Source organism: Bombina bombina, chromosome 3 (assembly GCF_027579735.1).
Source record: "Bombina bombina isolate aBomBom1 chromosome 3, aBomBom1.pri, whole genome shotgun sequence".
Lineage (NCBI taxonomy): Eukaryota > Metazoa > Chordata > Amphibia > Anura > Bombinatoridae > Bombina > Bombina bombina.
The window spans coordinates 1,148,420,967-1,148,565,145 of NC_069501.1; the positions used below are offsets into that span (position 1 = coordinate 1,148,420,967).

At 37.7% G+C, this 144,179-nt stretch overlaps 1 protein-coding gene across 1 annotated transcript; it reads right to left on the minus strand.

The window, feature by feature from the left end:
* Nucleotides 1-34,834: 34,834 nt before the first annotated feature.
* On the minus strand, nucleotides 34,835-115,275 carry ZC3H12C (zinc finger CCCH-type containing 12C). Its single transcript, XM_053705581.1, has 8 exons — nucleotides 115,230-115,275; nucleotides 114,576-114,598; nucleotides 84,292-84,312; nucleotides 81,194-81,954; nucleotides 49,542-49,681; nucleotides 40,183-40,417; nucleotides 39,069-39,175; nucleotides 34,835-36,210 (listed from the first exon to the last, which is right to left on the minus strand). Exons 1-8 carry the CDS (start codon nucleotides 115,273-115,275, stop codon nucleotides 34,835-34,837), a joined length of 2,709 nt encoding a protein of 902 aa, XP_053561556.1.
* Nucleotides 115,276-144,179: the final 28,904 nt, after the last annotated feature.

The window sequence follows — 144,179 nt, forward strand, 5'->3', positions numbered from 1 at the left end:
AAGACAGGGGACAGCCATGGGAGCAAAATTTGCACCCACTTATGCCAACCTATTTTTAGGTTGGTGGGAGCTGTCCCGTGTCTTTGGCGATGGTAATCCCTTCAAAGAACACATTATTCATTATGGTCGCTATATTGACGACCTGGTGTTCATTTTCAATGGGAATGATTCAATGGTTAATGACTTCTTTACGTATCTCTCTGACAACCAACATAATCTTCGTTTTACCATGAATATGAGTAGAACAGAGATGCCTTTCCTTGATGTTCTTATTAAACCAAACACAAATGAATGTTGTGTAGAAGTAGAACTATATAGGAAAGAGAGTGCAGGTAATACTCTGCTAATGGCTAAATCCAGTCACCCAAGACATGTAATAAAGGCAATCCCCAAGGGCCAATATATGAGGACGAAGAGAAATTGTAGCACGGAAAGTGCGTACGAGGTGCATTCTGAGAGAACCACTGAGCGGTTCTTGGAAAGGGGATATAAAATCGATGACTTGAAGGAAGCAAAGACCAAAGTGGATGATATGACAAGGCAAGATCTGATTATATATAAGACTCAGAAAAAGGCTAATTACCAGCAGAAACCAGTATTCATTACGGCCTATAGCAAAGAATATGACAATATTTGCCAAATAATTAAGAAATCCCTCCCCATACTCAGGGTAGATGATACCATGAATAAGATAGTGGAAGGGGGATGTAAATTTGTAACAAGGAAATCTAGGACTCTGGCGAATATTCTTTCTCCGTCTATGCTCCCCACAGTTGCCAGTGAAAACTGGTTAAGTCTGAAGAAAGGTTTCTTCCACTGTGGCAGTAGAAGGTGCATTTCATGCACCCATTCCACGCTGGGGGATACGTTCACATCTACTGATAATGAAAAATCCTTTCATATAAAGGAATACATTAATTGTAATACATCTTACGTGATTTATCTACTCACGTGCAAACAGTGCAACATTAAATATGTTGGCCAGACGACCAGACCCCTCAAAACAAGGTTCCTGGAGCATCTGAGATCCATCAGTGATGAGGACTCGGATACTCCAGTTGCCTTACATTTTAAGTCTGAACATAATGGCAACAGTAAATTACTATGCTTTCAGGGTATTGAGCACGTGAAAAGACCACCTAGAGGAGGCAATAGATTAAAACTCCTAAGTCAAAGGGAGGTCTATTGGATTTTCCAACTGAATACGAGGGTCCCTAAAGGGTTAAACTCAGATTGGGACATTAAACTCTATGTGGACTGAATTCATGTAACATTTGGAGAAGAGGGTATCATTTAATAATAATTACTTTTGGTGAAATATAATTGTGGAGCATTTATTATTGAAACCTAAGTTTCACCTTGATTATCATAAATCTCAATTGAAAAACTATGACCCTTTATTATTGTTAAATATAATGATTTCGTCTTATAATGGGCCACATCTATTTAGATAATAACAATTACTTTTGGTGAAATATAATTGTGGAGTATTCTTTACTGAAACCTAAGTTTCACCTTGATTACCATAAATTTCAAATGAAAAACTATGACCCTTTATTATTGCTAAATATAATAACCTTATCTTATAATGGGCCACATCTATTTAGATACTAGGTAACTTTTTGGAGGTTTATTAAATATGTTATACACATGTTGATCATTTATGGCTTTTTGGGTGATTCAAAGAGAATGATGATTTCTAAATATTAATTGAAGTAAGCCAATTGATCCATAGAATGTAATACATATGAGTGTCTCTCTGCATATTCTGTTTTCACATAGGCTTACCCTTTATTCATTGTTTGTAATGAACTCAAATGAATGTATATGAATTACCCTCCATTTTCTTACTTTAATCTGACTTACCTTTAAACACCTGTGTTAGGGGAGTGGTTACTGCCTTTATCAAGGGAGTGTTTTCAGGTTTAGTCAGAGGTCACTGAAGAAGTGAGAACTACGAAACGCGTTTGACCTGTATTTTGTGCTGGCGTGTATGCCTTTTTATGTGCTATCTATCCAATAAAAGAAGCTTTTTATCATAGCTCATTGGTGCCGGTTCGTTTTTTGGCATTTCACCCTGACCGATCCATTTGAGTGCAAGGATTCTGGCTACTCTTTACCTTGTTGATTTCTCAGGGAATCCGGTGAAATTTCCCTGTACTATCCGTTTGCACCTGTTGAACCGGAACCTTCCTTCCCGGCCTTAGCTCCCGTGGGGAGCGCTGAAGAGGAGACACAGAGCAGAGCGGTGCTGCTGAGATAGCAGTGAGGACAGCGTGGCACGCTGGGTGAGTGCACACACATCTCTGACAGAAGCGTTTACCAAAGGAATTCATCTAGTTTAATAATGTTGTCTATAAATAGTTGTGCAGTTTCAGCTGAAGTTGGCAATTTGTGGTGCGGTATAAAATGAGCCATCTTGGTAAACAAGTCGATAACTACCATTAAGGTGTTCATTCCAGCTGAAGTAGGTAATTCAACTATAAAATCTATACCTAGATGAGTCCAGGGTCTTTGTGGAACTTGTATGGGCATCAGAAATCCATAAGGAGGACGTCTCTCCGATTTTGAAGTGATACATCTAGTGCAACTTTGTACATAGTTACGAACATCTACGGCCATATGTGGCCACCAATAAGTCCTTGAAATGAGGTTTAGAGTTCTTTGAATACCAGGGTGTCCAGAAAGAGGGGAATTGTGATGTTCCTTCATCAAATTTTGTCTTAATTGCTCGGGTATATATAATTTATCTGAATTGTAATATAGACCATCATTTCCTAGTGTTATTTCTTTAGGTAAATCTTGTTCAGCTTGTATGGCCTTTTGATAAACGGATTCAGAAGATGATGTGATGCCTAAGAACTTCTCGTGGGGAATCATCACTGTAGGGTTATCTTCCTAAGGTGGTTTAGGGTCTCTTCGGGAGAGAGCGTCCGCCTTTCCATTACGGTTAGCTGGTCTGTAAATAATTTGAAAATGAAATCTGCTAAAGTAAAGACTCCACCTCACCTGTCTAGCTGAGAGGGTCTTATTTCTCTGGAGGTATTCCAAATTTTTGTGGTCGGTATAAACTATAACAGGTAAGAGTGTACCCTCTAGAAGATGCCTCCAGTATTCAAAAGCTCTTTTAATGGAGAGTAACTCCTTTTCCCCAATAGGGTAATTCCTTTCAGGAGGAGACATAATTTTCGAATAGAAGGCTATAGGGTGGAGAGGTTGGGTTAAAGATTCTCTTTGGGATAAGACAGCTCCTAAGGCGTAGTCCGAGGAGTCCACTTCAAGGAAATACTGTAAAGCAGGATCAGGGTGACGCAATATTGGAGCTGTTGTAAAGGAGTGTTTTAAGAATTCAAATGCTTCATTGGCCTTTGAGTTCCACCGATAGGTAGTTGTACTGCCCGTAAGGATGGTAAGAGGTTTAACGATAGAGGAATAATTTTTTATAAATTTTCGATAGTAGTTGCTGAAACCTAAAAAGCGTTGGAGATCCTTTCAGGTTTGTGGAATAGGCCAATCTTTTACTGCTTGAACCTTGTCTTGTTGCATCTTGATGCCTTCAGAGGAGATGTTGTAACCAAGGAAAGATATCTTTTGAGTGTGAAATAAGCATTTCTCAGCCTTTGCATAAAGTCGATGTACTTGTAATCTTGAAAGCACCCAGCTGACGTGCTTAATATGATCTTGAAGGTTTTGAGAGTAGATCAGGATGTCATCCAGATAAACTACGACACAGATGTCTAACAGGTCTCTGAAGACATCATTGATGTAGTGTTGGAAAGTAGCTGGTGCATTGGTAAGGCCAAATGGCATAACTAGGTACTCATACAGACCGTATCGAGTCCTAAAAGCAGTCAACCACTCATCTCCCTCTCTTATGCGTATGAGGTTGTAGGCCCCCCTGAGATCTAATTTAGTGAAAATCTTAGCTTTGTGAAGGCGTTCTATGAGCTCAGGTATTAATGGGAGAGGGTACCTATTCTTAACAGTGATTTTGTTTAAATCTCTGTAGTCTATGATCGGACGTAATGATTGATCTTTGTTTTTGACAAAAAACATGCCTGCTCCAGCAGGAGATACCGAGGGTCTGATGAATCCCTTCTTAAGGTTCTCGTCTAAATAAGCTTTTAAATGTTCAAGCTCAGGCTGACTCAACGGGTATAAGTGACCATAAGGTATAGTTGCACCAGGTTTCAGGTCTATGGGGCAGTCATAACTGCGGTGCGGTGGTAAGTTTTCTGCCTCACGTTTGCTAAATACTTCTATATATTGGGTATACTCCTTGGGAATGATAGGCAACTCCTCATCTACCTGTGCTACCTGTATTACATGTGTGGGGGATGTACAGGTACGCTTACAATATGGGGAGTCTAAAGTAAGTTTTAATGTCTTCCAAACTAAAGTGGGTTCATGCAAGCGAATCCACTGTATACCTAAAACCACAGGAAAAAGAGGAGAGGGCAAAACATCAAAACGAATATATTCATGATGATTGTCTTGTGTGGTAACCAATAAAGGAACAGTATGATGTGTTATTGGACCGCTAGATATGTATGTGCCATCAACCACACGAATAGAGACAGGAGTGGTTTTTCTTTCAAGTGCTATTTTATTTATTTTCACAATGGTAGAATCTATATAATTCCCGTGGGCCCCGGTGTCAACAATAGCCTTAGTGGTTAGGCGTCTACGTTCCCACTGCAAAGAGAGAGAGATGATACAGTAAATAGGGTTATTCTGCTTTGAGGTAGAAATGTTAGTCATAATGCACTTACTTTTCTTATTCTTTTGTAGCAGTGGACATTCCTTTACGGAATGAGAAGGATTAGCACAGTATAGGCAGAGTGCTAGAGATTTGCGTCTCTGCTTTTCTTCTAGTGACAGAGGACCTCTTAGAACTCCAATCTCCATCGGCTCTTGAGTGGAACTACTGGTAGCCCCATGGGGTATGGGAGGTGTAGGTTTCCGGTAGATAACTTCAGAACTGTGTCTTTCACTTCTCCTTTCCCTGAGACGCCTGTCTATTTGTATGGACAGCCTCATCAGTCCTTCCAATGTATCTGGTAGAACCACTCTAGCCAACTCATCCTTAATAGACTCAGAGAGACCCAGCCTGAATTAGTTTCTAAGAGCTATTTGATTCCATTGGGAGTCTGTGGAGAACTGCTTAAATTCGGTGATATACACCTCAACTGGTTTAGAACCTTGTCGTAAAGCTCTCATCTTAGTTTCAGCTGTAATTTGTGAATTAGTATCCAAATACAATTCATCCATGGCAGTGAGGAAATCTGGTAGGGAAGTGAGAATAGGATTATGTGTTTCATAAAACGAGTCTGCCCAGATCCTGGGTTCACCACGTAAAAAAGATATCATTGTCAAAACTTTCAGGTGATCACTAGGGTAAGTTTTAGGTTTGAGTGTGAAAAGCAACATGCATGCATTCTTAAATTGACGGTATAGGCGTCTGTCGCCTGAAAAGAAATCAGGGGATGCTATCTGAGGTTCAGGTTGGCTCACCGGAGGTGGTGTTGTAACCTTCACAGTGTCTCTGATAACCTTTCTCAAAGTTTCATTCTTCACTTGTAAGGCACTCATGGCCTGTCCTAGTTGATCTACCTTTTGTGTAAGATTGTAAACAATTTGCGGCAGATCCGCTGGATCCATTATTCAGGCTTAGTAATTCTGTCAAGGCTATGTAGGTTAAAGATTTTTCAACTATTGCTGTGGATCTACAGCTGCGGATCAGATATAATGTTTCACTCAGCACTTAATTAACATATGACGATGTTAACCATAATGGGGCTCAGAGTGAGTTAATAAACTTTAAGTCTATGTGGAGACTTAGGGAAAAATAAAGGAGTAACTTAATATGTTAAGTGTCCATTTAGAAACAAATTTACAAAGTAATTCTTTCTGATGATTTGTGGAAAAGTATCAGTTCATATGTATCACAATACAATTAATGTAGCAGTTCCTCTGTGCCCAAATTAGTGAGGTGTGCGCCAGAGATTTAAAGTCACAATTAGATGTTACACAACTCTGTTAGCTGTAGTGAGTTAGTCGCAGGTTACCTGTTGAATCGGCTGAGAACAGAGAACTCGAGCGGCACTCGAGACAACAGTTGATAGGCGGTGAGTGACAGCTTACTGAAAACCGGTTGCGGTTGGCGTCTGACGTCACAGGGCTGAAGTCCGCGGGAGAAATAAACTTCCGATAATGTTGCAAAAGCACTCAGATGTTTGAAGTATAATCCTGGCTTGATAATATAAGTGGAGATGTAACTGAAATGAATACCGTAACCAAAGTAGAGAAAACAGAACACCGTAGCAGGGTGTCAGTTTCCCTTGAAATAAGTTTTAAAACTATTTTCCAATAAGGTAGCTTGAAATAAGCAGGAGCTCAGTTTGTAGCAGAGTTACCTAGGGATAAAACTCAATTACTAAGCACCTGGCTGGCGTCAGGAGAAAGCTTAAATAGGCTAGGAGGAACTAAAAGGTAAAGGTGGTATTGGTAATTGTATGACACTTAACATAAGGTGGTATAGTGAGTTCTGACAATTTTATAGGTATTTAGTTTTAAATAGGATTAATTTATTTAATTGTAGTAATTTTATTTCGTTTTATTAAAATTATATTTAAGTTGGGGGGCTAATAAATTTAATATAGTAGCGGCGACGTTGGGGGCGGCAGATTAGGGGTTAATAAATGTAGATAGGTGTCGGCGATGTTAGGGATGGCAGATTAGGGGTTAATAAAATTTAACTAGTGTTTGCGAGGCGGGAGTGCAGCGGTTTAGGGGTTAATATATTTAAGTGGCGGCGATGTCCGGTCGCAGATTAGGGGTTAAAAACTTTATTAAAGTGTTTCCGATGTGGGGGGGGGGGGGCTCGGTTTTGGGGTTAATAGGTAGTTTATGGGTGTTAGTGTACTTTGTAGCACTTTAGATAAGAGTTTTATGTTACGACGTTAGCCCATAAAACTCTTAACTACTGACTTTTATATGCGGTAGGAATCTTGACAGGAGAGGGTCTACCGCTCACTTCTTCCAAGACTCGTAATACCGGCATTAGGCAAGTCCCATTAAAAAGATAGGATATGCAATTGACGTAAGTGACGTAAGGGGATTTGCGGTAAGCTCGAGTCGCGGAAGAAAAGTGAGCGGTATACCTGTACCTGCCAGACTCGTAATACCAGCGGGCGTTAAAAAGCAGCGTTGGGAACTCTCAACGCTGCTTTTTAAGGCTAACGCAAGATTCGTAATCTAGCTGTATGTGTCTAGGTTTAACATTTATAAAGTGAGTCAAAACTAACTATATTAATACAGCATTGCAATATATAGTTACCAGTGAAAATTGTGCTTGTTTTTCTACCCTCAGAATGTATAATGTGCATATTTGGTATTGCTGTAGTAAGTTTGTCTGTCCCTGCCTGGCTTATAGTGCATAGTAATTGCATACATCAGTGCAGGAGCTCATTTACCTATTGCACCCGACCCAATAGAGTTAAGATAAATGCTTAAGAGGATCTTATTGGTTAGTTTATACAGGGAGTGCAGAATTATTAGGCAAATGAGTATTTTGACCACATCATCCTCTTTATGCATGTTGTCTTACTCCAAGCTGTATAGGCTCGAAAGCCTACTACCAATTAAGCATATTAGGTGATGTGCATCTCTGTAATGAGAAGGGGTGTGGTCTAATGACATCAACACCCTATATCAGGTGTGCATAATTATTAGGCAACTTCCTTTCCTTTGGCAAAATGGGTGAAAAGAAGTACTTGACAGGCTCAGAAAAGTCAAAAATAGTGAGATATCTTGCAGAGGGATGCAGCACTCTTAAAATTGCAAAGCTTCTGAAGCGTGATCATCGAACAATCAAGCGTTTCATTCAAAATAGTCAACAGGGTCGCAAGAAGCGTGTGGAAAAACCAAGGCGCAAAATAACTGCCCATGAACTGAGAAAAGTCAAGCGTGCAGCTGCCAAGATGCCACTTGCCACCAGTTTGGCCATATTTCAGAGCTGCAACATCACTGGAGTGCCCAAAAGCACAAGGTGTGCAATACTCAGAGACATGGCCAAGGTAAGAAAGGCTGAAAGACGACCACCACTGAACAAGACACACAAGCTGAAACGTCAAGACTGGGCCAAGAAATATCTCAAGACTGATTTTTCTAAGGTTTTATGGACTGATGAAATGAGAGTGAGTCTTGATGGGCCAGATGGATGGGCCCGTGGCTGGATTGGTAAAGGGCAGAGAGCTCCAGTCCGACTCAGACGCCAGCAAGGTGGAGGTGGAGTACTGGTTTGGGCTGGTATCATCAAAGATGAGCTTGTGGGGCCTTTTCGGGTTGAGGATGGAGTCAAGCTCAACTCCCAGTCCTACTGCCAGTTTCTGGAAGACACCTTCTTCAAGCAGTGGTACAGGAAGAAGTCTGCATCCTTCAAGAAAAACATGATTTTCATGCAGGACAATGCTCCATCACACGCGTCCAAGTACTCCACAGCGTGGCTGGCAAGAAAGGGTATAAAAGAATAAAATCTAATGACATGGCCTCCTTGTTCACCTGATCTGAACCCCATTGAGAACCTGTGGTCCATCATCAAATGTGAGATTTACAAGGAGGGAAAACAGTACACCTCTCGGAACAGTGTCTGGGAGGCTGTGGTTGCTGCTGCATGCAATGTTGATGGTAAACAGATCAAAACACTGACAGAATCCATGGATGGCAGGCTTTTGAGTGTCCTTGCAAAGAAAGGTGACTATATTGGTCACTGATTTGTTTTTGTTTTGTTTTTGAATGTCAGAAATGTATATTTGTGAATGTTGAGATGTTATATTCGTGTCACTGGTAAAAATAAATGATTGAAATGGGTATATATTTGTTTTTTGTTAAGTTGCCCAATAATTATGCACAGTAATAGTCACCTGCACAAACAGATATCCCCCTAAAATAGCTATAACTAAAAACAAACTAAAAACTACTTCCAAAACTATTCAGCATTGATATTAATGAGTTTTTTGGGTTCATTGAGAACATGGTTGTTGTTCAATAATAAAATTAATCCTCAAAAATACAACTTGCCTAATAATTCTGCACTCCCTGTATACCTAAATACTATAGAGCAGCACAAGAAACCAACTAAACAAAAAAAAAACAGGCAAAAGCAGGTTTTTTTTTAAGTACAAGCAAGCACTTTACATAGCATATTATAGCATTTTGCAATTGTATGCAGGCCGGGGGCTGCCACTGCAAAGCCTGTGTCTGTTCAATAATTTCTGATTTAAACTGTTCATATACTGCTAACTTGGATTTTATTATCCAATTAACTCTACGTCAGTGAGTCACAGTGTAAGATATTTTTTCTCATCCTCAGAACTGCAGGGGGTAGCTCTGGGGAGTGGGGACTAGTTGAGTCATCATCACAGACACACAGTCTCTTAGTTAAGTGTGTTGTGCACTGTTGTTAACTAACTGAGTTTTATTCTAACATGCTCCCAGTCTCCCATGCCACTCCTCAGCTCAGTAACTAGTGAAGAACTGAAGTCCTTTGGTCCACTCCCCCTCACTCTACTCTAGTACTTGGTACCGTCTACCGTGACTAACTACTGATAACTTACTGTAATCATTACTACTACTCACTCAAAATGAAGACAAGACAGTCAGCTCATGACGGCAGTCAGTTGCCGGATACTCCTCCTCATCCTCGCGGCTCGCTCTGACACGGACAGTGACACACACTGACAGTGTGACAGAGTGAGTTCTCTCACGTGGCTCCTCGCTCCTGGTGCCTCCTCTATGGCGCAGCAGCAGCTCCCTCTGGTTACTGCTCTTCTTGCCAAATGTGACGTCACTCAGCCTGCCGAGTCAGCCAAGACCAGCAGGCATGCCTCCCCTGCTGCGCTGATGCTGCTGATTGGATGTAAATTTAGCTCCATCATAGAGGCGATTTTGAGAACCGCCTCTATTGGAGCGTGTATGGGGCCGGGTGAGCCACCACTGAGTGGCGCTTAGCTCATAGTGAGCTAAGAACATATTCAGCATCCAGGTTGCACAATCAATGGAGGTCAGCGGTACAGCTTACTGCCTCCTTATTGCACAACATGGATGCTGAATTGTTTTGGATTATTACAGTCAGTGTTGGAATCGCATCGGGTGGCACCAGTGGGGGTGGGGGGGGGGTACTGCCCCCCTGCCTCCTATCACTGCACATCTCTGGTTTTACCTCTGTAGTTACCTTGGATCTAAGCCTCTGCAAACTGCCCCCTTATTTACGTTCTTTTGACAGACTTGCATTTTAGCCAATTAGTGCTCACTCCTAGGTAACTTTACGTGTGTGAGCTCAATATTATCTATATGAAACACATGAACTAATGCCCCTAGTGGTGAAAAACTGTCAAAATGCATTCAGATTAGAGGCGGCCTTCAAGGTCTAAGAACTTTGCATATGAACCTCCTAGGTTTAGCGCTTTCAACTAAGAATACCAAAAGAACAAAGCAAAATTGGTGATTAAAGAAAATTGGAAAGTTGTTTAAAATTACATGCCCTATTTGAATCATGAAAGTTTTTTTGGGACTTGACTGTCCCTTTAAATTCATGCATTTGACTTGTTTTGTCGCAAAGAGCAATAAGGCAGGACTTGACTAATTTGTTCAAAATCTAGGTGCTGGCCCATAAATCTAAGATAAAAAGAGAGAAGCGCTCAACCTGGAAACGAACAATAGCATAATAGCTTGTTCTATGGCTAGTTACCACCCAAGGCACATGTTGAGCAGAAAGAGGCTGCTTCTTGGGTGGTAACTAGCCATAGAACAAGCTATTATGCTATTGTTCGTTCCCAGGTTGAGCGCCCAGGTATATAAATAAATTTATGTATATATGAAAATTATGATGGATGTTGGTCTTGACAAAAGCTCCAGCAGGGGGTGTGTGTGGGGGGGTGCCCTTCTTAGATTCTTGCACCTGGGCCCTGTGGTTTCTAGTTTAGCCTCTTACTGTGGATTTACCAAAATACTGGCTGACAAGATGACTCCCAGACACCAGAAGCTTGGCTGAAGAGGAACGATTCAAAATACACTGCTAAAATCACAAAAGAGTTACTAAAGAAGAAAAAGTGAAAACTGTGACCTGGCCAAGTATGTCACATGACTGGCATCCAATAGAACACCTTTGGGGTATTTTAAAGAGAAAGGTAGAGAAACACAACCCCTCCAGCAAGGAATAGCTGAAAAAAAAGTGTCTGTGAAGAATTGCGGAACATCTATCCAAGAATCTGTGCAATACTGAGGAGGACTGAGTCAGTCATCAAAAATAAAAATAGACATAAAAAGTTTTAAAGAAATGAAAAAAAACTCAGTAATGAAAGGTGTACTGAATTTTATTGCATTGAGTTCCTACTGTGGGGATAGTATTTGTAATACAGTAAATCTAAACGGTTAGTTTTTAATTTTACAAAAGAGCAAATACCCAACTGTTCAAATTAGAAGTAATGCAATTAACGTAAGTTGATACAATTTTGAATCATTTGACATTTAAGTGATATTGCACAGGGGTGTACTCACTTCTGATGTATGAATGTGTGTATGTATGTATGTAAGTGTAAGAGGGAACATTTGCACATTTTGACATTACCCATTGAAAAAGGTACCAGCTGGGTACCGAAACGTCTGGAGTTTTCATGTGATGATGAATTGATGAGATTATGAATAAAATGTATCATTCTCAAGACCGGTGAGTGCAGCGTTTTTTCTTCTGCAAAAGATTAAAGGATATTTGTATGTTTTGTATGCAGCACCCCGGCCGTTGCTAATTTAGTTATAGGGAGTGCACCTGGATTTGGACTTTGCATACAACTATTGGTGTAGACCCTTGAAAAATATATATTCAGCACGCTTATCTAAAAAATAATAAAGCTCCAAAATTTAAAGTGAACAAAGTAACACTTTATTGACATATGCAATCAAATCTCGTGACATACTATATCTCCCAAGAAAGGAAATATAAAAGGTATAGTATGACAAACTACAACAAAGAAAATAATGTGCACTGCACTAAATCTGACCGGTCAGTGTGTACCCCAATAGCAAAAACAATGATTACATCGAATAATAGTTAGTGGGCGGAATATATTTCAAATAACCACACCCAGCTGCACACAGAAACTTCACAATCAAGTTGAGGGTATAACCTGGGCAGGTATGGAAATTGGGATCTAGGTTATCGATAATATATTCCTAAAGGGTGACAGCAAGTCAAAGCAGACATAACATAAATGTAGCACATGCAGATGCGATATTAGCAAGCCATGCAAAGAGTTTAAGGCATAGCAATAAAACTATGAAATGGGTTAAATGATGATATACACAGTTACACCCAACTGCTCACAGAACCCCTAAAAACCTGTAGAGGTATAGCCTGGGCAGATGTCGAAAAGGGGATCTAAGCTGTGTATACAGACATTCAAAACCAAGCAGGAGATAAATCAGTATACAAAACATAAGGGTACATATATATTGTTAAGGTAGCTTGAGCATGGAAGCCAGCAAGCTGTAAGTAGAAAATGTTCCAAGGTAAGAAAGGCTGAAAGACGACCACCACTGAACAAGACACACAAGCTGAAACGTCAAGACTGGGCCAAGAAATATCTCAAGACTGATTTTTCTAAGGTTTTATGGACTGATGAAATGAGAGTGAGTCTTGATGGGCCAGATGGATGGGCCCGTGGCTGGATTGGTAAAGGGCAGAGAGCTCCAGTCCGACTCAGACGCCAGCAAGGTGGAGGTGGAGTACTGGTTTGGGCTGGTATCATCAAAGATGAGCTTGTGGGGCCTTTTTGGGTTGAGGATGGAGTCAAGCTCAACTCCCAGGCCTACTGCCAGTTTCTGGAAGACACCTTCTTCAAGCAGTGGTACAGGAAGAAGTCTGCATCCTTCAAGAAAAACATGATTTTCATGCAGGACAATGCTCCATAACACGCGTCCAAGTACTCCACAGCGTGGCTGGCAAGAAAGGGTATAAAAGAAAAAAATCTAATGACATGGCCTCCTTGTTCACCTGATCTGAACCCCATTGAGAACCTGTGGTCCATCATCAAATGTGAGATTTACAAGGAGGGAAAACAGTACACCTCTCTGAACAGTGTCTGGGAGGCTGTGGTTGCTGCTGCACGCAATGTTGATGGTGAACAGATCAAAACACTGACAGAATCCATGGATGGCAGGCTTTTGAGTGTCCTTGCAAAGAAAGGTGGCTATATTGGTCACTTATTTGTTTTTGTTTTGTTTTTGAATGTCAGAAATGTATATTTGTGAATGTTGAGATGTTATATTGGTTTCACTGGTAAAAATAAATAATTGAAATGGGTATATATTTGTTTTTTGTTAAGTTGCCTAATAATTATGCACAGTAATAGTCACCTGCACACACAGATATCCCCCTAAAATAGCTATAACTAAAAACAAACTAAAAACTACTTCCAAAACTATTCAGCTTTGATATTAATGAGTTTTTTGGGTTCATTGAGAACATGGTTGTTGTTCAATAATAAAATTAATCCTCAAAAATACAACTTGCCTAATAATTCTGCACTCCCTGTATAGCCTAAGAAAGCGTCTCCAACTGTTTGCTATTTACACTTGAAACATTGGCATTTAAAACTTGTGCTTGGAAAAAGTCTTTTGACCCAAAATTTTAAAATAATGTGTGGCGTCATCTGGCAAAGTATGTCAATAGTGTGTAGCGCGTTTACATACTACACCTTACTTTTTTGACTGCTGTAGCCGTTGAATCCTGTTAATAAACGGGCAGCCAAGAACTTGTTGAAATTCAAGTTGTAGTGGCGACTTGCTGCATAGCCGATTAGAGCTGACGTCTGTGCTGCGGGTCACCTGATGGTCAGCTGATGCCGATGCGCGTTTCACCCCCTTGTTTACCTTGCCTATTTGGGCCTTGTTCCCCTATTCAAGGTCTCCATAGTGGTAGATCCCCTAGCTAGATCATCTATTTTGAAAAGTTAAATAGTTTCTTGAATCTTGTGACATACATATGTTATCCTAAGGATGGCATTTACTTTGCCAAAAATTGGGAAGCGGAATTAACTGCCACCTTGTCTATGTCTAACCTGGAAGAGAGCCAGGATAAAGAAGGATAAAGAGAGTACTCCTATTAATATTTATGGAACTTTTAATGAATATAACAAACTACTTGTGAAACAAGTTAAACTTAGGGCTGAAACATCAAGCCTTCAAAATTATATTAAACCCAAAATAATCCCTAGAGGTCTAAGATTGAAACTTGACCCAGGAACCAACCTCAGAGAAGATGAAGGTGGAGATGAGTTTATGGAAGACTGGAATACTAGCCTTTCTGGCTGCTCTATAATCCTCATGAATAAAATGGTGAAACGAAACCAAGAAAGATTGGATAAAACCATTGCTAAGGTTGAAGAATCATTAAAACGAGTGAACAACTTTGAAAGTAATCCCAATTTTGGGAAATTTAATTATGAAGTTAAGGAGCAGATAGCCAGATTCCAAACAGATATTAAATTGAGGAAAGGCCGAAAATTCTCACGAGACAATGAAGACTATAAAAACAATAGGGTATATAGTTATCTACCAGCAAGAGGGTCATATGACTCTGGGACAGATAGCTCAGACATTGAAATAGATCCCCTAAAGAGTAGAACCAGTAGCCAACAAGGTTTTTTTAGGGGAAGGAGGAGAGGAGGTAGGAAGAGGCGAAAGAGGGGACAATACCAATTCCAGAGAGAGGCAGTATCCATCCAGACAAAGGAGACAGCAAAATTACAACCAGAATCAGGAAAGATTTCAGCAGAGCCGACCACAGAGATTTTGAGGACTCAGGGGATATTAGTTTCCCCTAAAAAAGGACCTCCAGGTGGTTAATCTATCATCCTGTTAATCCCAATGAGGCTCATATGAGTGTCTTAAAAAAGGTCTTTCTTTCATGTAATTAGCAAGAGTCCATGAGCTAGTGACGTATGGGATATACATTCCTACCAGGAGGGGCAAAGTTTCCCAAACCTCAAAATGCCTACAAATACACCCCTCACCACACCCACAATTCAGTTTTACAAACTTTGCCTCCGATGGAGGTGGTGAAGTAAGTTTGTGCTAGATTCTACGTTGATATGCGCTCCGCAGCAAGTTGGAGCCCGGTTTTCCTCTCAGCGTGCAGTGAATGTCAGAGGGATGTGAGGAGAGTATTGCCTATTTGAATGCAGTGATCTCCTTCTACGGGGTCTATTTCATAGGTTCTCTGTTATCGGTCGTAGAGATTCATCTCTTACCTCCCTTTTCAGATCGACGATATACTCTTATATATACCATTACCTCTGCTGATTCTCGTTTCAGTACTGGTTTGGCTTTCTACAAACATGTAGATGAGTGTCCTGGGGTAAGTAAATCTTATTTTCTGTGACACTCTAAGCTATGGTTGGGCACTTTGTTTATAAAGTTCTAAATATATGTATTCAAACATTTATTTGCCTTGACTCAGAATGTTCAACATTCCTTATTTTCAGACAGTCAGTTTCATATTTGGGATAATGCACTTGAATTAATCATTTTTTTCTTACCTTCAAAAATTTGACTCTTTTTTTTCCCTGTGGGCTGTTAGGCTCGCGGGGGCTGAAAATGCTTCATTTTATTGCGTCATTCTTGGCGCGGACTTTTTTGGCGGAAAAAATTATTTTCCGTTTCCGGCGTCATACGTGTCGCCGGCAGTTGCGTCATTTTTTGACGTTATTTTGCACCAAAAATGTTGGCATTCCGGATGTGGCGTCATTTTTGGCGCCAAAAGCATTTAGGAGCCAAATAATGTGGGCGTCTGATTTGGCGCTAAAAAATATGGGCGTCGCTTTTGTCTCCACATTATTTCAGTCTCATTATTTTCATTGCTTCTGGTTGCTAGAAGCTTGTTCTTTGGCATTTTTTACCATTCCTGAAACTGTCATTTAAGGAATTTGATCAATTTTGCTTTATATGTTGTTTTTTCTCTTACATATTGCAAGATGTCTCACGTTGCATCTGAGTCAGAAGATACTACAGGAAAATCGCTGTCTAGTGCTGGATCTACCAAAGCTAAGTGTATCTGCTGTAAACTTTTGGTAGCTATTCCTCCGGCTGTTGTTTGTATTAATTGTCATGACAAACTTGTTAATGCAGATAATATTTCCTTTAGTAAAGTACCATTGCCTGTTGCAGTTCCTTCAACATCTAAGGTGCAGAATGTTCCTGATAACATAAGAGATTTTGTTTCTGAATCCATAAAGAAGGCTATGTCTGTTATTTCTCCTTCTAGTAAACGTAAAAAATCTTTTAAAACTTCTCTCCCTACAGATGAATTTTTAAATGAACATCATCATTCTGATTCTGATGACTCTTCTGGTTCAGAGGATTCTGTCTCAGAGATTGATGCTGATAAATCTTCATATTTATTTAAAATGGAATTTATTCGTTCTTTACTTAAAGAAGTACTAATTGCTTTAGAAATAGAGGATTCTGGTCCTCTTGATACTAATTCTAAACGTTTAGATAAGGTATTTAAATCTCCTGTGGTTATTCCAGAAGTTTTTCCTGTTCCTAATGCTATTTCTGCAGTAATTTCCAAAGAATGGGATAAATTGGGTAATTCATTTACTCCTTCTAAACGTTTTAAGCAATTATATCCTGTGCCGTCTGACAGATTAGAATTTTGGGACAAAATCCCTAAAGTTGATGGGGCTATTTCTACCCTTGCTAAACGTACTACTATTCCTACGTCAGATGGTACTTCGTTTAAGGATCCTTTAGATAGGAAAATTGAATCCTTTCTAAGAAAAGCTTATCTGTGTTCAGGTAATCTTCTTAGACCTGCTATATCATTGGCTGATGTTGCTGCAGCTTCAACTTTTTGGTTGGAAACTTTAGCGCAACAAGTAACAGATCATGATTCTCATGATATTATTCTTCTTCTTCAGCATGCTAATAATTTTATCTGTGCTGCCATTTTTGATATTATCAGAGTTGATGTCAGGTTTATGTCTCTAGCTATTTTAGCTAGAAGAGCTTTATGGCTTAAGACTTGGAATGCTGATATGGCTTCTAAATCAACTCTACTTTCCATTTCTTTCCAGGGTAACAAATTATTTGGTTCTCAGTTGGATTCTATTATCTCAACTGTTACTGGTGGGAAAGGAACTTTTTTACCACAGGATAAAAAATCTAAGGGTAAAAACAGGGCTAATAATCGTTTTCGTTCCTTTCGTTTCAACAAAGAACAAAAGCCTAATCCTTCATCCTCAGGAGCAGTTTCAGTTTGGAAACCATCTCCGGTCTGGAATAAATCCAAGCCTGCTAGAAAGGCAAAGCCTGCTTCTAAGTCCACATGAAGGTGCGGCCCTCATTCCAGCTCAGCTGGTAGGGGGCAGGTTACGTTTTTTCAAAGAAATTTGGATCAATTCTGTTCACAATCTTTGGATTCAGAACATTGTTTCAGAAGGGTACAGAATTGGTTTCAAGATGAGACCTCCTGCAAAGAGATTTTTTCTTTCCCGTGTCCCAGTAAATCCAGTGAAAGCTCAAGCATTTCTGAATTGTGTTTCAGATCTAGAGTTGGCTGGAGTAATTATGCCAGTTCCAGTTCCGGAACAGGGGATGGGGTTTTATTCAAATCTCTTCATTGTACCAAAGAAGGAGAATTCCTTCAGACCAGTTCTGGATCTAAAAATATTGAATCGTTATGTAAGGATACCAACGTTCAAGATGGTAACTGTAAGGACTATCTTGCCTTTTGTTCAGCAAGGGCATTATATGTCCACAATAGATTTACAGGATGCATATCTGCATATTCCGATTCATCCAGATCATTATCAGTTCCTGAGATTCTCTTTTCTGGACAAACATTACCAGTTTGTGGCTCTGCCGTTTGGCCTAGCTACAGCTCCAAGAATTTTTACAAAGGTTCTCAGTGCCCTTCTGTCGGTAATCAGAGAACAGGGTATTGTGGTATTTCCTTATTTGGACGATATCTTGGTACTTGCTCAGTCTTTACATTTAGCAGAATCTCATACGAATCGACTTGTGTTGTTTCTTCAAGATCATGGTTGGAGGATCAATTTACCAAAAAGTTAATTGATTCCTCAGACAAGGGTAACTTTTCTGGGTTTCCAGATAGATTCAGTGTCCATGACTCTGTCTTTAACAGACAAGAGACGTCTAAAATTGATTTCAGCTTGTCAAAACCTTCAGTCACAATCATTCCCTTCGGTAGCCTTATGCATGGAAATTCTAGGTCTTATGACTGCTACATCGGACGCGATCCCCTTTGCTCGTTTTCACATGCGACCTCTTCAGCTCTGTATGCTGAATCAATGGTGCAAGGATTACACAAAGATATCTCAATTAATATCTTTAAAACCGATTGTACGACACTCTCTAACGTGGTGGACAGATCACCATCGTTTAATTCAGGGGGCTTCTTTTGTGCTTCCGACCTGGACTGTAATTTAAACAGATGCAAGTCTCAGGGGATCTCTGACGGCACAAGGAGTTTGGGAATCTCAGGAGGTGAGATTACCGATCAATATTTTGGAACTCCGTGCAATTTTCAGAGCTCTTCAGTTTTGGCCTCTTCTGAAGAGAGAATCGTTCATTTGTTTTCAGACAGACAATGTCACAACTGTGGCATACATCAATCATCAAGGAGGGACTCACAGTCCTCTGGCTATGAAAGAAGTATCTCGAATTTTGGTTTGGGCGGAATCCAGCTCCTGTCTAATCTCTGCGGTTCATATCCCAGGTATAGACAATTGGGAAGCGGATTATCTCAGTCGCCAAACGTTGCATCCGGGCGAATGGTCTCTTCACCCAGAGGTATTTCTTCAGATTGTTCAAATATGGGAACTTCCAGAAATAGATCTGATGGCGTCTCATCTAAACAAGAAACTTCCCAGGTATCTGTCCAGATCCCGGGATCCTCAGGCGGAGGCAGTGGATGCATTATCACTTCCTTGGAAGTATCATCCTGCTTATATCTTTCCGCCTCTAGTTCTTCTTCCAAGAGTAATCTCCAAGATTCTGAAGGAATGCTCGTTTGTTCTGCTGGTAGCTCCGGCATGGCCTCACAGGTTTTGGTATGCAGATCTTGTCCGGATGGCCTCTTGCCAACCGTGGACTCTTCCGTTAAGACCAGACCTTCTGTCTCAAGGTCCTTTTTTCCATCAGGATCTGAAATCCTTAAATTTTAAGGTATGGAGATTGAACGCTTGATTCTTGGTCAAAGAGGTTTCTCTGACTCTGTGATTAATACTATGTTACAGGCTCGTAAATCTGTATCTAGAGAGATATATTATAGAGTCTGGAAGACTTATATTTCTTGGTGTCTTTCTCATCATTTTTCTTGGCATTCTTTTAGAATACCGAGAATTTTACAGTTTCTTCAGGATGGTTTAGATAAGGGTTTGTCTGCAAGTTCCTTGAAAGGTCAAATCTCTGCTCTTTCTGTTCTTACATAAATTATGTTTTTCTTTTGCCCTACTAATAATCTTGACAAATTATTTTTTTAAAGATCTACATTTGTTTGCCAGACGCATTGTACTCTCACAAATTATGAAAGGGAAAAGTAAGCATCTAGTTGAAGACCCTACATTGAGTAGGGATGACAGACTAGCCATACAGGACCTGGAAGAACTATTGCTGGAGGGTGATGGCGGCAACATGCCTGCCTCCGAATATGAAATAAATGCTCCTCAGAGAAGGGCAGTTTCCCATTTTAGACCAAAGTCTAAATATATGCCCCAGCTCTCTATGGTACCTGCTGTTAACATCTTTGTGAAGCAGGTAGAGAAAGATATTCGTAATTTTCCACTTTTTGGACTAGTGAAAGACAATCTTTCTAGAGCTGAAAGAAAGGCCATGAACAAATTAATGAATGCCAAGGAGGTGGTCATAAAACCGGCGGACAAGGGTGGCATCCTTGTTCTCTGGGATGAAAACACGTATATCCTTGAGGTTAAAAGACAGCTATTGGATAAAGACCAATACCTACGCCTCCCCTTTAATCCCACCTCCTCCCTACAATCGTCTCTCTTTGTAATATTGAATGATGCCAAGATTGGTGGCACCGTAAGTCTCGCAGAATTTGAATATCTATACCCAGAGTTCCCAGTGATGCTAGTATTCTACTGCATTCCTAAAATTCACAAGAATCCAGCTAACCCCCCTGGGAGACCTATCATAGCTGGTATAGGAAGCCTCACTGGGAACTTGGGTAACTATATTGATTTCTTTCTTAGACCCTTCCTGAACACTATGCCCTCATTTGTGCTCGATACATCTGACTTCCTATGGAAGATTGATGGCTTGTCCATCCCACAGGGAGCACTACTTGTATCCTTAGATGTGGAAGAACTATATTCGTCCATCCCTCATAAGGTAGGTCTACAAGCTTGTGAACATTTTCTCTTGACAAGGGGACAGACCCTTCGTCAACATACGGACTTTGTGGTCCGGTTGCTCAACTTTGTACTGAGCAATAACATCTTCATGTTTGATGGTAAGATATACAAACAACTAAGAGGAACAGCAATGGGCGCTACATGTGCCCCTACGTATGCTTGTCTCCATCTGGGTGTGTGGGAGATGAATTATGTTTACTACAACCCCCTGTTTGAGAAGAACATCCACATGTGGTTGCGTTATGTGGATGACATCTTCATGGTATGGGAGGGCTCTGCTGAAGAATTAAAAATTAAAATTTTTTGTTTCTGACCTAAATCAAAATGACAGAAATATAACACTCACCATACAATATAGTAAAGAGGAACTTGCTTTCCTCGATATAAAAGTGAGGGTTGAGAATGATACACTAGTATCAGAAAACTATCTCAAGGAAACTGCGACTAATAGCCTTCTTCTAGCCTCGAGTAACCACCCAGTCCATCTTAAGAGAGGCATCCCCAGAGGTCAATTTTTTAAGATTGCGTAGGAACTGTTCCTTTAGAAAAAAGTACATCAAACATGCCTCTGAAATGGAGAAACACTGCATAGAAAGAGGATATTCGAAACGACTAATAAAAGGGGCAAAAAAGGATGCAGGACATCTCAATAGAGATAGCCTGCTATTTCCAAAAGAGAAAAAATCAGATACAAAAATTAGACTTATCACTGAATACAATTGTCATTGGAGTGGCTTACAAAGCATACTTAGAAAAAATTGGAATGTTCTTATGAGTGATGAGAACATAGCCCATGAAGTAGGAGAATTTCCTGCACTCACAGCAAGGAGGGCACCTAGCCTACGGGACAAACTTATAGGAAGTCAGTTTGTCTCTTAACAAAAAGAGAAAAACTGACTTTCCCATTTCAAATCTAGGGGCAAACATCCATGTGGCAAATGTGTCACATGCATAATATATGGCTAAAACCAGAGAATTCCATTCACATACAGGAAAAGTGTACAAATTGCAATACTATCAATTGTAACACTGAAGGGGTTGTGTACCTGTTGTCTTGCTCGTGTCCCATGTTCTATGAGGGTAAAACCAAAAGAGCGATCAAAGACCGCATCTCTGAGCATCGTGATGATATAAAAAATAAAAGTCCCAAAAGCAATGTGGCTAAACATTTTGAGAAATTTCACATTTGTTATCCTGACTCTCTTAGGGTATAGGCATAGATAGAGTTATAACGAATAGCAGAGGAGATGACAATGACAAAACACTCCTAAGAAAAGAATGTAGATGGATATCCACGTTGGATACACAATTCCCTAATGGCCTCAATGACAAGCTTAATATGGCTTGCTTTCTTTAAAAATTCCACTATTCTATGAGTTTTAAATTAGTATTCTGATTTCCCCAATATTGTTACTCAATTCCTAAAATTTCATTAGTTTGCTAGGCATATCTAGATATGTTTCTCTAGATTATGCTGTTTTTCACAGGTTTGAATTATTGTTGACAAACACTACTTTGTAAAAAATATGTTTTTATTATACTTCTTGTATCCTTATTCACTAAATGGTTTTTACACTATGATCTCTGGTAACATTTGTTTGGGCCCTGTATCAACATTGTCACAATCAGCTGCACACCATAAAGCATTGTGTAGATGCAGCAGAATTCACCTGTCAATAGGGGCATGACACTTCACAATGCTATAAAAAGCAAGATTCCTGATCCTTAGTATCCGCCCTGACGAAGCCCTGCCTTATCAAAGACGAGGGGGTGAAACGCGTGTCGGCATCCACTGACCCATCAGGTGACCCGCAGCACAGACATCAGCTCTAATCAGCTATGCAGCAAGTCGCCACTACAACTTGAATTTCATCAAGTTCCTAGCTGCCCGTTCATTAACAGGATTAAACGGCTACAGCAGTCAAAAAAGGAAGGTGTAGTATGTAAACACGCTACACACTATTGACATACCTTGCCAGATGACGCCACACATTATTTGAAAATTTTGGGTCAAAAGACTTTTTCCAAGCACAAGTTTTAAATGCCAATGTTTCAAGTGTAAATGGCAAACAGTTGGAGACGCTTTCTTAGGCTATACATACAACGTTATCTTGCAGTATCATTTCAAGGCACATTTGTATTTGTCATAGAGATGCTGCTTTGTGTATGGGACAATCTTTTGAAAAAGGATTGCTTTGCATGGATTTGGAACGTTTTCTACTTACAGCTTGCTGGCTTCCATGCTCAAGCTACCTTAACAATATATATGTACCCTTATGTTTTGTATACTGCTTTATCTCCTGCTTGGTTTTGAATGTCTGTATACACAGCTTAGATCCCCTTTTCGACATCTGCCCAGGCTATACTTCTACATTTTTTTAGGGGTTCTGTGAGCAGTTGGGTGTAACTGTGTATATCATCATTTAACCCATTTCATACTTTTATTGCTATGCCTTAAACTCTTTGCATGGCTTGCTAATATCGCATCTGCATGTGCTACATTATGTTATGTCGGCTTTGACTTGCTGCCACCGTTTAGGAATATATTATCGATAACCTAGATCCCGATTTCCATACCTGCCCAGGTTATACCCTCATCTTGATTGTGAAGGTTCTGTGTGCAGCTGGGTGTGGTTATTTGAAATATATTCCGCCCACTAACTATTATTCAATGTAATCATTGTTTTTGCTATTGGGGTACACACTGACCGGTCAGATTTGGTGCAATGCGCATTGTTTTCTTTGTTGTAGTTTGTCATACTAAACCTTTATATTTCCTTTCTTGGGAGATATAGTGTGTCACGAGATTTGATTGCATATGTCCATAAAGTGTTACTTTGTTCACTTTAAATTTTGGAGCTTTATTATTTTTTAGATCAGAGTGCTGAAGTCCCTGTCTTTTTTGGAAATAACTATATTTACAGTTGCTTCCATCTCTATCTTATGTTTTCTTGATATATATATATATAGCTACTCAAGCAGTGCCCAATTAATTGTATGAAATGCTACAGTATATCAGGCATAAAAGCAATTATTAAAAAACAAGAAAGTTTGATACTGCACATAAGTTACCTTGTGATTGGATAGCTATAATGACATCACTGGAATGACAGGGATTTTATAACTATGTTATTGTACATCCCTTAAAGGGACACTAAACCCAAATTTTTTCTTTCATGATTCAGATAGAGCATGACATTTTAAGCAACTTTTTAATTTACTCCTATTATCATTTTTTCTTCGTTCTCTTGCAATCTTTATTTGAAAAAGAAGGCATCTTAAATTTTTTTTGGTTCAGAACTCTGGATATCACTTTTTTTATTGGTGGATGAATTTATCCAACAATCAGCAAGGACAACCCAGGTTGTTCACCAAAAATGGGCCGTCATCTAAACTTACATTCTTGCATTTACCAATAGAATTAAGACAATTTAATAATAGGAATGAAACCAATGGCACTACTTATTAGGAATGACAAACGTTCCCATATATATTCAAGCTTTGTTAGCAATTATTTCCAGGGATTGGTGCTTGTACTAAAGAACATTAAAGGGTCAATCAGTAAAGAACTGAAACAAGAAGTACAAATATAGCACTCTCAACGTTTGATAATATATAGTAAAGTTTCTGCTAAACACAACTAAAAATAAAACTTAACTTTTATTAGATAATAAAGATATTAAAAACAAAGGGTAAGTGAATGTTAAAAATACAAATTGCTTCTTTGGTGCCCAGAGATGAGTTATGAACAACAAGTGTTGAGTAATAACCGAATGGTTAAATGGTTGTCACTATCTAAATACGTTTAGAGGTATACAGAAGTTCTTTCTAATAGATGGCCTCAGGTATATATATATATATATATATATATATATACCTCTGGTTACCATAGGTAGGTGTGTGCTAGATAGTAACTTGGATATCGTCGGAGGATATACATATACCCTTAATACCATAGGAGGATATATCCCTTTAGCTACCGTGGGTGTATCTCTCAAAGTGAAAAGATAACTGGTAACGGTTACAGTGCGATACCCCTAACGTGTCCTCATTGTAGGAGTACACATCTATCATTAAAGTATAAGGAGAGAAATTATACCTTGGGATACCCTGAGTACCAGGATATCTTCTAATACCGTTTATACATTCCCCAAATGAGGAAAGGTATATTCTTTCTGGTTAATAATGGTATATATCTGTTGTAGTCTCCTAATTGAGATGGGTTTACCTGTTAATACCGTAAAGGAGAGGTTACCTGTTAATACCACGAGTATTACTCAAAAAATGTTAAAAAGGTATATCTGTTGATAAGTATACCTGTTAATATCGTAGAGATAAGGGTACCTGTTAATATCGAAAGTATCACTCAACAGATAGAAGAATGGGATATATATACCTATTAATACCAAGGGTAATTATGTTCTGTTCTCCTGATGGAAATGAGTATACCTATTAATACCGTAAGGGAGATTACCAGTTAATACAGTGAGTATCACTCAGAAATAGAAAAGTGTATGCCTGTTATAATCCCCTAATAGGGATGAGTATACCATAAAGGAGAGGTTACCTATTAATACCGTAAGTATACTGGTTAATACCGGTATATATCTGTTGTGGTCTCCTAATTGAGATGGGTTTACCTGTTAATACCGTAAAGGAGAGGTTACCTGTTAATACCATGAGTATTACTCAAAAAATGTTGGAAAAGGTATATCTGTTGATAAGTGTACCTGTTAATACCGTAAAGATAAGAATACCTGTTAATACCGAAAGTATCACTTAACAAATAGAGGAATGAAATATATATACCTATTAATACCAGGGGTAGTTATATTATGATCTCCTAATGGGAATAAGTATATCTGTTAATACCATAAAGGAGAAATTACCTGTTAATACCGTAAGTATCACTCAGAAATAGAAAAGTGTATGCCTGTTATAATCCCCTAGTGGAGATGAGTATACCTATTAGTACCATGAGGCAGATGTTACCTATTAATACCGTAAGTATTTCTCAACCATGAGTTGAAAAGTTTATATCTATTAATACCATTTAGTCATTGGTAAGAATTTATATTTGCCGGGAATAAATCTCCAGATGGAGATAAATATACCTATTAATACCAGAAGGAAGTAGATACCTATTAATACCGTGAGTATCACCAACTACTGAGAATTGTATACCTGTTAATACCGTGGGTAGCAAATAGGTAAAATGCTAGTTAAAAAAAGGGAGAGGGAGCAGGGACGTCACTGACGCGTTTCGCCATGGTGGCTTTATCAAAGGGCCCTTTGATAAAACCACCATGGCGAAACCTCTCCTTTATGGTATTAACAGGTATTCTCATCCCTATTAGTGGATCATAACAGGCATACACTTTTCTATTTCTGAGTGATACTCACAGTATTAACTGGTAATCTCCCTTACGGTATTAATAGGTATACTCATTTTGATCAGGAGAACAGAACATAATTACCCTTGGTATTAATAGGTATATACATCCCATTCTTCTATCTGTTGAGTGATACTTTCGATATTAACAGGTACCCTTATCTCTACAATATTAACAGGTATACTTATCAACAGATATACTTTTTTAACATTTTTTGAGTAATACTCTTGGTATTAACAGGTAACCTCTCTCCTTATACGGTAACGAAGATATATTTCTCTATCATTTGGAGGAAATACTTATGGTGCTACAGATGTGTACTCCTACAATGATGACACGTTAGGGGTATCGCACTGTAACCGTTACCAGTTATCTTTTCACTTTGAGAGATACACCCACGGTAGCTAAAGGGATATATCCTCCTATGGTATTAAGGGTATATGTATATCCTCCGACAATATCCAAGTTACTATCTAGCACACACCTACCTATGGTAACCAGAGGTATATATATATATATATATATATATATACCTGAGGCCATCTATTAGAAAGAACTTCTGCATACCTCTAAACGTATTTAGATTGTGACAACCATTTAACCATTCGGTTATTACTCAACACTGGTTGTTCATAACTCATCTCTAGGCACCAAAGAAGCAATTTGTATTTTTAACATTCACTTACCCTTTTTTTTTACTATCTCTATTATCTAATAAAAGTTAAGTTTTATTTTTAGTTGTGTTTAGCAGAAACTTTGCTATATATTATCAAACGTTGAGAGTGCTATATTTGTACTTCTTGTTTCAGTTCTTTACTGATTGACCCTTTAATTTGATAATAGGAGTAAATTAGAAAGTTGCTTAAAATGGCATGCTCTATCTGAATCACGAAAGAAAAAAATTGGGTTCAGTGTCCCTTTAAAGGGACATAATACTCATATGCTAAGACATAATACTCATATGCTAAATCACTTGAAACTGATGCAGTATAAGTGTAAAAAGCTGACAGGAAAATATCACATGAGCATCTTTATGTAAAAAAAGGAAGATATTTTACCTCACAATTTCCTCAGCTCAGCAGAGTAAGTTCTGTGTAAAAAGTTATACTAAGCTGCAGCCCAGCTACAGATAAAAAAAAAAAATGAAGAAATGAACAGCAGCTAATCAGCATCAACAGTGCTGAGGTCATGAACTCTTTTACTGTGATCTAATGAGATTTCACTTAACTCTCATGAGATTTCATTATAAACTTCCTTACACTGAATAGGGAAATAAGATGAGTGTGCACAAAGCTGAATCCTTTGGATGTCCCGGGACAGACATACTGATTTGTTGCTTAGTAGTCATTTACAATGGGATGTGGCTACTGAGAAACTTTTGAGGTAAAATATCTTTCTTTTTTTACATAGAGATGTTCAGGTGTTTAAACATTTGGGTATTATGGCCCTTTAAGCTTTTAAAAAGGATGTAATAATAAAACAAAATAGGCATTCATATTAACATTAAGCTTACCAATGTGGCTAAGCAAACAGTCCACAGAACTATACTCCACTGTAACAGTTACTAATGCAGTATAAAAAAAGTACATTATGCACATTAATGTTCGCATATCTTATTTAAGTGACACATTGCCCTTTCAATAAAAAATAATAATCTGTGTAATATTTTTAATTTAATAGTTTATTTATTTATTTTGTACAAACCAATACCCATTTCAACAGAATATGAAACAAATTTGAGTTTTGCAATCATGTAGTTCAAATTCTTAAAAATGAATGTTAACATTTTTTACATTATGTTCTAAAACGCCAAACATTTCATGAATACATCATGAGCAGTTATACTATGTAAAATAGATAATATTATACAATGGTATAATAAACACTTTTACATGCAATTGAAGTCACAGTTTTTGGTGAGATCATGCAGATCCATCAATCATTAAAAAAAGCTTTTTGAAAATGAGACCCACACATGGCTTAGAATTTTAGCAATAGTCTATTGCAGTGGTTTTCAAACCTGTCCTCAGACCTACCTAACAGGCCACATTTTGAGGATATCTGAACTAGAGCACAGGTGAATAATCAGCTGATTAGTAAACATTATTATTTTACCTGCTCTCATTCAATGTAATCCAGAAAACCTGGCCTGTTGGGGAGGCCTGAGCACAGGTTTGAAAAACAGTGGTCCATTGTGAAACAACTAATATGTTGCTAAAAACCAAATGGAAATATAAGTCAAATAATCTATTACTATTTTAAAAGACTTTACAATGTACTTCTTATGTCTAATTTTCTTAATTTTCTATCCTTTATTGAAGGAGCAGAAATGCACTACTAAGAGCTAGCTGAACACATCGGGTGAGCCTAAGACAAGAGGTATATATGTGCAGCTAACTCCTAGTACTGTATTGCTGCTCCTAAGCCTACCTGGGCATACTTTCCAACAAAGGATAGCAAGAGAACAAATACGATTAGATAATAGAAGTGAAATGGATAATTGTTTGAAGTTGCATGGTCTATCGCAATCATGAAAAACATTTTGGGGTTTATATCCCTTTAAGAGGGAAAGGCTTTAAAAAGCATTAAAATATTGCTTTTTAACCTCACATCGCTATAATAAAAATTCACCCACCAAGAATGCAATGAGATTTCACGGTGAATGTGGCTGTTCTATGGGTGTTTACGATCACACATAAAGAGGAGGAACTAGATATACATAAAAAAACACTCCATTGTGTATTCTATATTATTCTATTACTGTTATGTGCAGTTACAGAATGAAAAACCTCAGAGAGCTTAGTTCTCTGATTTCATTGGGACCTAGCAGATAACAATTTAGCTTCATTTTTAACCTTTTAAAAACTTCAGCAACATTAAAAAAGATGCAATAATCATGTTGCTGTTCTCAACTATCAGTATGAATTGAAAGAAATATAAAAATGGCATTGGAAATGCAAAAACAGGGTATATTGAGTGTAGTCAGAAGCAGTTTTGCAATATTTCTGTGTTTGCTGCTAAACTACGTACTCAAAATTTCCTGATTAAAAGACAACATGCACGCACGCCACTGCTGATACAGCTGTATGGCTCGTGCACACGCATGCGTCTCCCGGACACTGTGAATATCAATGGCATTAAGCCAACACTGACACTCAAAGCATATCCGGGATATACTTTAAATAAAAGTATTTTCGCCAATGTAATTAAATTGTTTCTAACTGTATTTAAAGTACAGTACTGTGTATTTGCTTGGAACACAAAGAATAAGGAATAAAAACAAAGATTTGAATATATTATTTTACAAAAATTGACTGTCTGAAATGTGTGTGAGTGTTAAGTTGATAGGAGTCTGCAAATGTTTTAGACCAAAACAACAGATAAAGATTCATCTTTGCACAATTACTGAAAATGTTCTTTTACAGAGGAATAAAAAAGATATAGAAAGCAGAATTAACTGCAAAGGTAGATAAAATATCAGCATTATGATACACAGAGTAATCAATAGCATTAAAATGTTCAGAATGCTAAAATGTACCTAATGCCATGTTGTGGTATTTTACTTAGATTGCAATAAAGTTTATTGAAATAAATAGCATATTCATTAATGCTAGTCTGTAACAACATAAAAGCATGATTTATACAGACTGATCTGTAAAGAATACTTCTAGAATAAAAGTTTGCTGAACATGGTTCAGATTACAAATTATTTCATATAAACACAATGCCGTTCAGAAGCATTTACTGTATTTCCAAACCCTACTTGATGTAACACATGGTGTTACCCAAATAGTTTAAAAATGATCAGATTTAAAGGCCTTTGGTTATTAATTTGAGACAGCATTTTACCTTTATTTTTGCATCAGATTAGTTTAATATAATCTGAAAATTGAACATCTTATTTTAATGTCTACTGTTTTTGTATAATTTGCAACAAGTTTGTTAAATTTAAATAATGAATAAAATGTTGCCCAAAATCTACCATTTCTACAAACAATATACATATTAAAAATGAAAGAAATCCTACCTAATATGATACAATTTGTATCAACTAAATAGGTATATTCTAGGTAAAATTGTCATTTCTGTTGTCACCTTTAAGTATTATAAAAGGGAATTACAAATATTAAACCCATATAATATGCTGATTTCATTTAAAAGATGCAGTCCAACTAGGTAAATAGAAACCTAATGTGGTAGCTGTCCAACAAAATATATCGCAAAAAGTAGCGGATATTTTTGAGCACTAGAGAAACACAAAACGTGCTGTAATTTTGCACAAAATCTGGGACTTACTGAACACCTTAGGTTTAAAATGATGTCTTATTAAGTATAAAATAACCAAGTCTTGATTTACCTTTTTTGGTTAATTTTGAACTAGGAGGGACTGCATCTGTAGTTCATTTGGTAAGAAATCCATATTAGAAAATAAGAAATGAAGCTCTTCGTTTCAAAGACCTGCATGAGAGTCTTCATACATAATATTTTTGCTACTGGAGAAGCTTATATCTGCTTCTCTAGAAAGGACAATTTATAAAATCATGATTATCAAAAAAAAAAAACTTGTAAAGGTGACAATTGAATATTTTATTATACAACAATACAAAAAATTCACACTAAAATTTCTAGGTATCATCTAAAACACCCTATATTTAAAACCTGTGTGTGCATGTGTATATATATATATATATATATATATATATATATATACACACACACACACAAACACACATACACACACACACACACACACATATATATATATATATATATATATATATATATATATATATATATATATATATATATATATATATATACATATATCTGAAACAGGCAACACCATTTTCTAGAAATGTATATTTATGGCATGATTCCAATCTCTGTGGACAATGATCCTAAAATAAAATATACATTATCTTACAAAAGTTTTCCTTATAGTGATTATAATCAACAACCCCAGCTGAACTGCAATACAAAATCTGCAGTGCCATAGACAGCTGGTATTTAAAAAAAAAACACGCCCAGTCACAAGACAGGACTTAGTTTGGCATTTACAATCATTCTCAAATACTATTTAATACCACAGTGCATTATTCATTTTGTTCACAAAATACAGCCTTAATTACACTAATCCTGTACCATCATAAAAGTTGTTTGAAAAGCTTTCTTTGTAACAATACATGGATAAAATTCCACCTAAATGTTACCTCTGTATGTAACCGGAGACAATTGTAAAAAAAGTTGCTTAAAAAAATAAACAGTATGAAATTTCATACATGATTTAAAACTATAGGGTATTTATGCAACTTTAAATGGCATATTTTTAAATTACATAAATACTGCTTGATTAACCAGTTAATCTAGAAAAAAACAATAAAAGTGCTGTACTGTACTACATTAACATAATGCCGCCAATTTTAGCAAATAAAATACAAAACAAAATAGTAAAAAATAAATAGTAAAAAAAAATCAGTGCTGCTTAGTCTGTTTTATATAAATAACAATCATATTAACATAAAGAAATGTGCAGTGTTAAAATGCTGAATTTAAATAGAATTATAGTTACTTATTTCCCTTTTAAAGTATCAGTCCCATTTATTTCAACCACTTACTATTATTTTTCCAAACAAGGACAGCTACAAAGAGATTATAAAATGGTGAAAAATGCAAAGAATTATGTAAAAGGTTAAAAAAATATTTTTACATGAAAATCACTTAGTATGTGTTTGTAGCTATAAAGTATATAAAATAGGAGTTTGGGTTGTGTCCTGTGGTTAGAGTGGCAAACTGAGCATCTTGGCACTTGCACAGTACAGGCCTTTACATTTCTGTGTGCCGGGATGGGTGAAAGATTCCTTTATGTGTCACCTTTTATGTTACCACACTACTTAACCCCTCCTGCAAAATTTCTGGATTGATGGTACTACATAGTTACGTTTAACATTAAATTTGGGATTATGGGTAATGTAGAATATGATGTAATTTAACTCTTCCTGCTACAGCTATCTGTATGTTGGGTGCATAAGGGAATAATAATGGTCCACTACAACCTTGAGATTACTAGAGGCCTGAACCATCTGTATGTTGGGTGCATAAGGGAATAATAATGATCCACTAGAACCTTGGGCTTACTAGAGGCCTGAACCATCTGTATGTTGGGTGCATAAGGGAATAATAATGATCCACTAGAACATTGGGATCACTAGAGGCCTGAACCATCTGTATGTTGGGTGCATAAAGGAATAATAATGATCCACTAGAACATTGGGATCACTAGAGGCCTGAACTATCTGTATGTTGGGTGCATAAGGGAATAATAATGATCCACTAGAACATTGGGATCACTAGAGGCCTGAACCATCTGTATGTTGGGTGCATAAGGAAATAATAATGATCCACTAGAACTTTGGGATCACTATAGGCCTGAACCATCTGTATGTTGGGTGCATAAAGGAATAATAATGATCCACTAGAACCTTGGGATTACTAGAGGCCTGAACCATCTGTATGTTGGGTGCATAAGGGAATAATAATGATCCACTAGAACCTTGGGCTTACTAGAGGCCTGAACCATCTGTATGTTGGGTGCATAAGGGAATAATAATGATCCACTAGAACATTGGGATCACTAGAGGCCTGAACCATCTGTATGTTGGGTGCATAAAGGAATAATAATGATCCACTAGAACATTGGGATCACTAGAGGCCTGAACTATCTGTATGTTGGGTGCATAAGGGAATAATAATGATCCACTAGAACATTGGGATCACTAGAGGCCTGAACCATCTGTATGTTGGGTGCATAAGGAAATAATAATGATCCACTAGAACTTTGGGATCACTATAGGCCTGAACCATCTGTATGTTGGGTGCATAAAGGAATAATAATGATCCACTAGAACCTTGGGATTACTAGAGGCCTGAACCATCTGTATGTTGGGTGCATAAGGGAATAATAATTATCCACTAGAACATTGGGATCACTAGAGGCCTGAACCATCTGTATGTTGAGTGCATAAAGGAATAATAATGATCCACTAGAACCTTTGGATCACTAGTGGTCGGAACATTAATGGGATGGATGCCCCTGGTGCTTATAGATGAAATTCCTGCTCTGCGTATGTTATTGGACATAAGGCCGTGGTGCGATTCAGCTGGTTCTAACCAGTTCTTGCAAACCTGTTCCTAAAATGTCCCAGGTTCTCAAGAACCGGTGGTTGGGTGATGCCATCTTCCTTAAAGGAACAGTATACTGTAAAATTGTTTTTCCCTTAATGTGTGTGTTATTTTTTGTTATAACAGCAGCAGAGTATACAGTGTATGGGAAATTGCTTTAGGCTAATTTCAATCAAGGCATGCTATAGTACTGTGATTTGCTATAGACAACTGTTTTTAAGAAGTTAAACCAGTGAGGCTGAAAGTGTAATGGTTCTAACATCTTTATAGTACAAAAAGTTAGGAAATATTGTGAAGTCTGAATCCCACCAATGTAAGAGTGTTAAAATCACTGAACTGTGGGGTCGATCACTGCACATTGTGGTATACTGGTTGATAGTGCATTAATAACTAGCTATTATTGAGGGGAGTGAGGGTGAGAGTACATTTACTCATATTACTGGATGCTTCTCCTGTTTTCCAGTGATTAACCACCCATTCATTTAAATATATTAATTATAATATAATAAACCCAGTTTCCTATACTATGATTCTTTATTTGTGCAACCCTAGTTATTTATTCATTTAAAATGTATGAATCAAATCAACTCACTGTTCAATGCCCATAACTGCATACAACTCATAGTAATAGAATTTATTGAATTTAAATATCTAAAGTGGGTACCTGCAATATAGTTTAGTAAAAATTGTAATTGCAAATTTGATTAATCAGCTACAGAGGCATTATTGGGTTGTTCTAGACCTAAAATCAACCATTATTATGAGTTCTTTAGATTTTAGATATGTTTTGCAGATTTTTTTTGTTTTGTTTGATTATTCTTCACTCTATTACTATGTATACACCTTAGTCTATTCAAATGTAATATGTATTTTTTCAGAGATATTTTAAATTACCGTAATATTTTTTCTTAGGAAATAATTATATTACTGCATATTACTTCTTTCATATAGTAAATATGATTCAGTTGCAGTGAGTTTTTATATGGTTTTCTAATTTTTTTATGGGTAGATGATTAAATATTACTTTATAAAATGTTTATATATATATATATATATATATATATATATATATATATATAATTTTATTTTTATTATTTTTTTATTATTATTTTATTTTTTGTGTGTATCCAAAATATATGTCAAAAAATATGTTGTTATCTCCTGGTTTAATTTTTGTCTCAATTATGTTTTTCATTAATCAAGTGTTGTACAAAAGGAGATATCAACATTTTACCAAAAAAAAAATATGAAAACAATGAGGGAGTCAAGTCTAAATGTCTGTTGCCCATGCATTATTTAAGGAATTAAAAATATAATTTAAAAAAATATATAATTTTTTGTCATAAAAGGGACTGATGCTTTAATATTGTGTTAAATCGTGTTAAAGTCACTAGCAGATAAACAAAAGTGCTTCATTAAAACATTGATGCACCAAAATAACCAAATATAAATAAATATAATTGTTTATAAAATTAAAGAACTCTTGGTGAAACCATTTATTTATGATGGCTATAAGATGGTGATCACCAAGGCAGTACAAAAAAAATGCAAACAATTTTTTTTGTTTGAGTGTAAAATAACCCTGTAGTACGTCTAAGCCTAATCACCTTCTGCTAGTATTTAGCAATAAGGGGCTGGCACAGGACGTTGTAAATCAAATAAGCATGGCTCAGTAGTTAACATATATGAATTACTATAGAACCCCCTTGCTGAGAAGGAGATTACAAATGCTATTGTAGCAAACCTCCTTCAGCATGAGCTGAACAAAAAGAAATGTACTCCACACCACAAAGATGCATCATTTTTTCAATATCCATACTGGGATTTCTCCACCAAAATAGCTGCCGCTAGTTGCTGAGCATCTGTAACATGTGGATTCCGTTTCATCACAAGTCGCACAAGTTCTGAAGGAAAGATGTTACACAAGTTTATGAAAACCTTCTCTCTAGTACATTGATGTTGAGGAGGTTCTTGGGGCATACCACAGTAAGGTATCCTCCAAGACTGATCCTGACGCTCAGGTGGGCTTTGGAAAGCAAACTGCTCATAGCATGGCTGTGATGGGTTGCTAGGCACTGAGTAAGGTTGACGAAAACCATAAGCATCAGCAACAAAATTATGCCTTTCCCAACTGCCAATGCTATCTTGGCTTTGACATGGCTTATGCTGTCTCAGTGGTGAATTTTCATATAAACGTGAATCAGAGACACTTTCCATTCTTGTGGAAACCAAAGCTCTTCCCATAATCAATTTTTTTGAAGCAGGAGAATTTGGAGATACATGGTACTCATTTGGGCAACTAGAACGAGATGCAACAGTCTGATGGTGCAGTGGGACAGGTGTATAAGAAGTCTGGGGCTTGTGATGAGGTTTGAGTTCTTGTTCATGCCCATAGCTTTGGACTCTTGTTAAGGAATCATGGTAGCTTTGCATGAATGTTTGAGGACCTGAGCGAATAGGTGTGTGAAGGTGCTGACACTTCATACTTTCATCTAATTGAGGGTCAGGAGAACTGACATAGGAACGGTCATTATAACCAGCATATGAATCGCTACTTCCACAACTCAAGCTACCATCACTGCTGCAATCAGAAGCTACAGAACTAATCCTGTATTCTTGGTCCAATGAAAAACGTCTCTCTGGACTCCGATTTCCAGATATGCCTAAATTTGAGTAGGCATTCATCATGGAGTAATATCCTACATCAACAGGTGATTCACACTTAGGGTATTCCAGTCTGTGTTTTTTTGTTGACATTAGTAAAGGAGAATATAGCCCAGAAGGCCCTTGATCCTGAGAGGGTAGCTGTACAGAAGAGAAACCTCCATTGCTTGAGGTTATGGAGATGGGGGATTTTAAATTTGATATACTAACTAAAGATGGCACAGATCTGGTTTCAAATTTATTTTTGGAAGGAAGTTTTTCTTCCAGGTCTTGATACACTTGAGTTCTTATACTTGGGTCCGATTGTCTCTTTGGAGTAGAACGTTTCAAGTCATTGCTGCATTCAATCCTGGTATTTGAAGGAACACTGTTGCTTTTGAACAGTCCTCCTTCACCTCCAGTTTTGGCTGCAGTGCTTCTAGACATAGCACGAAGTTCATCAGCTACTGATCGTTGAGGTTGATTTCCCCTTTCAGGGTGATAATATTTACACTTATGCCCATAGGTGCATTTCTTCCCTAAGAGAGAAAAAATGTTATAAATTAAGAACAGTTGATAGTCAGTACATTTGAACATTTAAAAAAAATAATAATAATCTACTGATCTTATAAATATTACATTAATTAATGTAAGCAATATATTTCTTTTTTCATATTTATTACAACCATCGTTTTTGCTAAATTTTAAATTTAAAGGAATATAATAGTTGTCTTTCATGCATTTGTGTAATATAAGAGTGTTTCCAAAACAATTTCTTCTAAGATTTTTTATTGTTCCCTGAGAATTGCATTGTAAACTTAGAATAGGGCCCAGAGCCCTGAAGTGCTAATTAAATGACCAGAGTAAAGATCCTGTTAAAATCTGTTAATATGGACTATATGGAAATGCATTACAGCATAAATTGATGGTCTTTAATATTGACTTTTTTGTCCTTTTTAAACTATTATGGTTCAGATAGATCATGCAATTTTAACAGAGTTTTCAATTCTATTATCAAATTTATTTAGTTCACTTGGTATCCTTAGTTGAAAAGCATACCTAAGTAGGCTTTGAAGCAGCAATGCACCATTGGGAGCTAGTGATTGGTAGCTATACATGCCTCATCATTGGCTCACCAGATATGTTCATCTAGCTCCCAGTAGTGCAATGCTGTAAGGATTAAACACATTATTATTGAACTATTGGCATATAACTAAGTGATCTAAGACATTATAGCATTTTCTTTTTGCAGGTTTAAGGATACTACTGACAGGACACCGCATTTTTTTCTCAAAAATATATATAGTAGTTAAAGTGATTGTAAACGTTAATGAATTGCTGCCCAGTATCTAAAAATAATCTTAAAGAACATGGGCACTTTAATTCATTAAAATTTTGAAAGATGCTTCATTTTTAGTACTGGGAAACATACCGCCGTTCCTCCGCCTGCATTTCCTACTTTCTTTAGCAGATCGATGACGAATCCAGCTTTCTCCAATCGTTGCATGCCCCACTTGGCATCCAGCTCATGGGGCACTGAACGATTGGAGGAAGCTGGATTCATTATTGGTCTGCAAAACAAAGTCGGAGATGTGGGCGGAGGAATTGGGGTTTGTTTCCAATCACAACATTTTAAATATTTGATCAAAGAAGCGCCATTTCCAAATTTCATGAATGAAAGTTTTTTTTAATAACTTTTTAATATACTATACAGCACAATCCTAAACTTTACCATCAATTTAACCCATGGTTTGGGATAGATTACTAGTGGCGTGCTTACAGTTGCCTGTGATAAAAAAAGGAGTGCATCATGGCTCTTTCCACATGTTTGAAGTTTACGAGTTGAAAGTAAATGCGTTCGCTTAAGCACAATTGAATTTAATGTGTGTTGGAATAGTGTGACCTCAGAGCTCTGGTTAACTGTTACGCAAGACAAAACACATTAAAATTACATTTAAAAGTATAGTAACACTGTCTGATAAAAATTATTATTATTTTTTTAAAAATTGCGGAAAAAGTTATAAGGGCTCAAAGAGATGAGGTCAGAGATAATATACATATTTACAAGCATATATAAACAAACACACACACACATATATATATGCATTGGAGCCCTTTGTAGTCAAGTAGCTGAAAACATGAAAAATCAATGCAATATTCATATTTAATAAAGTGTTCAACTGTGTATGTAGTGTAAATACTTCACATTCCTATGTTCTTCACATATGGGGAATATGGTCTAAGTTCTTTTAAATAGATATTCCTATATATTTATATAACTGTATATATCTATACACACACACATAAATACATATTTATATATACACGCGTGCGTATATATATATATATATGTTTCAGGCCCAAAGGTGGGGATTCCAGTGCTTCCTCTTCCCTAGAGTTCAGCCAGCTGGATTGCTGTAAATTTCCAGCCCGTTACTTATAGCACTCTGGTGTGCTCCACGCAAATGGGAGTACCCTGTATCAGAGCCTCCATATTTTCAACATTGTGTCTTGACTGGTACACACAGGCGCCTCTTTTGTTTATGTGGTTTTTATAGAAGTCTTTACATGGAAGGTGTTGCAAGAGAGCAGCAGCAACTGTCGAGTGAAGTGACACACCACTCTTTTATTGGATATACTGAATACCAGAGCTTCCCATTTGGGACTTGCCACCACCAGTGGATTTATCTGGACTTTTTGTATCATTGTTTAGCATTGTGTTATTGTTTGCCATTAATGTACACCTTCAATTATAAATATTGATATTAAATATTAATATTAAATATTAAATATTGATACATATTTAAATATTAAATATTGATACATATTGTGTATGTGTATATATGTGTGTTATTTATGAATACATAGAACATTCTTCTATGGAATATGAAATATTAATATTTCATGTCGGATTGAGAAAATGCAATCAGGTTTGAGTGCGAGTAAGGGTGTTAGTTTTTTCCCACTTGAAGTCTATGGGGGAATACATTAATGTGGTTGCGACATTCAAAGTTGGGCTTTTTGCGCACATCGGGTTAGCACGTGAGAACATTTTTTTAACTTTCAACTTGCAATGCGCTCGCTCTGCTCATAATCTAGCGCTTTGTGTACAAGTGCATTTGTGCATTACTTCCCGTTCTGTCAGTGCAGTGATATACAGCATGGATAACCATGTGTGAGATAAAGATGCAATTGTAACCCATTGTTATATCCTCAGAGAGCCATGCAAGTAATACACAACAAAACCTGTGAAAACTTTTAATAGAAACATTTTTCCAAAAACTGCAACATTTTCTGCTGGAAATCTGGTTGCATAGGTAAACAGATGCAAGACTTTTCTTCCCAAATCATTTAACAATGAACCAGTATTTGAGTAATGGTAGAAATCATTATTTACCATATGGACAAGGCTGTTTCTTGTATTCAGGGATTACTGGTTTCTTCCTCAGAAAATTATCCAGACTAGGTCCATGGCGGCCCAAAGGGTCATCAGGGGGCATAAACCTATAGAAGAGGCAAAGTAATTTGTGAACTTTCAGTGCCGGAACAAATATCTAAAATCACACATTACAATCGAGAGATACATCTACCTAGAATATAATAAATAAAACATAGACTCCAAATCTCTAAGATCTTTTGCATAAAGCACAACACAATAAAGAACGGATTTGTTAAGTAGCTCTTAGATGAAAGCTATCTGAAATAACTAACCAATCCCAAAGATATGCAAAAAAAAATGTCAAATCCCTTAAGGAAGCATTAAATAATAAAAGCTAAAAAAACAAGGCGTCCCCGGGTTAAATCTAAAACTACTAGAAGCAAAAAGCTAGTAAATTAGATTACAATTAAATCCGCATATAAAGTGCATATCATACTGCAAGTAACATCTATATGACAATATCAAACAGTATCAAAGTATTCCAAATAATGTGCAGTGAAATTTTCCTATTCCCTTTCGTGTATAAAGCAATATTTCAGCAAGAATTCACAATAGACTGTGGTGGATTAAAGGGATAGTCTAGTCAAAATTAAACTTTGAGGATTTAGATAGAGCATGCAATTCTAAGCAACTTTCCAATTTACTCCTATTACCAATTTTTCTTCGTTCTCTTAGTATCTTTATTTGCAAAAGCAAGAATGTAAGCTTGGGAGCCGGCCTATTTTTGGGTTCAGCATCTGGGTGGCGCTTGCTGATTGGTATCTAAATGTAGACTGAGAGAAAAGATGGAGGTGGCGCCTATGGCAGTCTGTTAATAATATAAAATGTTGGATCTATATTACTAGATTTCTATTAGTAAAATGTAGTGATTCAGATTACAATGAAAAGATAAGGGTCAATATTCAACTTAAATAGTTCAACAATATTTAATTTATTTCGTACAATATCCTCAAGAGAACAAATTATTAAAATTCTACCTTCGACACAATATAAACTGACACCGGTGAGAGTGTTGACAAAGTCTACTGAAAGAAATAAAAATATCTCCCAACATGGATATTGCATTACTTACTTGTCATTGACAAATGAATACATTAATAATCTCTCATCAATAAATTTCTTCCATTCAGGTTTTTCGTTTGCCAGATCCCTATAATTGTCATTGGACACAATGATGCCATCCGATTCGAATGCCAACTTGACTATAAACCGGTCATCATAACACACCACCCGTCTTCCCTGCACCCGACGAGATGGAGTAAACACAAGAATTTTTTCCTTTTCCAACTTACGCAAGATTTCTTGATCTGAAAAATATTAAATTAAATGCATTTAACAACAATCCTGTTTTCTTAACCTTCCCAAATTGCTAGATGTAACCTTACATGGATATGGTTGCATAGTGTGTGTGTTCACATGTCCTCTATAGTGTACTGAGAATATTTGAAGCAGTATAAATATGATGGCAGATGAAAAAAGTGAGAACAAATTTTATAAAACAGCTACAGAAAGGAGTTAAAAAAAAAAGACAGAAATAAAATACTTGGATTACGAAGCATAGATAATGAAAATTAATGGATTATGGCCATTAGTCAAGACATTACAGGCTCTAATTTGTTAGAGCACGTACTTTTAAGACTAGCAACCCTGCTCCTCTATGTGTTTAACCCATGTAAAGGGTTTAAACACATAATAGAAGTACCACTGTAAAGCACTGCTGGTCAACAGTGCAAACTGCTGCTCACTCAATCAGCTGTTTTGGTCAGCAGCAGTTTCCGCTCAGGTACCCGAGTGGTACTTCTTCTATGTGTTTAACCCTTTTAAAGGTAGAAATTCAGGGTCGTTAGTCTGAAAATGACATGCTCTAACGAATTAGAGCATATCAATTATTGACTATAATGGTCCTTTTATTACAATTCCAGACTTTAAAGGGAAAACAAAATGTATGTTTACCAGATAAATTAAATTTATTTCATGGTGGTGAGAGTCCACAAGTCTATTACTCCTGGGATTCAACTCCTGGCCACTAGGAGGATGCAAATATTCCCAAAACTCTATACTCTTAAAACCAAATTAAGGTTCCAAGGATTTAAAGGCTGGTTTTAATCTAAAACCTGAAGACAACTCTGAATGTCAGGAAGTTTAACAATTTTCTTATGGTATAGAGCCAAAATAGACAAAATTTGACTTTTTAAAAAGCTAGTAGAAAGGCCCTATCTAAATCTTCATGCAAGAAGTGAAGAATTCTAGTAATCCTGAAAGAATGCCAATTCAATTAAAATCTTGTTTTTCCACACCAGGAAGGCTTTCCCTACTTTGTTATAGAATTTCCGTGTGACAGGCTTCCTAGCATAGATCAAGGTATTTAAAACAGTATTAAAAAAACCTCATTGTTTTAAAATTATGCGTTTAATTCTAGGCCATCAAATTTAGAGACTCAAGATCTTGATAATAAAATGGACTTTGGGACAGCAGGGCGTGATATAGAGGTAGATGTCAAGGAGAAAAGTTGGACATATGTACTAGGTCCGCAAACCAAGTTCTGCGCGACCAAGCTGGGGCAAATAGAATTAAAAGACAATAGCTCTTGTTTGATTTGAGCTATCACTCTTGCAAGCAGAACAGTTGGAGGAAAGATTAATAACGTATTAAAATTTCAAGAAGAAAATAGGGTATCTACAAATTCCACAAGAGGATCCCTGGATCTTGCAAAGTGTCTGGTAAGCTTGATGATTAAACCAGAAGCGATCAGGTCTACCTCTTGAAGACCCCACTTCCTCACTAACTGATTGAAGACAATGGGTAAAGCGACTATTCCTCAGGGTGGAGGGATTGGCGACAGAGATAATCTGCTTCCCAATTGTTCACTCCTGGAATATGAATCACCGAAATGAAAAGAAATTGATTTCTGCCCAAATCTGAATTCAGCTTCAAAGCTAGAGAACTGTGCATTCCCCCTTGATGATTGATACAAGCCATAGCTAAGATATTGTCTGATTGAAAATACAGATACGTCTTTCAGCAGAGGCCAGCTCTGAAGAGCCCTGAAGTTCAAGTTCATTTATTGGTAACCTCTTTTTCTGAGGAGACCAAACTTCCTGTGCTCTCCTGGACCCCCATACGGGGCTTCAACCTAAGAGATTTCCTCTGATTAAACTATTGTCTAAGGAGGCCGGATAAAGAAGAGAAAAGGACAGGTGGACTATACACCAAGATATAGATTGCTTAGATACTAGATTCAAAAGGATATATGTGAAGTCTGAATGTAATCCTTTTGCTATTGACTCAGCATGCAAAGTTAAAGAGGTCTCAAGTGAAATAGAGTAACTGGAATAGCATCTAATGCTGCAATCATCAGACCCAACATCTCCATTTATAGAGCGTATGTAAGGATGGAACTGAATGACGCTGTGCACAAGTTATCACAAACTTCAATTTCCTCTGATCTGCTAAAGACAGACTGATTGACATCGCATCTGATTTAAGAAGAAAGAGAACTTCTTAAAACATTTATTTTCCAACCATGTTGTCAAAGAAAGAACAAAAAAATTGTTGGTATGAGATATTGCTGAAGGTATAGATGCAGCCTTTACCAAGATATTGTTCATGTAGGGAAATGCCAAAATACCTGAGCTCTGAATACAGACAAAAGAATTCCCAGAACTCTTATAAATATTCTTGAGGTTGCAGCTAAATCAAATGGTAGAGCCACAAACTGAAAATGTTTATCCAGAAATGCAAATCTGAGATACTGATAATTGCTCTTTGTTTGATGGATATGAAGGTAAGCATACTTCAGATCTTAGGTGGACCTGAACTGGCCCTAATAAAATGAGAGAAAGGATATTCTGGATTGTTTCCATTTTAAAAGGTAGGAACCATGAGAAACTTGTTTAAGGTTTTCTTTGATCCAGAACAGGCCTGAAATTGTCCTTTTTTTTTGGGGGGGGGGGACAATGAAAAGGTTGAAATCAACCCTAGTCTTGTTCAGAATCAGAAGTATAAACCCATGAGCTCAAGATCCAGAACACATTGAAAAAAAGACTTGAGCCTTTACAGGGTTCTTTGGCACATGGGGCAGAAGAATCCTTCCTTTGAAGGCCCTGATCTGAAGCCTATTCTGTATCCCTGAGAAACAATATATCAAACCAAGGGATCTCCTAGACTTTCTGAAAAAGTTGTAATCAGTCACCTACTAGAAGAAGCTACAGATCAGGCATATACCTTAATGCTGACTGAGTAGAAGAGTAGGGCTTTTTGAGACAGTCTAGACTTGTTCCAATGTTTACAGGGAGCTATGGAAGAATCATTCTTTGAGAAGAGAAGGAACAAAAAGCAATTAGGAACCCTGTTCTTCCCCTTGGGTTATTGTCCTAATGGAAAAAAAGTTCCTCACCTCCGGACAGAGTAGAAACAATTGGGTCAAGCCCAGGATCAAATTAAGTTCTGACCATGATTTTAGCCATGATGCTTTTCTGTTCAAAAATAATGCCCTATTTTTTCACTAATCAACAATTGCATCACAAAATAATGCATCGGTTAACCTAATAAGATCTATACAATGCTGCTAAACTTCCAAACAGCTTAATGGACTTCTCCTCAACTGGTTTTGGATTTTGAACCACAAATGTAAAAAAAACTCCTTTATCGATGTACAGAGCTGTGCCAGCTTGAGCATGAAAGAGGATGATTCTGAGTCTAACTCAGAGACTGACTGTTGATCAGATATATATTCACCTTCAGAAAACAGTTATCAGAATCAGAATGTTTGAGAAGCTTTTTAACTGATCTAATGTTTAGTGATTCAGAATGGAAAAATAAATGCACAGTAGGATAACTACTTGGAGGAGGCATAGCCACCAACATTTCCAAAACAGAAGAGCGCACAGAATCTTAAAATCCTGGAGCAAAATCTGAAGAACTCCCTTGTAAAGAACAAACAGGGGGAGGACGGACTCCTTTAGAGGCAAGAGCGTCATTATATTGAATGGAGTGCATCAGGTGATCCATACAAGTATTTCGAAGTTGAATTGGGGGTACAAAAGTAATGAGTTGCACAACACACATTTAAAGTGAATTGCATAATCAGTGGATCTACCCTCTAAAGAATAAGGCCTAGATTTGGAGTTCGGCGGTAAAAGGGCTGTTAACGCTCCGCGGGTTTTTTTCTGGCCGCACCATAAATTTAACTCTGGTATCGAGAGTTCAAACAAATGCTGCGTTAGGCTCCAAAAAAGGAGCGTAGAGCATATTTACCGCAAATGCAACTCTCGATACCAGAGTTGCTTACGGACGCGGCCGGCATCAAAAACGTGCTCGTGCACGATTCTCCCATAGGAAACAATGGGGCAGTTTGAGCTGAAAAAAAACCTAACACCTGCAAAAAAGCAGCGTTCAGCTCTTAACGCAGCCCCATTGTTTCCTATGGGGAAACACTTCCTACGTCTGCACCTAACACTCTAACATGTACCCCGAGTCTAAACACCCCTAACCTTACACTTATTAACCCCTAATCTGCCGCCCCCGCTATCGCTGACCCCTGCATTACACTTTTAACCCCTAATCTGCCGCTCCGTAAACCGCCGCCACCTACGTTATCCCTATGTACCCCTAATCTGCTGCCCTAACATCGCCGACCCCTATGTTATATTTATTAACCCCTAATCTGCCCCCCACAACGTCGCCGACACCTGCCTACACTTATTAACCCCTAATCTGCCGAGCGGACCTGAGCGCTACTATAATAAAGTTATTAACCCCTAATCCGCCTCACTAACCCTATCATAAATAGTATTAACCCCTAATCTGCCCTCCCTAACATCGCCGACACCTACCTTCAATTATTAACCCCTAATCTGCCGACCGGAGCTCACCGCTATTCTAATAAATGTATTAACCCCTAAAGCTAAGTCTAACCCTAACACTAACACCCCCCTAAGTTAAATATAATTTTTATCTAACGAAATAAATTAACTCTTATTAAATAAATGATTCCTATTTAAAGCTAAATACTTACCTGTAAAATAAATCCTAATATAGCTACAATATAAATTATAATTATATTATAGCTATTTTAGGATTAATATTTATTTTACAGGCAACTTTGTAATTATTTTAACCAGGTACAATAGCTATTAAATAGTTAAGAACTATTTAATAGTTACCTAGTTAAAATAATAACAAATTTACCTGTAAAATAAATCCTAACCTAAGATATAATTAAACCTAACACTACCCTATCAATAAAATAATTAAATAAACTACCTACAATTACCTACAATTAACCTGATAGGATAGGATTCTATCAGCCAATCGGAATTAAGGTAGGAATTTTCTGATTGGCTGATGGAATCAGCCAATCAGAATATAGTTCAATCCGATTGGCTGATCCAATCAGCCAATCAGATTGAGCTCGCATTCTATTGGCTGATCGGAACAGCCAATAGAATGCGAGCTCAATCTGATTGGCTGATTGGATCAGCCAATCGGATTGAACTATATTCTGATTGGCTGATTCCATCAGCCAATCAGAAAATTCCTACCTTAATTCCGATTGGCTGATAGAATCCTATCAGCCAATCGGAATTCGAGGGACGCCATCTTGGATGACGTCCATTAAAGGAACCGTCATTCGTCGTCTAGTCGTCGGAAGAAGAGGATGGATCCGCGCTGGAGGTCTTCAAGATGGAGCCGGTCGTCATCGGATGGAAGAAGATAGAAGATGCCGCTTGGAGAAGATGTTTGCCGGTCCGGATGTCCTCTTCTTGCCGGATAGGAGGAAGACTTTGGAGCACCGGATTATGGATCGCCAACCCCCGCTTGGGTTGGATGAAGATCTTGGAGCCAGGACGGATCGGTGAACCTGGTATGGTGAAGACAAGGTAGGAAGATCTTCAGGGGATTAGTGTTAGGTTTATTTAAGGGGGGTTTGGGTTAGATTAGGGGTATGTGGGTGGTGGGTTGTAATGTTGGGGGGGGGGTATTGTATGTTTTTTTTTACAGGCAAAAGAGCTGAAATTCTTGGGGCATGCCCCGCAAAGGGCCCTGTTCAGGGCTGGTAAGGTAAAAGAGCTTGTAATATTTGTATTTTAGAATAGGGTAGGGAATTTTTTATTTTGGGGGGCTTTGTTATTTTATTAGGGGGCTTAGAGTAGGTGTAATTAGTTTAAAATTGTTGTAATATTTTTCTTATGTTTGTAAATATTTTATTATTTTCTGTAACTTAGTTCTTTTTTATTTTTTGTACTTTAGATAGTTTATTTAATTGTATTTATTTGTAGCAATTGTGTTTAATTAATTTATTGATAGTGTAGTGTTAGGTTAATTGTAGGTAATTGTAGGTAGTTTATTTAATTATTTTATTGATAGGGTAGTGTTAGGTTTAATTATATCTTAGGTTAGGATTTATTTTACAGGTAAATTTGTTATTATTTTAACTAGGTAACTATTAAATAGTTCTTAACTATTTAATAGCTATTGTACCTGGTTAAAATAATTACAAAGTTGCCTGTAAAATAAATATTAATCCTAAAATAGCTATAATATAATTATAATTTATATTGTAGCTATATTAGGATGTATTTTACAGGTAAGTATTTAGCTTTAAATAGGAATTATTTATTTAATAAGAGTTAATTTATTTCGTTAGATAAAAATTATATTTAACTTAGGGGGGTGTTAGTGTTAGGGTTAGACTTAGCTTTAGGGGTTAATACATTTATTAGAATAGCGGTGAGCTCCGGTCGGCAGATTAGGGGTTAATAATTGAAGGTAGGTGTCGGCGATGTTAGGGAGGGCAGATTAGGGGTTAATACTATTTATGATAGGGTTAGTGAGGCGGATTAGGGGTTAATAACTTTATTATAGTAGCGCTCAGGTCCGCTCGGCAGATTAGGGGTTAATAAGTGTAGGTAGGTGTCGGCGACGTTGAGGGGGGCAGATTAGGGGTTAATAAATATAACATAGGGGTCGGCGATGTTAGGGGTAGCAGATTAGGGGTACATAGGGATAACGTAGGTGGCGGCGATTTGCGGTCGGAAGATTAGGGGTTAATAAGTGTAGGTAGGTGTCGGCGACGTTGAGGGGGGCAGATTAGGGTTAATAAATATAACATAGGGGTCGGCGATGTTAGGGGTAGCAGATTAGGGGTACATAAGTATAACGTAGGTGGCGGTCGGCAGATTAGGGGTTAAAAATTTTAATCGAGTGGCGGCGATGTGGGGGGACCTCGGTTTAGGGGTACATAGGTAGTTTATGGGTGTTAGTGTACTTTAGGGTACAGTAGTTAAGAGCTTTATAAACCGGCGTTAGCCAGAAAGCTCTTAACTCCTGCTATTTTCAGGCGGCTGGAATCTTGTCGTTAGAGCTCTAACGCTCACTGCAGAAACGACTCTAAATACCGGCGTTAGGAAGATCCCATTGAAAAGATAGGCTACGCAAATGGCGTAGGGGGATCTGCGGTATGGAAAAGTCGCGGCTGAAAAGTGAGCGTTAGACCCTTTAATCACTGACTCCAAATACCAGCGGGCGGCCAAAACCAGCGTTAGGAGCCTCTAACGCTGGTTTTGACGGCTACCGCCGAACTCTAAATCTAGGCCTAAGAGATTATAGAATTGGAGACAGTTCCAGGATAATTCATAGTAGAAAATAAGTATAAACAGGTAAATGTAAATTCAACAGAATTTGGTATAATATATACACAAAATCTTAAGAAACTTGAATTTAAGTAAAACTTACCCCTTTAAAAGGAATAGTAAATGGTTACTAGCAGCGCAGGAGAAGCCTTTCGGAACTGATTATCTCCATGGCAGTAGCGTGCATGCAGCAAGAAGCGGCTATATAGCGCAGGGGAGAAATGTAAAGGGACTTTTATAAACTCATTTTTTCTTTGCATAAATGTTTTGTAGGTGATCTATTTATATAGCACATAAAGGTGTTTTTGTTTTTTTTAAATGTATACTTTTGCTTATTTTTAAATAACATTGCTCTGATTTTCAGACTCCTAACCAAGCCACAACGTTTTTAGGAGATACCTACTTCAGCTTGCTCCTGTTTGTGTAAAGGGTCTTTTTATATGCAAAAGAAAGGGGAGTGTCTTATTTCCCACTTGCAGTGGGTGTTCCAGCTAACCTTTTCAACAGAGCTAAACTGAGAGCTTCTAAGGTTTTTAAACAGTTTTATACTGGATTTTTATATCAGTATCTGTGCATCTTATTCTTTATAGTAGTGTCTATTTCATGCAGTTATACGAAAATGGATGTATACTGTCCCTTTAACCACCATGCTCCAAGAATCCAGAGATACCAGAAAATAATTATTGTCAAATAAAGAGCTAATCAGAGTCGGCAGCGCTACTCTGTAGTGCGCAGGGGATCAGGTTATATGCTTCTAGCATACAGTGCAAAAAAACTCAGCAATATATTTGTATTAAATTTAACTTTTTAAAAATGTAAATTTTTTAAAATTATGCATAACTAAACATTTTATGGGGGGTTTATCGTCACGTTAACTTAACTTTTTTTCATTTTGAAAACATTTGTACAGTTTAATATACTTTCACAGACAAAATATTTTTATTTTTTTAGTTAAAAATGTAATACAGTTTTAAATGGCACTAATATATGACAAATATTAAACGTATATTGCACATTTTTAAAGGTACCGTTGAGCCAATATTGTAATCCGCATGGGTGCATTTCAGTTTTGAATAGAAGCATTTTTGTAATATACATGTATTAGCAAAAATGCTTCTAGTAAAAGCTATAGCTGTTTCAAAAGTGTATTAAAGTATGCACCGTGCACCAGCATGTTAAAACATCAATTGCTCAGAGAGCCTAGGTTGCCTAGACCATCTGGTAGTGGCATCATTTGTTAATTGCTGACAGGATACAAATACCACTGGTGCTCTGAGCAGCTACTGGTGTACTGAGAATATCTAGCTATGCTTCACATGCACATGCAGAGAAAAAGGATGTTAAAGCTAAAATAGTGACCGGAATGTACCTTTAAATGCCGTCTTTTTAAGCAATGATTTAAAAAAAAAAAACTAGGTCTCTAGGTTAAATTATAATGTTGTTTAGCTAGTAAATTTCATATTGACTGATGATTCAACTTTAACACTGACCTACTGAAATAAATATATTCTAAAAAAGTCCCTCTCAAAAATGTAATGGTATTCCCACACAACAATGAGTCTTTCATATATGGGCACGGATGTTGTGGTTCCATAGGGTGCCATAGAAATCCCATGATTCAGGTTTAGTCAAGAGAATCCCCTGCAGTTTTTCCGAGGATATTGTGCTTTATTCCTTATGAGCTTTCTCTGAGTAGCACAATTGAATCGGAATCAAAAGAAGGTCAGTGTTTACATATGAAAAGCTTGTGTAGCACTTGAAAAGAACATTTCTCATAACATATATTCTTTGAGTTCACCTGTAATGAGGGCGTCTGGCCGGGACTGTTCTTTCCGCCATGCAGGCACAAATACCGTAACATCTTTATGACCTCGATCTAAGAACCAGGTGACTGCTAGTTTAATCCCATGGCAAGAAAACACTTCTTTATTACCATGACTGAAACAGAAAAAAAAGTTTTAATTAAATGGATAGCAAAGTAAATATCCTGACTCGCAATAATTGGACTTTAATAACTGTAAGTATATAAATATACAAATTACAATTCGATGTCTTGATGGACAAATTGGAAGAGATCTTTATTACTGAGACCCCTCTTGGTTACAGGGATAGGAAACTCAAAATTAAACTTGCACAATTAAGATAGAAATATATTTAAAAGTGTCTTAAATTACAAATGTGATTTATTCTCTTGGTATCCATATTTGAAAACGAATATGTACATATCCTACACTAGTGGGAGCTAGTTAGTGATTGGTGCCTGCACACATTTGTCTCTTGTTATTGGCTCACTAGATGTGTTCAGCTAGGTCCCAGTGGTGCATTGCTGCTCCTTCAAAGGATAAATCAAATTTGATGATAGAAGCAAATTGGAAAGCTATTTAAGATTGTTTGTTCTATCTGAATCATGAACGAAATTGAGAGTTTCATGTCCCTTTAACATTCAACTACTGAAAAAGACAAATTTAACAAATGCTTATGGTTAGATTTATTATAGAATTTCTCAAATCAATTATAAACATCACACACCAGAGGCATATTATGGTCTAGACCAAGGGTGATCAACCTTGGCTCGCCAGAGGTTTTGGAACTACATTTCCCATGATGCTCATACACTTTAAGCTAGCTGAGCATCATGGGAAATGTAGTTGCCAGATGTCCTTCAAAAAAATACTGGGCAGCCAAACAGATAACTGGAGGGGGGGGGGGGGGAGAATGAAGACGCAGGGTTTAAAGCGCAATGACAAAAGCTAGAGGTAACAAAGCTGTGCTTAGTGTTAGTAGAAAAAAATATGATCAGTGTGATCAGCACTATATAATAACGTAATAAAGAGTATAAAAATGTGCATACAGCGAAGAAAAGAAGGAGTGCGCATGCAATAAAGAGCGAACCTGCATAAAGAAATTATGCAAATTGATCATTGATTATCACGCAATGATTGGTTGTATTAAAATTAAGCTGTGCTAAGCTGTACTCGTGTTTTCGGAGTATAGGTTAGATTTACACAATTGAAAAGTAAGGGAATATTCCATATTATAACATTTTAGTACATTCATTTTTATATGTTGGTAAAGGAGCAGCAATGCACTACTGGGAGCTAGCTAATCGCATCAGGTGAGTCAATAACAAGAGGCATATATGTGCAGCCACCAGCTAGCTCTCAGTAGTTATTGCTGCTCATGAACATACCAAAATATGCTTTTTAACCAAGGATACCAAAACAAAAGTTTGAAATAGAAGGTGGAAAGTTGTTTGAAATGGCATGCTCTATCAGAATTGTGTGTTTCATGTCCCTTTATTAATAAATAAATAGTTTTAGATCAACACAAAAATCACATTAAAGGGACAGTAAAGTGAAAATTAAACTTTCATAATTCAGACAGAGCATGCAATTTCAAACAACTATCCAATTCACTTCTATACTCTAGTCTGCCTTGTTATCTTAGTATTATTTCCTGAAAACATAGAAACATAGATATTGACGGCACATAAGAGCCATAGGCCCAGCAAGTCTGCCCGACCTTACCTAACAGTATAAACTTATCTAGTTCGTAGGATAGCCCTATGCTTGTCCCATGCATTTTTAAAGTCTCCCACAGTGTTTGTTGCTACTACCTCTTGAGGAAGTTTATTCCATAAATCAATCACTCTTTCTGTAAAGAAGTGCTTCCTCAAATTACTCCTGAATCTACTACCCTTTAGCTTGAGCTCATGACCCCTTGTTCTTGAATTTTCCATTTTATGTAAAATACCCACAGCCTCAGTTTTACTAAACCCTTTAATGTACTTGAAAGTTGCTATCATATCACCTCTTTCCCTTCTCTCCTCTAAGCCAGTGTTTTTCAACCAGTGTGCCGTGGCACACTAGTGTGCCGTGAGAGATCCTCAGGTGTGCCACGGCAGACTGACAACAGTGTGACATATTTTTTAAACTTTGCTTGTTTTTTACTCCCAGTGCAGGGGTAGTTTGTAGGAGGCATGGCATAACAGCACAATACATACAGTATGTGTGTGTTTGTGTGTATGTGTATATATATATATGCTGTATTAGGCTGCAATGTGTGATTTTTTTAAAATTTTGGGATGGTGGTGTGCCACAGGATTTTTTTATGAAAAAAAGTGTGCCACGGCAAAAAAAAGGTTAAAAATCACTGCTCTAAGCTATACATATTTAGGTCATTGAGCCTATCCTGGTAAGTTTTATTTTTTAGACCATGTACCATTTTTGTAGCCCTCCTTTGCACAGATTCAAGTTTGTTAATATCCTTCTGAAGATATGGCCTCCAGAACTGCACACAAAACACAATGAGGCCTAACTAATGATCTATAAAGTGGCATAAGAACCTTACTATTTCTGCTGCAAATACCTCTACCAATACATCCAAGCATTCTGCTAGCCTTACTCGCTGCATTACTACATTGTTTACTAAGTTTTAAATCATCTGAAATAATAATTCCCAAGTCCTGTTCCTCATCTGTAACAGTCAGTAAAGTGTCATTGAGTCTATAATTAACATTTGGATTTTTCTTCCCTAAATGCATTATTTTACACTTTGCTGTGTTAAACTTTAGATCCCAGTCGTTTGTCCAATCCTCCAATTGTTGTATATCACTTCTCATTTTGTCTACCCCCCTGGAACATCCACTCTGTTACAAATTTTTGTATCATCTGCAAACAGACAAACTTTCCCCTGTAGCCCTTTGCTGATATCGCAGATAAATATGTTAAACAAAACAGGCCCCAGAACTGTTCCCTGAGGAACACCACTAGTAACAGCCCCCTCTGCTGAATGAACTCCATTTACTAAGACACTTTGTTTTCTGTCCTTAAAGGGATATTCCAGCCAAAATAGGAAACCACATGGGTGCATTTCTGTATTGAAAAGAAGCAATTTTGTAATATACATGCATTAGCAAAAAGGTTTCTAATAAAAGCTATAGCTGTTTCAAAAGTGTATTTAAGTATGCACCGTGCACCAGCATTTTAAACACAACACTTGCTCAGAGAGCCTAAGGTGCTTGTACCATCTGGTAATGACTCAATTTGTTAATTGCTGACATAATACAAGCCCCACTGATGATCTAAGAAGCTGCATTATTTAAAATGTGGGTGCAATGAAAACATCTAGCTATGTTTCACATGCACATGCAGAGAAAAATGTTAACACTAAAACAGTGATAACTCTTAATAGAAGCATTTTTGCCAATACATGTATATTGGAAATATGTTTCTATTCAAAAATGCAATAAATCTATGTGCAATTATATTTTGACTGGAATGTCCCTTTAAGCCAGCATTCCACCCAGTTCACAATTTTTGAATCTAGACCAAGGAGATACAGTTTGTGAATTAGTTTATTGTGTGGGACGGTGTCAAATGCTTTACTGAAATCTAGATATGCTACATTAACTGCTCCACCCTTGTCTAATTTGTTACATAATCAAAGAAGTCAATTAGATTAGTCTGACATGATCTCCCTGAAGTAAAACCATGCTGATTTTGGTCCTCTAAATTGTTTGTCTTTATGTAAGTCATAATTCTTTCTTTTAAGAGGCTTTCCATTAATTTCCCTACTACTGAAGTTAAACTAACTGGCCTGTAGTTGCCAGATTCTTCTCTACTGCCCTTTTTATGAAGAGGTATTACATTTGCTATTCTCCAATCATCTGGGACAGCTCCTGTTAATAGTGACTGATTAAACAGATCAGTTAATGGGACTGTTAGCACTGATCGAAGTTCTTTTAAAACCCTTGGATGAATATGATCAGGACCCACTGCCTTTTTAACATTTATTTTTGATAATGCTAACAAAACCTCATCCTCTGTAAAAAGATTACTGTTAAGCTTGTTTCTATTTTTCGTAGCATCCCTTAATGTAGACATTGTATCTTCACAATCTTTTGTGAAAACAGAACAGAAGTAATCATTGAGACAGTCTGCAATCTGCTTATCTCCTTCTATTATTCTACCATCAACTGATTTCAATTTTACTATTCCTACCTTATTTTTTCTTCTTTCACTGATATATCTAAAGAATGTTTTGTCCCCATGTTTTACTGACTGTGCTATCTTCCCTTCTGCATGAGCTTTAACCTTCCTAATTAACTGCTTAGACTTTTTTTGTTGGAGTCTCCATATTTTCATATCATCATCTGCTTGTGTGTGTCTGTAATTTTTATAAGCTATCTTTTTTGTCTTTACAGCATGTGCTACTTCTTTGGAAAACCAAATTGGTTTCCGCTTTCTTTTACTTTTACACACATGTCTAATACAGTGTGCGGTTGCATCTAAAATGGCACCTTTCACAAATTCCCACTGTTCTTGAACCCCTGTAATAAGAGTTTTCCCTTTTAAATAGTTTTTTAGGTATTCTCCCATTAATGAAAAATCTGCCGTCTTAAAGTCTAAAACTTTTGTTTTAGTTTGGGTGGACAGTTCCTGCACATGAATACTAAACCAAACAGATTGATGATCACTGGATCCTAAGTTCTCACCTACAGACACATCTGAAACTGTATCACTGTTTGTAAGTATTAGATCTAATATAGCATAAAAAGCATACCTAGGTAGGCTTGCTGCATGGGAGTTCCCGGTAGTGCATTGCTGCTCCTTTAACAAAGGATACCAAAAGAATGAAGCAAATTTGAACGTTGCTTAAAAGTGTATGCTCTATCTGAATCATGCGATCATTTAAATAGGGGCACGAAACCCAAAATAATTATCGCCTTCATTATATGTTTTATAATCAACTACACTTGGCAAACTTATGTCTATTCACAGTAGTACCAAAAATACACATAACCCTAACAAACCCTCCCGGTAGGCTAACAATCTCAGTTATAAGTGAATGGAGGAACTCTGTATAGCATTGTTGGTCCATTAAAAGAATCATAATCTAATAAAAAGAATATTCTCTGCGGCACCAATATGGCAATAGGCATTTTGCTGTATTGCAACTAGTGATTATTGGCCTGCTTGATTACATTAGTGACAAGAAACAGTTAATAAATCAATAAAGAAACAATTCAATTAGATAAAACTTACTGTAGAGTAGAATGGAGTGATATAAATAGTAATCTAATATACATCACACTATGGGTCTAACTGCACAACTGTGTATGTTCAAGGAGTTCCCTATTAGCACAAATAACATTAAAGTGACAGTAAAGTCAAACTTACATTTTCATGGTTCAGACATAGGGGCCGAATTATCAAGCTCTGAATGGAGCTTGATGTCCCGGTTTTTGCGCGAGCCTTCAGGGGCTCCATAACTTGTCGTCCACTGCCTCTTAGGCTGCGGTCTTCAATCCGCCCGATCCTATACGATCGGGCTGATTGACACTCCCTGCTAGCGATCGATTGGCCGCAAATCTGCAGGGGGCAGCATTGCACAAGCAGTTCACAAGAATCGCTACATCGTATCATGTCTGCTCGCACTTTGATAAATTGACCCCATAGCATGAGAACAAAAAAATGGTAATAAAAGTTTAATTTTGATCTTTACATCTCATTAAGTTTACTGTTTATTATTTTACATTAAACAGATGCGTTTGCAACAGTATTTTACTCTAGGACAGAGAGTAATACATCATAATTATATTGTAAAATACAAATGATGTTATCAGATATGTATATTAGTGCATAATATGGAAAAATGCCTATGATGTTATCAGATGATATGTATTATTAGTGCATACAAAGGAATATTTTTCAGTGTTGATATATAGCACTGAATTCCCCATTCACCAGGGATTTTAATGGTATTGTTATTGTTGCATTATAATTTAATACCTGACTACAAAGGTAGTTTTAATAAAGTTTTAAGGGAATAATAAATAGAAAATAAAATGTAATTAAAAAACAGGTCATGCTAAAATAGGAAATAGATAAGTAGAACTTCTTAAAAAGTAACTGAACCATTCATTAACAGTTTTGGCTTCCAGCAAAGTCTGCACACAAAATCAGTGGGGATCATATCATGGTAGGTTCTCAGTAGATGTGGTGGAGATAAAGGGGCATATTTATCAAGCTTGATGCCCCATGTTTCCAGGCTCGCCGAAAACAGAAGTTATGAAGAAGCGGTCTAAAGACCGATGCATCATAACCTGTCCACCTGCTCTGAGGCGGCGGACAGAAATCAACCCAATTCAAATCTGCAGGGGGCGGTATTGCACGAGCAGTTCGCCAGAAAGTCAAACTAAACAATAAAAAATCCAAAACATTTTCTAGTTTACTTTATGCTCTTTATATCCTTTGTTGAAGAAAATACCTAGGTATGCTTCAGAGCATGCATGTGTTTTAAGTACTATATGCCAGCTGTGTTTGCAACAATAGAGCACTTAAAAAGTGACAGTAAAGTCAAAATTAAACTTGAATTGACTAGATAGAGCATTACATTTTAAACAATGTTCCAGTTTACTTCTATTATCAATTTTGCTTAGCTATCTTGGTATCCTTTGTTAACGAGTAATCGTAGGTGAGCTCAGGAGCATGCACATGTCTTAAGCAATCTGGCCGCAGTGTTTGCAACTATGTATAACATTGCTATAAACAATGTTGCAAACACTGCTACCATAGGCTGCTATAGACACATGCTTGCTCCTAAGCTCCTATCAGCCTACCTAGGTTTATCCTTCAACAAACAACACCAAGAAAACAAAGCAAATATGATCATAGAAGTAAACTGGAAAGTTGTTTAAAATCAAGTACTCTAAATCAGGGCTCACCAACCTTTCAGACCTCAGGGACCACTAAACTCACAATTTTGAATCCCGTGGACCCCTAATATGATTTTTTTTTTAAAAGGTACTAACCTCTATAATGTGTGTGTATATATATCTATATATCTATATATCTATATATATATATATATATATATATATATATATATATATACACACACACACACACACACATACATACAGTACATAACTAGTGTAACCATAGCTAAGTTTGCATTATGTATATATATATATATATATATATATATATATATACATACACACACACATACATACAGTACATAACTAGTATAACCAAAGCTAAGTTTGCATTATGTATATATATATATATATATATATATATACACACACACACACACACACATACATACAGTACATAACTAGTGTAACCATAGCTAAGTTTGCATTATGTATATATATATATATATATATATATACACATACATACACACACACATACATACAGTACATAACTAGTATAACCATAGCTAAGTTTGCATTATGTATATATATATATATATATATATATATATATATATATATATATATATATATACAGGGAGTGCAGAATTATTAGGCAAATGAGTATTTTGACCACATCATCCTCTTTATAAATGTTGTCTTACTCCAAGCTGTATAGGCTCAAAAGCCTACTACAAATTAAGCATATTAGGTGATGTGCATCTCTGTAATGAGAAGGGGTGTGGTCTAATGACATCAACACCCTATATCAGGTGTGCATAATTATTAGGCAACTTCCTTTCCTTTGGCAAAATGGGTCAAAAGAAGGACTTGACAGGCTCAGAAAAGTCAAAAATAGTGAGATATCTTGCAGAGGGATGCAGCACTCTTAAAATTGCAAAGCTTCTGAAGCGTGATCATCGAACAATCAAGCGTTTCATTCAAAATAGTCAACAGGGTCGCAAGAAGCGTGTGGAAAAACCAAGGCGCAAAATAACTGCCCATGAACTGAGAAAAGTCAAGCGTGCAGCTGCCAAGATGCCACTTGCCACCAGTTTGGCCATATTTCAGAGCTGCAACATCACTGGAGTGCCCAAAAGCACAAGGTGTGCAATACTCAGAGACATGGCCAAGGTAAGAAAGACTGAAAGACGACCACCACTGAACAAGACACACAAGCTGAAACGTCAAGACTGGGCCAAGAAATATCTCAAGACTGATTTTTCTAAGGTTTTATGGACTGATGAAATGAGAGTGAGTCTTGATGGGCCAGATGGATGGGCCCGTGGCTGGATTGGTAAAGGGCAGAGAGCTCCAGTCCGACTCAGACGCCAGCAAGGTGGAGGTGGAGTACTGGTTTGGGCTGGTATCATCAAAGATGAGCTTGTGGGGCCTTTTCGGGTTGAGGATGGAGTCAAGCTCAACTCCCAGTCCTACTGCCAGTTTCTGGAAGACACCTTCTTCAAGCAGTGGTACAGGAAGAAGTCTGCATCCTTCAAGAAAAACATGATTTTCATGCAGGACAATGCTCCATCACACGCGTCTAAGTACTCCACAGCGTGGCTGGCAAGAAAGGGTATAAAAGAAGAAAATCTAATGACATGGCCTCCTTGTTCACCTGATCTGAACCCCATTGAAAACCTGTGGTCCATCATCAAATGTGAGATTTACAAGGAGGGAAAACAGTACACCTCTCTGAACAGTGTCTGGGAGGCTGTGGTTGCTGCTGCACGCAATGTTGATGGTGAACAGATCAAAACACTGACAGAATCCATGGATGGCAGGCTTTTGAGTGTCCTTGCAAAGAATGGTGGCTATATTAGTCACTGATTTGTTTTTGTTTTGTTTTTGAATGTCAGAAATGTATATTTGTGAATGTTGAGATGTTATATTGGTTTCACTGGTAAAAATAAATAATTGAAATGGGTATATATTTGTTTTTTGTTAAGTTGCCTAATAATTATGCACAGTAATAGTCACCTGCACACACAGATATCCCCCTAAAATAGCTATAACTAAAAACAAACTAAAAACTACTTCCAAAACTATTCAGCTTTGATATTAATGAGTTTTTTTGGGTTCATTGAGAACATGGTTGTTGTTCAATAATAAAATTAATCCTCAAAAATACAACTTGCCTAATAATTCTGCACTCCCTGTATATATATATATATATACACACACACATACATACAGTACATAACTAGTATAACCATAGCTAAGTTTACATTATGTATATATTTACACATTTTTAAGAATTATTTTTTGTAATTAACTAACTGAATGACAGAACTGAGAGAATACTTCCAAATGACAGATGAAGGGTGAGTGCCAACTTTTCAGCTGGAAACCGAGAGGCAGAAAGTGGGGAAAAAAGAATTATGTTTAATAGGACCACAAGACTTTCAAGTTACCTCCCCAGTTAGGAATTAATCAAAACTACTTATGATCATGGACAGACATTGGAGTCATAAATTAAGTTCATATCAGAAAGCTCTCAATATGGATGTGAGCTGACCACGACTGATGTTACTGGCAATCACTATAATACTGGTGGGATATGGCTGATCTGCTGGATGGCAAATACTGGAATTAGAGTGGAATGGCTTTGTGCATGCCTGCACGGGAAAATATTAGAAAGAAAAATAATATTTAATTTAAAAAAAAAAAGAAGATGGAAGGGAGGAAGACAAACAGTGATGTAAATCCATCTGAAGGAATTAACTACTACAAACAGACAGGTAAAGGGAACTGTAGGCACTGTAAGGAGCTGCGGCACGACGGGGGTGATACCATCAGAGGAGATTAATTCCTGCTGGATGGTGTCATTGACCACCAACATCTTCTCGCGGACCACCAGTCGCTGCTCTATATGAATCATGAAAGTTTTAATTTTGGACTTTACTGTCCCTTTAAGAAATGTACATTCTCCTGACCCAATCTAGCTATGCTTTTCAAACAAAAGGACACCAAGAGAACAAAAAACTATTTATAGAAATAAATTGCAAAGTGTATTTAAAATGGATTGCTCTCTGAATAAATGTTTGTTGCAAAAACAAAGTATAATGCACTGTTTGTATTTCAGACATGATTTCTATCCTAGTAACAATTGCTGTACATACAATGCAGTCTCTTTGTCTAGCAAGAAACAGATTTCAATAGTACATTTTAAAAGTCCCTCGCACAGTGAGGTAGTTGATGTTTCAAGACTATAATCTTCCTGCCTGGCAATGGTATTATATCGAGAATTCAAGCCAGTAAGTGCTGCAGCAGTACAAGAAAGTATATAACAATTATATGACAATGTACAACAATTCAGCAGCAGATAAAACAAGATTATGATAGACATGTTTGTTATGGTACACATAGTTAAACCTTTCACTGCTGAGCTACCTCTGCTGAGGACAGTTTTAGACTATTGTACTTTCAGTAGTCAAACATAATATATGTAATAAGTTATTTTATCTGTGTTAGCCACAAACATGGTCAGCTTTCTATTTCCTAGCTATGGTGATTTGTACTATTTGTAATCCTGTAGAATGGTACCATCCATGTTATAAAGGTCAAAGGGACATGGGTTTTTTTAATTAAATTTTTCTGGTATAACATACAATTTTAAAAAAACATCTTTCCAATGTATTTCTATTATCAAATTTGCATCATTCTCTTGGTATACTTTGTTTAAGGAGCAGCAATGCACTACTGGGAGATAGCTGAATACATCAGGTAAGCCAATGAAAAACTAAAATTGTATGCTTGATTCATTTCTTTCAGAATGATGATGGTCCACAGTCCTCCATAACATATGGATATATTTCCCGCCACTAAAAGGAGGTCAAGAACCCATATCAGAGCTTAAAATCCCTCCCACCTCCCCATCTCTCTCTTAGTTTAACGTATAGCCGAGTAGAGAATAGGAAACATATAGGTAGGAAAGACAAAGCAGGGTCTGTAGAGGTGTCATTAGAACTGTCAGCCACAAATCTTTTTCTTTTGTAAAATGATGATGGTCCACAGTCCTCCATAACGTATATGATTAGAGTTAGATGGATCTGGACACAATAAAGGAATACATTTCTTGATTGATATTTTCCATAGAAACTACCTTGCGAAGGAATTCATATTTGGTACGAAGTACAGCCTTATCCTTGTGAATAATTAAAAATGTAGAATCTCAAGACAGTGCTGACAATTCCATTTGATGTCAATAGAATGCATTGGTTCAAAGGGAGGACCTTGTAATACAGAAAGAACTAGATTCAAATTCCAGGGCGGAAAAATAGGTTTTACAACTGACCTAATTTGAACTAATACCTGGACAAAAGTCTGATCAGGAAGTTTAGCCAACTTTCTATGAAAAAGAATAGATAAAGCAGAAATTTGACTTTTCAGGAAACTAGTAGATAGTCAATGCCAACATTTAAAAATTTAAGGATTCTAGGAATCCTAAAGGAATTCCAAGAAAGCTGTTTGGAAGAGCACCACACAAAATAGGACTTCCAAAACTTTTTAGCCTGTATCAAAGCTTCAATTACCAAATCTGAGTAACCTCTATGTTTCAAAACTAGGTTTTCAACCTCTACGCCGTTAATAGGTCTTGTCTTAGAGGAAGAATCCATGGGGGAGATGAGGACATCTGCACTAGATTTGCATACCATGTTCTGCTGGGCCAGGCTGGGGCAATTAATATCACAAACAGGGACTCCTGTCTGATCTGAGCAATGACTCTTGGAAGAAGAACAAACGGAGGAAACAGGTATGTTAGAGGAAACTCCCATGGACATACCAAGGCATCTATCATGTGAGCCTTTGGGTCTCTTGATGCAGATCTATGTCTTGTAAGCCCCACTAAGAGATCAAAAATATCCTAATGGAGAGATCACTATCTAGGAAGGACCGATTGACTGCTGAGATAATCCACCTCCCAGTTGTGTACACCTGGTATGTGAACTGCAGATAGAGAGAAATGATTTCTCTCTGCCTAAGACAGGATCTGAAACACTTCCTGTATGGTCAGTGGACTGCGGTCACCCACGTTGATGATTTATGTAGGCCTCCGCTGTGATATTGTTTGACTGGAAATAGATAAACTTCTCCACTTCAATAGGGGCCAGGGTTGAAGAGCCCGAAGAATCTATCGAAGTTGCAGAATGATAATTGGTAGCGTTGCCTCTAGAGGAGACTAAACTTATTGCGCTCTTCGAGAAACCCAGACTGCCCCCCCCCCCAGCTTTAGAGACTTTTATTCATCGGCACAATTGCCCATGACTGACGAAGGAAGGATGCCCCAATGGTCAAAGAAAAAGTTTGTGTCCCCAAGAGAAAGAGTGTTTGACATAGAAATCCAAAGCAATCTGTTATACCAAATGTAGATAATTCTTTGGCCACTGAGGTAGCATAGACAAATAAAGAGGTCTCAAGTAAAGAGGGGAAAAAGGAACTGCATCTGAAGCAGCTACCATAAGAACCACCACCTCCATGCACTGAGTTACTTATGGAAATGGAGCCCTTATAGGGAGAGACATGTCCACTTAATCTTTATTTTGCAAAGTTCCATCAGGAACTAGATGCATAAGTAGATTTCCATGTCGCTGCCTGACGCTTCCAACTTAAAAACATATATAAAATTATACATTTCCTTACACAAGACACAAATAAGATTTTAATCGACTCTCTTATCCTTTCCTGCCTTGACTACTGCAACTTCATCCTCTCTGGTCTCCTTAGCTACTTTACAATTCATAATGAATGCCTCTGCCAGGCTCATCTTCCTCACATCTGCTGCACCTCTCTGTCAATCCCTTTACTGGCTTCCGGTTGCCTCCAGGATTAAACACAAAATTCTTACTCTGACATACAAAGCCCTCAACTACACTGCTCCCCCCTACATCTCAGACCAGATACTCTCACTTCCGTCCCCTTCACTCTGCTCACAATCTCCTCCTCTCCTCCTCTCTTGTTACCTCTTCACATTCCCATTTACAGGACTTCTCCAGACTGGCTCCCATCTTGTTGAACTCTCTGCCCCACTCCACAAGACTTTCCCCTAATTTTGAAAACTTCAAGTGCTCCCTAAAGACTATACTATTAAGGGACGCATATAACCTATACCATCCTTTCCTAACTCCATTGCTATCCCCTTCAACCCCTTAGCATGTAAGTCTATGATCCAAGCTGTTTGTAGATCACCTTCATAAGAGTCAACTACAACAGTGCAACTCTCGGCAGAGCCCTCTACCCATTTGATCCTTATAAATGTAATCTTGTATACCACCTATGTTTATAGCGCTGCAGAATCTGTTGGCACTCTACAAATACCTGATAATAATAATAGTAATTATATGTGTTACTACACATGCGATAAACAAACAGCTTCTAGAGATTTGCATATAATAATATTGTACATGAAGTACATCACAGCAAATAACATTCCAAAGAGCATAAAAAGTACAACATTATTTAAAATGCAGACTGACATAAAAAAAAATCACTATCTGTTTTTATCCCATGGTAATGATAGTAATACAATGCTTTATGGACCATATGTGATTATGTTCAGTATAATATAAAACTGCACATATTATAGTAATTAGGTACACTGTAGGTCACATAAAAAAGTGTTGAGGTGTACAGATTCCTAAAGGTCTTTACAAAAACACCTACATATAAGATGTTATCAAATCTGAGCCCTTAGAAATAAATGATTAGACCTCTGTGTATATACAGGATGAGGTGCTCTATATTTATTAAGAGTATAAAACTCAATAATAAAAGCCACAAAATATGCTGCCTTGCTAGCTATTCTTATACTCAGTAGGTAAAGTGAGTAGGTTCTGAGCAACAGACATTACATAATTCCTTAAAGGAAGTTAAAATGGTGTGGCTAAATCACATGCGCAATCTGAGGAAAATTATCTCAAACACAGTGTATTGACCTGACATAATCGAATGAAACAAGCTTGTAAAACACATGTAATATATGTACAGGGAGGGTTATTGGTAAATGATTTCTCTAATGTGCTGTTTTACATTGATTTTAGTGGGGACGTCATCATTTTGTTCCACGGTGTGTAATGGCGCAGTATGCAGACATTAAATTAGACACACAGGTGGCACTCAGAGTGGGTAACAGGTGAGCAAAGTTTTGAGGCTCCTTTCTCAAGTTGACAGAAGCGTCAAAACATTTCTCACCTTAATAAAAAGGTACTGTTACCCACTCTGAGTGCCACCTGTTTGTCTAATTTGATGTTCACCCTGGGACCCAGTGAAGGGGGCCTGTCAGGTGTTGCACCAGGACTCTTTGAGGCATATGTATCAAGCTCCGTATGGAGCTTGATGCCCTGTGTTTCTGGTGAGCCTGCAGGCTTGCCAGAAACAGCAGTTATGAAACAGCGGTCACAAAGACCGCTGCTCCATTACCTGTCCGTCTGCTCTGAGCAGGCGGACAGACATCGCTGGAAATCAACCCGATCGAGTACAATCGGGTTGATTGACACCCCCCTGCTGGTGGCCCATTGGCCGCGAGTCTGCAGGGGGCAGCGTTGCACCAGCAGCTCTTGTGAGCTGCTGGTGCAATGCTGAATACGGCGAGCGTATTACTCGCCGTATTCAGCGATGTCTGTCAGACCTGATCCGCTCTGTCGGATCAGGTCCGACAGACATTGATAACTATAGGCCTTGGTGTTTATCATATGATCTTTGGAACAGTGTTGTGCTGATCATTTTTGAGTTTACACATATGGAGTATGCAGACATACAGAAACGATGGTAGAGAAGATTCTACACTAAGCTTAAGAAACTCATATGACACAGGTTTTAGAGTCTAGCCCAAGTAAGTCCCTGACAGCTCCTGTAAGGGGAAATGCTTAGAAAAAGGAATTACTCATTAAAGGGACATAATACTCATATGCTAAATCACTTGAAACTGATGCAGTATAACTGTAAAAAGCTGACAGGAAAATATTTTACCTCACAATTTCCTCAGCTCAGCAGAGTAAGTTCTGTGTAAAAAGTTAAACTTCAGCTGTTGCTCAGCTGCAGGTAAAAAAATAAATAAATGAAGAAATGAACAGCAGCCAATCAGCATCAACAGTGCTGAGGTCATGAACTCTTTTACTGTGATCTCATGAGATTTCACTTAACTCTCATGAGATTTCATAGTAAACTTCCTTAAACTGAATAGGGAAATAAGATGTGTGCACGTAAGCTCACTCCCTTAGCTGTCCCTGGACAAACATACAGATTTGCTGCTTAGAAGTCCTTTACAATGGGATGTGGTTACTGAGGAATTTTTGAGGTAAAATATCTTTCTTTTTTACAAAGAGATGTTCAGGTGATATTTTCTAGTCAGCTTTTTACAGCTATGCTGCATCACTTTCAAGTGTTTCAACATTTGGGTATCATGGCCCTTTAAGTACTTTTAGAAAATACAGCCCTGTAATTTCCTGTGCTGATTTCTGCCTAGTAACAGTTCTCTGAGTGGATAAATAGGCCTGGGAAGCTGAGGGGGCGGGGCTACGACAGGAGAGAAGACAGCTTACCTCAGAGAAAAGCTTGAAAGCCATTTGAGTGTAATAAAATTATAAAATGTGCAAAAAGCATAATAAATACTTTTCCTTCATAACCACATGCTCCCCTGCATAGCCATAGTTTCCTCTATTGATCAGCTAACTGCATTGAGCAGATAAGTTATCTTAAAGGGCCAGGCATCTATATTCTTAAAAGTGCCATAAATAGGGTGCTGACTGTGTTACCTGTCTATGCCCCTGATAAGAATAGAGTAGGTAGGGACTTGAAACAAAGAAAAAAAGCGTCTCATGAGGAGAGCACGCTCATAGTTGCCAACTGTGCTGTTTTTGCCGGGACAGTCCCGGAATTTGTGACCCAGTCCCGGCCATTTAAATGTCCCGGACAGTCCAAGCAATTCCCTGGGCTTCAGAGTAAGTGGCAACACAACCTGGTGGTTATCGGGAGCTGTAGTTCAACCAAGTTTCTTGCGCAAGTGCTGATTGGCGATTCATATTGTACACTGCACAGGGAATTGTAGTGTGCTCTGTTTAGGTTTTAGTTTTCAGTGGTTGGTGGGGATTGTAAGTTTTTTTTTAAAACTAACTTTGCTCGAGATTGGTAGTTTTGATACGGTGGTCAATTGGAGATGTAGTATTGTGCAGGTGGTCGTTACATCTCGTCATCTAGTTAGGTTGTAGCTAGGGCCCTCGAGAGCAGTTAGTCTCCTGTGGCTCTGCATGGCCGGGAGCTACAGGCTTCTTACCGCCTCTATATATCAATCAGCTGTTGCTGAGGGTCCAGGGCAGGGGAGCCGCGCTGCGCAGTGCAGGGAGGACCAGGCAGGTAAGAAGAGTAGATTACTGTTTATGATAAGGCAAGACAGTGGCATTTTAAGTGGCATGTTATTCTTTGTTAAAGAGCTATCTATATAGGTAGCGTGCAGATCTGGAGCACTACATGACAGGAAATAGTGCTGCCATCTAGCGCTCTTGCCATTGGATACAATTCTTGCAAAACTGCTGCCACATTAGTGCCACAGACACGTGCACACCCCTGAACTTATCTTCCTGCATTCCAACAAAGGATGACAAGAAAACAAAGAAAATTTGATAATAGACATAAATTGGAAAGTTGTTTCAAAGTTTATGTTTAATCTGAATCATGAAAATGGGTTCCAATATCCCTTTAATACATTTTCAGGGTTTAAAACACAGCTATGTGCAAGCATCAGTGCAATAATAAATGTGCTAACATATTAGAGCATTATCATTTTGCACAGTTATAGACCTTTAATGCAGGTTAAATCATCCATCTCCTCATCACCTCCCTTACTCATACACATAATTGGCATAGGAAGAATGCCTTTATAACAAATACCAAAATAAGCAAGAAAGGGCTAAATTATTAACCCTTCTGTATCTGTATAGCACCCTGGTTTATATAGAAGTTACACAGTGATATCACCTCAATAAGACCCTGGGGCTGCTGAAATTGAGATATACTGAGGATTTGTTTTATATGTTCTGTGAATTACCACAACTCTTCCTAAGCATATTTTTTATAAGCATACTTTATATGTTATGCTATTTTTATGTTTTCTGCTTTGTTAATGATGATGTATCTGGATAATGATCTCTTAAAGAGACACTCAAAACAAAATTAAACTTTCATGATTCAGATAGAGCAGGAAATTTTAAACAACTTTCCAATTTACTTCCATTAAGACGAGTCTTTTTATATTTACACTTTTTGAGTCACCAGCTCCTATTGAGCATGTGCAAGAATTCACAGAAAATACGTATATGCATTGTTGATTGGCTGATGGCTGTCACATGATACAGGAGTAGTGGTAATAGGTATAACTGACATTTGTCAGAAAAAAAATATACTACTCATTTGAAGTGCTATTACATTGTCTTTTTTCATGCATTTGTTGATTATGCAAATCTACTGTATTTACCGGTCTTTTAAACTAGAATTTTTTTGGAAATTAATATATGTTGCAAAAATGCTTATATTCAAATTTTAAAATTCACTACTGTTAATTTCAAATTTCATTTTTAGGATGTGTATTATTCTTTGCCAATAAAATATAATTTTATAAAATATGTCACTGGGGTTTTAAAATAAACGATTGGGGCCACATTAATTCTATTAATCCAATATCAGGAGCGTTACAAAGCAATAATAAGTGGTCTGGCCAGAGGAATGTTTTTTGTTATTTCTATCAGATTTCCATCTCTCTCGTCTTTTTAGAGAGCTCTCTCCCAGTCACAAGCACAGTTGTCATTACTGCTCCAACAAAATTGTTGTAATGTCTGTATCAAAACAGCTTCTTGTCAAAACACTTTTTTCACATGTCCAAGGAAAGCTCTTTTTTTTCTCTATATACAAAAAAATAATGTTGTATCTCCATGTCTCTGGCAGAGCTCAGTTCCTTTTCATGTATTTGCAGGTAAAACAAATAAGAGTTCTTTTTATCAGAAGGTCACAATAAAATTAACCATAAAACGATTAGAATTTGTTAAGAAATATATATACGATCAAATTAGGTGTTAACAGCACTGTGCTTCATTGCCTGAAAATCTGTGTGGGAAATTCCTGGCGTATATTTGTTTTGCATTTTGGAATTAACTAAATAAAATGTGCTGCATTCAATAAATATTTACCTTCTTTTCCACCGTCTGTCAAAGAGAGTAGTCTCCAGAGTCAGTCTCCCTCAAAGGGATAGGAAAGTCATCGTTAAACTTGCAGGATTCAGGTGGAGCAGGTAATTTTAAGGCACTTTTAAATTCACTTCTATTTTCAAATGTGTTTCGTTCTCTTGGTATCTCTTGCTGAAAAAAGAATGCGCACATATCCTGAACTAGTGGGAGTTAGCCAATAACAAGCACCAATTACAGCTAACTAGATGTGTTCAGCTAGTTGCCAGTAGAGCTATGCTGTTCCTTCAGCAAAGGATAAACAGACGATGAAGCAAATTTGACAATAGAAGTAAATTGGAAAGTTGTTTAAAATGGTATGTTCTATCCAAATCCTGAAAGAAAATGTTGGCGTTTCCTGTCCCTTCGAGTCAACACAGGGGGGGGGGGGGAACAGAGCGCTGTGGGCGGGGTGTGGTGCTAAACAAGCGTGTAACCTCAGCGAGGAGTCTACAGTCACCATGGGGAGGGACAGAACACCGCAAGAAGGGCGTGGTCTTCTGTGGCAAACCTAGCCACTTCTGGACTATAACGTAAGAAAGGTTGTCTGTGACAGACCCTTCGGTCAGGACTGAAAGTGTTAACTTTATTTTCTAACCACAAGTGGCTGGCTCCAGCTACAATCTAATTAATGCTTAGCATTCTATTGTTTGATCACCCCCAGAGAGAAACGCCTAAGTGATAAGGAGAGTCAAGAGTGTCCTGTGGTTGAAGTGTTTAAGTAATATAATCCTATTGTATCATGTCAAGGGCGCTTCTCCCTTTTATCTAATGTACAACATTCTTTCAACCCCCATCTGGGGGGGGGGGGTCAAAAACCTGTATAAATCTGTATGCTGCCTTCAAATAAAGTGTTATTCTGTTTTAAACCTGAAACTGGCTGGGTTGTGAATTGCTGATTGTCTATGCAGGACATTGTTCATCTGGGGTTAACCCTTGGTATCCGGTTGGTACCGTTACAATTGGTGGCAAGCGACGGAATGAACCTTATCGCCCAGAAGAGCAACTACACAAGCCAGTAACCTCAGGAAGAGGAGGATTACTACAATACTGACTAAGATGGAAGGAGTACCAGGGACCGAAGTGAATGGAGATGGATTATTCTAAGCTAAAGAGACAAACGTAAAAGGAACTGCTAGAAGCCAGGGGAAAGATAGGCAGCAGCAAACCAAAAGGCTATATTAATTGCTGAGCTGATGGAGGGAGACAGAGCTCGCAGCGCTACGCCTCCAGCAGCCATGGAGGAGACCCTATACCAGAGGGAAATGAGGACCAGGCTGGAATTTTTACCCCAACCTGTACCACGGGATATGCTATCCGTGGTAATGGCAGATGTGCAGGAGTACGTGATGGCACACAGTCCGCGGAATGCATCCTCCCGAGCAGAATCCATTTTGGACGCACTCAGCAACCCAGTAAGACCCAAAATCCCATACCATGCATTTAAAATGTTTTGTGAGGAGAAGGATGAGATTGATGGGTATTTACAGGATTTTGAGAGACTGTGCGAGTTACATGATTTGGAGCAGTCCGTATGGGTGCCGGTGCTAGCAGGCAAGCTAGCCGGTAGGGCAGCGGAAGCGTATCGCGCTGTACCCAGGGAGGACAGCAAGGATTACGCTAAAGTGAAGAGAGCGATCTTGGAAAGATATGCCATTACCTCAGAGGCATACCGGCGCAAGTTTAGAGGCCTGCGCAAGCCAGAAAGAGATTCCCATGCAGAGTGGGCCCACAAGCTGGATCAAGCATCTCAGGGGTGGATACAGGCCAGCCAAGCTACCACCATGGAAGAATTGCGACAACTGATGCTGTTGGAGCAATTCTTTAACGGCTTGTCCCCAGAAGCCCAAGAATGGGTGAGAGATCGAAAACCCCTCACCTTAACCGAAGCAGCCAGATTAGCAGACCAGCATTTTGATGCCAGGAGGCACCATGGACTACAGCCTAACAACGGACGGGCTAATATACAATGCCACACCTGCAAGCAGTGGGGACATATGGCACGTGAGTGCACCCAAAATCGGAGCAGACAAGCTTGGAACCAGGTCAGACAGAACCTGGCCCCAAGGGCGGCTGCTCACCATTACCAAACGGAGCCAGCCGCTCATGAGGTGTTGAGCACCCAAGCCGAGGAACCCCTGGGAATTCTGCATGAGGTGATGTCGGTCCAGGGACTTCGGGATTCGGGAGCTACTTTAACCCTGATAGCTCCCCATTTGGTGCCGGATACAGCACCCACTGGCGGATCCGTGGCAGTACGAGGGGCAGGGGGAGCAGTATACCGATTGCCCACTGCTAGAGTGGAGTACAGACCCCCAGTCACCCCAGCAGCTGCCAGTTACCAACCCCCAGCGCACCGCTATACCACACGGCCTCCGGCCACGAACTACCCTCAGAGAGCCCGGTTCAATTTGCGGGGCTACTCACAACCTATTCGGTGCTTTGGATGTAAGCAACTAGGGCACAAAAGACCAGAGTGTCCCCTAAATGCAGCGAATCAAGCACAGTCCTGGAGAAGACCCGCTGGCGGAATCCCACATAATCCTCAGCCTGTGGCCCGCTACGTAGAGGCGCCAGAATGCTGGGGCAGCCTACATGAAGCAGACCCCGTGCAAGCTGCCCACCGGAATAACCGGCAACGGGTTAAAGTGAATGGGAAGGAGGTCAGTTGTCTACGGGATACTGGTGCTACCATGACCTTGCTTCAAGAGAACTTGGTGCCTGAGAAACAGCACACTGGAGACACTGTGGCTGTGAGGGTAGCAGGGGGCACTGTGTTCCGCCTACCTGTTGCCAGGGTACATTTGGATTGGGGAGTGGGCGCTAGACTTGTGAATGTGGGGGTCAAGAAGGACTTACCTGCTGATGTTCTCCTTGGAAATGACTTGGCCCCCCTTGTTTCTGCCTATGCTCCCATGGATCCCGCTAATGTTAACCCTGTGACTACCCAAGCCCAGTCCCTCCGGGAAGAGACGCTTCCATGTTTGGGGTGGGGGCAGTACTGAGCCAAGTTGGAGCAGATGGCGGAGAACACCCCGTAGCTTACTTGAGCCGAAAGTTGTTGCCCCGGACATCCCCAAGCCGATCCGTTGGGATCAGACTGTGTATGCCGGCTTGGTTCTGGGGGAGCATTGTGGCAAACCTAGCCACTTCTGGACTATAACGTAAGAAAGGTTGTCTGTGACAGACCCTTCGGTCAGGACTGAAAGTGTTAACTTTATTTTCTAACCACAAGTGGCTGGCTCCAGCTACAATCTAATTAATGCTTAGCATTCTATTGTTTGATCACCCCCAGAGAGAAACGCCTAAGTGATAAGGAGAGTCAAGAGTGTCCTGTGGTTGAAGTGTTTAAGTAATATAATCCTATTGTATCATGTCAAGGGCGCTTCTCCCTTTTATCTAATGTACAACATTCTTTCAACCCCCATCTGGGGGGGGGGGGGGTCAAAAACCTGTATAAATCTGTATGCTGCCTTCAAATAAAGTGTTATTCTGTTTTAAACCTGAAACTGGCTGGGTTGTGAATTGCTGATTGTCTATGCAGGACATTGTTCATCTGGGGTTAACCCTTGGTATCCGGTTGGTACCGTTACATCTTCTAAATCACCTTTCTAACTGTAATTATTTATCAGTTGTCAGAGTGCCACCCTGACCCGCCGACGTTGGTTGTAGTGAAAAAAAGATTGCCGATAGTGGAGGGGCGGTGGGTGTTTTACTTAAATAGTAGAGTTGCTGGAAAACATAGTAAAGGGTCGGTATGTAAACTTTGCAGAGCAAGCTGCCCAGTGCCCACCCCTGCAGTGCTGCAGATCTTCTGACATTTTTCGATCTTACATGACAGTCATGATAAGAAGAACTAAAAAACTTTTATGATTAGGAAAGCGCATGCAATTTGTTTGTAACCATGTCGTCATACAATGTTGCAAACACTGCTGCAATATAATGCTCAATGTGCCCTCTAACTATGCCCATCGTTTGATAACGTAAGTTAAGAAGCAGCGGTCGTAAGATAATTGACACCACCTGCTAACGGCCGAGCAGGGGGCAGCATTGCAAAAGCATTTCACTAGAAATACTTGTGCAATGTTACATGCCAACAGCATATGCCCCGGCACCAAGCAGCAAGTGCTACCCAGTGTTCTGAACCAAAAAAAAAACAACTACTCAGAAGGGGGAGGAGGAAGAGGAAGAGGTCGAGGAAGAAGTCAGAGGGGTCGCAGGGGCAGAGGCCAATACAACAAGTACCAAATCTAAAAATTATCAATCTCTCTAAATCCACTCTAAATGCAGAGGAAGAGTCCGTTCTGGGCCTTGGTCTGGGATTTGTACCCAGTTCAAATTTTAATGTGTTTGAGACGATCATTGATCTGAATCGTTTGGTCAGAGACCTCACTTTGAGGAAATTTTTCTGGGGTCAAAAAACAGACGTGCCCTCTGCCCATAATCCAACATACATTGATGACTGTGAGGGTATGAGTGAGATTAGTCCTATTATGGACATTATGAATTTCGATGAAGCATGTGATTATCTCACCCTTCACAATTTAAATTTTGAGTCAAACACACAGAGAGGTTTTCTAAAAACCACTCATGGTGGCTTTAAACCACGCTCAATCTTCTACCCAACTAAGGATAGGGGCCCCTTTTTAGAGGCCTTTCACCGTCGGGTGGAAGAAGATATACAGACCCTCTCCAAATACCACAATGCTGCCCCCCCCTAATCTAAGTAAATCTCAGAAACAAACATTAGATGCTCTCGCCAAACGAGATGATATAGTCATTAAAGCAGCAGATAAGGGGGGCAGCATTGTAGTGATGGACAAGGAAGCCTACATAGGCGAAGCATTGAGACAAATAACAGATGATGAAGTTTACTTGGCCCTCCCTAGGGATCCCACTGATCTTTTTAAATCTCAGTTTTTTGGATTTGTTGGACGATGGTCTGCAGGAGGGGACAATTGACAGAGACACGTTTGACTATTTGTTTGTTGAATTTCCGGTCATACCCATAGTCCATCACCTCCCCAAGGTACACAAATCCTTGGAGGGGGTTAAGAGAAGACCTATTGTCTGAGGGATAGGTTCCCTTTTTGAAAAAATGTCGGGTTGGATTGAGTCCCTCCTGCAGCCCATTGTCCAACAGATGCCATCTTATCTCAAAGACACAACCCACTTATTGACAAGTCTGCACAAAGTGACCTGGGACGCTGATTGCTCCTGGCTCACTGTAGACGTAGTGGGCCTCTACTCTTGTATCCCTCATTATTTTGGATTAGAGGCAGTTTCTTTATCTTTGGATATGTACACTAATTATGACACTAAATTAAAAAACTTCATTATGAAGGTTTTGGAGTTTCTACTAGGCCACAATTACTTTAAGTTTGGTGATTCCTTTTTTCTCCAAAGACGTGGGACAGCCATGGGAGCAAAATTTGCCCCAGCCTATGCTAACATCTTTATGGGCTGGTGGGAGAGGACCCACGTCTTTGGAGAACAGAATCCTTTCAGGCATTTAATTAGATCATATAAACATTATATAGATGATCTGTTGTTTGTCTGGTTGGGAACCAAGAGTGAAATGGAAAGTTTTGTGGCCTATTTGAACCAAAATAGTGTCAATTTAAAGTTTACATATAACTTTGATCAAACAAAAATGCCTTATTTAGATGTTTATTTACTTGGTGATCCAATTAGTCATTCGATCACGACTACACTCTATAGGAAACCGATTGCATCAAACAACATCCTACATGCTAAGTCTTGCCACCCCAAACACACAGGTTTTGGTGTGGCCAAAGGGCAGTTTATAAGGCTAAAAAGGAACTGCTCATCCAATGAGAATTTTTTAAGGGAGTCAGATATATTAAAAACACAGCTCCTGGAAAGGGGGTATTCTCTCAAAGTGGTCAACAGAGCCTTTCTGGAAGTCAATAGGTTAGACAGAGCAGAAATGCTGCAACCCAAATGCAGACAACAGAGGGCTAACTTTGACCAGACAACAGTAAAGTTTATTACAAACTTTAGCCCACAATTTGGACAAATGTGCCAAATCATTATAAAACATCTACCAGTTCTAACAGGGGAAGACAGTCTCAAGGATATTGTTGAGGATGGTTTAAACTTTATTTCAAGGAACGGACGCACGATAGGCAATATGGTAGCACCTAGCCTTCTAAAAAAAGTAACCAAGTCAGGTAGTAGTTGGCTTTTGATTAAAGGACATTATAAGTGTCACTTCCATAACTGCATAGCATGCAGTCATGCCAACACTACAGACAGATTTCAATCCAGATCCACACAGAGACTCTATCTCTCGAATAGTTGTACTAACTGCCGCACTAAGTTTGTTATTTATCTAGTGGAATGTACATTGTGCCAGAAACAATACGTGGGGTGCTCCACACGAGAAGCACGCTCATGCATACGTGAACACTTGAACAACATAGATAAAGAGATAGATGTGTCAGATCTAGTTCATCATTTCATCTATGAACACAATAAATCTGTAATCTCTTTCAGATGGCAAGTCATAGAGAGTATTCCACATACCCCTAGAGGAGATGACAGATTGCATAAATTATTACACAGAGAAGCATTCGGGATATTCACCTTGCAGACAAGGAGACCAAAGGGTTTCAATGCAATCGGTGATATCATAAATCATTGGCGCCATAATTATTAATGAGCTTACCCCATATTAAGTCTGTATGCCCTCCTCCTACACAGGGGAATTCTTTTCTGAATGAGTCAAATATAATAATAAAAAAACACTCATATTGTTTTTCATAATTCCGTATATATTGTTGGCTATTCATTGTATAAATATTCATTTAAATTTATGGTGTATCCTAAAACAGGATGTCTGAAATTACTTACAGTCTGCAATGTATATAGATTGTTATGACTTTATTCTTCACTTTTTAGTGCACAATGACAATTCTTCACTATATAGTGTTAAACTAACTGGTCATGGGGATCTCAGTTTTGTATAAATTTCTTTGCAACTGCAATATTTACACTGTAATTATTTGAAGTAACCATACGTCTATACTTTGGAGTTTGTACTAATGAGCGAATAAGCACTTTGTCTATAACTAGTATATCATATCAGCGGAAAAGGCCTTTGTTCAGTCAGATGATGTAATAATGCAGTTATTTATATGCCATTTTTGTTATAAATTAGTATGCACTACTCCACAGCAGTGCACCCTTTTACTTTAATTTGACCAGACTATTTAAGGGTGCAAACCAGATGCTCATTATGGTCTATGATTAAGGCTATCTACCAGCCGAAACGCGTAAGACCAATTGGCTAAGCTGTGGATTAATGGCATACTTTTTTCCTTTTTTATTTCCTTTTCTTTTAACCCCACAGCCTTTTGAGTGATTTTTTGTATGTGTTCCTTGTATCCATTAAAAACTTACCTCATTCTTTAGAAGTGGCTCGCTGGATTTTGTTCTTTTTTTATTCAATAAATATTTACCTTCTTTTCCACCGTGTGCCAAAGAGAGGAGTCTCCAGAGTCAGTCTCCCTCAAAGGGATAGGAAAGTCAACATTAAAGTTGCAGGATTCAGGTGGAGCAGGTCATTTTAAGGCACTTTAAAATTCACTTCTATTTTCAAATGCGTTTCGTTTTCTTGGTATCTCTTGTTGAAAAAAGAATACGCCCCTAACGTGGGAGTTAGCCAATAACAAGAGACAAATGTGTGCAAGCACCAATTACAGCTAACTAGATGTGTTCAGCTAGCTGCCAGTAGAGCTATGCTGTTCCTTCAGCAAAGGATAAACAGACGATGAAGCAAATTTGATAATAGAAGTAAATTGGAAAGTTGTTTAAAATGGTATGTTCTATCCAAATCCTGAAAGAAAATGTTGGCGTTTCCTGTCCCTTCGAGTCAACACAGGGGGGGGGGGAACAGAGCGCTGTGGGCGGGGGTGTGGTGCTAAACAAGCGTGTAACCTCAGCGAGGAGTCTACAGTCACCATGGGGAGGGACAGAACACCGCAAGATGGGCGTGGTCTTCTAAATCACCTTTCTAACTGTAATTATTTATCAGTTGTCAGAGTGCCACCCTGACCCGCCGACGTTGGTTGTAGTGAAAAATAGAGCGCCAATAGTCGAGGGGCGGCGGGTGTTTTACTTAAATAGTAGAGTTGCTGGAAAACGTAGTAACCGGGTCGTATGTAAACTTTGCAGAGCAAGCTGCCCAGTGCCCACCCCCTGCAGTGCTGCAGATCTTCTGACATTTTTCGATCGTACATGACAGTCATGATAAGAAGAACTAAAAACTTTATGATTAGGAAAGCGCATGCAATTTGTTTGTAACCATGTCGTCATACAATGTTGCAAACACTGCTGCAATATAATGCTCAATGTGCCCTCTAACTACGCCCATCGTTTGATAACGTAAGTTAAGAAGCAGCGGTCGTAAGACCGCTGCTCCTTAACTTCTCCGCCACCTTTTTAGATGGCGGAATGCAATCATCCAGATCCGATCGGTATAATTGACACCACCTGCTAACGGCCGAGCAGGGGGCAGCATTGCAAACAGCAAATGCCCCGGCACCAAGCAGCAAGTGCTACCCAGTGTTCTGAATCAAAAATGGTCTGTCTCTTAAAGGGACATGAAACCTAAAATTTTTCTTTTAGGATTCAGATAGAGAATAAACAACTTTCCAATTTACTTCTATTATTTACTTTGCTTCCTTCTCGTGTTATCCTTTGCTGAATGGTTTATCTAGGTAAGCTCAGGAGCAGAAAAAAACCTAGGTTCTCGTTGTTGATTGGTGGCTGCAGATATATAACAATTGTCATTGGCTCACCCATGTGTTCAGTTAGAAACCAGTAGTGCATTGCTGTTCCTTCAACAAATGATAGCAGAACTCCCGACGAATGAAGGTTCCTTTAAGGGACGTCATCCAAGATGGCGTCCCTCGAATTCCGATTGGCTGATAGGATTCTATCAGCCAATCGGAATTAAGGTAGGAAAATTCTGATTGGCTGATTGAATCAGCCAATCAGATTCAAGTTCAATCCGATTGGCTGATTGGATCAGCCAATCAGATTGAGCTTGCATTCTATTGGCTGATCGGAACAGCCAATAGAATGCAAGCTCAATCTGATTGGCTGATTGGATCAGCCAATCGGATTGAACTTGAATCTGATTGGCTGATTCCATCAGCCAATCAGATTATTCCTACCTTAATTCGATTGGTTGATAGAATCCTATCAGCCAATCGGAATTCGAGGGACGCCATCTTGGATGACGTCCCTTAAAGGAACCTTCATTCGTCGGGAGTTCGTCGTGGAGGAAGGATGTTCCGCGTCGGCGGGATGAAGATGGAGCCGGAAGAAAGAAGATTGAAGATGCCGCTGATAGAAGACTTCAGCCGGATGATGGACCTCTTCAGCCCCCGCTTGGATGAAGACTTCAGCCGGATGATGGACCTCTTCAGCCCCCGCTTGGATGAAGACTTCAGCCAGATGATGGACTTCTTCAGCCCCCGCTTGGATGAAGACATCGCCCGGATTGGATGAAGAATTTGGCTCGGCTGAGTGAAGACGACTCAAGGTAGGAAGATCTTCAGGGGTTAGTGTTAGGTTTATTTAAGGGGGGTTTGGGTTAGAGTAGGGGTATGTGGGTGGTGGGTTGTAATGTTGGGGGGGGGTATTGTATGTTTTTTTTACAGGCAAAAGAGCAGAATTCTTTGGGGCATGCCCCGCAAAAGGCCCTTTTAAGGGCTGGTAAGGAAAAAGAGCTTTACAATTTTTTATTTAGAATAGGGTAGGGCTTTTTTTATTTTGGGGGGCTTTGTTATTTTATTAGTGGGCTTAGAGTAGGTGTAATTAGCTTAAAATTGTTGTAATATTTTTATAATGTTTGTAAATTATTTTTTTATTTTTTGTAACTTAGTTCTTTTTTTTATTTTTTGTACTTTAGTTAGTGTATTTATTTGTATTTATTTGTAGGTCTTTGTATTTAATTTATTTAATGATAGTGTAGTGTTAGGTTTAATTGTAACTTAGGTTAGGATTTATTTTACTGGTAATTTTGTATTTCTTTTAGCTAGGTAGTTATTAAATAGTTAATAACTATTTAATAGGCTATTGTACCTAGTTAAAATAAATACAAAGTTGCCTGTAAAATAAATATTAATCCTAAAATAGCTACAATATAATTATTATTTATATTGTAGCTATATTAGGGTTTATTTTACAGGTAAGTATTTAGCTTTAAATAGGATTCATTTATTTAATAAGATTTATTTTATTTCGTTAGATAAAAATTATATTTAACTTAGGGGGTGTTAGTGTTAGGGTTAGACTTAGCTTTAGGGGTTAATACATTTATTATAGTATCGGTGAGGTCCGGTCGGCGGAGTTAGGGGTTAATAATTGTAGGTAGGTAGCGGCGACGTTGGTGCGGGCAGATTAGGGGGTAATAAATATTATGTAGGTGTCGGCAGTGTTAGGGGCAGTAGATTAGGGGTACATAGGGATAATGTAGGTGGCGGCAGTGTGCGGTTGGCAGATTAGGGGTTAAAAAAATAGAGTGGCGGCGATGTGGGGGGGCCTCAGTTAGGGGTACATAGGTAGTTTATGGGTGTTAGTGTACTTTAGAGCACAGTAGTTAAGAGCTTTATGAACCGGCGTTAGCCCAGAAAGCTCTTAACTCCTGGCTTTTCTCTGCAGCTGGAGTTTTGTCGTTAGAGTTCTAACGGTCACTTCAGCCAAGACTCTAAATACCGGCGTTAGAAAGATCCAATTGAAAAGATAGGATACGCAATTGGCGTAGGGGGATCTGCGGTATGGAAAAGTCGCGGCTGGAAAGTGAGCGTTAGACCCTTTCCTGACTGACTCTAAATACCAGCGGGCGGTAAAAAACCAGCGTTAGGGACCCCCTAACGCTGGTTTTGACAGCTAACGCAGAACTCTAAATCTAGGCGATAATGTTGCCATTTAGATGGTGAAAATAAAACAAAATTTAAAATCAGAAAACCAAGGGTTAAGTTTAAAGTGATTGTAAGGTTAAATGATTTAAAGCCCAGTATCTAAAAATAATCTTAAAAACAGGGGCACTTAAAGGGACACTGAACCCAATTTTTTTCTTTTCTGATTCGGATTCAGATTTCTTTTGTGATTTTAAGCAACTTTCTATTTTACCTCCTATTATCAAATTTTCTTCATTCTCTTGGTATGTTTATTTGAAAAGGAAGTATGTAAGTTTAGATGCCGACCCATTTTTGGTGAACAACCTGGGTTGTCCTGGCTGATTGGACAGCACCAATAAACAAGTGCTGTCCATGGTCTGAACCAAAAATTTGCTGGGTCCTTAGCTTAGATGCCTTCTTTTTCAAATAAAGATAGCAAGAGAACAAAGAAAAATTTATAATAGAAGTAAATTAGAAAGTTGCTTAAAATTGCATGCTCTGAATCATGAAAGAAAAAAAATTGGGTTCAGCATCCCTTTAAAGGGATATTAACCCCACATCTTTTCTTTCATGATTGTGAAGATTCTGATAGAACATGCAATTTTAAGCAACTTTCTAATTTACTCCTATTATCAATTTTTCTTTGTTTTCATGTTATCTTGATTTGAAAAAGCAGTAATAAAAGGTTGGGAGCCGGCCCATTTTTAGTTCAGCACCTTGGTAGAGCTTGCTGATTGGTTTGCTACATTTAGCCACAAATCAGCAAGTGCTACCCAGGTTCTGAACAAAAAATGGTCCGGCTCTAAAGCTTACAATACTGCTTTTTCAAATCAAGATAGCATGAGAACAAAGAAAAATTGATAGTAGGAGTAAATTAGAAAGGTGCTTAAAATCTCCTGCTCTATCTGAATCATGAAAGAAAAAAATTGGGTTTAGTATCCCTTTAAGTAATTAAACTCTGCAAAGACGCTTCTTTTTTTAAATACTTACCATTTAGTTTTGGTAAACATACCGCCGATCCTCCAGCCACATCTCCTACTGTATTGAGCATATCAATGACGAATCCAGCTTCCTCCAATCGTTGCGTGCCCACTTTGGCATCCAGCTCGTGGGGCCATGCAACGATTGAGGAAGCAGGATTTCGTCATCGATATGAGTTTTTCAAGGGACTGTAAAGTCAAAATAAAACTTTCATGATTCAGACGGAGCATGCCATTTAAAAAAACGTTCTAATTTGCTTGTAAGATCAAACTTGCCTTGTTCTCTTGGTATCCCCTTTAGTAATGATCCTTAGGCTCAGGAGCAGCAATGTAGTTCAGGGAGCTAGCTGAACACACCTGCTGAGCCAATGACAAGAGTCATATATGTGCAGCCACCAGTCAAAGCAGCTAGCTCACAGTAGTGCATCACTGCTTGTGAAACTACCTAGGTATACGCTTCAACAAATATAACCAGAGCGTGAAGAAAATTTGATAATAGAAGTAAATTGGGAAGTTGTTTAAAATTGCATGATCTATCAGAATCATGAACGTTTAATTTTACTTTGCAGCCCTTTTAAGCGTATTAGACTCCTCCTAGCAATACACCAGATTCAATTTGTTTCCCTTTAAGAGCCCATTTTCCATCTACATCAAATTATGGATTAAAGGGTCATCAAAATAAAAATGTAGTTCTCCATAACATATTTTAAAACAACTTTTCAGTCTAGTCTCACTACTTGTCCTGTAATTTACATCTGACTTCAGAACCTTGAACCTTCTACATACTGTACATGCTGTGATTGCTTGATATGCACAGGAGATACATTTATACCAGTCTCTAATTAGCCATACCAAAAGGAAAGAAGATATACATTACTCAAGAGCCTTTACAGGGGTATGGCCTGGATTGGAAAACAAAGCACATTTTGCAAACAAAAGTATTACTTTAAAGGGATATTAAACCTCATTTTTGTTCTTTCGTTATTCAGATGGAGCATACAATAGTAACCCCGTCACACCATGAAGTCCTCACAGCGCTGGGCTTTAACGCCGTTAGGTCGCATGGAATGTCCTGCCTTATATGGAGTAGTTAATGAAAAATTGGACAACATAGGCAGTCCACCATGATCTGATTCCAGACTTGAAATCACGTGATTGCAGTGATGATCGTGTGATTTAAATTTTCAAGCAAGTGCTTACTTCGGAAATTTCTGATTTAAGCACTTGCCTCCCGGCATGAAGGGGTTAAACAACTTTCCTATTTACTTATATTATATTGTTTTGTTCTCTTGGTATCTTTTGTTGAAAAGCATACCTAGGTAGGCTCAGGAACTTGGAGCTAGCTGCTGATTGGTGGCTGCACATATATGCCTCGTCATTGACAGCTAGCTTTCAGTAGTGCATTGCAAATCAATCAATAAAGAATAAGAAGAGAATGAAGCAAAAATTATGTTAGAAGTTAAATGTAAAATTGTTTAAAAATGTATGCTCTATCTGAATCATAAAAGAAAAATTGTTATTTTTAAAACTTTTTTTACACACATCTATAATACAGCAATTAATTTCTGACGCATATGTAAAAAAATGAACCTAATGGTCCCTTAACAAAAACATGTACTCACCTCATTGCAACATTGCTGCCATCAATTACAATAGGCCGCAAATTTTCAATGTCATCTACTATCTCCTGATGAAAAGGGGATTCGGATCGCTGGGATTCAATTGAAGAAGATTCCCGCAAGCCGCTGTTACTCATCCCAACATTTTGTTCACTATCACTTTTGCTGCCAAGCTTGACAAGTTCACCCAAAATATCATTAATTAAAGCATCCGTACCAAGTTTATTGAGAACAAGGAACACCTGCTCTTCAGAGTAACCTAATTTAAGTGCAAAGTCCAGTTTTGATTGGTATTCCTTCCCCGTATCTGGCGTTTTTTTAACCTCTTTTATATCCTTCAAGATTTCTACTTTCTTTAAGTCATGTAAGATCTCGTTGCGCTTTAGGATGTACGGCTCTATGCATGGAGATCTGCACAAACGTCTATGACCCTTAGTTATCCGGCAAGGTTCCACTACAAGTCTACCAGACAATTCAGATTCATTGTCAGAATTTGTTCCTTCCTCTGAGTCACCACTAGAACTGTAAGTCTCTTCAGAAGTATCTTTATCTGAATCCTCTTTTCTGGAATTAACTGTATCCATTGTTGGTTTCCGCACCATGGACCACTGCACAACCCCGCTAACGTGCGCTTCACTGTTCTTCACATAAAGCTGGGCAAGGCTGGGCCCCATATGATCTTTTAATCCCATGAAGTTCTTACTACATGCATCCAAATCTACTGTGCTGTTACTCCTGTATTGTTGATAAAATGACCCAAGCTCCTACAAATTAGAAAAAGAAAAAAAAAGAAAGAAAGAAAGATAAGGAATTAGTCAAATTCAACTTGCACATTAAACACCTCTTGCTTTTGTGTAAGATATGTGCTTGCCCCATGATCCTATCAAGACCAAAAAGCTAATTTGCTTCAACAAAAATAAGGTTTTCTTTAAAAGGGATATGAAACCCAGAATTTTTCTTTCAATATTAAAATAGTGCATACAATTTTAAAACAGCTTTCCAATGTACTTCTGTTATCAAATTGCATCCATTCTCTTGGTATCCTTTGGTGAATGCTCAACAATAAAGTGCTGGGAGCTAGTTGAAGAAACTGGATGATCAAAATGACAAGAGCAGCCACATGTGCAGCTAGCTCCCAGTAGTACATTGCTGTTTCTAAACCTACCTTGACGTGTTTTTCAATAAATGATAACACGCAAATTAATCAAATTAGATAAGAGCATACTGTTTTAAATGTGCAGTCAACACCAGAATTATTGTTGTTTTAAAAGATAGATACTCCCTTTATTACCCATTACCCAGTTTTGCACAACCAACACAGTTATATAAATATACTTTTTACCTCTGTGATTAACTTGTATCTAAGCCTCTTCTGACAGGCCCCTGGTCACATGACATTTTATTTATTATCTATTGGCTTGCATTTTAGCCAATTAGTGCAGTGTCTGCCACAATCCACAGGCGTGATCACGTTATCTATATGGTTTACATGAACTAGCTCTTCCCTGTTGTGAAAAGTAAATAAAAAAGCATGTGATAAGAGGCGGCCTTCAAGGGCATAGAAATTATCATATGAGCCTTCCAAGGTTTAGCTTTCAACTAAGAATACCAAGAGAACAAAGCAAAATTGGTGATAAAAGTAAATTGGAAAGTGTTTAAAATTACATGCCCTATTAAAACTAAAAGGGTTTTTTTTGGACTTGACTGTCCCTTTACCCTTTAAACAGCTTTCTAATTCACTGCTATCTGAATCATGAAAGAAAACTGGTGGGTTTCACATACGTTTAAAAAAATAAAAATAATCAAAGGCTTGTACTGAAACTTAAAGTGAAGGTAAACTTTGGTGAATGAAAGTCAGTTTTTTAAAAATACTATTAAAAAAAACTTACCTCTCTTCTTTGCACAGCCAGAGCATCTTCCCCTTCTGGGAAATCCTTTCTTCACACATCAATGACTAATCCGGCTTCCTCCAATCACAACATGGCCTCAGGCAATGACTACCCTGGGGGGAAAGCCGTGATTGGAGAAAGCCGGATTAGTCATTGCTGACGTGTGAAGAGAGGATTTCCAGGAGGGGGAAGCTGCTCTGGCTGTGAAAGAAAAAAAGGTAAGTTTTTAATGAAAACGGCTGATTTGTAAACTTTGATGAATGAAGGGGCCCTGTTTATAATTGTATTTCTAAAAACGGGCTTTCATTCACCAAAGTTTACCTTCACTTTAAGAATCAATGTAATCTATTGCACAACAATTTTATTATTGCTACAATGTGGTAACTTGCTCATAATAAATTCAGTCTAACATTACAGATACATATAATAAAATTAATTAAAAAAAAAAAAAAACCATCATAATGCAATAAAGCAGAATAAACCCCTTCCCCACAGGAATCCAATGTGTTACCAGCGGTCTCACAAAAAGTACTAGACAAGCTTTATGTGCCTGGGCACGATGGTAAGTGGCATCATACGATGCCCACTCAGAAGCTGTACCTTAGCCACCCACTCATGTATATTTTTCACAACTGAGCAGTAATTTTACCCTTTGGCTGTGAGTAACATACAAATAAATAGTTTTTCCTCTGGCTGTTAGTAACACAAATATACAGTAGTGAGTTTGACCCCCTTGACTGACCCTCAATTCTTTTACATTTAGCTAACAGTCCAGAAATCTACTTGTCCACTGTTCAGTATTTTAGCAGGCTGTCCAGTAAAATCTCCCAAAATTCTGGACAGTCCTGGTTGAATACTGGACACATGGCAACACTACCAGTGGAGGTTCAAGAAACCTTATAATGGGGGAAGGGGGGGGGGGGCAAGCACTCCCTGGTGGAGTTGCAGGTGTTTCCATGAAAGAGGGCAGGGTTGGTGGACGCAGTTGTATGTGTTTGATGGTCAGGGCAGGGGGAAGTGGCGTTGCAGGTGTTCTAAGGGCAGAGCTAGGTGGTCCAGCGGTGAGTGAGATGAGACCTGCCTTGCTCCCTAGAACCACCACTGTCTATAGCTACAGCTCAATAAGGTGCTATAACAATTATTTTCTTTATCAGCTACAAACACACACAGCTTTATGATGTCTCTATGGGAAACAGATCCTTATATCTTCACCTCATCTTCTGCCATGAGAATCTGCAATATAAAGAGAGCACAACAAAAAAACAAATACAAATGATTTTGCTCTCAGAGCACATAATACTGATTTTAGTACCATTTTAAGCTTTATCTTCATAGAGCAAAATGTTTAGTGTAATTTGGAACAATCTGTGCCCCAACACAAAGTACCAGGCATTTGCATATTAAATTAATCATATGTAAAAATCGAGTAAAGTCTAAATAAAGTAAACGTGTCTACTTCACTTTTTTTTTTATTATGCATTTTGTACTTCATACTTATCCTGATTGGCTCGGCTTTACTGGTGGCCACGCCTATGGAGTTGTGACAAGAAAGCTTTCATTTATTCAGACGAGAAACGCGGTTATTGGTTAACCCTTTCCCGACAGGACTTATTTGTCTACATCGGAACTGTAAACAAATAAGTCAAAATTGAAATCACATGATCGTTCATGTCATTGCGTGATTTCAATGATTGGATCGGGTAAGGGGGGAGTGCCTATGATGCTAAGCACCCCCTCCAGCCCACAATCCCATTTACTAAAGCCCAGCGCAGGCATAGAACGTCCGAACTGCGGTTAAAGGGTTAAAAACTAAAATAAAAACATTTTCAAATGCCCTCTTTTAGACAAAACAAAGTTGAGCAAAATGTCTCTTAAAAGTTAAAGGGATATGAGACCCCACAACTTTACTTTTGTGATTCAGACAGAGCAGACCATTTAAAAAAAAAGTTTCCAATTTACTTCTATTATCAAATTTGCTTCGTTCCTATAATATTCTGTGTTGAAGAGATACCTAGGTGGGCATCTGGAGCACTGCATGGCAGGAAATAGTGCTGCCATATAGTGCTCTTGCAAATGGGTAACATTCTTGCAAAACTGCTGCCATATAGTGCTCCAGAAATGGGCCCCGCTCCTAAGCTTACGTCCCTGCTTTCCAACCAAAGATACAAAGACAACAAAGAAAAAGTTATAATAGAAGTAAATTAGAAATTTGTTTAAAATCCCATGCTCTACCTGAATCATTAAAAAAAATGATTTTGGATTTCATGTCCCTTTATGCATACTGACAACTGAAACCTTTTCCTCCAGGGCTTATATTCTAAAAACACACACAATGGTTACTAGTTCCCCTCATCATGGTGTCTAGTGAGGGATCAGATTACATAGAAAGCCACAAATGGAAAAGGGTTTTAAACTACTCACATGACCTATGTGGTGGCATATGTTCCACCAAGAAATGGGAGAACCACAATGCTGATCACTTTTATTGTTGCATACGTTACAGAACAAAACAAACACTTAAAGGGACACTAAACAAAAAATGTACGTTCATGATTCTGATAGAGCATGCAATTTAAAGCAACTCTCTAATTTACTCCTATTATCAATTTTTTTCCCGCTCTCTTGCTATCTTTATTTAAAAAGCAGGAATGTGATGCATAGGAGCCGGACCATTTTTGGTTGAGAACCTGGGTTATGCTTGCTTATTGGTGGGTAGATGTAAGCCTCCAATAAGCAAGCGCTATCCATGGTGCTGAACCTAAAATGGCTGGCTGCTAAGCTTTACATTCTTCTTTAAGATAAAGATAGCAAGAGAACAAAGAAAAATTGATAATAGGAGTAAAGTAGAAAGTTGCTTAAATTTCATGCTCTATCTAAATCATAAAAAAAACAATTTGGGTTCAGTATCCCTTTAAATATAGATGGTCTTAGATAGGCCATGACAGAAGTCGGTCTGATCAATTATAGAATTCACAATTTTGTAGTTGTCAATATAAGATCAAAACCTGAGTGTATTAATAGCTTCAATCACCATATTGTTCTACAGTATAATCATTAAATGCTTAACCAAATCCTTTATTGACACCCTGTTTTAATAAAATGAAGCAAAGTCAAGTTTTTCTTTATTGTATCAAAAACAGTATAAAGTGTATTTCATTCTTTTCCTTCTTTTAATTTTAATTTTTGAACAGATATTCCTCTACTGGATAAAATGACTTTTTTATGCGTGTGGAGGTGTGTCCAAGTCCTACAATAATTCTGTGTGATATTTCCTTTCAGCCAATGAGCAGTGAATCCCTAGATATGCAATATGAATCTCCTGATAGTTTCAATATCAATAGATTTCATTTAATATTTTTCATGCAAAACAAATTACTATACATATTCTCAATTTATTTATTTTATATATATTTTATTGTATTTTTTTAATTTATTTAGAAAACCCTGGGCATCATTTTTTTCTCAAACTATAAATGTTTCTCTTTATATAATAACTTTTTATTCATATCAATGTTCCTTCTTCTATCTGCAAATTATGCAAATCCATTAACTTAGGAAGGTAAATTTGCCTGCTTTGCATAAGCAAAGTCATTTACAAGTTGCTGAGGAAATTGGTTTAATTTGAAGCCCTTCAAGAAGGATAAGGCCTACATTTTTTTTCAGACAAAAGCCATTATCGGTGCTTTTCAGATCTTATTATAATTACAAACTTTGAGAATATGCAACATTGTCAATGTGGGAATGTTGAAGACATATTTCTGCATCCTCTAATTATGATGGCATCCTGACTAAGAATTAAAAATAATAATAATCTATGTGCAGCCTTCTCAGTGCCTCTAACAAAAAGTATAGTAAGAAAAACCTACTAGGAACACTGTTGCCTGGCAACCAGCCTCCAGTTGCTAGGATGCACTGCTTTAACATGCCATCATGAATGCTATCACAGTGAAAGATTAATTTAGTATGAACAAAAGCCCATGAAAAAAAATGGGACATAAGTGCGTCTGGTTTACGCTCAGAGAACAATGAAACTGCCAAACCAATCTGAAAGCTCCGACATCATTGTTCCATAAGCCTTGCAATGCACTCTGGCTCTAGGAAGTATATTTAATGGGGAACATTTTTTAATCTTGACTAAAAAAGTTCAGGACAAGTTGCATTATTCAGTAGTGCTGCACTATTTTGTTTTTATTTTGCATGGAAATTAAGTAATCGCCATGCAAAGCCTATTAAAAAGGGAGGTTACTGCAAAGAAAGTGTCTTACCCATTATGAAAACAATAACATTTAAATAAAAACGTAACGAGCACACCACCATCCTGCTGATAATCTAGCTAAGACAATATTTAGCTAAATTAGCCAATATTCCCCTATTGTCAATGTGTGTTGTAACAAATGATCATTAAACCAATGTTATGCTGAATTATTCAATTAATTTGTACTTTTGATATAATATATAATAATAATGCAAAGTATTACACCTCCCCCATCAAGCTTTATAATGCCAATGTAAATATAATCCCAACCACACCACATATAAAAGTGCAAAAAGAAATGTCCCAATGTGTTATTGTTGCTTGCATATAGCTAATGTTATACCCTTACTATATATATATACGAAAGTTTATAGGGATTTGCACTCTCACCTCTTAAAGGGACAGTCTACACCAGAATTTTTATTGTTTAAGAAGAAAGATAATCCCTTTATTACCCATTAGCTAGTTTTGCATAACCAACGCAGTTATAATAATATACTTTTTACCTCTGTAATTACCTTGTATCTAAGCCTCTGCAAACTGCTCCCCTTATTTCAGTTCTTTTAACAGACTTTGCATATTAGCCAATCAGTGATGACTCCTAGGTAACTTCACGTGCATGAGCTCAATGTTATCTATATGAAACACATGAACTAACACCCTCTAGTTGTGAAAAACTGTTAAAATCCTCTGAGAGAAGAGGCGGCCTTCAAGGGTTTAGAAATTAGCATATGAACCTCCTAGGTTTAGCTTTCAACTAAGAATACCAAGAGAACAAAGCAAATTTGAGAACAAAAGTAAATTGGAAAATTGTTTAAAATTACATTCTCTATCTGAATCATGAAAGTTTATTTTGGTCTAGACTGTCCCTTTAAGATACGAGCCAGGGTGTCAGGAACAGCAATATCCAATTCCACGTAATAGATCTGCACTCGCTTGACTTTCAAAAAACAATAGTTTATTGTGTAGTTACGTTTTGGGGAGCCAACTGTCCCCTTCATCAGATGAAGGGGACAGATGGCTCCCCGAAACGTCACTGTACACAATGAACTATTGTTTTTTGAAAGTCCAGCGAGTGCAGATCTATTACTTGGAATGATATATATATATATATACACACACATACAGTATGTATGTATGTATATAAATTTGCATGTGGGACTTACAGGTTAAACTTTTTGTATAATATAAAAAAATATGTACGAGAGGCAACAGTTACTTACTCAGGAACAGCAATAATGTAAGGTAGAAATACAGTTCAGTTAAAAAAAAAAAAAAAAAAGATTAATATTATAAAAACAACATGCATTGTAGCTATTACTATTTTGGACCCCCAATCTGATATAAATCTGGAAAGTAACTGCAAAAAAGGGAAAAAAAAGATTTATAAAGAATAGGGTCTGAGAGCTGTTTGAATGTAAATGACTACAGCACACACATGCCCTTTACCACTTGATTTAACTATTGGAGCTGGGCTATTTAAATATGAAAGAAAGTGAAATCCGAAACCTTATCATTAAGTCAGGGACACACATATTGAGCTTTCAGGCCTGTGGCTATCATGCAAATTTAGAGGCCATGCATATATTTACTGGCATCTGTGTCTTCTGTTAATTCCCTGTGGTATTGGGTGCAATGGACTAACTGCAGCTGTCCCCTTATGCTTAAAGATGTTCGTTTCTGAATAGAGAAGGGGGGAAGAAAATAACTGCTTCTGGAGGGAAATATAGCATCTCTAAATAAGGGCTCTACATAGGTTTATGGGATCTGTTTGATAGTGAGGGAAATATAGCATCTCTAAATAAGGGCTCTACATAGGTTATGGGATCTGTTTGATAGTGAGGGAAATATAGCATCTCTAAATAAGGGCTCTACAGAGGTTATGGGGATCTGTTTGATAGTGAGGGAAATATAGCATCTCTAAATAAGGGCTCTACATAAGTTATGGGGATCTGTTTGATAGTGAGGGAAATATAGCATCTCTAAATAAGGGCTCTACATAGGTTATGGGGATCTGTTTGATAGTGAGGAAATATAGCATCTCTAAATAAGGGCTCTACCATAGGTTATGGGATCTGTTTGATAGTGAGGGAAATATAGCATCTCTAAATAAGGGCTCTACATAGGTTATGGGGATCTGTTTGATAGTGAGGGAAATATAGCATCTCTAAATAAGGGCTCTACATAGGTTATGGGGACCTGTTTGTTAGTGATCATCTCTTTTAGGTCAAGAGTTCTAATGCTTGTGTTTTTAATTAAAGTGAAAAGGAATTCTCTATAAAAAGTGCAATATTGGTAAACAAAAATAATAAGCTATGTAGCAGTGCAGGACTTACCTTTAAAAATCTTATTTTGTATAGAACAGGCATGTCCAATGTACGGTTTCATGGTAGTAAAAGAGGGGGGCTCATTTTTTTTTTGCATTCTCATAAATAGTTTTCTGCTACCCCGATCTCTGTAGCAGTGTGCACATAAAATAGGTAAAATGTGCCTCATAATATGAAGTGAATCTTTAGTTAAAGCGACATGAAATCCAAAGTTCTTTCATGATTTAGATAGAACATCATTTTTTTTCCCAATTTTACTTCTATTAAATTTGCTTCATTCTCTTGATATCCTTTGTTGAAGGAGCTGCAATACACTACTGGGAGCAAGCTGAACACATCTAGTCAGTCAGTCACAAGAGACAAATGTGTGCAGGCACCAATCACCAGCTAGCTCCCACTAGTATAGGATATGTACATATTATTTTTTCAACAACTGATATCAATAGAACAAATACATTTGACAAATGGACAATGCCACTGTCTCATTCCTGAAGTTTAATTTCGTCTTTCCTATCCCTTTTAAAAGCAAAGGGTCCCTTATGAGTAGCTTTATGAATCAGTCTTGGGATATATCAGTCCATATAGCTGAATTGTTTGGTAATGTGCCTGGAGCGTGCATCAGTACATATAGGCTGAATTGTTTGGTAATGTGCCAGGAGCGTGCATCAGTACATATAGGCTAAATTGTTTAGTAATGTGCCTGGAGCGTGCTTCAGTACATATAGGATGAATTGTTTAGTAAGGTGCATCAGTACATATAGGCTGAATTGTTTAGTAATGTGCCTGGAGCGTGCTTCAGTACATATAGGATGAATTGTTTAGTAATTGTGCCTGGAGCATGCTTCAGTACATATAGGATGAATTGTTTAGTAATGTGCCTGGAGCGTGCTTCAGTACATATAGGATGAATTGTTTAGTAATGTGCCTGGAGCGTACATCAGTACATATAGGCTTAATTGTTTGGTAATGTGCCTGGAGCGTGGCATCAGTACATATAGGCTGAATTGTTTGGTAATGTGCCTGGAGCGTGCATCAGTACATATAGGCTGAATTGTTTACTACCAAGTGTAGCATGAATCGGTACATAGAGGCAGAATTGTTGCGTAATCATGTAGAGCATGCATCAGTACGTACAGGCACTGGATTCTTTAGTAATGCACATGGAGCATGCATCCTCAAAGGCAGAATTATTTAGTAATACGCATGGAGCATGCATCCATAAAGGCAGAATTATTTACTAATGTGCATGAAGCATGCATCCATATAGAAGAATTGTTTAGTAATCTGCATGGAGCATGCATCCATAAAGGCAGAATTGTTTAGTAATCTGCATGGAGCATGCATCCATAAAGGCAGAATTGTTTAGTAATCTGCATGGAGCATGCATCCATAAAGGCAGAATTATTTACTAATGTGCATGAAGCATGCATCCACATAGGAAAGAATTGTTTAGTAATCTGCATGGAGCATGCATTCATAAAGGTAGAATTGTTTAGTAATCTGCATGGAGCATGCATCCCATAAAGGCAGAATTGTTTAGTAATCTGCATGGAGCATGCATCCATATAGAAATAATTGTTTAGTAATCTGCATGGATCATGCACTCCATATAGCAAGAATTGTTTAGTAATTTGCATGAGCATGCATCCATATAGAAAGAATTGTTTAGCTAATCTGCATGGAGCATGCATCCATATATAAAGAATTGTTTAGCTAATCTGCATGGAGCATGCACCTATAAAGGCAGAATGGTTTAGTAATCCTTTAGAGTATGCATCAGTAATGTGCATGGAGCATGCATCCATCATGCAGAATTGTTAGTAATCCTTTAGAGCATCGCATCAGTAATGTGCATGGAGCATGCATCCATATAGAAATAATTGTTTAGTAATCTGCATGGATCATGATCCATACAGAAATAATTGTTTAGTAATCTGCATGGAGCATGCATCAATAAGGCGAAGAATTGTTTAGTAATGTTCATGGAGCATGCATTCATAAAGGCAGAATTGTTTAGTAATCTGCATGGAGCATGCATTCCATATACAAATAATTGTTTAGTAATCTGCATGGAGCATGCATCAGTACATAAGGCAGAATTGTTTACTAATGTGCATGGAGCATGCATCAGTACATAAAGGCAGGAATTGTTTAGTAATTGTGCATGGAGCATGCATCCATAAAGGCAGAATTATTTAGTAATGCGCATGGAGCATGCATCAGTACATATAGGAAGAATTGTTTAGTAATCTGCATGGAGCATGCATCCATAAAGTCAGAATTGTTTAGTAATGTGCATGGACCATGCATCCATAAAGGCAGAATATTTAGTAATGTGCATGGAGCATGCATCCATATAGGAAGAATTGTTTAGTAATCTGCATGGAAACATGCATCAGTAGATAAAGGCAGAATTGTTTAGTAATCTGCATGGACCATGCATCCATTAAGGCAGAATTATTTAGTAATGCGCATGAGCATGCATCCATATAGGAAGAATTGTTTAGTAATCTGCATGGAACATGCATCAGTACATAAAGGCAGAATTGTTTAGTAATGTGCATTGAGCATGCATCCATATAGAAAGAATTGTTTAGTAATGTGCATGGAGCATGCATCAGTACATAAAGGTAGAATTGTTTAGTAATGTGCATCGGAGCATGCATCTATATAGGAAGAATTGTTTAGTAATCTACATGGAACAAGCATCAGTACACTAAAGGCAGAATTGTTTAGTAATCTGCATGGACCATGCATCCATAAAGGCAGAATTATTTAGTAATGCGCATGGAGCATCCGCATCCATATAGGAAGAATTGTTTAGTAATCTGCATGGAACATGCATCAGTACATAAAGGCAGGAATTGTTTAGTAATGTGCATTGAGCATGCATCCCTATATAGAAAGAATTGTTTAGTAATGTGCATGGAGCATGCATCAGTACACTTAAAGGTAGAATTGTTTAGTAATGTGCATGGAGCATGTATTAGTACATAAAGGTAGAGTTGTTTAGTAATGTGCATGGAGCATACATCAGTACATATAGCCAGAATTGTTCAGTAATGTGCATGGAGCGTGCATCAGCACATAAAGGCAGAATTGTTTAGCAATCTGCAACCTCCCAACATTCTAAATTCAAAAGAGGGACACCCCCCCCCCCCCTGGCAAAAAATTGAAATGTGGTGGGCGGGCTTAAAAAAATCATAAGACCAAAGTAATAAAAATAAAATTCTAAATAAAGTCATAGATTTTAATACACTTAGGCAGCAAATCAAACACCAAGCTCAAACCACTGGTATGGCTATGTGAGCGCTGTATTTAATTAGCCTTTGCAAAGACATTGCTAAATATTTTTATCTTAATTGCACATTTATTAATAAATTATTTAAAACTACTCTCTGCATTCCCCATTAATATTCTAAATTCTGCCTTTAAAGTCAGCAAAAATGCACAGTAGCACGCTACATAGCATACACTTACACATGCAGATACACACTACACTACATAGCATACACTTACACATGCAGATACACAACACACACTACATAGCATACACTTATACATGCAGATACACACACACTACATAGCATACACTTACACATGCAGATACACACACACACACTACATAGCATACACTTATACAGGCAGATACACACACACTACATAGCATACACTTATACAGGCAGATACAGACACACTACATAGCATACACTTATACATGCAGATACACACACACTACATAGCATACACTTATACATGCAGATACACACACACTACATAGCATACACTTATACATGCAGACACACACTACATAGCATACACTTATACATGCAGATACACACACACACTACATAGCATACACTTTTACATGCAGATATACACTTATACATGCAGATACACACACTACATAGCATACACTTAGACATGCAGCATACACTTATACATGCAGATACACAGACACTACATAGTATACACTTATACATGCAGACACACACACACTACGTAGCATACACTTATACATGCAGATACACACACACTACATAGCATACACTTATACATGCAGATACACACACTACATAGCATACACTTACACATGCAGATACACACACACTACATAGTATACACTTATACATAGCATACACTTATACATGCAGATACACAGCCACTACATAGTATACACTTATACATGCAGACACACACACACTACATAGCATACACTTATACATGCAGGCATACACTTATACATGCAGATACACACACACTACATAGCATACACTTATACATGCAGATACATACACACTACATAGCATACGCTTACACATGCAGATACACACACACTACATAGCATACACTTATACATGCAGCATACACTTATACATGCAGATACACAGACACTACATAGTATACACTTATACATGCAGAGACACACACACTACATAGCATACACTTATACATGCAGACACACACACACACTACATAGCATAGACTTATACATGCAGATACACACTTATACATGCAGATATACATACACACACTACATAGCTTACATTTATACATGCAGACACACACACACACACACTACATAGCATAAACTTATACATACAGATACACACACACAGTTATGGATACAGATAGACACACCACACTACATCATATATGGGTATCTGTAATTCATTGTATGGGGTCCTGGGGTTGGGCAAGCACATTAGCTGGCAGTCTGCGGCTGCCACTGTTCGTTACACTGTTCGTTACACTGTCGTTACCCTGGTATTAGCACTGCTCATTGTATAAAACTGAAGGCATGCTAGTATTATCACCAGGGGTTAGACATCATCACTACCAGAGGTAGTTTAGAGAGGTCACCATTACCCGTGGTCAGAGTGTATAACAGCCTTCTTACTCCAGCTTAACCCACACACCATTCCTTTTCCACAGGGAATATAACAGGTATCTGACCCTGTGAAAGCAAAGCCAGCTGCTTCTGAGTATGGACCCAATAGAATTTAAAAAAAAAAAAAAAAAAAAAAATTTTTTTTTGTTGTTTTTTTTTTTAAATGCCTGGGCCAATCGGGACAGATGGCTAGCAACTCGGGACAGAGGGACAGACCACTAAAATCGGGACTGTCCCGCGAAAATCGGGACAGTTGGGGGGTATGAATCTGCATGGCGAATGCATCCATATAGGCAGAATTGTTTAGTAATGCTTTAGAGCATGCATCAGTAATGTGCATGGAGCATGCATCCATAAAGGCAGAATTGTTTAGTAATCTGAGTGTATAATGAGTATATTTAGGTTCACAGCACTAATCTTGCTAAAGGCTGGAAACCTTTTTTTTACAGAGTGCAGCATCACAAACCCTTCTATCTTGTACCTTTGTAAAATGGCTACATTTTCAATACCGTCCATACAGCATTTTAATGCTTCAATATATTTTATCTCAAAGGGACAGTAAAACACCTTGCGATTACACAATATTTCTGTTGTCTTGATATAATAAAAACTGACATATTTGCTTGATAACACACCAGTTTTGTTTTCTTGACAGGCGTGGGATTTACCATAAAAAAAAAAAAGGTTCACCTTCTGTGGAAGTTAATTCTATAAATCCACACCTTTTGCTTCTTGCTAGTTCAGCTAAAAGACATTAACACAACTCTAACGTACACGCTCCAATGCACCTGCTCCGATTCTAATGGTAAACAAAATATTGCTTTACAACAATCAAGAGTATAAGCACTGATCAGCCAATCATCAGAAACAGCAATGATTTTATCTTCCAGGTGGCACTTTACCTAGTTGTTCAAATTAATTAGACCATGCCATTTTCTTTCTCTGTAAAAACACAGAGTTAAGGGTGTTTCTACTCCAGCAAAGGGTAGGTTAGTTATTAAGCTTGAGGTATAGGGTATAGACTATCCTTGCTCGAGCAAACTGAACCTGTAAGACCTTGTCTGTTTCAAACACCTACAACTACTCCTGATATAAATGATAACTTGATAGCTGAATGACTTTTCAGATTCAAGCCATTGTCTTGATCAAGAGCAAACAGGTTTTTGACAGGAACAAAAACAGTGGTGGAGAAAATGCTTGTTGGCTGAGATCACAAGGAATATCTGTTTCTCTGGGAGAAGTTAGATGGTCATAACCCCTCCCCCCAATAATAATAAAAATAATAATTTTAGTAAAAACAATGGAAGAATGGTCATCCACAGTCTCTAATCTGGACTGTATGTATTTAATTTTTGTCCAGAGACACATCTTCCCCCACTAGCAGAAGCAATACATAGCAAAAATATGGCTTACTGGGATTGCAAAAGTCATTCAAGTAAAGAGCAAAATTTCAGTGGGGCGGGATATTTCCCAGCATGCATCCTCTCTGAACACTTAAGCAGATGAAATATGGCAAAGGAAAGTAACACAAATCACCTCAGACCTTAATGCAGCACTTATTTTACACAGAAGAATATATCTAAAAATGTTGCCGGTTCCTAAAAATAAATTTGTCATCCTCTGTCATACAGTTTGTTCATAATTGCTCTGCCCAATGCGAGGTTCCAAAAGGTTCCATACTCTATGGCGTGTTTACTGTTGTGTTCATGTGTTCAATGGGAGATATCTCATGCTGGTGGATGACACACAGATGTGCCTATTATCTACAACAAGTGCAAATGGCCCACTATCCATGACCTGCTCATCTCCTTGGATTGGTGAGTGCCATCTGGTTGAAGTGGAACCCAGAGGGAAAACAAACAGATGACAATAATAGACAAAAGTAACCAAATAACCTGAACAATAGTCTATTGGTTTACCTGAGAAAAACAACAAGGATTACTTTATTACTGTAGCTTACTAGATTTTTTAAACCCCTGCAAATGGGTTACACACATAAGTAAAGACCTGTTCAGGTTGGGGCTAAGTATTGTTCCTTGAGCAGCACAATGTTAGGAACTATTCTGAAGCAAGAGTCACACGTAACCACTATATCTTGGGGCCTTATTCCTTTTCAGCGGTTAAATGGCAATCTATAGTCCGTAATGCAAAACATGCATGTTCTATCAAATTAGAGCATGTGATTTCAGCATCAGAATGGCCCTTTTACAGAACACTAAGTTTAAAATGGAATTCCTCATAATACGTAATTATAAAACTTAAGAATGCTCATTATTTATTTGCTTTTCCTTTAACTCTAAAATTGTAGCATTTCCACTTCCCCCAATGAATCAGTGATATGCAGAACTATAAGACTCCATCATGCTGCACAGTGATTGGTTGATATATACAAGACTATCGCCTTTAGTGGGATTCATTTAAGCTCAACAGGAGCTTTTTTGTAAGTATATTTAATTTGTATAGGTTCAACTTGATGGACTTCAGTCTTTTTTTAACCTCCTCTACTATGTTACTATTTTATTGGACACAGTATAGATAGATTGTGATTGTTCTCGTATTACTTAAGTTGCTGGTTAAAGGGACACTAAACCCAATTTTTTTCTTTCATTATTCAGGTAGAGTATACAATTCTAAACAACATTCCAATTAACTTCTATTATCTAATTAGTTTCATCGTTTAGGTATCTTTTGTTGAAGAAATAGCAATGCACATGGGTGAGCCAATCCCATGAGCCATCTATGTGTATCCACCAATCAGCAGCTACTGAGCCTATCTAGATATGCTTTTCAGCAAAGTATATCAAGAAAATGAAGCAATTAGATAATATAAGTAAATTAGAAAGTTGTTTAAAATTGCATGCTCCATTCTAAATCATGAAAGAAAAAAATGTGGGTTTTATGTCCCTTTAAGCGATGCGCTCGTGTGAATCCTGAAGTACTGCTTTCACATTTAGTATTTTGCTTCATCAATGTGCTCCACAGCTCTAGCATCTGTGTTGCACTCGTAATCTGTCTCGTAATTTGCATACAGATCATTTGCAATTTAATTGCTGATATATACTATATATATATACACACACACACACACACACTGTATCATCCCTTTAACACAAGCTTTTCTTACAACACTCAGTTGATGTTATCATATCTTCAGTGCTGGCTCTATAATGGGTCTTTGTGGGACCTTGGGCCCAGACAGGACTTAATAGGGGATAGCACATGGGAAAATATAGTTGCCTTAAAGGGACAGTAAACACCTTGAAAATTTTATTTAAAATGTTTAGTCATGCGCAAAGAAACAACTTGCAATATCAATTTTCATTATTTATTTTCTCCCCTTTTTTATGTAATTTTCGCTCTGAAAATTGAGCAATTTCTAATTCTCAGGTATGGAAATGCAATCCTGCGTACATCTCGAGTCTAACCCTGCTACTCACCTGTCCCTAATTTGCTTTAAACTGACAACAACTGCAAAACATTTTGCTTTATACTAACTTTATGACAGTGGCTATCCTTACTCTCTGCAAACTTAATCCCAGATTGGCTCCTCCAAATAAGCAAATGGTTGTTAAAACCATAACTTGGCTGACATGTTTATTCTATAGCAACATAACAGAAATGTCTTGTGCTTACTGTCTCTTTAAATAATATAAAGTGCCTAGTCACTTGTATATTTTCTATGTATCTCTTTTGCCTTTAATATGTGGCGCAATGGTGGGTTTTAGATTGTAGTGCAAAGAGAGTCGTCATTTTATTCCAGACCGCACATTATAAGTGCAATTCTTTGAGACAGTCCTGTATAACTCTCATTATATTTTTCATAAGTAAAATTGTGAAGGTTTAAGAACCTATTTTAATGGATGTTCAAACATAATTAAACATAGAAAAATTTAGCCTAGATTCTATTTCAGTAATCTTTATTACATTTCAACAAAAAGGTTATAGCTGCAACCAAATCTAAGCCATATATTTTGAGGATAGAGTAACAGAAAGTCAGTCTAGTAAAATATAATATTCCTATGTAACACAACTTAAAGGGACATTCCAGCCAAAATTGGAAATCCACATGAATACATATCAGTTTTGAATAGAAGCATTTTGTAATATACATGTATTATTAACAAAAATGCTTCTAATAAATGCTATAGCTGTTTCAAATCTGTAATTAAGTATGCTCCGTGCACCAGCTTTTAAAAAACAGTAACTTGCTCAGAGAGCCTAAGTTGCTCTCTGAAATAGCTCAGCTATGCTAATGCACTTTGGCTGAGCTCTGTAGCATCCCAAGGGTTGCAGGTTCGATCCCCGGTTGAGGTCCACTCAGCCTTTCATCCTTCCAAGGTCGATAAAATTGAGCAGCGCCTTGAGACCCTTACGGGTGATTAGCCGTGCTTTACAAGTACCACATACATACATGCTTGTACCATCTGGTAGTGACTTAATTTGTTAATTGCTGACATGATACAAATCCCACTTGTGCTCTGAACAGCTGCAGTATTTAAAATGATGGTGCTCTGCGAATATCTAGCTATGCTTCACATGCACATGCAGAGAAACATGTTAGCCCTAATACAGTGGATAACTTTTACTAGAAACATTTTTGCCAATACATATATATTGCAAATATGTTTCTATTCAAATATGTAATTCATCTATGTGCATTTCAATTTTGACCAGAAAAGTGCCTTTAATATTTTTAAACAGTGCACATTTAACTACATTATTATATTTTATTTTTAACTTTTTTCATACTAAAAATAAAATAAGAAAAAAAGCTATGTAACTGGACCCTAAAAGGAAGTATGTGTTTCTGCACAACTCATTGGTAGACCATTACCCCTCAAAAGCACAAAACAAAAAAGAATTTATTCCAGCACGGTCACCTTGTATTACTTACTGTTGGAAATATGCAACTCTTTCTATACTAAAAGTGATTCCTGTGCTCGCTACATCTATCATAAAATCAATGTTTCTTATTCTGATATTCCTCTATAATGATGTGTTTCATATGGACATTGTTTGTTATCTCTAACTGTAGGTTATCTTAGAATTATTTAGAAAAAGTCCTTAAAAATTATATCAAAAACCTGTCTATTTTGGGGACACAAATACTTGGCACAACATGCTACAAAAACCATTTTATCAAGATAAAAATAAGCTGTGGAGAGAAAATCCTGCTGACATTCTCTTGTAGTGAAAAGTTTTCTTTCAATAGACAATACAGTGGCTTTGAGCCCCCTTTGGAGAAAAGCAGCACATACACTATTATTATGATTAGCCTGTGCATTTTTGGCGCGCGGTTGGCATTTATTGTTGACACATGCAACGTGCTACCGTCTAATACAATGAACAGAGAAATAGCAAGAACAACACTTAGAATAAACTTGCAGGAGGTAAAATGTGCTATTCAGATTCGTTTTATGAAACTGCAAATCAAGTGCACTAAAAAGGCACGTTCAGCGTTTAAGTGGGTTTCTACACAAGTTGTCACTTATCCTTTAGCTTAAAGTCCGCCCACAAACAAGAAGCTGTTCTTAGCAGAAATTCAATTGAATGCAAAAGAAGTGCTTACGTTAAATGGGCATTTTAATTATAGAATGGCATCCCTCAAATTTGTTAGAGCATATCATCTTATCATTAGTGATTTAACACTACAATGGAGTTAAATACATAGTTAAAGTACTGCTTGGGATTTACTGGTCGCCTAGTGCAAATTCCGCTGATCCATCACCAACCTAGCTGTGCAACTAGCAGTAGTTTAACTATGTGTTTAACCCCTTTGGAGGGTAAAATGACATGCTCTAAACAATATAACGACCCTATAATATGAATACAGCAATGCAATGATGCCTGCAGAACCTGATCTATATTGTACTATATGTCTGCAGCAAATGCTGCTGGGCCACAAGGCCTATGATAAGAAGAATATCATGAGATTCTACTCTGCAATAAGTTTAGTTTAACTGGTACAAAATAATCAACATGGTAGGCTATAGACCTGGCTTCAGGTTTAGTTTAAAGGGACATGGAAGTCACTAAATAAATCGTAGACAGCATGATGTAAAAAAAAAAATGGATTTCACGAGTCAGATACAACATACAATTTTAAACAACTTTTCAATTTACTTCTTTTATCTAATTTGCTTTGTTCTCTTGCTATATCTATTTAAAAACATACGTAGGGTAGGGCTCAGGAGCCGAGAGTTAGCTGCTGATTGGTGGCTGCACATAAATACCTCTTATTATTTGGCTTACTGATGTGCTCAGCTAGCTCCCAGTAGTGCATTGTCTGCTCCTTCAATAAAGGATACAAAGAGAATAATGCAAAATCAATAATAGAAATCAATTGGAAATTTTGTTTTTTATGTCCCTTTAAATACTGAAGATTTTTTTTTATAAATAAACATTTTAAATTGAAGTCGTAAAGTGTTTAAAGGATATGAAAGCCAACAATTTCCTCTTTCATAATTCAGAAAGCGCAGGCAATGTTAAATAACTTTCTAATTTTACCTTCTGATTATCAATTTTTATTTGTTCTCTTGGGTCTCATTTATTGAAAAAACAGGGCCATATGCTTATTAGCCGGCCCATTTCTGGAGCCACTATATGGCAGCAGTTTTGCAAGAATGTTATCCATTTGAAAGAGCACTAAATGGCAGCCCTATTTCCTGCCATGACTGCTCCAGATGCCTACAACACATAAGATCGTGGGAACAAAGCAATTTGATATTTGAAGTAAATGTATCCCTTTAAACTTGATTTGGTCAAATAACCAGGGAATTTACTTACAATTCTACAGCTCTACTTTTGTTACCAAATTTACTTTTTTCTTTTGGTATAAAAGCACATGCTTATACCAGGAGCGTGCTATTATGGCAGCATATAGTACTTAAAGGGACAGTACTAAAAAGACAGTCAATGTTGAACTTTCATGATTCAAACTGAGAATGCAAATTTAAACAACTTTCAAATTACTCTCTACTATATAATTTGCCTAATTCTCTTGTTGAAAAGCATACCTAGCTAGGTAGACTTGAGAGCAGCAATGCACTACTAGACAAGCTGATAATTAGATGGCTGCACCTATATGCCTCTTGTAACTGGCTCATTAGTTGTGCATTGCTGTTCCTTCAACAAAGGATACCAACTAGAATTAAGCAATTTGATAATAGAAGTAAATTTGGAACGTTTAAAATTGTATGTTTTTTTGGAATAATGAAACAAAAATGTCGGGGTTCTTATCCCTTTAAGATGTGTGCTTGTCCCAAAGCCTCTCTCAGTATGCTCTTTATAAGTGATGGTAAACTCTCCCCTTTTTAAAAATCAGATCTGGAATGTAAGCGTTATTTTAGATGGGGTTTTTTATTCATCATCTGCAATGAAGATGCGCTATAACTTAGTTATTAATATAGATATGAAATTCAAATACCCCACGTTACTCCACCCACTTCAAAGTCAATTTTCCTGTCAGCTAAATGATTGAATTACCTCCCCAATCAATGCTCTAGCTACAACAAAGTGCCATATGGGGAGAGCGCTGATTGGACAACAATTCAATCTGTTAGCTCACAGAAAAGTTTACTTTTGAAGTGGGCGGAGGAGCATGCAGTATTTGAATTTCATATCTATATTAATAACTAAGTTATACTGCATCTTCATTACAGCTAATGAATTTAAACTCCATCTAAAATAGCGCTTACATATCAGATTTGATTTTATAAAAGGGGAGAGTTTACCATCACTTTAAGAAAGGAACTAAGTGTGAAGAAAGAATAACAAGCATATAGATATATTGAAAAGAAGTCCAGCAGAGCCTCTTGTGAGAGTAGTTAAAAAGTAAATACTTTACTTAAAAACAAATAGTTAAAACAACAGGAATAGGATTAATAAAATCCGATGGCTATACAAAAACATCTGACCAGTTTCGGCGTAATCATAGACAAGCAAATAGATATACTTGATAACTGATTTTAATTCAGGAAGGTTTAATTATTATCTCCATGTCGTTCCAGGACTTAAAGTGAATGTAAATTTAGATGATAAAGTGTCCGATTTTTAAAAATTCAATTAAAAAACAGGGGCACTTTAATTCATAAATATTTACATTTCACTTGTGTTGTGAAAATACTTACCTTTTAATCTGACAGCCGCTCCAGCAATTCCCCCCCGGTTGTCGCAAGCCTCTTCATACGTCAGAAATGACGGATTGGTCATCCTCCAATCACGGGCTTCTCCCCCGGGGGAACTCAGTGTCTGATCAACGCCCGTGATTGCGAGGAAGCCGGATTCCTCTTTTTAGACCCGGGAAGAGGGCTTTGCGAAGGGCGGGGGATCTGCGATGCAGCGGCTGTCAAGATTAAAAAGGTAAGGTAAGTGATTTTTCACAACAGCATGAAATGTATTTTTTTTTTTTAAATAATTTTTATTAGGCCAATAAAGAAATACAGAAATTTGTTACAATACAATAGGCAAGTTTAGCAAGTATCACAATGTGCAAGTGTTATGGAACGATCATAAATATTGCAAGATACCATATCTGCCAGAGTCCTTGTATAAATAAACAATATCGCGCCTTATTTTTCTTAATTATTTTTTGGAACAATCTATAAAATTGTAGTTCCCCATTGCAGTTAATAACCACTGTTAATGAGGCCCTCTCTTTGGACCCTATATCCAAAAAAAAAAAGACCTGAACTAAAGGGGAAGTTTGGGGGTGATTAAAAAAGAGAGCCTATTAGGGTTTACTTTTGAGCCCTTAATAGTTATTGGTAAATAGAGTGCCTATAAACACATATAACAGTTCAGTTAGATATAGTAGTTGAACAATCAGACACAAAGGATATGGGAAGCAAATCACTTAGTGGTTATAATGATAAGTAGGTGGCAGGAAAATATCCACATCTATTGTAGGACCTTACATACTTCTAGGGGGATACCAGTATTGAGGTGAGTCTAGCGCATGAATGGCAACACTATCCTGCATGCATTGAATATGGCTGGCTCTGTGTAAGCAAACGTATAGTCATGGAACAGGGGTTGAGTCTCATGTTTACCACAATATTCCAATTATAGAGTGATAGCTTTAGACCCAGCCTTATACTAGTGTCAAACTATTCTTAACTAAATTTGCCAGACCTCTTGAGATTATAAGTACGGATATATCACCTCCCTAGGTTTTAGGGGTATAGCTCTCACCTAAATCCCTTAACAAAGATAACCGTTGATGGTTATAATATGAATCAGTTCCTAGGTTGTCCATGAGCGATTCCTAGCTATTTTAATTTATAGCAAATAGTCTGCCTCCAAGTAGTGCTGCATCAAGTCTGGAGGTATCCTCATGCGTGGTGTGTGGGGCGGGTTAGGCCAATCTCGTTTTCCATGCTGTCAGGTCTCAACTGGGTAGGTAATAGATGCAGCCCCTCTGGAGCGATTACTCGCCCTTCCCGGTGCAGCAAAGTAAATGTGGAAGGGCCGCTAGACACCTCCGGAGGATCCTGTCTGAAATCAACATGCTTCTGACAGCTGGACGTCTCCTTTTATATAGGTGACTGAATACCCACACAACGACTAATGGACTTGTGACTGCCATTATGTTTTTGGGTAGAAATGGGTCAATTCGTGATTGCGGAGTCATAGCCTCATAATCCGCGTCAGCACAACACGGCAGTCCATGTGAGTCACTTGGCTTGGCCCACAATATTAGGAATGGAAGCGGTGTTGTCTGTAAAGAAGTTCCGTTACCCCTGATTGAGAACGTGGATCTTTATGGCCCTCGTGTCTTAGCCCTGCATCGTTATTCATATTTATAGTCCTGTAGAGGTAGCTTGGCTCTCATCTCATGTTTTTGCAGGAATAATGATATGTCACTTTTCAAGCCCTCAAAGTGCTCGGCAATCAATTGTGTCATGGTAGTTTCCCATCTAGTGACTGCTTCCAATATTAGCAATGTCTGGTGGCGCAGTTATTATCCTACTAGAGGATATCATAACCCCAGGAATTCGGGGGTGGGGGGGGGTAATATCACGGCAAGCCCCAGATCTGTGGTCCATGGGACTTCTTGCTTCTTCAGTTTCTCAGATTGCTGCGTAGTTGCAAAAATGGCCTCCAGTCCTGATGATAAGTCTGTCCCGTAGCTGACTCAAAGAACATAGGCAGGTACCTCAGTCAAAACAACCACTCTCAGAATATGTCTGTTCACCTTGATGAATCTGTTGCAGAGCAACAAATATTAAAGGTTTCACTATGTTTAACTGTAAAATAGAATCAGGTTCAGAGAGCTTCACTGAGACACGTCCTGCCGCATTGAGTGTAGGCTCCACCCCGTGAAATGTAAATTTTGATAAATTAAGTTCCCCTGTTTATAATTGGATTTTTAAAAACCGGAGCACTTATCATCTAAATTAAATTAACTTTAAACCTGTATTTTTTGATGGGCTGCATCTAGATCAGTACATCAAGCTCCTAGGCCTTGACTGGTATATGTATAAGGCTGCCAGCTGTCCTCCACCAAGATATTATATGACCAGTAGGTGATCCATCGAAGGTGGGATTTGATCAGGCTGCAGATCAACACCCCCCCCCCAATAAGTTGATCCAGGTTAGGTATATGCCCATAGGCAACCTCATAATATCTCCTTGCAGCTCTTTACTGCCAATGCCTACATCAGACAAACAAGACTAGGTTTTATACATTATTTCATTTTACTGGACAATCTATAGAAATACTGAACATCTGGCAACACTATACTGAGACGATCATTTAATGGCACATAAAGCTACACTTAAAAAATATTGATATCGCTTGCCTATACCTATGTGTTTAACCTCAGCAAATTGATATAACAGTTAAAAGTTTGCTCTGGAGAAGCAATACACTTCCGCTTCTGCGCTGAACAGAGCTGGTGATTGGCCAGCTACACAAGTATGCCACCCCAGATTGGCTAAATGGCTTTGCATATTTAGCTCTGGAGTCCAGTAATGCATTGCTGCTCCAGAGATGAATTTAAATGTGTTTAATATCCTTGCGGATTAGTTATTTACTAGCAATAGGGCAATACGAAAATACTCTAATAATTACAGCATGTTCTTATTGATGTTTTAAGTCCATTTAATTTCACACAAAAAATAAAATGTATCAATATATACATTACAGTAAAAAAGTAAGATTGTGCTGAACAAATTTAATTGGTAAAAGCTACAAATATAATGGCAAATTAGCATGTGAGATACAGTGACACATTAGTAGTAAATCTTATACTGGTACATAGTCAGTCACATATACAAAATGAGTAACATTCTCATCCAAAGTAAACATATTTATATACTTTTTCTATAGGACCTTGTAATTAGGAAACTGCATTATTCTTGGTGAAGAAAGCTAAATTTCATGAGTTCTACAAAGCAAAAAACATTTAGCTATTAAAACCAGTAACGTTTTGCTTTAATAATTTACAGGCAAAACCCTGTGCAAAATAATCATTTCATGTTTTATTTTAAACTGCATGGATCGCAGTAGGACACCTTTTCATGGTAAATCCATCCATACTGCATTCAGAAACAATGCAAGTGACATAATGAATATGTAATAAATATCTCTGGCACTGCGTTTGAGGTATTTAATTACCATTGTATTCTAGCAATGCAGTTTGCTAACCTCAACCTAACAAAGAAATGATGTCCTATTGAACAGATTGGTTAATGCTCTGGGGTAACAGATGTCTAGTGGAACTGCAGGAGACTAGCAACTGGTGGCCGGCCCATTTTCTGAAAACTTTCATATGGACTAATAATGCATATGTTCAGATAATAGGGCATGTGGTATGCATCCTGCGTTCACTTTAAACTCTTTGTGCCCTTAATCTGTCAGGGATCACTGAAAGGTGTTTTATTTAGGCAGAATCTGACATTGTTGTTGTTCATAGCCTGGAATTACACACACACACACACACACATTATGATTAAAATGGTATATACTGAAATGGTAGCTAACCATACACATTTTCTAAACTCTGTGTTAATATAGCCACCCCCCCCCACTCTCTATGAATAAAGATGGAATATACTAAAAATATAACTAAATATATACATTCATAGAACATTTGCAGAGTCCAATATCTGATTCATATCTGAAGATGAAAATAGCCTTATACTAGAGTGTGTGTATATATATAATATATATATACATATATATATAACATATATATATATATACACACATATATATATATTATATATATATATATATATATACACACATACATACAAACAAACATATATATATATATATATATATATATATATATATATATATATATATATATATATATATATATATATATATATAAACACACATACAGGTTAAAAGGTCCAGTGTAATGCAGTAAAGATTTTGCTAATTAGCTAACACTGGAATATTTTGTAAACAAATAACATATGCAAGAGGCTACCCCTGTGCCTTATTCCCATTAAATTAGCAAAAACAAAATCTGAACAGGAAAAGTTCAGCTCTTTACCAATTTATTTTGCATAACACAAACCACAATCACATTTCAAATGCTCCAAATCCTAACAAAATATTAATTGTAAAACTACTTCACCTGTACATGAATCATCTTCATATTCTTTGAAGTGAGTAACATAAACAGCTATGTCTACAAGGAAATGGACTAAGTCAAGCACCTGCTATTCCCAACAGCCCACTGCCACTGCTTGCAAGAAAAGATAGCATCACAATCCAGAACTCAATAAAAGAAAAAAAAAATACCTCAGCTGCAAAGTGCACTTTAAACTTTTAAGAAGTCAGAGCTACAGCATTTTGCAAATTAAATAAACTAAATAACTAAAGAGCTGTGCCCACTGTTTCAACATGGCACAGAACCCAGTCTAGGAACAGAAAGTACACAAATAAACCAAATCTATTATCATTTCACGACCTCCTGTTATCACTATGTTATAAAAACGAAACCTATATACACTTACTTTAGGCTGGAAAGCACACAGACATTGGATTCCTTGAAGCAGTTTTTAGCAGTAAACTCCTCAACGCAATGTAAGCTCCAGGCTCCCAGGCAGGCAGGCAGAACAATGAATAGAATAAACAGATGGGAGTAGTAGTGTCCTTTGCTATAACCTATTACTGAGCAGAAAGACAGCCAATAGTCTGAACAGCAGGCTCACAATTACTCGGCCAGGCAGATGCAGGCAACCTCCCCATTCTGTGTCAGGGTTTGTAGGTTTCTAAGATAAGCAAGTTTAATTTCATTCCCAGGGTCTGCCCCGGGCAGCGTGTGCATTAACGAGGAGTGTGCTTCAACAAGTAGCCCATACCACAGGAGGCAAGCAGGCAGCTGCTCTCTGAGAGCCAAAGTCATTAGGGAGCAAGCTGCCAGCAAGAAACACCTGTCTCTCTGCAGACTTCACTTGCAGCTTATTGTCTCAAAATTCATAAAACAAAGAAGTTTATTATTTTGTGGCAAAAGTTTTTTTTTTTATAGAGAGGGTGGAGTTTCCTAGATTTGTAAAAGCACAATTCAATAGGGGGTATGTACTGGTTTTGTAATCACTTTGGTAATTGCATGTAATTGTTGAATAATATTACTATGAAAAATAATGGTCAATATGTTTTCAATTATAATATGTATCTGATAAAGGAAAACATCAGAACAAATGTGTTGTAGAGAGTGCAATATGCTCAATCACTACAGTTTACTGAAATTGCATTTCTTAAGGGTGCTACAGTAAAGAATAGGATTGCACAGAACCCCTCCCCATAGAGAGATTTTATTATAATCAGGACCCTTTATTCTAGCAAAGGAAAACTTAATTTATGTCTTAAAAAAACAGTAGAAAAATCAAAACTACTCTAACCCCATGTCTAGTATCTAATAACATGAAAGTAAATATTTGATAGATTAAGACATAAATCAGAATACTTCAAATGAAATTATCCAGCCCGATGAACAGACAGGGTGACAATAAATTTAAGGGGACATTTTCTGGAGGCGACTGAATTGATTAGTAAAGTGATACAAGTTTTGCAAAACACTCCCACAATACTTGATCATTTAGTAATACAGTTACCTACACAATTATTCTTAAAACAGAAATCATTCTTTGGTAGATTTATATTTCTCAAACGTAGCACAAGATTTGTGGTCACCTCAAAGGGTCTCTAATTTAAACTGTTTCAGGAGTAATGGATGGCACAGCTTTAGTTATAATATTACAGTTTGAGGATAAACAGTCAAGAGACAAATTAGTAGCTGAACTGAGTACCAATTTAACACAATTTACAAGAATTAGCAAATCAAGAGCAGATCAGGTATACATTCTTTAAAAAAAGCCTGGTAGAATTCCTGTTCCTGGTCTCCTGCTGTGGGGACAGATGTAAATAACAACATGCTCTGATCTATGCAATCAGTGTGTAGAATGTTGCAAAGTCAGACATGTGACAGCCTATCAGCCAATCACAAATGCATTTACGTATATTCTGCGAATTCTTGCACATGCTCAGTAGGAGCTGGTGACTCAAAAAGTGTAATTATAAAAAGACTGTGCACATTTTGTTAATGGAAGTAAATTGGAAAGTTGTTTAATATTGCTGCTCTATCTGAATCATGAAAGTATAATTTTGACTTGAGTGTCCCTTTAAGTACAAGTGGCATAAGCCCAGTTATCAGATATATTTTACAACATATATTGCAATGTTATTTACATTTCTCTTAATTATAGGACCATTCAATACAGAAGAGCTGTACAATAAATGCATACTAAACAGACAATGCAGTTTATGTTTACTTGTCTTTCATTTTCTTGCCCCTTGTATCATGTGACATCCATCATCAGTCAATAACATACACATACAAAATATAATCGGCTAGATTATAATAAACATATTAACCCCTAAACCGCCGCACTCCGGATTCGCAACATTAGTTAAATATTATTAACCCCTAATCTGCTGTCCCCTAACATCGCCGCCACTTACCTACATTTATTAACCCCTAATCTGCCACCCCAACATCACCGCCACTATATTCAATTTATTAACCCCTAAATCTAAGTCTAACCCTAACACCCCCTAACTTAAATATAATTTAAATAAATCTAAATACAAATTACTATCATTACCTAAATAATTAATATTTAAAACTAAATACTTACCCTATAAATAAACCCTAAGCTAGCTACAATATAACTAATAGTTACATTGTAGCTAGCTTAGGGTTTATTTTTTATTTTACAGGCAAGTTTGTATTTATTTTAACTAGGTTAGAATATTTACTAAATAGTTATTAACTATTTAATAACTCCTAGCTAAAATAAATACAAATTTACCTGTAAAATAAAACCTAACCTAAGTTACACCTAACCACTTAACACTACACTACAATGAAATAAATTACCTAAATTAAATACAATTAACTAAATTAAATAAAATTAGCTAAATTACAAAAAAACACACTAAATTACACAAAATAAAAAAACAAATTACAAGATCTTTAAACTAATTACACCTAATAGCTCTATCAAAATAAAAAAGCCCACCCAAATAAAAAAAACCGCTAGCCTAAACTAAACTACCATAGCCTTAAAGGGGCCTTTGCGGGGCATTGCCCCAAAGAAATCAGCTCTTTTACCTGTAAAAAAAAATACAAACAACCCCCCCCAACAGTAAAACCCACCACCCACACAACCAACCCCCCAAATAAAACCCTAACTAAAAAAAAACCTAAGCTCCCCATTGCCCTGAAAAGGCATTTGGATGGAGATTTCCTTAAAAGGGCATTTAGCTCTATTGCGGCCCAAAGCCCTAACCTAAAAATAAAACCCACCCAATACACCCTTTGAAAAATCCCAACACTAAACCCCCCGAAGATTCACTTACGCCGGAGAAGTCTTCATCCAAGCGGCAAGATGTCCTCAACGATGCCGCGAGAAGTGGTCCTCCAGACGGCAGAAGTGGTCATCCAGATGGGCAGAAGTCTTCACCCCAGACAGCATCTTCTATCTTCATCCTTCCGACGTGGAGCGGGCTCCATCTTCAAGACCTCCTTCTTGTGGAATGAAGGTACCTTATAAGTGACATCATCCAAGATGGCGTCCCTTAGATTCCGATTGGCTGATAGAATTCTATCAGCCAATTGGAATAAGGTTGACAAAATCCTATTGGCTGATGCAATTAGCCAATAGGATTGAACTTCAAGCCTATTGGCCTGATCCAATCAGCCAATAGGATTGAGCTCGCATTCTATTGGCTGATTGGAACAGCTGGCTTCGTTGAGACATCTTGCCGCTTGGATGAAGACTTCTCCCAGTAAGTGAATCTTCGGGGGTTAGTGTTAGGATTTTTTAAGGGTGTATTTGGTGGAGTTTTATATTTAGGTTAGGGCTTTGGGCCGCAAATAGAGCTAAATGCCCTTTTAAGGGCAATGCCCATCCAAATGCCCTTTTTCAGGGCAATTGGGGAGCTTAGTTTTTTTAGTTAGGGTTTTATTTGGGGGGTTGGTTGTGTGGGTGGTGGGTTTTACTTTTGGGGGGGGTTGTTTGTATTTTTTTTTTTTACAGGTAAAAGAGCTGATTTCTTTGGGGCAATGCCCCGCAAAAGGCCCTTTTTAAGGGCTATTGTTGTTTAGTTTAGGCTAGGTTATTTTTTATTTTGTGTGACTTTTTTTTATTTTGATAGGGCTATTAGATTAGGTGTAATTAGTTTAAAGATCTTGTCATTTGTTTTTTATTTTGTGTAATTTAGTGTTTGTTTGTTTTTTGTAATTTAGTTAATTTTAGTTAATTTAGTTAATTGTATTTAATTTAGGGCATTTATTTAATTGTAGTGTAGTGTTAGGTGTTAGTGTAACCTTAGGTTTGGTTTTATTTTACAGGTAAATTTGTATTTATTTTAGCTAGGTAGTTATTAAATAGTTAATAACTATTTAGTAACTATTCTACCTAGTTAAAATAAATACAAACTTGCCTGTAAAGTAAAAATAAACCCTAAGCTAGATACAATGTAACTATAGTTATATTGAAGCTATCTTAGGGTTTATTTTATAGGTAAGTATTTAGTTTTAAATAGGAATTATTTAGTAATGATAGTAATTGTATTTAGATTTATTTAAATTATATTTAAGTTAGGGGGTGTTAGGTGGTTAGACTTAGATTTAGGGGTTAATAAATATAATATAGTGGTGCGACGTTGGGGGCGGCACATTAGGGGTTAATAACATTATGTAGGTGTCGGTGATGTTGTGGGCAGCAGATCTAGGGGTTAATAACATTATGTATGGTGTCGGCGAATGTTGGGGGCAGCAAGATTAGGGGTTCGATAAGTATATGTAGGTAGGCTGGCACTTGTCCTGAGCGGCAGATTAGGGGTTAATTAAGTATCTATGTAGGTTGGCGGCGATGTTGAGGGCAGGCAGATTTAATGGGTAATAGTATAATGCAGGTGTCGGCGATGTCTGGGGGCGGCAGATTAGGGGGTTAATAAGTGTAAGATTAGAGGTGTTTAGACTCGGGGTTTCATGTGTAGGGTGATAGGTGTAAACATAAATTTTGTTTTCCCCATAGGTTTCAATGGTTAGTGGCTGCGTTACTGAGCTTTACGCTTGCTTATTTGCAGTAGTTAGACTTTTTTCTCAGCCGGCTTCTCCCCATTGATGTCTAAGGGGAAATCGTGCACGAGCACGTACAACCAGCTCACCGCTGACTTAAGCAGCTGGTATTGGAGTGCGTTATGGAGCACAATTTTGCTCTATGCTCACTTCTTGTCTTTTAACACCGGGTTTATAAAACCTGTAATACCAGCGCTGTAGGAAAGTGAGCGATGAGATAATGTGCAAGTTAGCACCGCACCCCTCATAACGCAAAACTCGTAATCTGGCCGAAAGTAAACTCTTGTACATGCTTAGTAGGTGCTGGTATTCAAAGTGTGCATATAAAAATACTGAGACACATTTGATAATTAAATTTATTGTGCAATTCTATTGCATTTAATGTTACTTTAATAAGATAAATAAAAATCAATTAGACTCTATTGCTGAGGGTACCCATAGCAGCCATTCTATACATAAGCGTGTACTGATGTGTACAATTCTAAGGCAGGGGAACTTTTATTAGGGAAGGATGCAGGTCTATCTATCTATCCTCAAAATAATGATATTATTACTATTGCTTACTATTGTGTTACTTTTGGAGGGGACACAAGAAAAAAGTTTGCACCAGGGCCTTCTGTTGAGTAGCTCCGCTGCTGCATTGCAGTGTATGTTGTAAAACATATCTGATAATTGTGCGTCTGCCAATATGATAATAGAAATAAAACCTTTTTCTTTTAATTGTATGCTGTGTCTAAATTACAAAAGAAACATTTTGGGATTCATGTCCCTTTAATTATCTATGTATAACATGAGGGCTAATAAAGTTGCAGTCCTGTGAGGCCTGTAAATATTTACTGAACTTGCCTGAATAAGTATTACTCACAAATCCACTGCATTATTGTAAAGTGATATGTATTTGGTGGTATGGAGTGTATATGAAAACTACCAGAAGTAAATTTGTATCTCAGTGTTAAAAGGGACAGTAAACACCTTGAGGTCAATTTATCAAAGGCTTCGCCCCCCTATGACCTCCAGTCCCCTATTATCAAGCAGCGGTCATTAGACCCACCTGCTCCCCTAACTCTAAACCTAGAGCCTCGTCCGACTGGGGAGATGACAGCTTCTGCCCGTGCCGCGATGGCTCGTGCGCGTGCAGGGGGCGGCGTTGCACAAGAGCACAAAATAGCGTTCTTGTGCAATGCGGAATTCCCGTCAGTGGAATTCAGTCTGCCAGAGGGTGAGCAGCGGCGGACAGGGGGGCATATGTACACCCACCTGTCACACCGTAACTTAATAAATCGAGCCACTTGTAATTATATAGAATAACATATCTAGCCAAGTCTTATCGCTCTTAAAACAAAATTAACATCCTTTTAGTGCAAGTATATTTCAATAGCCAAACTCCACAAAGCATTTGCCTTATTTGGAGGAGCCCAATCTGGGCTTTAGTCAGCAGACAACAAGACTAGCCACTGTCTAACATTTGTATAAAGTCGATCTGTTTTATGCAGTTGTTTTCATTAGCATAATTAATCATTTAATATACAAATCTCAAGGTATTTACTGTCCGTTTAACCTAATTGTCCTAGCATTTTTACAGTAATGGCGAGTACCCTTACCTTCCTTAGCTAGTGTTAATGAGAAAGTTTCAGGACTTGGGTGTAGATCGACAATATATTTTGCCAGCCTCTCTTACTATTAAAGGGCCATAATACCCAAATGTTTAAACACTTGAAAGTGATGCAGCATAGCTGTAAAAAGCTGACTAGAAAATATCACCTGAACATCTCTATGTAAAAAAGAAAGATATTTTACCCTCAAAAGTTCCTCAGTAGCCACATCCCCAATTGTAAAGGATTTCTAAGCAGCATATTTATTATGTCTGTCCTGGGACAGCTTAGGGGATGAGCCTCGTGCACTCTTCATATTATTTCCCTATTCAGGTTAAGGAAGCTTACTATGAAATCTCATGAGGTTAAGTCAAATCTCATGAGGATCACAGTAAAAGAGTTCATGACCTCAGCACTGCTGATGCTGATTAGCTGCTGTTCATTTCTTCATTTATTTTTTTACCTGCAGCTGGGAGCAGCTGAGTATAACTTTTACACAGACTTACTCTGCTGAGCTGAGGAAATTGGGAGGTAAAATATCTTCTTTTTTTACATAGAGATGCTCAGGTGGTATTTTCCTGTCAGATTTTACAGTTATACTGCATCAGTTTCAAGTGATTTAGCATTATGAGTATTATGTCCCTTTAATGTTTTTTATTTGTTTTTTTTATTACCAAATTCTGTTTATTAAGAATATTTTAACTTTACAGAAAAGACCAACAAAGGCAAAAAGAAACAACAAAACATCTTTACATAACGACCGCCATGGTCATATACTACAAGTCAATGAACAATCCAAGTAATTGCAGGGTATACACTTACATCTGTGAAGTTCCAGAAATAACCTACAAAACAGAAAGAAAAGGGGAAACAACAAGGACAATAAAAAAACAAAAAAACAACAAAAAAAAACAAAAATAATCTTCCCTAGCAATAAAATGAAATAGCCTTTGTGTGTTCCACAGGTGCATTGAGCCATCTCATCTAATAGATTAACCAGTCAGCCTAGAAGTGTTGACCATCAGTCCCACAACTAGCAGTGAGTCATTATATAAAAGGATCGTCCTTAGTTTGGTATAGAGAGGGGGGATAAAGGATGGACAATACTCAGCTTTGGTCACTCTTAATATATTGATCCCACATATCCTGAGCTAGAATAAAATGATCCCTGGTTCCTGATTTATAAAATCTGTATTCTTCTAGTTCCAATAGGTCTGAAACTTTCTGGCTCCACATTAGAACATTCGGAGGAGAAGGGGATTTCAATTTTTGGCAATCAGTGCCTTTGCACTGTTAGTAAAAATACGGAATAGTATATTGTGGGCCTTGGAGGGAAGTTTAATATGTTTATTTAGAAGGAATACAAGTGGATCTAGGGGTAACTGGGTCTGAAAAATGGTCTCGATTTCTATTATTATATCCCTCCAGTAATTGTTTATACTGTTGCACCACCACCCATATGACCCCACCAACTACCAAAGTGAACCACATCTCCAACAACGATTTCTCGAAGGCCGGTCATAGCTTATGTAGGCGTCTGGGGTTGAGGTACCCATTATGGAGAATTTTGTAGTTCATCTCCACCTAACGTAGCTGATGAAGATGATGACTTGGTATTAGTGAATATGGAGGATGCCTGTCTGGGGAAGAATAAATTACCCCCCAACTCTCTTTCCCAAGCCTCAATGGAGTATGGCAGGTTGCCCGGAGGGGGTTGGGACAATATCTGCATAAATTTTTGAGAGGGTATGTTTGCATGGCTAGTCAGGGGACAGCAACTGTTCCAATTTGGTCAAAGGTCTCAGCATATAGTGTCTTTGCTTGTGTGTCATTATATAGTGATGAATTTTCCTATAGTTGAACCAGTACCCGCCCATCCATGACCCTGTTCTGGAGATTCTTGTGGGAGTGGATATGTTCATTGTCCGAGAGATGGAAACAGTGAGATCGGGGAGGGGTTTAAGTCTGTATGGTGAATCCCTAAGGCTGCCAAAGAGAACTCAGGGTTGTGAATCAAATAGGTGAGGGGGGATGGCCTAGAGGAAAGATATGGATTAGTTCTTGTTGGGCTATCGTCCATTGAGTCATGGTCTCCCTAGCCAGTGGGTTATCTATGTCTTTTAATCATTTTGTCAGGGTATGGAAGCCAGCAAGAGGCTTGCAGGCATATATCTCCGTTAAGATATTCCTCTAAGGCACCCATCTCTTTGGGTTTTGTGGACCCTCCAGTCAAGGATCCTTTGGAAGTAAAGAATTGCTGTCTATATCGTTCTATGTGGGAACCCCAGTCCACATGGATCCGCCAAGTCTGTCAATAACTTTCTATTTATTCTTGGTTTGTCGACCTCCCCAGACAAAGAGCTGAACATCTGTTGGATTTTTATAGTGTAGCGGGGGGGAAGAGGAATCGGGAGCGCCTGCATAATGTACAAGAGTCTAGGGAAGGCGTCATTTTGATCCTACCCATCCATGATAGATTCCTTGCATGCCAGGAAGATAGCATCCCGTTCCAGCGCTCCTCTGATACCAACATCAATTAGTTTATATACTTCCTCCATGCTGTCAGTAAGAAAGACTCACAAATATTTTAAGGAGTTTAGGCATCTACGAAAATGGACACTGAGTCTAATATGGAGGTCTAATTCAAGTGTTAGGGAACTCCGTAAAATCTCGGATTTGGGAATAGTTAATAAGAAAGTTTGTCAATTTGTTGAAGGTAGCCAGTTCCTCCAATAAGAGGGGTACTGAATGTTGTGGGTTGGAAAAGCGGTAAACAGAACATCATCGGCAAAAGAGATAATTTGTAAGTCTCGGGGCCCCCCACCACAATGCCCTCGATTCCCTGGTTTTTGCCTGATCTGGATGCGAAGCCTCAAGCAGGCAAATGAACAGTAGGGGGACAAGGGGCACCCCCTGTCGCGTACCGTTCGAGATATAAAAGGGGGGGGGGGAGTATTCCATTAAGTGATATACGGGCACTAGGGGAGTTAATAAAGCGCAAAAAATTCTATGTAGCATGGAGTCCTCCAATTCCAAATTTTTGCAGAGTGGCCCTAACGACCGGGGACAAAGCCGACCTGATCATAATGATCAGGGATGGGAGGACCTGATTTTATTCTAGTAGATATAATTTTTGCGAATATCTTAACATCTGCATTAATTAGGGATATTGGCCTGTAGTTAGGGATCTGGTCAGGGGATTTATTTGGTTTAGGGATTACGGATATATGGGCCTTGAGGGGTGAAGTAGTTTTTATTATCTATATCTAAAAAGTATGATAGCAAGTGAGGGGCGATAATGTCTACGAATTTAGAATAATAGGCATGTCCGAAGACATCGGGACCTGGACCTTTCCCAGATGGGAAGGAGAGGATGGCTTTTCGGAGTTCTTTAAGGGTGAATGGGGCTTCCAAGTCAGCTTTCTGAGTTGGAGAGAGAGAAGGGAGATGCAAATCAGCCATATAGTTATTGATATCAGAGGGGGAAGGAGGGGAGACCCTCTTTCCCAAGTTATAAAGGTCTTCATAGTATTCCCTAAATTGGTTGGCTATATCGGTGGAAGTATACCAAACCTTCCCTTTCTTATCTGTGATAGACATAATATATTTCCTGGAAGATCTATATCGCAATAATCTAGCTAACATTTTACCCTGTTTATTTCCCCCCTCATAGAATCTTCTCTTCAGAAAGAGAGCTCTTCGTTTAGCCTCTGCGCCCAATAGAACGTCAAGTTGGTTGCGTTTGTGTTGGATGTGTGTTAACAGTGAGTGATCTTTAGGGAACCTCTTGTGTGAGTCCTGCAATTTATCTAATTCCTCTATGAGATTTTTCAATGCAAGCGAATTCTGTTTGTTCCTAGCTGCTTTAATGGCAATTAGCTCCCCCCGAATGACACATTTGTGCGCTTCCCAGATGTGTAGCGTATTCGTGCCAGGAGTAGCATTTATTAGGAAGTATGATTCTAACAGTTTGCGTAATTGAATGTCTACTAGAGGGTGCGTCAGTAAGGTCTCGTCTAATTTCCAGGAGTGGTGATGTCTTTGAGAGGTAGGCCAGTTGATGAGAGACTAATCATCGCATGGTCGGACCAAGTAATAGGGGAGATGTCAGAGGCCTGGACAAGGGCTAAGTTGGTAACGTCTATGAGGAGGTAGTCAATGCGTGAATAATTTTGGTGTGGGTATGAATAAAACGTATAATCCTTAGTCTGAGGGTGGTATACTCTCCAAGCATCATGTACATTTAACTTCGCTAATTGTAGCTTAACGTGTTTCAATGTTTTATGGGGGATCGAGGATGTCCCAGAGGAGCAGTCCAAACCAGGGTCAAGAGTTAAGTTTAAGTCTCCCCCCACTATTAAACCCCCCCCTGGAGTGTTCAGATATTATATTACTTATTTGGGAGAAAAATTGTGCTTGGTGAGAGCTAAGGGCATAGATGTTGGCTATTGTAATCGCCTTGTTATAGAGACGGCCGGTGATAATGATTAGTCTACCCTCCCTATCCCTAAAAATATTGGACAGGTGAAAAGGTATATTGTTTTTAATGAGAACCCCCCCCCCCCCTTATTATGTTTGGAAGAGTGGGAGGCCAGAAAGACCTGACCAAATTTCTTAAAAGACTGTATAGGTTCCCTCCCTTTTTTAAAGTGAGTCTCCTGAAGTAGGACAATGTTACATTTAAGTCTGTGATAGTCTCTTAATGCTCTAGACCGTTTTTGGGGGATGTTGAGACCTTTGACATTATGGGAGACTATTTTAAGGGTTCTAGGGTCGTCAGCCATGATTATACGAGTGGGGTGGCCTAGAAGACGAGATAGAAAGGGGGCACCAGGGACATAGGGATCCAGTGTTTGGGTAGTCAAGTCTCGTATCAGAAGTCTGGGAGAGTTGTGGGACCATGTAAATAGTCAGACATGTAGATATGATTAGATCTCTATTGGGCAGTGATGTCAGAAAAGGATGGCTAAAACACCCATTGTAAAGCTCTACATGACCTGTGGAAGTAACAAAATAAAAAACAATATAACAATTCAGCATATTTGGAAAACCATAATTTTTGGCTACATAAACAATATCTGGAAGGAAGATGAGGGATATGAACAAAAAATATACAAACAAGACATGAATACAAACATAACATTCATCGGTGCGGACCAATGACTTAATGTACATTATTCCGGGGGGGAGGAATGATGACAATTAACCCTCTAGGGAAATCTAATGATAACGTGCCTAAACAATCGGCATAGTAAACAAAGTGAAATGTACAACTTAACTGGGAAGATTAACAAGAATAAGGTGGGGTGTTGGTGGAATAGCAGACCCCAATATTACCAACCACTGGGGGGGTCTCTGGGGTAAAACCAACCTTAAATTGGTATAAATGTAGGGAAATAGAAAACCCAGCAACAATTTATTGTGTAACAGCTATATATGGGAAGTAAGAAACAAAACGTTAGTCATACTCTACCACTAATGTCCTTTCTTTAGTGAATAGATCAAGCGTTCAGTTCTTGCCTCGCCCAGGGGGCAGATATCAGTTCAGTGGAGAGTAGATAATAGCTGATACAGTAGATCACCTAGTGCGGGAGTTTTCCTTCTCAAGTGTCAGCCGAGGGGGCCAATGAAGCAGTTTTGCGTCTCTTTGGGGCCACCTTGTGCCAGCCTGGATGTTGTTCTTTCGGGGCCTGCTCATCTGGGCCATATTTTCTAGGAGGAATCTCAATAATCTTTTCAGAGGGTGGTTCAAAGGGAAGATTCAGTTTCTGAGAGAGCATATCAAGGTCAGAAAGACTCTTGTAGATTACTTGAGTGCCATTGTGTGATACAATGAGGCTAAAGGGAAAGCCCCATCTGTATCGAATATTATGGTCTTGCAAAGTCTTGGTGATAAAACGGATCTCTTTTCTCCTCTGCACTGTTTGGGGGCAAAGGTCTTGGTATACTTGTAGTTTATGACCCTGGAACTGGATCGTGCGCCGTGACCTTGCTTCTTGCCAGATCTGTTCTTTGGTGGTATATTTAAACAGTTTGAGGATAACATCTCTCGGAGGAGCTGGGGGCTTGGTTGGAGGTCTCGGGGCTCTATGGACTCTCTCGAAGTCATCATTCTGGATAGGGTGAGCTTATGGGAGTAGGAAGAGGAAGAACTCCCTGACATATCCTCTGAGTTGTTCTTGAGTGATCTCTTCAGGGATTCCCCTTATCCGTAGATTATTTCTCCTTCCCCGATTATCAAGGTCCTCTATTTTATCCTGCATACTCTGAATCATGGAGTCTTGGATAGACAAATGTTGGGTGGTAGAACTGACGACATTATTTAAGTGTTCTTGGCCCTCTTCCAGATAATCCATTCTGGATCCCATGTCGTTAAGATCCTTCTTTAAGTCTCTAATTTCATCTTTGATGAATGTCTTTAGGGATTCTATATCTGTCTTGGATGGCAGGCTAGCTAGTTGAGACTGTATGAGTTTCAGGGAGTCTTGGGGTATTACCGTAGAGGTCAGGTCAGACTGGGGTTGTGATGGCCCTTGAGTGTGATCTGTGTCAGAAGAATTAAAGTCCTGAGAATGAAAGTAGGTGGACACAGATGGGGCCAGAAGCGATGTTTTCAATTGTTTGTCTGGCTTATTCCCTTTTTTAGCCGCCATTATGGTGAAGATATTGGTGGGCGAGTTCACTTATTGAGAGTCAGCAAGGACTGATAGATAAGGTTAAAACCAGTCAATAACGCAGCCAGTGGGCCCTGCTCTTGATAAGGTCAGTCCAAGGGGCCCAGATTAGTAGCCAAAGCCGCCTTCCAATTATTTAGATAATATAACAGCCCCAAATCCGACCAGTCTGCTCAGGGTAAATACTTTTAAACAGGCCCACAGACTACAATGAGGTTGAAGATAGTATAGGTATGTCCCTCCAAGCCTATTGAGGCCCACATATGTTAAATAGCAACTGGGTAGTGGCTCCGCTGGTATAGCTGAGAGTCATGAAAAGTTGCCAGAGGTAAAATCTGTGAGTTATTTGTCTCACGGTGATATTTATATAAGAGCCGTTTTGGGAGTCTAGGGGATAAGGCTGCAGCTGTTCACATAACTGCCAGGCCGCATAAAATATATATGGGACGCTTCCTCAGCTAACTGTCACATGGATGATCCGGCCTACACTAGCCCCCAGCCTGCAGCGTTCCATACACCAGTCAAGTTGACATTTCAGGGTAATCTGGCTTATGAGATATTGGGTCACTTCCACTACCTCCTCAGTTACTCACATTGACTGTTGTTATGGGCCCCAGGATAGTCTCAGTATGCTGTCGGATGTTTCCGCCGCCCACGTGGCCCTCCGTAGTAAGACCCGTGTATAATTGGTAAATATTGGTAAAAATCCAAAAGATTCTTTATTAGGGATACATGGAGTAAAAACGTTAAAAAGCAGCAGAAGCAAGCTGTCTTACGCGTTTCGGACGTCAGGCCTTATTCATAGACGTCAGGCCTTATTCATATATTTGCCTATTGTCTTTGGCTCACCAGATGTGATCACATAGCTTCCAGTAGTGCATTGATGATCCTTCAACAAAGGATACAAGAACTACAAAGCAAATGTCATAACAGAAGTAAAATTGAAAATTGTTTAAAATGATATGTTCTATCTAAATTATGAAATAAAATTTTTGGGTTTCATGTCCCTTTAATCTAAGGAGGGAAATGAAGTGACTGTGCCTGCACATGCCAGATGCATGCTACCTTTCAAGTCCTAGGACAGGGATCCTTAAAGTCCTTTTACAATAGGATGCAGCTACTAAGGAGATTTTGTTAAAGGGATAGTAAACACCAAAAATGTTATTGTTTAAAAAGATAGAAAGTCCCTTTATTTACCATTCCTCAGTTTTGCATAACCAACACTGTTACAGAAATATACATTTTACCTCTGTAATTACCTTGTATCTAAGCTTCTGCAGACTGCCTCCTTATCTCAGATCTTTGACAGACTTGCATTTCAGGCAATTAGTGCTGACTCTTAAATAACTGCATGTGCATGAGCACAATGTTATCTATATGAAACACATGAACTATAGCCCTCTAGCTGTGAAAAACTTTCAAATGCATTCAGATAAGAGGTGGCCTTCAAGGGCTTAGAAATTAGCATATAAGCCATCCTAGGTTTAGCTTTCAACTAAGAATACCAAGAGCACAAAGCAAATTTGATGATAAAAGTAAATTCGAAAGTTGTTTAAAATTAAATGCCCTATCTGAATCATGAAAGTTTAATTTGGACTTTACTATACCTTTAAACTATTTTACTTTTTTTTTACATAGAGATATTTATGTGGTATTTTATAATCAGCCTATAATAGATATCCTGCATAATTTTTAAATGACTCGGCATTTAGGTAACGTCCCATTAACCCTTTCACCTTTTTCACACTTAGCTGTTTATACTTTATTTTTTTTAATTTTATTTAAACACTATTTCAGTGAATAATCCACACAAATTATATATTCTTTGTTTTTTCAACAGACACAGTAAATTAAAAATACAGTATATCATTATTATATTTATATTTCACGTCACGTCAGAAGACTCCTACAAAAGTGTAAAAAAAATATTTTTTTTTAGGATAGTAAATATTATTGAAAATAATCAAGTGACCCATGTTGCTATTGTAATCACCTTACTAAATTGTCCTTAAGGGTAGCTAAAATTGAAATAGAGGCCAATATAGGCTTTTTGGGGTTAGAGCATTAATTAAGATGGTATCTTTACCTCAGGGTAGAAATAAAAGCTCTATATGTGTTTAAGAGAGGGACTCTTTCACTACAAGATAAAGTTTAATGGAGTGTCTCGACATTTCAATTTTTTTTAAAGGAGCCACTAAAGACCAGAAAAAAAAATGTTTTGTGTTTTTTACTTTACAGGGAGGGGGAGCTTGGTGCTTTCCAAGACCACCATCATTTGAAAGAGCTACTAAGGATGCTGGGATTGGGGGTTTTGGGCAACCTCCCCCAACCACCTCCCTTCATTGCCTGCCACTTGATTCTGCTCTGTGATGTCACCACACACTTTGTGGCAACGTCACCAGCCACTCCCATGAAACCAAGCTGTCATTATGATAAGTGGTTAACCAGAAATTTTGAGGGTAAGAAGAAATTGTACAACTTTAAGGGATTTTGATGAACAAGCTTTAACTTCTGGAGAAAGACAGTTAAGAGAGAGAAATTATTGATTTATAAGGAAAAGAGGAGTAATAAAATCAGTAAATAATTTGATGTTCCATTTATAACCGATTATAATAATTATCATATACAAAATCTATTATCAATAAACATCGGCACATTATCAAAGATGACCCCGTGTTAGGGGATAAAGTACAGGAATTTCATAAAATGAAATGAAATGAAAAATTGTAAAAAGTTTTTTGTCACCCAGTAAATTTAAGTCAGGAATGTAGGTAAAGTCGTGGATCTTTATGGTTAACAATAGAGAGGATTTTTTTTCCCTGTTATTACTGCATGGCATACTACCTATAAGAAAGAATATGTGTGTAAAACAACACACAGAAAATCTATGTACCAGGCGCTAAAATAAGCTATATAAGTGTAGTAGCTGAGAGCCAAATTAATTACTATATATGGTGTGTACTAAGGAGCATAAATATTGCAATGGCAGAATTCAATTGTAATTAAATCTAGATAAAAAAAATAATTTAATAATTAATTTAATAAAAGTAAATAAAGTTAAGAACATTACGTGAAATACAGAGCACAAGATAACATACACATACAAGAAATGCAGATCAATTGTATAGAACAAAAATGTCACAATGAGAATGCTGCTAGTTGTAAGGAAGAGCTAGTGTAGTGAGTCCAGTTTAAAGATGCTAGATAGCAATATTATAGAACCTTCTACACTACAGAAGAGTATATAAAGATATGATCCGGAGAGGAGGGGGAGAGGAGGGGAGAGAACCGCGGTACCTAAAAAATTGGCCCGTGTTCACGGGCTTTAGGACTAGTATATATATATATATATGATTAGGTGGCAGCCATCTAACATATAGTATCTTATAAGCCCTATATTTGCTATGTGTCCTATAGGCTTTGATGTGGTAATACCACATAAGTAAGTTTATCCTGCAGTTGTTTTTAGATATTATATAACTTCTTTAGATCTTACAAGCGATATGTATCACTCAGCACAATTTTTCTGAAATTACAACATATTGCATTTTTTTAGAAGTTTGGAAAGCCTATTGGTCAACCAGGACCAACCCAGACCCTGATGTAATCGGACTGTCTTTCTTATGTTCAACAGTAGCGTGACAGGGCATACAACCGTGCATTCTGAAAAGTCTAAAATTTACAGATAAAACTTTCATTATATTAATACAAAGAGAGTAAGTTATGCAATAAATACACTGCTAATATAATCTAACGGTATTCCCAATACGCAATAGGTTTATTACCATTCCCGTAGGATGTGTAAATGTGATAGCTTTTTTTCTCATGTATGCCTGCAATAGGCGATCAAACTTATCGTTGTGTGAATGTTATAGTTTCCCATAGGCTCTGTACAGCACCATAGTAGTTACATAGATTACCTTTTAATTTGGGTGTAAAATATATAACAACAATGATTAATAATTTCTCAGTGGCTGGCTATATTGTATAAAGTGTATGTCTCTTGCCTATACTGTCACTAGTATACTATCAATATTACAAATATCATAGTATGGTGTGGCCCTTATCTAATTGCAACCATATTTGTTATTTCAGTGGGGGCATTGTGGGTACCTGGCTGTTTGTTACAGGCTGTCTACAGCACCATAGTAGTTACATAGCATAACTTTTCATTTGGGTGTAAAATATATAACAACAATAATTAATAAGAAGAATTTCTCAGTTGTCAGGCATCTAAGTCCCTGTAACATGCGTCCCTCTTCCTAACTGTCCTGGCCGCTAGTTAGCATCAAGTGAAGGCTTTCAAAGGTTACAGAACTACTTAGAACACTAAGCAGAATAGGATTTGCTGAGGATATTCAGCAAAGATTTACTGCAGACTCTGCTCCTCTAGCCAGAACTAAGTTCTCCCATTTCCCTGCCAGGTATGGCACTTACATAATAAATGACCATTGACTCCACAATATAAACAGAGGCCTAATGAGTGACGACGAAGTCTTTCTGCCCCAGACAGTTTAATTGAGCCCATTTCCATAGGCTCCTCTTGAACAGAAGATGGTGTCTCCAAAGGAGGAATGAAACACTGAACCAATTTGAATTCTGGTTTAGGCAAAGAAGCTTTCCGACCTCTTCCTTTTTTTTGCGGCCTCTCCTAATATTAGTTATCTTGGCAAATACAGAGACCTATTAAGGATTCTAGAGATTCAGGTAGGTCTCGGTATACAAATTCTCTACAAGCTGTTTTTAACTCTCACAAATTATATTCAGTCTCTTCTACCAATGTCTGAAAGTCCACTGCAAATCGAGCAACAGTGCAACTACCTTGGCGTAAATCCATAAAGGAGGCCTCAGCTGTTGTGGATTGCCCTGCATCCTATAAGAGTTAATTCTCCTTTTCTAGAAAGGGAGACACCCAGGCTAGAGCATTTCCTTTAAGAAGTGATATGACAAAAGTTAATCTGGACTGATGCATTGGTCTAGGAATCGTCGGAATGCAAAGTTTTACAGGAGGGGCAGTTTAGGAAGTGGACGAGGGAAACCAGGAGAAAACTGATTCAGGTCTTGACACTGCCATTGGGGCTGAATCTGCAGAGGAAGTTGACAGCCTCTGTACTAGTCCCTGCAGAAGAGCTGTGATGGCATTTAGTTTTACATTCATATTCTGCAGCTGAGCTGCATGTTTACGGAATAACTATCCCTGGAGGGAAACAGTTCAGGTAAACTCTGACTGGTCCATAATTTATTGGCCCATTTATACTGTAAGTTATCTAAGTCCCTGTATCAGGCATCTCTTTCCTAACTGCCCTGGTTGCTAGTTGGCTCCAGGTGAAGGCTTTTTGCTTGTTACTGAAAATACTTAGAGCACTAATCAGAATAGGACAAACAGAGGATATCTACCAAAGGGTTACTGCAAATTCAACAAGGAAAAGCACCCCAAGGAAAAATGCCAAAGGAGTAGTTATACATTGCTACGGTCAGGTTCCAGATCAGGGTATTAGGTCAGACCAAATCAGGCGAAAGTGGTACAAAATAAGGAGGCAGAAAGCAATCCAAAAGAGTGGTCAAAAGCAAAGCCAGGTCAGAATACAGAAAACTGCAAACAGTATAGGCACACCCAGAGTACAAGGCTCTTTAAATGGGCAAGGCCTGCAGGAAGGGATTGGCTTTAATAGGCTGCAGGAGAGTGATAATGACCTGCAGTTGCAGATAAGTGGAGCTACAGAAAAAGAAAATACAAAAAAACTAAATAACAAGCTGGAAACCAAGGTTCAATTCCAAGGTGAGACATTACCATGGAAACCTGCCGCACAATACATGGGGTTTCGAGGTATGACACCAGTGGCTTGTCCAAGACAGACAATGTTTTGGCTCAATTTCTCTGTTATATACCTAAAAGGCTTTAGGACTACCACTAGCTGACCAATCATGGTTTGCTTTAAGCCATAGAATGGAAGATAGCCCTCTGCTGCTCCAAGGTGAGGAATGTGAGAACTTTATTTCCTTTCACCCATACTACTTTCACTCCACTTTCCTTGGAGGTGTATTTATGCGGTTGGTGTACTATATTCCAGAGGCCTACTTCAGTAACTCTGGTGTCTTCTGCTGGTACTTCCCTTCAATGCTCTGTGGTGGTCATTAGTCCATATCCTATTTTACTGGTTAGTTACACTTTAACATCTAAAACTTTAAATGTTTAAATTTAAATTTACATGTTAGATAGTCTTTTGATCTGATTGATTATTCCCTCTTTAGCCATCCCTTTCTCCCACTCCAGTAAATAATAAATAATATTTATCAAATAATATTTATCAGATTAATTTGCTGTTATAAATTCTACTTTACAGCACTTGTTATTACTGCATAATGATGATAGATATTCACTATTGAACTAGTGTTGATAATCTGTAAACAAGGGTAAATGATGAGAGTTCATACATATACTTATCCAAATGCTAAATTACATATTTTGTTTCTGATTATTACACATATTCAGTAATTTACCAAAAAAAGGCATATTTTCACTTTTATCATTTGATTTTGTTTTTAAATGTATTTTAGTCCACCTTAACGAAGGGAAAGATGTGGTCCATACCAACTGCTGTGATTGGAGGGGTCTGCTTTAAGTACCAGGTGGTTGTGCATTGTAATCACCTATGATTAAGAGCTAAACCAGCGCTAAACGCGCCAGGGGTTACTGCCTTGCTAACCTGCATTGAGTTGTTTGCTTTTATATCTTTTCAATAAAAGTTGCATTTTAGAATTTACCCTTGGAGTGCCGGGAATCCTTCTTTTATTTCTCTCCTGTTCCTGCCCTTTCTACTCTGTGGTGGTCATCAACAGGTAAAGTAAAACATTGTAGCAAACTGTGGGCTGCTGTGTCCAAGGAACTCTAAGCACATGTTTGTAGTCCTCCCTTGGAGGTTTATTTCTGGGGTTTGTGCACCAGAGGCCTACCTAGTGCAGTAACTCTACTGCCTGCTGATGTCTCTCCTGCTCCTGCCTTTCCTACTCTGTGGTGGTCATCATCTGTTACTGCCTAATCCTTAGGGAACTGCTGGTTGCTGTGTCCAAGGTACTCTAAGCATGCAGTGGCGGCTGGTGAATTTTTAGGATGGGGGTGCACAAGACCCTCCCCCTATTAGAAAGACACGCCCCTTTGAAAAACCATGCCCCTTTTTAAAAACCATGCCCCTTTAACAAGCCACACCCATTATAAAAACCACACCCCTTTGTGAAAGTCACGACCCTCAAATGGCCCCACCCATTTGAACCAGCAGTGTTTTTGGTCATCGTCTTCTTAAAATATCCAGCCCCGGCCTGGGGGTAACTTCAACTGAAGTTTGTGACTGATTCCTCAACATTATTCTCAAGTATCTGCTGATATTGAGTGGAATCCATGAGACCCTCAACAATATTCCCAGTAGTACAGGTCTTTGGAGGTGGTCTGTGGGCAGTTTTTGACCGTTCTCACCATCCTTTGCCTTTGCCTCTGGCCCTCTCTGATATTTTACTTGCCCTGCCACTTCTGGCCTTAACAAGAACTGTGCCTGTGGTCTTCCATATCCTCACCATGCATTGCTCACTGTGTTCCTCATAGTGGACACAGACATCTTAAATCTATGAATGCATACTCTTCAGTACAGCCATGTTCACGTGCGACAGTGCACAAATGGAGGAGCCTACACTACCTGCCCATGTCTAGTCTTAAAATATACATGATGGTGCTCAGTTAAATTATATAATAACATATATATATATATATATTAACCAAATGATTAATTAAAGCTGCAAAATAATAAGAATGTTGAATGTACATTTATGAAAACATATATATTCCTGGATTTAAAGAACCTTCCACTTTATAGAGAAATACAACCACATTTCAATTACTGTTGCCCCAGCCCCCAGTGTTTGATATTAGGCAATGCAGCCAAAGGCCTTGGCAACATGAAGATAAATACACCCACATTTTACTTTCTACAAAAGAAGATTATTTCTATTACACTAGTGCTTAATAATTAACTTCAACAGTAAAGATTAAAACAGAATGTTGATAACTCAAGTACAATTTTTGTAAATTAAGTCAATCCGCCTGTCTTTTTTTGAGGCAAATAAATCAATAACATTTTCGGTGAATGTAGGCATGTCATTGATCAATTGTTTTTCAATTGTGAGCATGGCTAGAGCAGTCAGTCTTTCCTCAGTCATGGTGCTCCTTAGAAATGTCTTAACTCGTTTTAAAGTTGAGAAACATCTCTCAGCCTCAGCAGTTGTCACGAGAATAGTCAAAACAATTTGCAACAGTTTGTAGGTCTCCGAGAAAGTACTGTCCAAGTTATTTTCTATTACAAACTGTAGAAGACTGATGGCACCATTCATATTTCGGAAATCTGGTCTTCTGTAAATTACTCCTAGTTCAGTTTTCAGGCGATCTTTCTGTAATGTGTGATAAACCGCTGATGTTTGTTCAAGAAGCTGATTTGGAAAATTTTTCTCGTAGTCCGAAAATTTTTCCGCTTGGAGGAGAGAAACAGCCGAGTAGTGAGTTATAAAAGAAAATCTATCTTTTACTTGATTTGTGATAACATCGCATATCTCTTTAGCTGCCACAGTCTGAGCAATGTGAATATTTTCTCTCTTCCTTTTCCTAGATGTTTCCTCTGTTTCTGATATCGTCATGGTCACTGTGTCCATTCTATTCCTTTCGTTTTCCATTGTCTGCTGGAAAGTGTTAATATGTTTTTGAATAAATGCTGCATCTGTTTGTGTTTTCTGAAGTTGGTTGTATAACACATCTACATGTGGCATAATATTGTGAAAAACTGTAAGCCAAAACACGAATACCGAGTCTTGTAACATACGCCGAATAGCCCCCGCTTGATTTATAGCTATTTCTTTTTTCGATGTTGACTCTATTTTTTCCATGCATTCAATTAACTGTTCCCTGTTTTCAAAAACTGTATTGACGGTTCGACTCTTGAAATTCCACCTGGTGGCTGAACCATGAGGTATCCTTCTTCTAACAGTTTCATCTAGAATAGCTATCCTTTGTGGCGAGTTACTAAAAAAGTTAGTAATGTCACTTAGATTTGAAAAAAATACTTGAACTTGTTGATTTTGACTGCTTGCTTGGCTGACAATTAAATTAAGCTGATGTGCATAGCAATGCACAAAATGTGCATTCTTGTAGGTACGTTTAATTATAGCCTGAACACCTGCATGCTGACCACTCATCATGCTTGCACCGTCGTAACTCTGCGATATCAGTTTCTCTGGGTTGTCTATAACTTTTTCCAAAGTAGCTTGAATACACGTAGCTAAAGATTCTGCATCATGTCCAGCTGGATTAGTGAATTCCCAGAATCTCTCAACCGGTTGTCCGTTACCTATAATGTATCTAAAAACAACAACCAATTGGAAGGCAGATGAAACATCAGTAGTTTCATCTGCTATCACTGCTACAAAACTTGCATTCGAGATTTCCTTCTTTATTTGGTTCTGGCAAACAGTAAGCATACAGTCTAATAAATCGTTTTGAATTTCTTTTGACGTTCCTTTAAAAACAGTGGCACTAGCGAGATGTTCTTTTAGAGATGCATCAAGCTATGCTGAGAAGTTTATAAGACCTCTGAAAATGCCTGGATTTAATGAATCATCGCGTTCGTCATGTCCTCGAAGTGCAAGCTCAAATGCGCCGCAAAATAAAATACAATTAATTATTTTGGAAAGAACATAGCGATTTTTGGTTACTTGCTCATTATGGCCTAGATTTGGAGTTTGGCGGTAGCCGTGAAAACCAGCGTTAGAGGCTCCTAACGCTGGTTTTAGGCTACCGCCGGTATTTGGAGTCAGTCAAAAAAGGGTCTAACGCTCACTTTTCAGCCGCGACTTTTCCATACCGCAGATCCCCTTACGTCATTTGCGTATCCTATCTTTTCAATGGGATCTTTCTAACTCCGGTATTTAGAGTCGTGTCTGAAGTGAGCGTTAGAAATCTAACGACAAAACTCCAGCCGCAGAAAAAAGTCAGTAGTTAAGAGCTTTCTGGGCTAACGCCGGTTCATAAAGCTCTTAACTACTGTGCTCTAAAGTACACTAACACCCATAAACTACCTATGTACCCCTAAACCGAGGTCCCCCCACATCGCCGCCACTCGATTAAATTTTTTTAACCCCTAATCTGCCGACCGCCACCTACGTTATACTTATGTACCCCTAATCTGCTGCCCCTAACACCGCCGACCCCTGTATTATATTTATTAACCCCTAACCTGCCCCCACAACGTTGCCGCCAGCTACCTACAATAATTAACCCCTAATCTGCCGACCGCAAAGCGCCGCCACCTACATTATAGCTATGTACCCCTAATCTGCTGCCCCTAACACCGCCGACCCCTATATTATATTTATTAACCCCTAATCTGCCGCCCTCAACGTCGCCTCCACCTGCCTACACTTATTAACCCCTAATCTGCCGACCGGACCGCACCGCTATTATAATAAAGTTATTAACCCCTAATCCGCCTCACTAACCCTATAATAAATAGTATTAACCCCTAATCTGCCCTCCCTAACATCACCGACACCTAACTTCAAACATTAACCCCTAATCTGCCATCCAGAGCTCACCGCTATTCTAATAAATGTATTAACCCCTAAAGCTAAGTCTAACCCTAACACTAACACCACCCTATGTTAAATATAATTTAAATCTAACGAAATTAATTAACTCTTATTAAATAAATTATTCCTATTTAAAGCTAAATACTTACCTGTAAAATAAATCCTAATATAGCTACAATATAAATTATAATTATATTATAGCTATTTTAGGATTTATATTTATTTTACAGGTAACTTTGTATTTATTTTAACCAGGTACAATAGCTATTAAATAGTTAAGAACTATTTAATAGCTACCTAGTTAAAATAATTACAAAATTACCTGTAAAATAAATCCTAACCTAAGTTACAATTAAACCTAACACTACACTATCAATAAATAAATTAAATAAAATACCTACAATTACCTACAATTAAACCTAACACTACACTATCAATAAATTAATTAAATACAATACCTACAAATAACTACAATGAAATAAACTAACTAAAGTACAAAAAATAAAAAAGAACTAAGTTACAAAAAATAAAAAAATATTTACAAACATTAGAAAAATATTACAACAATTTTAAACTAATTACACCTACTCTAAGCCCCCTAATAAAATAACAAAGCCCCCCAAAATAAAAAAATGCCCTACCCTATTCTAAATTACTAAAGTTCAAAGCTCTTTTACCTTACCAGCCCTGAACAGGGCCCTTTGCGGGGCATGCCCCAAGAAGTTCAGCTCTTTTGCCTGTAAAAAAAAACATACAATACCCCCCAACATTACAACCCACCACCCACATACCAGTAATCTAACCCAACCCCCCTTAAATAAACCTAACACTAAGCCCCTGAAGATCTTCCTACCTTATCTTCACCATACCAGGTTCACCGATCGATCCAGAAGAGCTCCTCCGATGTCCTGATCCAAGCCCAAGCAGGGGGCTGAAGAGGTCCATGATCCGGCTGAAGTCTTCATCCAAGCGGGAGCTGAAGAGGTCCATGATCCGGATGAAGTCTTCTATCAACGGCATCTTCAATCTTCTTTCTTCGGGAGCCATCATCTTCCATCCGACGCGGAACATCCTCTTCTCCCGACGCCTACTAGCCGAATGACGGTTCCTTTAAATGACGTCATCCAAGATGGCGTCCCTCGAATTCCGATTGGCTGATAGGATTCTATCAGACAATCGGAATTAAGGTAGGAAAATTCTGATTGGCTGATGGAATCAGCCAATCAGAATCAAGTTCAATCTGATTGGCTGATTCAATCAGCCAATCAGATTGAGCTCGCATTCTATTGGCTGATCGGAACAGCCAATAGAATGCGAGCTCAATCTGATTGGCTGATTGAATCAGCCAATCGGATTGAACTTGATTCTGATTGGCTGATTCCATCAGCCAATCAGAATTTTCCTACCTTAATTCCGATTGGCTGATAGAATCCTATCAGCCAATCGGAATTCGAGGGACGCCATCTTGGATGACGTCATTTAAAGGAACCGTCATTCGGCTAGTAGGCGTCGGGAGAAGAGGATGTTCCGCGTCGGATGGAAGATGATGGCTCCCGAAGAAAGAAGATTGAAGATGCCGTTGATAGAAGACTTCATCCGGATCATGGACCTCTTCAGCTCCCGCTTGGATGAAGACTTCAGCCGGATCATAGACCTCTTCAGCTCCCGCTTGGATGATGATTTCAGCCGGATCATGGACCTCTTCAGCCCCCCGCTTGGGCTTGGATCAGGACATCGGAGGAGCTCTTCTGGATCGATCGGTGAACCTGGTATGGTGAAGATAAGGTAGGAAGATCTTCAGGGGCTTAGTGTTAGGTTTATTTAAGGGGGGTTTGGGTTAGATTAGGGGTATGTGGGTGGTGGGTTGTAATGTTGGGGGGGGGGGTATTGTATGTTTTTTTTTACAGGCAAAAGAGCTGAACTTCTTGGGGCATGCCCCGCAAAGGGCCCTGTTCAGGGCTGGTAAGGTAAAAGAGCTTTGAACTTTAGTAATTTAGAATAGGGTAGGGCATTTTTTTATTTTGGGGGGCTTTGATATTTTATTAGGGGGCTTAGAGTAGGTGTAATTAGTTTAAAATTGTTGTAATATTTTTCTAATGTTTGTAAATATTTTTTTATTTTTTGTAACTTAGTTCTTTTTTATTTTTTGTACTTTAGTTAGTTTATTTAATTGTATTTATTTGTAGGAATTGTATTTAATTTATTTATTGATAGTGTAGTGTTAGGTTTAATTGTAGATAATTATAGGTATTTTATTTAATTTATTTATTGATAGTGTAGTGTTAGGTTTAATTGTAACTTAGGTTAGGATTTATTTTACAGGTAAATTTGTAATTATTTTAACTATTTTAGCTATTAAATAGTTCTTAACTATTTAATAGCTATTGTACCTGGTTAAAATAAATACAAAGTTACCTGTAAAATAAATATTAATCCTAAAATAGCTATAATATAATTATAATTTATATTGTAGCTATATTAGGATTTATTTTACAGGTAAGTATTTAGCTTTAAATAGGAATAATTTATTTAATAAGAGTTAATTTATTTAGTTAGATTTAAATTATATTTAACTTAGGGGGGTGTTAGTGTTAGGGTTAGATTTAGCTTTAGGGGTTAATACATTTATTAGAATAGCGGTGAGCTCCAGTCGGCAGATTAGGGGTTAATAATTGAAGTTAGGTGTCGGCGATGTTAGGGAGGGCAGATTAGGGGTTAATACTATTTATTATAGGGTTAGTGAGGCGGATTAGGGGTTAATAACTTTATAATAATAGCGGTGCGGTCCGCTCGGCAGATTAGGGGTTAATAAGTGTAGGCAGGTGGAGGCGACGTTGTGGGGGCAGATTAGGGGTTAATAAATATAATATAGGGGTCGGCGGTGTTAGGGGCAGCAGATTAGGGGTACATAGGGATAATGTAAGTAGCGGCGGTTTTACGGAGCGCCAGATTAGGGGTTAAAAATAATATGCAGGGGTCAGCGATAGCGGGGGCGACAGATTAGGGGTTAATAAATGTAAGGTTAGGGGTGTTTAGACTCGGGGTACATGTTAGAGTGTTAGGTGCAGACGTAGGAAGTGTTTCCCCATAGGAAACAATGGGGCTGCGTTAGGAGTTGAACGCGGCTTTTTTGCAGGTGTTTTTTTTTTCAGCTCAAACAGCCCCATTGTTTTCTATGGGGGAATCGTGCACAAGCACGTTTTTGAGGCTGGCCGCGTCCGTAAGCAACTCTGGTATCGAGAGTTGAAGTTGCGTTAAATATGCTCTAAGCTCCATTTTTGGAGCCTAACGCAGCCATTCTGTGGACTCTCAATACCAGAGTTATTTTAAAGGTGCGGCCAGAAAAAAGCCAGCGTTAGATATGCGGGTCCTTACCGACAAAACTCTAAATCTAGCCGTAAGTCTTTTAATATTCATACGATAACGATACGATAACGATATGCACTGTCAAGTTGTTGCCGAATATCAACCCTTCCTAGCAAATTAAACTCTAATGCGGAGTTTAAATGTGATTGGGAGCAATTATGTTTATTGTTTTTTTGACTTAAATGTGATAAATCGGCGACCCCATAACTCACCCAGCTTGAATCCCCACTTTGTTTTGCAAACAGGAGACAATAAAAACAAAAGAGCCTGTTAGATAATTCACAACCACAAATCCATGGATATTTATCATATACCTCGGGTTTGAATTCTCTTTTGTAATCTCTAGTTTTACATTTTGTCACCTGGGTAAGGTTAAGCATAGGTGTTGGCCTGAGCATTTTAATTTCCATTTTTCTTTCAATGGGCAACGTTGAAAAATGTAATTGCTTTAGCTCAGACACACTAATTTTACTAAGTGCCATCTTAACTGTTAGTTTACACACAAAGAACAGTCCTTTGCTCTTATCTAATATATAACTTGTAGGTAGGTAGCTCTGCAGCTGTTAGAAAATATACATTTCAACTTAAAGTAATAGTTTAATAGTTTGGCGGTTGTTATGTAATATATAACTTGTAGGTAGGTAGCTCTGCAGCTGTTTGAAAATATATTAAAAGTTTAATAGTTTTGTGGTTGTTATGTAATATATAACTTGTAGGTAGGTAGCTCTGCAGCTATTAGAAAATATACAACTCAACTTGCAGTAATAGTTTGGCGGTTGTTATGTAATATATAACTTGTAGGTAGGTAGCTCTGCAGCTGTTTGAAAATATATTAAAAGTTTAATAGTTTTGTGGTTGTTATGTAATATTTAACTTGTAGATAGGTAGGTCTGCTGCTCTGCAGCTGTTAGAAAATATACAACTCAACTTGAAGTAATAGTTTAATAGTTTGGCGGTTGTTATGTAATATATAACTTGTAGGTAGGTAGCTCTGCAGCTGTTAGAAAATATACAACTCAACTTGAAGTAATAGTTTAATAGTTTGGCAGTTGTTATCTAATATATAACTTGTAGGTAGGTAGCTCTGCAGCTGTTAGAAAATATATTAAAAGTTTAATAGTTTTGTGGTTGTTATGTAATATATAACTTGTAGGTAGGTAGCTCTGCAGCTATTAGAAAATATACAACTCAACTTGCAGTAATAGTTTGGCGGTTGTTATGTAATATATAACTTGTAGGTACTTTATGTAGCTCTGCAGCTGTTAGAAAATCTACAACACTAGTAGGCAACGGCAAGTAGTTTTGCGGTGCTGGTTGTTATAAAATATATTGCAGGCAGCTGTTAGAAAATATCAACTACAACTAATAGGTAATATCTTATAATAATTATAATAATATAGCTCACTATATATAAAATATAAAATGTTAAATATGCCGGTTTACTGCCTAATTTTAGTATCAGCAGCAGCACAGCATTTTTTTTTTGTAAAAAAAATTTACCTTTTTTTGCAAAACTGCTAATTGCAATCTGATAATTAATTATTCTTCTAAAATACTTAAATGTATTAATGTTAAGCAACCGTGACAGCCGTCAACGGTCAACAACTAGTAGTATCAACAGCAGCACAGCAGTTAACTGCTTTTTTGTGAAAAAAAACTTTGTTCTTTTTTTGCAAAACTTCTAATTGCAATCTGCTAATTAATCTGCTAAAATACTTAAATTAAATGTATTAATGTTTAATGGTAAACAACCGTGACAGCCGTCAACGGTCAACAACTAGTAGTACAGCACAGCAGTTAACTACTTTTTTTGTGAAAAAAACTTTGTTCTTTTTTTGCAAAACTTCTAATTGCAATCTGCTAATTAATCTGCTAAAATACTTAAATTAAATGTATTAATGTTTAATGGTAAACAACCGTGACAGCCGTCAACGGTCAACAACTAGTAGTATCAAAAGCAGCACAGCAGTTAACTGCTTTTTGTGTGAAAAAAAACTTTGTTCTTTTTTGCAAAACTTCTAATTGCAATCTGCTAATTAATCTGCTAAAATACTTAAATTAAATGTATTAATGTTTAATGGTAAACAACCGTGACAGCCGTCAACGGTCAACAACTAGTAGTATCAACAGCAGCACAGCAGTTAACTGCTTTTTTTGTGAAAAAAAACTTTGTTCTTTTTTTGCAAAACTTCTAATTGCAATCAGCTAATTAATCTGCTAAAATACTTACATTAAATGTATTAATGGTAAGCAACCGTGACAGCCGTCAACGGTCAACAACTAGTAGTATCAAAAGCAGCACAGCAGTTAACTGCTTTTTTTGTGAAAACAAACTTTGTTCTTTTTTTGCAAAACTTCTAATTGCAATCAGCTAATTAAGCTGCCAAAATACTTACATTAAATGTATTAATGGTAAGCAACCGGGACAGCCGTCAACGGTCAACAACTAGTAGTATCAAAAGCAGCACAGCAGTTAACTGCTTTTTTTGTGAAAAAAAACTTTGTTCTTTTTTTGCAAAACTTCTAATAGCAATCTGCTAATTAATCTGCTAAAATACTTAAATTAAATGTATTAATGTATTAATGGTAAGCAAACGTTACAGCCGTCAACGGTCAACAACTAGTAGTATCAAAAGCAGCACAGCAGTTAACTGCTTTTTTTGTGAAAAAAAACTTTGTTCTTTTTTTGCAAAACTTCTAATTGCAATCTGCTAATTAATCTGCTAAAATACTTAAATTAAATGTATTAATGTTTAATGGTAAACAACCATGACAGCCATCAACGGTCAACAACTAGTAGTACAGCACAGCAGTTAACTGCTTTTTTTGTGAAAAAAAACTTTGTTCTTTTTTTGCAAAACTTCTAATTGCAATCTGCTAATTAATCTGCTAAAATACTTAAATTAAATGTATTAATGTTTAATGGTAAACAACCGTGACAGCCGTCAACGGTCAACAACTAGTAGTACAGCACAGCAATTAACTGCTTTTTTTGTGAAAAAAACTTTGTTCTTTTTTTGCAAAACTTCTAATTGCAATCAGCTAATTAATCTGCTAAAATACTTAAATTAAATGTATTAATGGTAAGCAACCGTGACAGCCGTCAACGGTCAACAACTAGTAGTATCAAAAGCAGCACAGCAGTTAACTGCTTTTTTTGTGAAAAAAAACTTTGTTCTTTTTTTGCAAAACTTCTAATTGCAATCAGCTAATTAATCTGCCAAAATACTTAAATTAAATGTATTAATGGTAACCAACCGTGACAGCCGTCAACGGTCAACAACTAGTAGTATCAAAAGCAGCACAGCAGTTAACTGCTTTTTTTGTGAAAAAAAACTTTGTTCTTTTTTTGCAAAACTTCTAATAGCAATCTGCTAATTAATCTGCTAAAATACTTAAATTAAATGTATTAATGTATTAATGGTAAGCAACCGTCACAGCCGTCAACGGTCAACAACTAGTAGTATCAAAAGCAGCACAGCAAAACTTCTAATTGCAATCTGCTAATTAATCTGCTAAAATACTTAAATTAAATGTATTAATGTTTAACTGTAAACAACCGTGACAGCCGTCAACGGTCAACAACTAGTAGTACAGCACAGCAGTTAACTGCTTTTTTTGTGAAAAAAACTTTGTTCTTTTTTTGCAAAACTTCTAATTGCAATCTGCTAATTAATCTGCTAAAATACTTAAATTAAATGTATTAATGTTTAATGGTAAACAACCGTGACAGCCGTCAACGGTCAACAACTAGTAGTATCAACAGCAGCACAGCAGTTAACTGCTTTTTTTGTGAAAAAAACTTTGTTCTTTTTTTGCAAAACTTCTAATTGCAATCAGCTAATTAATCTGCCAAAATACTTAAATTAAATGTATTAATAGTAAGCAACCGTGACAGCCGTCAACGGTCAACAACTAGTAGTATCAAAAGCAGCACAGCAGTTAACTGCTTTTTTTGTGAAAAAAAACTGTTCTTTTTTGCAAAACTTCTAATTGCAATCTGCTAATTAATCTGCTAAAATACTTAAATTAAATGTATTAATGTTTAATGGTAAACAACCGTGACAGCAGTCAACGGTCAACAACTAGTAGTATCAACAGCAGCACAGCAGTTAACTGCTTTTTTTGTGAAAAAAAATTTTGTTCTTTTTTTGCAAAACTTCTAATTGCAATCTGCTAATTAATGTGCTAAAATACTTAAATTAAATGTATTAATGTTTAATGGTAAACAACCGTGACAGCCGTCAACGGTCAACAACTAGTAGTATCAAAAGTAGCACAGCAGTTAACTGCTTTTTTTGTGAAAAAAAACTTTGTTCTTTTTTTTGCAAAACTTCTAATTGCAATCTGCTAATTAATCTGCTAAAATACTTAAATTAAATGTATTAATGTTTAATGGTAAACAACCGTGACAGCCGTCAACGGTTAACAACTAGTAGTATCAACAGAAGCACAGCAGTTAACTGTTTTCTGTATTTGTTAAAAAAAATATTTTTTTTGCAAAACTTCTAATTGCTGACAAAAAAAATATTTTATTATTCCCAAATTACTCCACTAAACTTACTGACTAAAGCCAATTGTTTTAAGAGAGAACTCCCACTCTACCTAAGTACTCTAAAAGTTATGTTAAAACACAAAATTAACTTTTTTTTCTCACACACACTGGTGTCTGTCTCACTGACTCTCTAGTCTCTACTAGTACTAAGTAATCTCAACTCTGTTGTGTAAATTTAATTTAGTTAACTAACTACAGTTAGTTTAAAAGTTTAAACTAAACTAATAAGCTCAGGCTCAGCAGCTGCAGGCCTGAAGCAAAATAAGGCCCACTGCCCAGTGCCCACCCACTACTAAGGCAGCTTAAGCTAACTATAGTATTCTATACTATAAATTATTATATATAACTTAGTAAAGAAAGTAAGTCTGTAATTATTTCTGTCAGGAGTCCTGGATTCACTGTCAGCACACCACGTCTGCAGCCAGCAAGGGCTGCCTAAATCGTTTTTTTGAGGCAAGTTGAACTTGTTTAACAAAAGAGACTCAGAGCTAACAAGGCTCCTATCCGCTCAACGGCTATCTCCTCTATGAGATTTTCGCGCCGTTGAGGGGGAGGAGGCTTGTGGGGGCGGTCACGTGACGCTAGTAGCATATCAGAGGCGAGTCTCACCCATGACAGGCAGACTGGGAGGAGCCAGAGCACAAGCTGAAGTCAGCTCGCACACTTCAGCCTGTGCGAATAGGGCTCAATTACCAGTGCCGGGCTGGGAGGAGCAACACCTGCACAGTGATACATAGAGATCACTGTGCAGGATAGGGTTTTGCTTGATCGCACGTGCGATCAGTGTGACAGTGGACTGGTGTGCACAGTGCGCGCACTCGTGCAGTGAGAGCAGCCTGAGGAGGAGACGCTAGAGACTGACTGATGCAGTCTCACTCTCTACGCTGGTGACGTCAGCGTCGGTCCGCCTGGGTCCTAGCTCCCTCCTGCTTCAACTTTTCAAGACAGTGCAGTTGACTTAGACTATATGGTTATTATGGTAAATGGTGTGTGGTGGTACTGACACTGACTGTACCGGTGCTGAGGCAGCTAGTGGCTAACAAAAATAAAAAAAAAACAGAGCCTACAAAATAAACACACACACACTAATAATAAAAAAAATATATATATTTTTTTTTTTTGGCTGATTTTTTTTTTTTTTGCCCCATTTTTTTCCCTCCTTGCCCCCTGGGGGGTTCACGTGTGATTGTGCACAACTGGAGGAGCCTCCACTGTAGCATGTTTGCCCTCCTCCCTTGGAGGTGTATTTTTGAGGTTTATGTACTGTAATCAGAGGCCTACATAGTTCAGTAACTCTGCTGCCTGCTGGTGCCGCCTCTTTTTACCTTCTCTGAATTGAGTCTCTAAGGAAAACTAACTACAAACTTGTTTTGGAGCAGGTGTGTGAGAAAGTGAGGAATGTGGGTACTTTAGCATGAGGGATTTGAAAAAGAAAATATTATTTATTGTTATCGCAGCAGTAACCTCCAATTATGTTGATAGTATCAACTTGATAAGTTGTGTAATTATGAATATTAATAATTAATAGCAGTGTAAAACTATTGTCAGCGATATCTACAATTGATATAGCAGCACTTTGTCAATACACTTCAGTAAGATATTACATCTTTAGTATACTCCAAAATATCGCTACTGAGATATCTATAAATTTGACAACAATATTATTATTAAAAATTAATATTGAATCCTTTGTTCTTGATCAGTTATCTTTATAGACACCTTGAATTATAGTTATGTAAAAACTAGATTATGAATCAATTATACACGCTTATTCTGTTACAATTTTCTATACAAAACAGATCATAAAATATATCTCTAAAAATTAACCTTACTCACAATGAAATACCACAAATGAGAATACCAGAACAGTCTATAATTAGTCAACAATTCTTAGTCCAATGCCGAAATATGGACTGCAAACTTTACAGTGCTTAGTTAGCAATATAACAAGATACTTCACACAAATCTTACCTAAAATGTATCGCAATAGCTGCAACTAACTTATGACATTAAAATACAAAAAATATTTCTAAATATTAATATTTAACACCAGTATACTTGCTACCCTTGGTCTAATTAATATTAAATATAAGAATAAATTACCTTTTAACTCACAGCTGTAGTTTAGCTAAGCTATAAAGAATTTATATGCTGAAATATATTAAAATATAAAAACCATTAATACATTATCACATAACCAATTTTGAGAATTTCAGCTTTTGTCAATATTCTATCGGTCATACGTGAAGGAATATTCCACTATTTGCCAGGGCACAGGTCACAAAATTTGCTTTCTTATTCACAAGAAAGGGTTCCAAAAAAATGTTAGAGAAAATACTAGCCCCAAATCTGTGTATTTTTCTCTCAGTCAAGTGAGTCCGATCCTGTTTCCTCAGTGTGTGGCAATTTTATCAAATGATAAGCCACTCCTTCACTTCTAATCATTCCAACAAGAATTTGGTTATGCCCTTAATCAAAGCTTGTCTCTAATTGGTTATTTGTAAATGCCTCTCTGAACAACCAAATACCTTGGCTGCAATACCAGTTTTATTCCCTTGGGGGGGCAGCAGACATAGATTAACAGTTTCATTATCAATACTGCTAGAGAAAATAGATATTCTTATATATTTATATATTTAATATACTCACTATTTCCAGTATCAGCAACCAATATGTCCAATATGTATGGGACCAGTTAATACTTTTTAATCTGAGTGTTTTCATACTAAACATGATATATTACTTATAATATTTAAAAAATGCATTTTAAAGTTACATTTTTATGAGTGGACTAGTAGTATAAACCAATAAACGTTATATGTATATCTGACTTTATTTGTATATCAGATGTCTGAAAAACAAAAGACATTTATACATACCAATGCAGTTATTTATTTTTAATTCATTATATCCAACACAGTATGTAACATGTGATGTATCTCTTAGACCATTATATATATTATTCAGGCAGTTTGCGGTACACATTAATTTATCAAAGAACTATATAGATAATTTGTCTAAACTTTAAATCTTCAAGACTCTTATGCTTCCAAAAATACATAGGTTAGGATATGTTAAAAACTCTCAGGCTTTTAACTTCCCATATTACCCTTCTTAGGCATAGACAATCTTCTAGGTATATATATATATATATATATATATATATATATATATATATATATATATATATTATTTGAGTATTTTAAATAGATTTGAAAATTATAACAATTTATTTTAAATGCCTCTTTTAAAGTTTTAACCTTATGCTTTTAACCATACATATGTTTCAAAGTAGATTTCTTTGCTATTCCATGGATATGTAATGTCTGGAATTATGTGTATTTAGTTGGCTCAGAGAAGCTTTTAATTAATAATTTGGTAAATAACATGCCTGTGCTAATTACCACATTCTCAAGATTCTGATTACTTATCTGACTCCAGTACAGAATTGTATCTCTGTCACCCCAGGGGGCAACCTGAACTAGGTCAGTATCAGGTCAATTGTTTTAATTGAGGTTTTTAGAAATACATCAAAGAGTAATCTGCATAGTGAGTGGGGAGAGGAGTCTGAGCTGAATTCTCATGTGTATTTAGCAAGGCATCCAAATTCTGACCTCAGGCTTGCAATACGCAAAATGTATCCAGCAATGGTATTAAGCATGCTCAAATTTAATATTTAATAGATTGCATACTTATTTTATCTTATTATATATATATGTATATATATATATATATATATATATATATATATATATATATATATATATATGTATTATCTACTGACACTCACAGATACCCTGACATAATTCCCCCTTCCAATTTTAATATATGTAGGACACGTATTGGAATTGGCTTAAAGTTCAGTGGTAATTGGTGAGTGTACTGACAGAACGCATCATAGATAGTCTTACTATGAAGAGAGTCTGTTATTTTTTTCAATCCTCAGATTTATGCTCGTTAGCTAGGCATCCTTAAACTACAATACTTCTTTAGTACATTTGGGGATATCACACTTCATTCTCCCTCTATGACTTGTAGTTGGGATCTAGGATGGCATACTCACAACTATGGACCCATTTATCCATAAAGGTTTCATTTTTAGGTATCCTAATTTTATAGGCAACTGGAGATATTTTGTCAGTAATGAAAAAAGGACCCTTCCATGATGGAAGAAATTTCTTCTCATTAACCTGATCTCTTCCAAAGTTATAAAGATCATAATAGGTTTTAGCGGCAGTTGCGAACTTTTCTATGTTCCTTTGAGCAAATGCAAAGGCATATTGCAGGTGCTTCCTTAAGTTTTCCACATATTGATATGTGGTAGCAGCATTTATTAAGTTTTGGTCTGATGTACGGTACAGTAAATGTTGAGGTAGAACCATTCTTCTACCAGTCATCAATTCAAAAGATGACGTCTTAGTAGCACTTCTTGAAGTTGCTCTTAATGCCATTAGAACTAGAGGTAATTTTACATCCCAGTCTTTACCTGTTTCACTCACAAACTTTTTGAGGATTGTCACAATGGACTGGTTGTAGCACTCTACACCACCACTAGAGACAGCTCTATATGCAATATGGAGCTTCCTTTTAGCTCCTAGTATTTTCCACATCTTGGTCATCACTTCACTAGTGAAGTGGGTTCCCTGATCGGATTCAATTCTCTGGGGTAAACCAAATCTGGAAAACAAGTGGTTGATTAGCAATGCTGTGCATGTTTCAGCACTATTGTTAGGTGCACTGATGCACTGTACCCATTTAGTGAACAGCCATGTCACTGGCAACATGTATCTGTTACCTCTTGATGACCTAGTTACTGGAACAATAAAATCAATTTGGATATCTGTCCATGGCATTACCACTCCCTTTTCTGCAATGGGTGGAACTGTGGACAGATTAAACAACCTTGACAGTAGGGTTAAATATCCTTCAACATATGCGGCCAAAAGGTGTAATCATGCAATATTTCATACATTAATTTGGCACCATGATGGCCAGATGTGGGAGCATCATGGGCATTTTGAAGCATGAGACCTCTGAACTGAATAGGTACCACCCATTGTTGGATGCCAGTTTTGGAGTTTCTAATTAACAAACCATCCTGTAACTTGAATTGTGATCTGGACTTCATTAAGATTCTAAGATCTTCCTTGCCAATATCGTCATCTTTTGAGATGGGGTGGTTTTCAGGATCTTCTATGTGTTTATAGA

What these genes read in the sequence shown, in the direction of transcription:
- ZC3H12C (XM_053705581.1), bottom strand. Translation starts at nt 115,275, where the DNA reads ATGACCGGCCTTCGAGAAATCGTTGTTGGAGATGTGGTTCACTTTG. An exon ending in TTCTCATGGCAGAAGATGAG is followed by an intron (nt 81,955 to 84,291) that starts GTGAAGATATAA and finishes TCTAATTTGTAG; the next exon opens with GAGCTTGGGTCATTTTATCA. An exon ending in GAAACAGCCTTGTCCATATG is followed by an intron (nt 36,211 to 39,068) that starts GTAAATAATGAT and finishes TTTCTCTCTTAG; the next exon opens with GGAAGAAATGCACCTATGGG.